Here is a 144,179-nt window from a genome sequence, read left to right on the forward strand (position 1 = left end):
GGATTAAAGATCTAAATGTAAGACCAGAAACCATAAAACTCCTAGAGGAAAACATAGGCAGAACATTCTTTGTCATAAATCACAGCAGGATCCTCTATGACCCACCTCCCAGAGTAATGGAAATAAAAGCAAAAACAAACAAATGGGACCTAATTAAACATAAAAGCTTTTGCACAATGAAGGAAACTATAAGCAAGGTGAAAAGACAGCCTTCAGAATGGGAGAAAATAATAGCAAATGAAACAATGGACAAAGAATTAATCTCAAAAATATACAAGCAGCTCAATACCAGAAAAACAAATGACCCAATCAAAAAATGGGCCAAAGAACTAAACAGACATTTCTACAAAGAAGACATACAGATGGCTAACAAACACATAAAAAGTTTCCAACATTACTCATTATCAGAGAAATGCAAATCCAAAACATGATGAGGTACCATCACATGCTGGTCAGAATGGTTGCCATCAAAAAGCCTACAAACAATAAATACTGGAGAGGATGTTGAGAAAAGGGAACTTTCTTACACTCTTGGTGGGAATACAAACTAGTACAGCCACTGTGGAGAACAGTGTGGAGATTCCTTAAAAAAACTGGAAACGGAACTGCCATACGACCCAGCAATCCCAATGCTGGGCACATGCACCGAGGAAACCAGAATTGAAAGAGACACGTGTACCCCAATGTTCATTGCAGCACTGTTTACAATAGCTAGGATATGGAAGCAGCCTAGATGTCCATCAGCAGACAAGTAGATAAGAAAGTTGTGATACATGTAAGCAATGGAATATTACTCAGATATAAAAAAGAATGCATTTGAGTCAGTTCTAACGAGGTGGATGAAACTGGAGTCTATGATACAGAGTGAAGTAAGTCAGAAAGAAAAACACTAATACGGTATATTAACATGTATATATGGAATTTAGAAAGATAGTAACGATGACCCTATATGCAAGACAGCAAAAGAGACAAAGATGTAAAGAACAGACCTTTGGACTCTGTGGGAGAAGGTAAGGGTGGGATGATTTGAGAGAATCGCATTGAAACATGTATATTACCATATGTGGAATAGATGACCAGTCCAAGTCCAATGCATGAATCAGGGCACTCAAAGCCAGTGGACGGGGACAACCCAGAGGAATGGGGTGAGGGGGAGGTAGGAGAGGGTTTCAGGATGGGGGGATACATGTACACATGGCTGTTTCATGTCAATGTATGGCAAAAACCACAATATAGTAAAGTAATTAGCCTCCAATTAAAATAAATAAAAAAAAAAAGAGATTTGGTGTATATATACCACATCTTCTTTATCCATTTTATTGATGGACAGTTAGATTGCTTCCATATTTTGGCTATTGTAAATAATGCTGCTGTGAAATAAGGGTTCATTTCTTTAATATCTGCTATAATAAATGGGTAATCTAGTGAATAAACAAGTTTTCCTGACTTCTGTGAGCTATTCTAGCAAAGTATTCAAACCTGAGTAGGGAATCCTCGAAACTTCTAATTTGAAGCTGGTTGGTTAGAATTACAGGTATCAGCCTGGGCTTGGGACTTGCATCTGAAGTAGAGAGTGCTCTGCTGGGATTGAGTCCCTTACAAAAAGAATCCGATTCTATTTTTGGGTAGATAGTATCAGAATTGAGTTGAATTGTAGGACATCCTGCTGGCATTCAAGAATTGCTTGTTGGTGTGGGGGAATTTCCACATCCATTGAGGTTGGAATTGGGTTCAGAACCTTAGTTAACATGTTCCCTCAAAGACAGGCAAATATTGTTCTATCACTGCCTCACATTTAATATAGCCTTACAGACTGAACACTATATTTGTTCTATTACATTTCACAGGTAAAGAACTCACAACTTACAAAAATATTATCCTATCTCATTTTGTATGCATGTATATTGAAGAAAAACTGAATGGACAACCATGATATTTTGATAATAAGTTTTTTCTGGGTGATATAATTATAAGTGATTTCATTTTCTTCTTTATCTTTTCCCAAATTCTCAAATTTATTACAATGAAAAAACATCTCTTTAAAGTCAGAAAATTTTAAATGTCTAATATTTGCTATGTGTACTTTCCCACTTGATTATGCCTATTCTTATTCTATGGCCAATTCCTAAACTACTGATGATAGAAAGTTTCCTTTCTCCTGCCTCAATTTTTCCCCCTGTTTCCCACCCCCACTCCCGTCTTTTCATATGTCTTGTATTAAAGACACTCCATAACTTGTAGTATCATGAAAACCCCAGGATAATACAATACCCATTTAGAAAGTCTTCAGTTTGTTCTTAGAATTTTTGGAATCAAATTAGGTCACTGTTTTATGAAAAATATTTAATTGGCTTCCTGCTATACTTAGAATAAAACCCTAAACTCCTCCATGGGCTACAAGGTTCCTCTTGGTCTGGCTCCTCCTTCCTCTTCAACTCATTCCTATCATTTGCTCAGACAAGCTGCACAGGCTTCTGCTTCACACAGTTTGCATTTTACAGCTCCCTCTCTCTGCTGTGTCTTCCCTCCAACGGGCTGATTCCCTCATTCCACTTCTTTAGATGACCCTTCCTTGACTGTCCCAGTTAAACTAATAGCTTCCAGCAGTCTCTATCATACCACCTTATTTTATTTCTGTCATAGCACTTTTTATACCTGACATTATGTTGTGTGTATATCTGTTTGTTGTTATCTCCTCCATTAGAAATTTTAACCTCCATGAGAGCAAAGGTTGTGCCCCACTGGATAGAATAATATCTGGCACTTAGTGGGGGTTCATTAAATATTTTTTGAGTGAATGAATGAATCTTTACAAGTCAACTACTTTATCTTAAAAAAAAAAAAAAAACCTCCCAACACATTTTGAAGCTTTTTTAGAAGTATCTCTAAATTGGTTTACCATTTATTTCATTTCAAGAAGGATGGACATTTTTACAGCTTGGATGACTTGCTTTGGACAAGTAAAGTCATGTCAGTCTTTACCTCTTGATTCTGAGTCTTTCAAAGCTTCATGATTTTCTAAGCTCCCTTCTCCTAATTTTGGCTTCTGACCTGGTAATTTCTGTCAACTGGGATGTTTTTGGGGGGAGTCAGCTGAAGAAGGGACATTTTTAATCCCATGGTTGATCTGAAAATTAATATAGTTTCTTCATGTTATGCAATAGTCTGTTTTATTTTACTCAATAATTTTAGATCAACATCTTAAACTTTGTAACATACTCACAAATGTAGACCCCGGTTTCTTTTTTTTTTTTTTTTATTCTTATTGCCTTTTTTTTTTTTTTTTTTTTTTATTAGTTGGAGGCTAATTACTTCACAACATTGCAGTGGGTTTTGTCATACATTGACATGAATCAGCCATAGAGTTACATGTATTCCCCATCCTGATCCCCCCTCCCACCTCCCTCTCCACCCGATTCCTCTGGTCTTCCCAGTGCACCAGGCCCGAGCACTTGTCTCATGCATCCCACCTGGGCTGGTGATCTGTTTCACCATAGATAATATACATGCTGTTCTTTTGAAACATCCCACCCTCACCTCCTCCCACAGAGTTCAAAAGTCTGTTCTGTACTTCTGTGTCTCTTTTTCTGTTTTGCATATAGGGTTATCATTACCATCTTTCTAAATTCCATATATATGTGTTAGTATGCTGTAATGATCTTTATTTTTCTGGCTTACTTCACTCTGTATAATGGGCTCCAGTTTCATCCATCTCATTAGAACGGATTCAAATGAATTCTTTTTAATGGCTGAGTAATATTCCATGGTGTATATGTACCACAGCGTCCTTATCCATTCATCTGCTGATGGGCATCTAGGTTGCTTCCATGTCCTGGCTATAACAAACAGTGCTGCGAAGAACATTGGGGTGCACGTGTCTCTTTCAGATCTGGTTTCCTCAGTGTGTATGCCCAGAAGTGGTATTGCTGTAGACCCCGATTTCTTGCTAACAAGTACAAAAAACAAAGAACCTCAAGGAATCAAAGTAATGTGTCATCAGGTACATTCAGGAGAGTTCATACTGTTGGCTCGGCCTGCATTTATTTTAATAGAAATAATATTTTAGATTAGTTATGTGACACACACTCCATGATGCTGTTACTACCACCCCTCCATCCTGTTACACACTCACACATGCACACACACATACACACATGAATGCATACCCCAGAATAAACACACCCTCCCTCAGGAAGTGTGGCATTAATCATCCTTACAGAGAATTATTGCAAGACAACATGGGGACACTTTTTGGGAAAAGTTTTGTCATAGGCAGTAGGGTGGGAGTTGAGAGTAGGCTCCCTAAAACATTCTAAATATATCTAGTTTACCCCCATTTCATCCTTCGTCATTCTCAATAGATTTGTTAAATTTACTCAAAAAAATTTTAGTAACCTGAAGTTCATACTCTACCTAACATTGCTCACAAGAAATAATGTTGAACACAAAAATATTATTCTTAACATAAAAATTGAAGGACTTTGGTTACATGACATAATTTTGGCTATCATATAGATATAGGAAATGAAAAGTTATTTATCTTCCCAATTTTGGACAACAAAGTAAATTCTTCAGAGAAATTACTATAGTAATGTACAGATAATAGTGGATTGGACCAGATTATAAAGCCATATGGTTGTTTCAATCACGAAAGTCTTATGATTCAAAGGAAAACTATAGAAATCTTTATTCACTGACCTTGTATTTTCATTGTCAGAAAGGCTAATGGAATACAAGGGTCTTTGTAGCTGAAGGATTTTAAATTTAGTGCTTCTACTCACCTTATGGAAAAGTAATATAAAGGATCATAAAGTAATGCCAAATGTCACTTGCTCAAAAATACTATTTATCTGTATTAAAAATACCTTAGTACAAACTATTCTGTACAAAATAAGCTATAAGGATATGTTGTACAAAATATGGAATATAGCCAATATTTTAAAATAACTATATAAAAAGATTATAAACTTTAAAAGTTGTGAATCACTATACACGTGTAAATTATATAATATTGTACATCAACTATTCTTCAATTAACATTTTAAAAATGGAAGTATTCTAAAACAAAAATAAAAATACCTTAGCTTAGAGAAGTTCTATCAAATTATACATGTGATTAATGTGTTTGGTACCATGTTACAAAACAATGATTCACAAAAAAATGGTAGCCAAGTCTACTTTTTAAAGATCTCATAGTTACAAGGGCCATAGTTACTATGTTTAATCCTAAATCATAATCCTTTCTGACAAATCTACTGAACTCAACCCCAAACAGTATACTTTTATGTGATCAGTTTGTTCAGATGAAGAATTACTATAAAACAGTGGTTCTCAGAGTGTGGGGTGGGGGCTCTGAGCTCTTTCTATGAGTCCCCAAGATCCTTTAAGAAGATTGCTGAGATCTATTTTGTGGGTCCATGAGGTCAAAACTATTTTTATGACAATACTAAGATATTATTTTCCTTTTCACTCTCATTCTCTCATGAGTATTCCTTGGAGTTTTCTAAAGGCTAGATAGCATGTGATGACATCATTGTCTTGACAGCAAGTTGAATGTGTGCCTGTGTATCTTGTGTGGATGGGATGGGGAGGGAGGTGGGAGGGGGGATCGGGATGGGGAACACATGTAAATCCTTGGCTGATTCATGTCAATGTATGGCAAAAACCACTACAATATTGTAAAGTAACTAGCCTCCAACTAATAAAAATAAATGAAAAAAAAAAGTACCCTCAGTATTAATTTTGGATGCAGTAGATATCAATAGATATAACCCAGATAAACAAAAGATGTTAACTGTTTTAAAGAATCTTAAAGGGGTCCTGAGACCAAATATTTGAGAAACGTTGCTACAGGCAAGCTAGTGATTAAAAATGTGTTGAAGATCTTGATAGCATGAACAGACCCTAGAATATCAAGTATGACTTTCCTAAGGTACATTCTATATTATGGGCAAAGGCAAACACTCAAAATGTATTGAACCCAGAGAAACAAGCACAGAATATTATGCTTGCTAAGAAGAGGAACATTGACTTAATCATCTGTTAGTCTAGTATTTAGGTCAATAGAAAAGACATGGAAGAAAGAGATATCATGCTACATTATGGGGAACTGCAAGGAGTTGGATCAGGATATTTCGAAGGTAAATAATCTTGCTAAAGCTTAACTAGTGTCTTTAGGTACTTTCATAAATTTAGTGATTACTATTGGACCACATTCAAAATAATCCACTGAATGGTGTGTTGTAAAGGTTTAACAGCCACTCTGAAAAAAATTCTGATTTGTAGCGTTTGCCAATTTCCATGGTGTAAATATTCTTACCACAGGTACTTTCAAGCTACTAACATGAAGTCACTAACCATAGAGCTGGGAAGAGATGAGCACACCATTATTTACCATTATATAGAGTATCTCCATCATACATATCAATCACCTCAAGGGAACAGATAATACAGTGTAGTAAAATAATTTGGAAGTGATGAATTTTGAGTGCTTATTATCTTTGTTTTTATTATAATTTATTTAATTTTACATTTCTTTTTAGGGAGTAAGGGAGGGAAAGATAGAGATACACAGAGAGAGGCAGAGCCAGAAAGAGAAAGAGAGAGAGAAGAGAGAGGAAGGAATAGGGAAGAGAAGAGAAAGAAGGAGGGAGAGAGGGAAGGAAAGAAAGGCATAGAGAGAAAAGAGAAGCAAAGAGGGAGGGAGAGAGAGGCAGACAGAATATATAGCTTAATTTTGAATAATGACTATGTTTAGCAAACAGCTTGTGAAAGTCCTGAAAATTTAACAACTGGCTCTTGCAAAACGTATAAGTTGGTTCGAGCACACCACTGAGTCCACCATCTCATTAGTACTACATTGTTGATTATGGTGTCATTATAATTTCCTCATTCTGGAGGGGGAGGAATATGGAACATCCTGACTGAGAGGCAGGTTTGGCAAGGTAAAACTCAGTGATGGGTGTAGTTACAGGAAAGTGTGGGTGGCAGACAGGTGGGTGGGGGCAGTTGTGCAAAGAGTTCACCCAGAAGGGTAAAGAATGGGAATTCTGAAGTCAACATGAAAGGATGAACACTAGATGTTAGACACAGGAGTTTCTTAGAGGGATGGAGAAGAAGAGAAGGTATTCATATTTATGGAGTGCCTACTGTATGCTCTGAACTTTGCCTGGTGCATCTTATTTCAAGTAATCCTCACAATATGACAGAAAGGCAGATAGCTAAAAAGTACAGTGTGAGAATATGAACTCACATCCATCTAACTTCAAAATCTTCATTTCATCAAACAAAGATAGAAAATTCACATGGTAGTGAACAGGGATATATGGAAGCAGAAACTAAGGAGACAAATCTGATGCTATAGTGTGAAAGCTGTATCATGATGTGCTGGGTTGGAAAGGCTAGCTCTGGACAAGGCAGTCTTCCAGCTGCCTGAGGCAGCTTCCGAAGAGGAGTATCTGTGATCTTTGAAAGACAGAACATACCCTTTCAATGAAAGAGAATTCTTCTCTCCTTTTCAGGAAATGCCCAGAGCCTTGTGCAGTTATAGCTGGCAGTAAGAGAATTGGTGTGGTAGTTAAAGGAAAGTGTTACAAGCAAAATGCAGGAATCCAGAGTTAAAAACATCTAATATGTGACTCTTCATATGAAGCCCCAAAAAGAGAGGAGGAGGAAAAGACCTAGGGAGATGGTACCCACCTCTGTTTTATTCTACCACTGCTGCTATTGATGGCCTCCTGCAGATTCTCCCTCTGTTCTTCCTTCAACAGAGGGTCTCAGCTGCCCACCAAGCACAGACAAGTTGTTGCCCTGAAACCACAAAGCGTGGCCATCCCAGCAGCCTCCTTTCTTCCATTCTGCTTGTGTCTCATGCTCTCTTCCCTATACTGGCAGTCAGACAGCAGAAAGGCTGTTGGCCTGGTCCTGCTCCCAGTCAGTGTGTTGGTTAGGTCCTCTAGGAAGCAGATGCCAAGACAAAGTTGGAAGCACTAGCTCTTTACTGCAGATAATGATGCTCAGTTGCTTAGTCATGTCTGACTCTTTGAGACCGCCGGGTTCTTCTGTCCATGGGATTTTCCCCATGAGAATACTGGAGTGGGTTACCATTTCCCCTCCAGGAGATCTTCCTGACTCAAGGATCAAATGGCATCTCCTGTTCGCCTGTGTCTCCTACATGGTAGGTGGATTCTTTACCACTAGTGCCTGTCAAAGAGGAAAGGGAGAAGGAGTAGGCAAGAAGATCCTTCAGACCATGATCCGGTCTGATACTTGGGAAAAGGAGATATAGATGGAAGGAGGATTATGTAGAAAAAACCTCAGATTGTGGGGAAATCCTGAGGCAGCCTCAGTGTGCAAAGTCGGGACTTCAATGCAATACAGGAATCCTGAAATCCTGAAACATACCACCTTAGTCATTGTCTGGAGGCTGCCAGAGAAGAATGTGGCCTCAGTTCAAATACTACAGTGGATCCCAAAAGGCACTGTGACTGGAGGCTGTGAGCTAATGGCACTCCTTGGAACTTACTGGCAAATTTGTTCTTGAAGGCAGGTCTGAGCATCACACCTCCATGCATGCTCCATGCATTTGCTACTTCTATTTTTCTAGACAGTGAAGGGCGGTTCTCATTTGCTTGGTGTTGATGGGGAGAAGAGGAGGGCCTCAGGCTAGGTCTCTGTCTCCAGCTCAGGTTTTCCCCTGAAGGCCTGATGCTGTACTTCCCCTGAGAGGGCACTTGGTGCCCTCTCTGAAGCCTCTTGTCCACTTTATTACTTAGGATTCTTCTGGTGGCAAGTGACAGAAATCTAATTTAGCTCATCTTCATCAGGAAAATGATTTTTGTCTCCTGTAACTGAACAAAGGGTAGGGTAAAGATCAATGCGTCCTTAGGACTTGAGCCACTGGGGTCCATACAATTCATTCTTCTTTCTCCTTCTTGCTCCATTGTGGCCTCAGTTTCTCAAACTACACATTCACTCCCACCTTGATTGAAACTAGAACCAAAGTTGCATCCAAGAAGAAAGAATACTTATTCTCCAACTCCATTTAAAAAATCCTGGGGAAAAATCTAACTGGTCTGGTTTTGGGTATAAGCCTATCAATTCATGTTCATTCAAACAAATATTAATTGGTTATTTGCAGGTGTTAGGCGCTGTTCTAATTTCTTAGAATGCTAGAGCTAACAGATCTAATTAGTTTCTTCTTTCATAAAGCTTTGTTTGCAAGGATAAACAAGTAAATGAATTAAGAAAAAAGGATAATTTTAAGTAGCAATAAATACCGTAAGCACAATAAAATAAAATAAAATAATAAAAGAGTGAGAGACTCTGTGGGTGGGGTTACACTACATGGGTGGGGTTACACTACATGGGTGGTCAGAGAGGGTGATCTCTGAGGTGATATTCCAGGTGAGACTGACTGAAGTGAAGGCCTGAGCTCTGAAAATATCTGGAGCAGAAATGACTGGGCAGAGTAAACCTAAATTGAGAACAAGGCTGTTCTATCAAAGGCCAGTGTGGCTGGAAATTAGGTAACATTGGCAAGAGCGGAGGAGATGAGGTCAGAGAGGGGAGAAGTGGCCAAATCCCACAGGGCCTTGTTTGCAGTGGTGGAGTTTAGATTTACTTTAAATGTGATAAGAAGACAAATGAGGAATTTTCATCAAGGGACTGTTGTGTTAAAAATCACTGTGGCTACTTGTCAAGAAAGACCCTGATTCTGGGAAAGACTGAAGGCAAAAGGAGAAGGGGGCAGCAGAGGATGTGATAGTTAGATAGCATCACTGACTCAATGGACATGAATTTGAGCAAACTCGGGGAGATAGTGGAGGACATTTGAGCTGCTGCAGTCAATGGGGTCAGAAAAAGTCAGACACAACTTAGTGACTGGACAACAACAACAACTTGTCAAGAAATAGATGAGCAAAGAGATGAGTCAGGAGGTATGGCTCTGACCCAGGAGAGAGATGACGTGGATCAAGGTAGATGTAGGGAGGTGGAAAGATGGAAAATATGTTTGTAATAGGAAAGAAACTTTGTATCCTATTACAAGTTAATCACTAAAGGGACTTTGCCTATAAACTAATACATAGGCCCATCTCTGAGCACCCTGCCACCCAAGTACTGAGTGTCAAACTAAAATATCTTTGCTCAGCTCACAGGAAACATCCTGACCAGCCCAACTGTGAATGGCTGTAGGACAAGAGAAATTAACATAGCCCCTCAGAATCTGGCTGGGAGCACGACTTTACCTGTTCTCCTTTTAGTATGAAAGAAGCTTGAGTCTTAACTTGGGTAAGATGGTTCTTTGGAACACTAGCCCACCATCTTCTCAGTTTGCTGGTTTTCCAAATAAAGTCACTATTCCTTGTCCCAACAACTCATCCCTCAATTTATTGGCCGACCATGTAGCCAGCAGCATGAGCTTGGGCTTCATAACAATATGATGGGGATGGGGAAATCAAGGAATACTCCTAGGCATTAGGCTTGAGAAATTGGATGAATATTTTTGCTATTATTGAGGCCACACATGAAAAAGCTTTGGGCTGTGTGTTGCTGAAGAACCATTTCAATTTTTGTAATGAGTAGTGCAGAGGTAGAACATTTTGTGGTTGGTTAATTTAGGGCTCAAGGATGTCATCAAGAGTCTAAGTTATTTCTTTCCCTTTTTATCTCCTCTAGATTAGCTCTATTCATGGTCAATATGGTTGCTATTATTGTAGACATAGTTGCTTTATCTATACATATTGCCATAATACTAAGGCATGCAGTTGGAAACAGCCAGATGCAGAAAAAGAATGGATATTTCATTTGCATGACTCAATCTGTAAATAAAACTTTCACCTCACATTCTACTGACTTAAGTAACATCACAACACCATACTTAAACGAATCGCTGGTACTGTGTAGGACCACTGTGATTGACAAAGACTGGTGCTCAGCCTTCTTAATGGTCTAACTCTCACATCAGTACATACTACTGGAAAAACCATAGCTTTGACTATTATGTAAAGTATATAAATTTAATATGCATGATTTTTTGTCTTCCAACCTTTCTAACCTTGGAAAATAGTCAGTTACTTACCAGAGCTCCAACAAGGCCCATTGGAAGGTGGTTATACTCACACAATTAGGTGAAAGCACTTTCTAAGGGAAATATATGACATTTTCTGAATGCTTTCTAATGTCAGACCCTGTGACAGGGCACCGCATCACACAACAATAACCCTAAAAGTGTTTATTCATAACCTTGGGAGTTCCCTTGGTGAAATCTGATACACAGAGGGCAAGGAGAGAAGAGGAAAGAGGCTCCTAGTTCAGATTGGTAAATGGCAGGTTTAATCACTAAAGGAACTCACATGAGAGGCTTGTTTTGGTTGGCTGCAAGACTAGCAGATCTCTGTGACAACTCACTAGAATCTTAAAAGTTTACACGTTGACCTCAGTAGGATTCACTTCTGTATTCAGTATAGATGATCTCAGTAACACATTACTTTCTCAAGGCTACATCCTTGAAGATGACTCCCACTATGGAAATAATGGGCACAACCTATATTCCAAGGACAGGGGAGCAGGGGAGGAGACTCTGACTGTTCAGATCCAGCTTGTGGATCAACCAGAGGTCATGTCCATTTGATAACCTCCTTCAACAGAAAGGTAGCTGCAATGTGCAGAGGAAGAAAGAAGAGTTTGGAGGTTAACAGGTATTCTCAGGATACAGGATAAGGGTCAAGTTAAATCCAGTGTTTCCTGAATATTAAATTGATATTTTTAACCATTTGCCATATCTTTGCTAAAAGGTATGTGTGATGGACTTCCTTGGTGGTACAGTGGAAGAGAATCTACTTGTGAAAGCAGGGGATGAGGGTTCAATCACTGGTCCAGGAAGACTCCACAGCATAGAGCAACTAAGCTCTGCATCACAATTACTGAAGTCCATGTGCCTAGAGCCTGTGCTCCATGAGAGATACCACCTCAATGAGAAGTCTGGGTACCATAGCTACAGAGTATCCCCCACACTCTCTGCAACTGCAGAAAGCCCACATGCACCAACAAAGATCCAGTGCAACCAAAAAAAAAAAAAAAAATTAGTTAATAATAAAATTAACACTGCCAGAGCTGTTCATACAAGGAGACAGCATGTGGCCAGAGATTCTGGTGCTGATTAACGATGCTGACTGAGAACTGCTGGGTGAGCTGGACTACCAGCTTCAGGACCAGGACAGCACTCTTCATCTTCATGCTGCAGAGTGGCTAAGGGCTCCTCGCTATGCCTGAGCCCCCTTGGAGTGGGCAGAACAGAACAATCGGATATCCCCTGGGGCCCTACTTCCAGATCTCCCTGTCCCCCTTGGCGACTTTCTTCCCTACTCTGTCCCTGGGCTCCCTCCAGGCAGGGAAAAGAGGCCAGGTGCTAAAAATGAGCTTTTCTCAGGCACCTGAGCAGGGGAAAGGGGGCAGGAGGGCAGGCACCTGAGCTGGACACTCCTTCTCCCGGCAGTTGAGGTGAGGGAGAGTGCCCCTCAACGTGGTAGGAAGTGGAGGGGGTCTGTGCAGCCAGGTGACCCAGCTACTGTCCCTCTTTGTGTCTCACTGAGTGACTGTTTGACAAGACACTGCAATTCCTGGGCCGAGGTGCCTTCCTGGGAAAGATGAATGAACCTCAGTAGCTGATGGCAGGCCCCTCCCCTCTCAAAGATTGGAGGAGTCTCCACCTCAGTTCCCCCATCCGGACAGCAGAGGGCTCTGCCTGTCCCCCATTGACATCATTATGGAACCCCAGCTGGGGTCCCCTATTCAGTGCTAGCCACCCCCCATGCACACACTCAGTAACTGCTCCTCCAGCCACACCCTTCCCTCTGCTCCCCCATTCACAGCCCTTGACCCTGGCCAGCCTCTCCTGTGGTGACACAGGCCACCAGATGGGCTCCCAAGACCGTACAGCTCATTCCACTGAGGGTGGAGAGCAGGAGGATGTGCTCTAGACCTTGAACTGGCAAATAGAGGCCTTGGGTGTGGCGTCAGTGTGCCTCAGGTTCCTCCCCAACAACAGCTGAATTTTTATAATATCTGAAAATTGAGGGAACTTCCCTGGTGGCTCAGACAGTAAAGAATCCACCTGCAATGAAATAGATGTGGTTTCAATCCCTGGGCCGGGAAGGTCCCATGGAGAAGGAAATGGCAACCCACTCCAGTAATCTTGCCTGGAGAATCCTTGGACAGAGGAGCCTGGTGGGCTACAGTCCATGGGATCGCAGAGTTGGACACAACTGAGTGACTGACACACAATAATAAAAACGGTATGCGTGAGCCAGAAATTTAAAGTAGTGACATATTTTTAAAATAATTTTACTTATATAGGCTTTCCATATGTGTTGTTAGACTTTATAGTTTAAAAATTGCAGCTTCCCTTTTACAGTTACACCTGTAACTGCTTGGAACATGTCTATATGAACTGTCTACTCTATACTTATGCCATAAAAATAACATAAGACATATAAAGTACATTGAACAGGAAAGGCACTTAATCAACATTTCCTTTAACTTTTTAAATCAGAAAGACCTATAGCAAAAAATGAAGGAAAAAAGCATCTGTCTGTGGTACATCATTACCTATTGTGGGAAGTCATTTTTACAATTTCAATTAGCAAAAAAATAATTTTGTTTTCTATCATGCATTTATTTAATCAATATTTTTTGGAATATCAACAATACTGAACACTTTGGTCGATGCTGGTGATATAGACGAAGCACATTCACTTTTGGGAAGTAGTTCAGAGTGAGGCAAGTGAGATCACATAAACTAATGACTATTTAACATGTGGTAGGCAGGAAGTGCTCAGAAAGAGAGGAATTCTCTCCCTCTGTGTGTCTGTGTGTGTGTACATCCACACGCTCATCAGTCTTCACTTATTCTCTAAAACCTCATGGTCACTCTTAAGCAAATCTACCCTAGAACTTGGAGTTACCTTCTTCACAACACTGCAAGCCTTTCCCTGGGCTCATCCACTTGCTTCTTATCTTCACATAGACCATTGTTTGCTCTCCACTCTGTCTGTTATCAACATGAACTCACTTTTCTGAGCAATAAATAGGCTGTGTGGGGGTTAGACAGGAATAGAACAGGGTGGTTTGGAGAAAGGATGCTTCTTGTGTTCTCAAATGGACCTTTATAAGATCAATCTGTTCTGGCTTTGGTGGTAGAGTTAAAGAACACTGCACTTTGTAGAGCATGTTTGCTCCTTGTCCTGCAACTTGACTTACTTGAGTTACTTACCCATTTCCTACTGAGAGGCTCCAGTGAGGGGTTGCCAAACTTACTTCTTAATACTTAAAATGTTTTACCTTTTGACAACGTTGTATAATCTCAGTGTTTTCCCACTGCCACAGAGTCGGCAGTGAATTTAGAGGCCCATTATTCTACTCACTGGTCCATTCTCCAACTCTCCAGAGAGCAAAGTGGTATAGGGCCTAAGGGCATAGGTGTAGATTTGACTCCCATGCCACTGCAAACACCCTGTGTGCCTCTAGGCAAGTTCATTGAGCTTGTGAAAACTTAGTTTCTTTACCCACAAAATGATGGTGATGATGATAGTGCAGAATTTTGGAGGATCAGACTCAATAAATAACATAAATAATACGTATTATTATCTTAGACAGGGCTTCCCAGGTGGCGGTAGTGGTAATGAATCCACCTGCCAATGCAGGAGATGCAAGAGATGGGGGTTTAATTCCTGCATGGGGAAGATCCCCTGGAGTAGGAAGTGGCAACTTCTCCAGTGTTCTTGCCTGGAAAATTCCATGGACAGAGGAGCCTGGTGGCCTATAGTCTACGGAGCTGCAGAGTTGGACATGACTGAGTGCCTGAGCACATTATCTTAGACAATTAATCTTTTGGCATTCGTAAATATTTGTTCAAATATTTGTTGAGCATCTGCTGTGTTTCTCAGGAGTTTTAAGTACTAGGGATACAGCAGTGACTTATAATAATAACAATGTAAGAGAGAAACACTTGGCCTTCCAAGAGAGCTTTCCTATGAGTGGAAGAATCAGACAATACTCAGACAAACATAAATCTATGATATGACTTCAGATAGTAATAAGGATGAAGACATTAGGGAGGTCTCTTTGAACACTCAGCAGAGACTGAATAAAGTAAGGGAGTGAAACATGTGGCTTTCTGACAGAAGAGTGTAGCTTATGAGTAGCTGTAGAGGGGAGATGATCTAGAGAAGAGCAGAAAATGTTTGATTCTCCCATTTTATGTTTTCTGCTTGTCGGGAGAGTGTGTTATTTCCTCAGTTCTGTCTTGCCGCAGCAAAGATTTGAAATGGTGTACCAGTGTTACAATTTGTTTGCAGTTCAGAGTTTAATTTGGCAAGCGAAGGAAAGTACACCCTCGAGGCATGAGGGCGGGCTGACCCCAAAGGAGAGGCCTCAATCCATTTTAGCTTCCTCTTTTTATACATTTTGTCTCCTCTCCCCGATCCTGCACTATGCAAATTGGGCTAACCAAGAAGGGGACGTGTTTGTCTCACCTGAAGTTCTGAGAGGCTAACAGGCAGGAAGGCTGGAGGCCCCCAAATGGAGGAAGTAAGCTGCAAGAGTCAGACGTTTTTCTCTCTCTTTTAAGCAGCAGCAGCTACTGCTGCTGCTAAGTCGCTTCAGTCGTGTCTGACTCTGTGCGACCCCATAGAGCCCACCAGGCTCCGCTGTCCCAGCAAGAACACTGGAGTGGGTTGCCATTTCCTTCTCCAATGCATGAAAGTGAAAAGTGAAAGTGAAGTCGCTCAGTCGTGTCAGACTCTTAGCGACCCCATGGACTGCAGCCTACCAGGCTCCTCCATCCATGGGATTTTCCAGGCAAGAGTCCTGGAACGGGGTGCCATTGCCTTCTCCGCTTTTAAGCAGCAGGAGGAAACAAATGACAAGTGTCAGATTTTTTCCCTTCTGTATACAAAATTAAGAGGAGTTTCTTTTAAAATTCTGTGTTGCCATGATGACATCTGATTACACCTAAGCTTAACTTTTCTCAAACCTTGAGCTAACCAATGTGTTTTTCTTATGGAAATGTTTTTCTTAAGCTATGTTAATGAACTATGTATTTACCCTAGACTCTTCCTTCAAGTTGGTTCACCTAAGACTCAGAACAGACTTGACAAACCAGTATGTTTTACTCAACAAACCAGTATGTTTTACTCATGCAAATGTTCTAAGCTATGTTAATGAGACTATGTATTTGCTTGGAAACCTCCTTTTCTTCAAGATTCACATCAATTGTTTTATGGCCTGGGATGACTTACCTTGTGCCAATGTTATCTCAAAATGCATGTTGTGAGTGAGGGACCTGGTGCCACTCTCTGAGTTTTGAGACATTTCCTTTCTCTAATTAGCAGGCTGCTAATAAGTATACAACTTCCTGCTAAAGACAAGCATGGGGGCACTCTTTCTGCTCCCTTCTGATGTCTATGTCAGAAGCTTTCTCTATCTCTTTTATACTTTTGTTAGGGGAAGCACACTGATTGAAACCGCCCACCCTGGCCAGGCACCATAGTAACCATTTGCATGAGTTGTTTTATGGCAGGAGATCCTGATAAGGAATACAGAACTAATAGGCCACCACCAGCTGGAAGAGTTCGGGAAAGATCGAGAAGAGACACTACCTGTCCGTCCACTTCCCAGAATCCCTCTTGCTAGCATCCATCTTGGCTGAGCGATGCGTGCGCCACCAGGAAAGACTGTGAATTAGAATGATTGGCCAAAGACCACCCAGAAACTAATCCCATCACCATAAAACCCAAGACTGCGAGCCACGCGGCAGAGCAGTTCTCCTGGGTTCCCTTACCTACTGCTCTCCACCCGGGTGCCCTTTCCCAATAAAATCTCTTGCTTTGTCAGCATGTGTCTCCTCGGACAATTCATTTCCGAGTGTTAGACAAGAGCCCAGTTTCGGGCCCTGGAAGGGGTCCCCCTTCCTGCAACAAATGGCGACCACGAAGGGACATCTTCTTCGCTGAGACTGACATCCTGACCACTCGGGGTACTCAAGGGCCAGCTTGCATGCCAATGGACCAGACCCAGCGGCCGCAACTGGGACCCTTTTGTCCCTGGTCTCCTCCTGACGCGGACAACTGGCCAGAGTGCCCCGACCGGTAAGAAACAAGAGACTTTATTGACCTCCCTCCCCTTCCCTCTTTCTTTCCTCTCCTTAGCCCTTCCTATCCTTCCCGTTTTTCTAGTCCCCCTGTCCTGGACGCAGGAATCTGGTCGAAGGGCCTCAGCTTGAGCTGAAGATTGGAGACTGATCACCTCCTCTTGGCAGAGAACTCGAATTTTCTGGTCTGGTTTCTGGTAGGGCCGAGTTCCAGTCCTCCCTTTTCTGGAAGCCCAGGGAAAAGTCCCGTAACGCCTGGGCGTCTGTAGGTGGCAGGAGACGTCTGTAAGGCCACCCCTTTTGCCCCCCTTTCCCGCCTCCTCCCCCTTCCAACCTGGCTTCCTTTCCTCCTTTTGAAATCTTTGAAGACATCTGAAGTTTTGTGTCTCTATAAAAGGTTTTCTGAGAGACTGTATTCTTGTATTTAAGAGAGTGTCTGATGAGGACTGCCAGGTTTATATGTGTGTGTTTTAACTCTGTTCTGTGTTGTGATTTGTGATGGCCATTTTGCTTTGTTTGGCTACCATTTAGACCTGCCACCATTTTGTTAGAGCTTGATTTTCTTTCCCTGTGCCTTGAGACCAGGGCTCTCAGGAACACTTATCTAGACCATCTCTAACTCCTGAGACTGAAAAAAAAAAAAAAAGAAAAAAGCCTTTAAAAATGTTATTTATTTCAGCTTATTTTATAAACTAGTAAATTTTATATTGTAATATCTAATTCATGGCCAAACTTAGAAAATGAAGCGAGACCTTACAGTGTGTCTGTCTAAATATGTCTTGGTATGTTTTTGTCTCTGGGTAATATTTTTAGGTTAATTTGTAAATGAGCTCTATTTAATTGGCTTAAAAAAGGTAAGCGCTTACAAATCAAATAATTCTAAATTAAACAATAAATTCCAGGTTCAGGTGAACTGGGAAATATTCAGTATTAAATACCTGATATTAATGTTTTTTGTTGACCTATCTAATATAGACATGTCTTAGAGTAATTAACATCAAGTAGAATATTTTCATTGTACCTAGGTTTAATATAAGTTAAATATTATACCTATTACAAGTTTGTCAACAAAGAAATTACCTCGAGTGAAAAAAACTTCTAGAAAATGTAAATGAGGTATGAGTTTATATATAAACTCTATTAAGAATAATTATTCTTTAAAAATATCTGTCTGCAATAGTCTCTCCAGATTGACGTAACTTGAATTTCTAAGGGTTGTGCTAAACTAAGTATTGAAAGTCTATTAAATAATTAGGTCATTTCCAAATGAAATAAGATTTTGAAACATTTACTACTAAACACTGATTTCCTTTTACAGAAAAACTAAAGAGATTTGGGACTATAAAAGAATAATGTTTGATGCCATCCTAAAATGTTTTAAGAAAGCAAGGGTTTTAGAAATTATCACTGGTATTTATGCTCACCAATCTATAAAATGCTAATATAAAAGTTAGCTCTTGGTTGCTAAAGGAAAGCAGGAAGAGTGATTTCAGTAAAAAAGTATGAAAAAAATACTAAAAAGAGTTATGCATGATCAGGATTTTCTAAAATTGGATTACAATTAGTTAGATAAGTGGATTTTGTTAGGAATGACATGGTTGTAAGAAAACTGCTTAGAGCCAATTAGGTCCAAGATGGCGGAGCTGACTTTCACTAGACCTTGAGCCTTGGTATTTGCGCCCATTGTGACATATCAACAAGCTAAATGATACACCCATCAACATTGACTGAATCTGACCAAATGTTCTAAAGCTTTTAATTGTTCTTTTCGATAAAACTTCCTGAATCGAATTCTTTTGAAGTTTCTTTGACATCTAGCTAACTTTGGGGTGTTTCAGAGGGCCCCTGAAACATCCCAAAGAGAGATATTAAACTGTTTATTTGGTTGGTTAAATTACATGAAAAAGATTATCAAATGAGTAATAAATCCGCTCATGTTATAATGTATAAAAAGTTACTAATACAGATATCCTAGAAATTATATAGAGTTCTTAACATTTTGATATGTCTTGGTATTCTGATGAAAAACCTGATGACTTCACAAAAGTTAACAAAGGACTGAATAAACCAGTGAATATGCTTATAACTTTTATGGTTTCTATCTGAAAAATTACAGGTTTAAGTCGTGTGTTTTCTGGGAATAAAAAAAAAACCTTCCTCTTAAACTAATTATAAAACTAATTTGGTAAAATTACACGTTATAAACAAAACAATTATATTTTCTCTCTATCTGACTCCTCCAGAAATTTAAAACTCTTAAGTTTCCAGTAAGTTTATCAAATGAGCTAAAAAGGTTATCTCACTAACAGGTACAAAAATCTCAAGGAATTTTTGAGACCTTAAAAGAAAAGAGTTCACCTAGATTTGTTAGGCAAAATCTGTGGTAACCCTTTGGCGTGAGTTTCCCAGTCCTGTTTTATATTAAAAGTTCAGTCTGAGATCCTATAAGTGTTTCAGCAAAATAAAAATCTATGATCAATTCTGTTATGTGATATTAATGTAAAAGTTTGTTTCTGAAGCTTGTCTCAGTAATCTATCTTTGGACGAAGATCAGATGCCTCATGACCTGCAACCAGGACTGAAAAAAGACATAATTTAAGAGACTGTCTCCAACCTGGATGGAAAGACTTTTTATCAGGTACTCTTAACTAGCTCATACAGAATAAAACTGAAGGGAAATTAACTCTTAGATTAATTCCCATTTCCAAAGGCCCCTACACTGGATTGGTCTATAGAGAAGACAGCTGACCTGATCTCACCTTAAAATGATGCTCAAACAAGAAAAACTACAGCACACCAGGATGAGAAGACAACGACATCACAGGTAGACAGCTTGTCCAAGATACCGGACCTGATTCGTATGATCGTTTATAGTGTTCTCTTGACTTCTTAGACCTTTGTATATAAATCAAATGCTTTTCTATCATAGGCCTGATACTATGCTAGTTTTAAAAATCAATCCAATTGTTGGGTTTGTGGCCAATTATATGTGTCTAGCTCTGGGTTACCTTGGTAAATTTCTCTACTACAAGACTCTAACTGGTTGGCCCTGAAGAAATTTACTTGGAAAAATTATAGTCATATTCAGGTTACTATGATACTACCAGATGGGATCCCCTTGCTGGGCCAATTAATAATGCCTACTCTGACTCTGGCTATAAATTTGAGCCTTTTTCTATTCCTCAAGCTCAATCAGAGCAACAAAAAAAGGTTTTAACAAAAGAAAAAGAAATCTCCCACAATTATGAGATAGATTTATATAGATAACACTAGGCTATGGTAATTTAGGTTTAAAGTCTCCTCTGTGTTAAAGACAATTAAATCATACTAAAGATAATCAGTCTAGTAACACTAGAAAACTGGGCTGTGTGCCTTATAGATGGTGGTGCCAATGTATAATTTCCCTGAAAGATAAAGATTCGTACAGAGTAGACTAAGTCAGATGACCTGGGATATACTGGGCTATATCTAGTAGAAGCTCTTAGGTTTTACTTGTGACTTTACTAATACTGCTGGCTTCGTTCTTTGTATTTCACCTGTTTTACAAAATTGCTATTTCTTACAGTGCCAAATGTGTGACTGAGGCCTCTGATAGAATAATATATAGTTCCTTATGAAATCGATGATGATGACAGTGTAACTCTAGATATGAGAAAAAGCAACAAGAGGGAATGTTTTCCTGGACCAAGAGGCTAGTAAGACAGGTGGTCCAGAGAATTTTAGATACTGTTTTATGGCCTAATCCAGTAACAGCCCATTGAGAGGCCGGTCGACAAAATCTTTGCCAAACCTGAGAATGGACATTCTCAGCACCATGGGATAAAATGGTCATGAAATGCCCCCCTCAAAGTCGTGGTCAAGTTTGTGAGCAAAAAGGGGCTTTGCCAACTGAAGATTGACACTTGCCATCTACATCTACAGCGATTCTATCATGGCCACTGCAACTGCTGATTTCCAACGGCCCTGAAAGGAGTTCAGGGTGAAGATCAAGAATGAGGTGTTCTGTGCTCTGGAAAAAACTGGCAGAACAGGCCTTCAGATAGTTAGATCTTTTCAAGAGATTTTATGAGTCTCAATTCTTGCATCTTCTCATACCTAGAGAAACACTAACATCATTAATGGTGCCATCTGCTTTGGCTATTAAAGAAAAAATTTTATAATTAAAAGTCAAAATAGAGTACTCATTTATGGTTCAGACATCCTGGGAAATAACCAGGTGTTACTATGGGTGTAATTTCAGATTAGACATTGTATTGCTAAACACTTGAGTTTTCTGAGTCGTGTCAGGCTTAGATGCCACCATTCTCAAAACAATGTCTGCTGGAAGCTAGTAACTTCTACCTTACTTTTTATAAAACTAGGCAACTGGCCACCTGGCTACAAGTCTCCCTGAAGTGCCAGGTCCAGACTGGATTTCAGGTCTATTCTTCTAAAAGAAAGAGATTTACTTTGTCTATTAAAACTCCAGTTATCCCTTCTCTAGCTACTACTAACTGGGTATGTTACAACAAAATGGCAGACCAAGGGATTGAGATTTTAATCATACAAGGCTCAGATCTAAGACTTGGAACTCAGGAATACTTCCAATTCAGTGTCTCTTCTCCAAGCTGAGGCGGTCCTATGCCCCATTTTGACAAAAAGTTATCACAGTCATAGTTGCCCTGTTCCCTAAATAAAATTGAACAGGACTCTGAGGGGTGGCGACTCTGGAGTACAGATCTGCTGTACTGTAAAATATAGGCTTTATTCAGCCTCCTTGACCTTCCCTGAGTTCCAAAGGGTAGATTCAAACAATTGCCAATCAGAGAAGGAAAAAATACAGAAACAGAGGGGAAACAATCAAATGGTGGTACAGCCTTGAGATGGGTCCTGGTTCCTACTCAAAAAAAAAAAAAAAAATATGCATAACAATGTCTTTTGAGTTCTTCTACAGAACTAGAGCCCCCACCCAGGTGGAAGATGGTAACTTCAGACTAAACATAAGATTCTTAGAACACAGCTCTGTTGCTTGACCACCAGCCAATCATCCCAGCAGTGCCTCTTGTTTCTGGGGACCAGTGATGACCATCCTGTTAGGTCTCCTGTTTGGCCCCTGTCTATTTTACCTCTGAGAGGCGCTGACAGTTTCAAACTAAGTTGCTGTTATTACAAGAGTAAAAGCTGGTTTCAAATATAAAACACCCCAACTTAAGTCAGGTATAGAGAGACTTCTGCTCTGCTAGGCAGGCCTACGCCCAGGCACAGCAGGAAGAAGTTACAGAAGAAAGAGACCTCTGCCCCAATTCCCAAGAAGCATCTTGAGTATGAAGTCTCTCAGGGGGGAGTTGTTAGGGGAAGCACACTGATTGAAACCGCCCACCCTGGCCAGGCACCATAGTAACCATTTGCATGAGTTGTTTTATGGCAGGAGATCCTGATAAGGAATACAGAACTAATAGGCCACCACCAGCTGGAAGAGTTCGGGAAAGATCGGAAGAGTTCGGGAAAGATCGAGAGGAGACACTACCTGTCCGTCCACTTCCCAGAATCCCTCTTGCTAGCATCCATCTTGGCTGAGCGATGCGTGCGCCACCAGGAAAGACTGTGAATTAGAATGATTGGCCAAAGACCACCCGGAAACTAATCCCATCACCATAAAACCCAAGACTGTGAGCCACGAGGCAGAGCAGTTCTCCTGGGTTCCCTTACCTACTGCTCTCCACCCGGGTGCCCTTTCCCAATAAAATCTCTTGCTTTGTCAGCATGTGTCTCCTCGGACAATTCATTTCCGAGTGTTAGACAAGAGCCCAGTTTCGGGCCCTGGAAGGGGTCCCCCTTCCTGCAACACTTTAATAAAACTTTATTACACAAAAGCTCTGAGCAATCAAACCTTGTCACTGGCCTCAGATTGAATTCCTTTCCTCCAGAGGCCAGGAATCCCAGTGATGTTCATGGCTCAGCAACAGCCTTTTGGTTCTCACTCCAGTCCGAGGATTTTCTTTTGTTCCATGTTCGTGGGCTTTTACCTTTCTTTGTCTTTTAGCCACCGCCACTTTGGACTCCTTTTTCCTATTCTAACTACCTAACAAGCTGCACTTTATTTCTTTGAGCAGGACTGTGGTTTTAGGTTGGACATCATATGGGCTTGTTTTATATGGGTTGGAGAAGGGGGTGGTAGAGGACTAGATGGTTGGGTGGCATCACGGACCCAATAACATGAGTTTGAGCAAACTCCAGGAGATAGTGAAGGACAGGGGAGCCTGGCGTGCTGCAGCCCACGGAGTCACAAAGAGTCAAATATAACTTAGCAACCGAACAACAACACTTGTTGATGAGCTGATTTGGTTGAGTGACCAAAGAAGAACAGGGGAAATTTGACATCAGCTCTCTGGGTGTTCCCTCATAGCTCAGCTGGTAAAGAATCTGCCTGCAATGCAGGAGGCCCCAGTTCAATTCCTGGGTCAGGAAGATCCCCTGGAGAAGGGATAGGCTACCCTCTCCAGTATTCTTGGGCTTCCCTGGTGGCTCAGCTGGTAAAGAATCCACCTGCAATGCAGGAGACTTGGGTTCGATCCCTGGGTTGGGAAGATCCCCTGGAGAAAGGAAAGGCTACCCACTCCAGTATTCTGGCCTGGAGAATTCCATGACGTGTATAGTCTAAGGGGTCGCAAAGAGTCAGACACAGCTGTGACTTTCACTTTCACTCCAGGTGTCAGTGTAACTGTCACTCATTCAAGTGGGCTCTGTAGTAGAGGGTCCAGGATAAGAACTCGTGTAAGTCAGCTGAGCTATGTGGTAGATGACAAAGGCTTCCATTTTTCTTGGCAGTAGTTGACAAGACTAAGTCACACCCTAGAGATGATAAAATGTACTGTGTAAAAATGACTTCCTACAATAGGTAATGATGTATCACATGGTAGACACATTTTTCTTTCTTTTTTTTCTTACCATAGGTCTTTCTCATTTAAAAAGTTAGAGGAAATGCTAAATGCCTTTCATGTTCGAGGAACTTTTTAATATGTCTGATTGAATCCTCACAATAATCCCAAGAGGTAGCATATATATCCATATTTTACAAATGATGAAAGAAGGCTCAGAGGGGTTAAATAATTTGTTCAAAATCACACAGGTAGTTAGCAGCAGAACCAGCACTTGAAACCCAGATCGCTCTGATTTCAAAGTCTATGAATTTTTGCTCATAGACCATTGCCTTTCTTAGGCAGGGAGTTTCAGTCATATTAGCCAGGAGCGCATTTTCCTCTGAACTTTAAACAAATATCTCCCAGAGGAGGTTCCTCACATCTTCATATTATGTGTGGATTGAAGGAGAATTAAGTATGTGTGGGGAAAAAAAGTATAGGCAATTAAAAAAAAAAAAAGGTTGATTTTGAGCAAAGTTCATGACACTGAAGAGAAGTGCTAATGCAATATGAGTCTCCCATGACAGAGAAGCCTTCTTTCGAAAGACAGAGACTGGCTTTGATAAATCTTTCACAAGCTGTTTTCCCATCTATCTACACTTTGCACTCCTTACTACTGAATGAGTAACCACACAGAAGATCCTATTGCGGATATATTCCTTAAGGGGAGCTACCATAGTTTAGTTCAACCATTGGCAAAATCTGAATTTGAGTATGGCAATTAAATACAAATATGTTTTAACCTCTCTTGTAATCCTATTAGGAATCTGAATTTGGACGCCAGTGGGAAATTGAGCCAGACTTGCCTGTGAGTGTCCAGGAGTCTCCAGTAGAGCCTTGGGCCCACAGTTTGGTCTCAGGCCAAACAACAGGGAGGGGACACAGCCCTGCCCATCAACAGAAAATTGGACTTGAGATTTACTGAGCATGGCCCTGCTCATCAGAACAAGACCGTTTCCCCCAGAGTCAGTCTCTCCCATAAGGGAGCTTCCACAAGCCTCTTAGCCTCATTCATCAGAGGGAAGACAGAATGAGAACCACAATTACAGAAAATTAACCAAACTGATCACATGGATCAGAGCCTTGTTTAACTCAGTGAAGCTATGAGCCATACTGTGTAGGGTCATCCAAGAAGGATGAGTCATGGTGGAGAGTTCTGACAAAACGTGGTCCACTGGAGAAAGGCGTGGCAAACCACTTAAGTATTCTTGCCTTGAGAACCCCATGAACAGTATGAAAAGGCAAAAAGATATGACGCTGTAAGATGAACTCCCCAGATTAGTAGGTGCCCAAAATGCTACTAGAGTGGAGAAATAACTCCAGAAAGAATGAAGAGATGGAGTCAAAGCAAAAACAACACCCAGCTGTGGATGTGACTGGTGATGGAAGTAGAGTCTGATGCTATAAAGAACAATGCTGCATAAGAACCGGGAATGTTAGTTCCATGAATCAAGGTAAATTGGAAGTGGTCAAACAGGAGATGGCAAGAGTGAACATCAACACTTTAGGAATCAGTGAACTAATGGACTGGAATGGGCAAATTTAATTCAGGTGACCATTATGTCTACTACTGTAGGCAAGAATCCCTTATATTCTTGGAGTAGCCCTCATAGTCAACAAAAGAGTCTGAAATGCAGTACTTGGGTGCAGTCTCAAAAATCACAGAATGATCTCTGTTTGTTTCCAACGCAAACCATTCTTATCATGGTAATCCAAGTCTGTGTCTCAACCACTAATGCCGATATGCTGAAGTTGAATGGTTCTAGGATGACCTACAAAACCTTCTAGAACTAATGTCAAAAAAAGATTTCCTTTTCATCACAGGGGACTGGAATACAAAAGTAGGAAGGAAAGAGATACCTGGAGTAAGAGGCAAGTTTGGCCTTAGAGTACAAAAAGAAGCAGGGAAAAGCTAACAGAGTTTTGCCAAGAGAACGTACTGCTCATAATAAACACTTTCTTCCAGAAACACAACAGACAACACTACACATGGACATTACCATATGATCAACACTGAAATCAGGTTGATTATATTCTTTTCAGCCAAAGATGGAGAAGCTCTAGACAGTCAACAAAAACAAGACCAAGAGCTGACTGTGGCTCAGATCATTAACTCCTTATTGCCAAATTCAGACCTAAATTGAACATAACAGGGAAAACCACTAGACATTTAGATATCACCTAAATCAAATCCCTTACAATTATACAGTGGAAGTGACAAATAGATTCAAGGGATTAGAGTCTTGGAGAACTATAGATGGAGGTTCACAACATTGTACAGGAGGCAGTGATTAAAACCATCTCCAAGAAAAAGAAATGCAAAACAGCAAAATGGTTGTCTGAGGAGGCCTTACAAATAAGTGAGAAAAGAAGAGAAGTTATAGGCAAAGGAGAAAAGGAAAGATATACCTATCTGAATGCAGAGTTCCAAAGAATAGCAAGGAGAGATAAGAAAGCCTTCCTCAGTGGTCAATGCAAAGAATTAGAGAAAAACAATAGAATGGGAAAGACTAGAGATCTCTTCAAGAAAATTAGAGACAAGGGAATATTTCATGCAAAGATGGGCATAATAAAGGACAGAAACTATACGGATCCAGCAGAAGCAGAAATATTAAGAAGAAGTTGCAAGAATACACAGAAAAACTATACAAAAAAGATCTTAATGACCCAGATAACTATGAAGGTTTTATCACTCACCTAGAGCCAGGTATCCTGGAATGCAAAGTCAAGTAGACTTTAGGAATTATCATTAAGAACAAAGCTAGTGGAGGTGATGGAATTCCAGCTGAGCTGTTTCAAGTCATAAAAGATGATGCTGTGAAAGTGCTGCACTCAATATGCCAGCAAATTTGGAAAACCCAACAGTGGCCACAGGACTGGAAAAGGTCAGTTTTCATTCCAATCTCAAACATGCCAAAGAATGTTCAATCACACACTTGTGCTCATCTCACATGCTAGCAAAGTAATGCTAAAAATTCTCCAAGTTAGGCTTCAACAGTATGTGAACTGAGAACTTTCAGATGTCCAAGCTGGGCTTAGAAAAGGCAGAGGAACCAGAGAGCAAATTGTCAACATCTTTTGGATCATCAAAAGAGCAATGAATTCCAGAAAAACACCTGCTTCTGCTTTACTGACTATGCCAAAGCCTTGGACTGTGTGGATCACAATAAACTGTGGAAAATTCTCCAAGAGATGGGAATACTAGACCATCTTACCTGCCTCCTAAGAAATCTGTATTCAGGTCAAGAAGCCACAATTAAAACCGGATGTGGAACAATGGGCTGGTTCCAAATTGGGAAAGGAATATGTCAAGACTGTATATTGTCACCCTGCTTATTTAACTTATATGCAGAGTACATCATGCAAAATGCTGGGCTGAATGAAGCACAAGCTGGAATCAAGATTGCTGCGAGAAATATCAATAACCTCAGATATGCAGATGACATACCCTTATGGCAGAAAACAGAGAAGAACTAAAGAGCCTCTTGATGAAAGTCAAACAGGAGAGTGAAAAAGTTGACTTAAAACTCAACATTCAGAAAACTAAGATCATGGCATCTGGTCCCATCACTTCATGGCAAATAGATGGGGAAACAGTGGAAACAGTGACAGACTTTATTTTCTTGGGCTCCAAAATCACTGCAGATGGTGACTGCAGCCATGAAATTAAAGGATGCTTGCTCCTTGGAAGAAAAGCTGTGACCAACCTACTATGCTAACCTTTTTATCATAGTAAAAAGCAGAGGCATTACTTTGCCAACAAAGGTCTGTCTAGTCAAATCTGTGGTGTTTCCAGTAGTCATGTATGGATATGAGAGTTGGACCATAAAGAAAGCTGAGCACTGAAGAATTGATGCTTTTGAACTGTTATATTGGAGAAGACTCTTGAGAGTCCCTTGGACTGCAAGGAGATCCAACTAGTCCATCCTAAAAGAATTCAGTCCTGAATATTCATTGGAAGGACTGATGCAGAAACTGAAACTCCAATACTTTGGCCACCTGATGCAAAGAACTGACTCCTTGGAAAAGACCCTGATGGTGAGAAAGATTGAAGGCAGGAGAAGGGGATGACTAAGGTTGAGATGGTTGGATGGCATCACTGACTCGATGGACATTAGTTTGAGGAAGCTCTGGGAGTTGGTGATGGACAGGGAAGCCTGGCATACTGCAGTCCATGGTGTGGCAGATTTAGTCACAATTGAGAGACTGAACTGACTGAACTGATAATTACCTGTAGCTATTTGCTTTTTATGGGCTTACCTGGTCACTCAGATGGTAAAGAATCTGTGTGCAATGCTGGAGACCTGGGTTTAAACCCTGGGTTGGGAAAATCCCCTGGAAGAGGGCATGGCAACCCACTCCAGTATTCTTGCCTGGAAAATCCTCATGGACAGAGGAGCCTGGTGGGTTATGGTCCATGGGGTCACAAAGAGTCAGACATGACTGAGTGACTGAGCACAAAGAGGATTCCTAGGAGATCTGCAGGCACATTAATTTGTGAATCACTGCTCCAGACAGATTGTACCTTGGAGGGCTTGGAGAAAGGGCCAGGCTGTGACTCCTTCCATCTCCATAATCAAATCCCTGAAGCACACTGATGGATTGCTCCTCTTCTTCTTCCCTGTGGACTCATGTTATAATATTATGAACTGGTTTTCTGCAAACTTGGACAGCACTAAGATTTCTTGCAGAGCAGCCTCAGTTCTTGGTCACAAATATTGAGAGTGGTGCCACTTGAAATATAATCAATTTGACAGTAGCCAACAGATTGCTATTCAACTTGTTTGGCAGGAGATTTCCCCCTTCTTCAGATACAATTAAGTTTTCCCCCTGCTTTGGTCTGAAGCCAAGGTAATAAAATTTCCAGTGTAAGTGGGTAAAACAGACTTACAAAACAGTAATGGGGAAAATTTAGGATTTTTCAGCCTGGCATTAGGAAGGGTCATACAGCCAAACTGCTTAATAAGATGCTGTAATTCTTTGGTAATAATTGGAAATTAGCTGTTGTTCCCATGCTACCCTTGGCCTCCCAGCTTTTCTTTGGACTCTCCTTAGACCCCATGATCCAGCATTCAATAATTTAAGTATTCTGGCACATTGGGAGTCCCCAGGAACTTAAATAATAGTATCTGAATTTCTGCTAATTTGTCGGTGCTCCTACCTTACTGGTTGTTAGGTACATTCTGCTTATTTAACTTATATGCAGAGCACATCATCTGGACTGGATGAAGCATAAGCTGGAATCAAGATTGGCAGGAGAAATACCAATAACCTCAGATATTCAGATGGCATACCCTTATGGCAGAAAGCAGAGAAGAATCTCATCAAGAGCCTCTTGATGATAGTGAAAGAGGAGAGTGAAAAAGTTAGCTTAAAACTCAACATTCAGAAAACTAAGATCATGGAATCTGGTCCCATCACTTCATGGCAAATAGATGGGGAAACAGTGGAAACAGTGATAGACTTTATTTTCTTGGGCTCCAAAATCACTGCAGATGGTGACTGTAGCCATGGAATTAAAAGACATCTGCTCCTTTGAAGAAAAGTTATGATCAACCTAGACAGCATATAAAAAGCAGAGGTATTACTTTGCCAACAAAGGTCCGTCTAGTCAAAGCTATGTTTTTTTCCAGTAGTCATGTATGGATATGAGAGTTGGACCATAAAGAAAGCTGAGCACCGAAGAATTGATGCTTTTGAACTGTTATGTTGGAGAAGACTCTTGAGAGTCCCTTGGACTGCAAGGAGATCCAACCAGTCCATTCTGAACGAAATCAGTCCTGAATATTTATTGGAAGGACTGATGCTGAAGCTGAAACTCCAATGCTTTGACCACCTGATGCGAAGAAATGACTCATTGGAAAAGACCCTGATGCTGGGAAAGATTGAATGTGGGAGGAGAATGGGACGAGAGGATGAGGTAGTTGGATGGCATCACCGACTTGATGGACATGAGTTTGAGTAAACTCCGGGAGTTGGTGATGGACAGGGAGGCCTAGCATGCTGTAGTCCATGGGGTCTCAAAGAGTCGGACATGACTGAACGACTTAACTGAACTGAACTGAGCTACACTCAAACCTCACTATTTGCACATTCTACTTTTGTGAATATGCTTACTTGGTAAAATTTATTTATAAACCCACATCAATACTCATGTGACTTTTGGGACTTCCCAGGCAGTCCAGTGGTTAAGACTCCACACTTCTGCTGCAGGGGCCGTGGGTTCAATTCCTGGTCATGGAACTAAGATCCCACATGCCACCCATTGTGACCAAAAAAAAAAAAAAAAAAGGTATGGGGCTTTTGCCATCATTGGTGGACAAGTGCAGAGTGATGGAAAATATGAATTTTTGGACATGTACATTCCCTGCTGATATTGAACAAAGTCATGTTCTGCTTGTTTCAATTCTCATACTATAAACTGTCCTTTTCATAGTTTATTTTCTGCCATGTTTTCTGCATTTTATGCTTTGTTGTTGATGACTTCAGTGTTTAAAATGAACCCCAAGTGCTAATGTGCTATCTAGGGTTCTGAAGCACAGAAGCCTTAAAGAGAAAATGCTTTAAAGAGAAAATCTTTAAAAGATGTGCCTTAAAGAGAAAATACTGTATTAGAAAAGTTCCCTTCAGGCATGAATTATAGTGTTGTTGGCCAAAAATTCAATGTTGATCAGCAATGCTTACTAAATAAAGTGCCTTTACAATATGGTACTGGTACAGAAAGACAAGTATAGACCAATGGAACAAGATAGAAAGCCTAGAAATAAACCCACACACCTATGGACACCTTCTCTTTGACAAAGGAGGCAAGAATATACAATGGAGAAAAGACTGCCTCTTCAATAAGTGGTGTTGGGAAAACTGGACAGCAATGTTTAAAAAATAAAATTGTAACACTTCTTACAATGTGCACAGAAATAAACTCCAAATGGATTAAAGATCTAAACGTAAGGCAGAAACTATAAAAATCTTAAAGGAAATCATAAGCAAAACACTCTTTGGCATAAATTGCAGCAATATCCTCTTTGACCCACCTCTTAGAGTAATGGAAATAAAAGCAAAAATAAACAAATGGGACCTAATTAAACTTAAAAGCTTCTGCACAGCAAAGAAAACTTTTATAAATAAGATGAAAGGGAGAAAATAATTGCAAATGAAGCAACTGACAAAGGATTAATCTCCAGGCAGGTCATGCAGCTCAGTATCAGTAAAACAAGCCAATCAAATGTCAGTATATAAAAACCAAACAACCCAATAAAAAAACCAGAAGACCTAAGCAGACATTTCTCCAAAGAAGACATACATATGGCCAACAAACACTTGAAAAAAATGCTCAACATCACTAATTATTAGAAAAATGCAAATGAAAACTACAATGAGGTATCACCTCATACCCATCAGAATGGCCATCATCAAAAAATCTACAGACAATAAATACTGGAGAGGATTTGGAGAAAAGGAAACTTCTTGAGCTGTTGAATGTAAATTGATACAGCCACTATGGAGAACTTAGTATGGAAATTCCTTAAAAAACTAGGACAAAGCTACCATATGACCCAGCAATCCCACTCCTGGGCACATACCCCGAGAAAACCATAATTCAAAACGTCACATGCACCCCAATGTTTATTGCAGCACTATTTACAATAGCCAGGAGATGGAAGCAACATAGATGTCCATTGACAAATGAATGGATAAGAATGTTGTGATACACATATACAATGGAGTACTACACAGTCAAAAGAGGAATGCATTTGAATCAGCTGTAGTGAGGTGGATGAACCTAGAGTCTATTATTTAAGTCAGAGAGAGAAAACCAAATATCATATATTAACACATGAATATATATGGAATATAGAAAAATCATACTGATGAACTTATTTGCAGGGCAAGAATAGAGACACAAACATAGAGAACAGACTTATGAACACAGTGGGAGAAGGAGAGTGGGACAAATTGAGAGAGTAGCGTTGACATATATACATTACCATGTGTGAAATAGCTACTGGGAAGCTGCTATTTAACGCAGGGAGCTCAGTTCAGTGCTCTGTGATAACCTAGAGGGGTGGGATGAGGGAGTGGGAAGGAGGCTCAAGAGGGCGGGAGGGAGATATGTATACTTACGGCTGATTCATGTTGTACAGCAGAAACCAACACAACATTGTAAAGCAATTATCCTCCAATTAAAATGAATTTAAGAAAATAATTTAAAAATATAAAAAAGTTAAAAATTAGGTGTCTTTAGTCAGAAACACATATGAAACAAGGTTCTGTATTGCTTGGGTAACAAAAATGTTGTGATCATAGGCTCCTGGGAAACAGTCTAAGGTTGCTTTAGAAGCAGTGGTTCAGGATTCACTAATGCAGTGTGTGTGCTGAGTGTATACAACATAGTTGCTGTGAGCAATGAAAATCAGCTGTTTTTAGAATATCACCCTAGGGGTGTGGCCTATAAATGTTTGAATCTAATTCTTTACTCTTCCTAGCTTTGCTGAACATTTAGAGAGCCATCACTTTACCTTCTTGCTGGAGTGTGAGTTTCAAAGTACTTGCTGGATGGAATAGTCAAGTGTTGCACAAGCGAACTGTGCAATTGTGCAATCTGAAAATGTGGTGTGTATGTCTTCATCTTTTACAGTAAGTCCCATACATACGAAAAAAATTCCATTCTGGTAGTATGTTCATATGTTTAACAAAGGTTCACCTAGGTACTCAAATAACACAATCAGCTATATAGTACTGTACTTTAATAGATTTATACTACTTTTCACACAAATAATACATTAAAAAAACCACAAAAATAAACATTTTAGTCTTATAGTAAAAGTGATAGTGTTAGTTGTTTAGTCCTGTCCAACTCTTTGCGACCCCTGGATTGTAGCCTGCTAGATTTCACTGTCTATGGGGTTTTCCAGGCAAGAATACTGGAGTGGGTTGCCATTTCCTTCTCCAGGGGATCTTCCCAAAACCCAGGGATTGAGATTAGGTCTCCTGCATTGCAGGTGGACTCTATCATCTGAGCCAGTCTTATACTACAGTACCTTGAAAAGTACAATAGGGCAGTACAGCAGTTGGCATACAGGGGCCGGCATTGAGTGAACAGACAAGAAGAGTTACTGACTGGAGAAACAAAAAGAAGTGGGAGATGGTAGAGCTCAAGGGTCCTTAGCGACAGGAGACAGAGGACAAGCTGCAATTTCAGTCATGTTTGACATTGATAGCACAGGTTCTGGTTCCTTGCTGAGTTCAGTTCTACTCACTTGAAAAATCACCCAGGGCTCTCTGGCTAGTAGCTCTTGTTTTCTCATCATAAACGACACAGTAGCACTGGATTGCATTCTGAACGGCTGCTGCACCCTTCATGTACCATTCTATATTCAGGTCCTGTGCCTCAAAAGCTAACAGTGCCTCCTCAAATACAGAAAATCCCCTTGCCATTTCCTGTGCTAGGAATCTCTTTGGTTCACTTGAACAGTTGCACTGAAGAACAGAGTTAGCTAGCCTAAAAACTAGCTGCTTTATAGCCTGGCATCAATTTTTCATTTTTCTGATGTAACTTGAGTCTGGAGTCCTTTTCCAATACAGTCCTGTCTCATCCACATTAAAAACCTGATCGGGTAAATACGTGTCTTCATCAATATCCTGGAAACATTTCAGGAAATTGCCAGGCAGCTACTGTAACTGCACTTGCTGCCTCACCATTTACTTTTCCCTAGCCTTGAACTGATGAAACCAGTCATGGCTGGCATTAAAAGATGCATCCTCTGATTCCTCACCATGTTTTTTCTTTAAGTCTTCATAAAGACTTTTGGCTTTCTCTTGAAACAGCCTTATGCTGAAAGGGACACTGATGTTGATCCTGCATCCACACACTAAGAAGTTTCTTCATCTCCTCCATCACTTCTCCACACTTTTTCAATATTATTTTCTACATCATTGGCACAGCAAACTTCACATGTTCCATGATCTTGTCCTTATTCTTTAGAATCATGCTGATGGTTGGACAATTCATGTTATAAGAATGAGCAATGGCTACCATCTTTTTGCCTCACTCCAATCTCTCAATTTTTACTTTTTTTTTCATTGTTATCGCTTGGTGATTCTTAACAGTACCAGCTACATCGCTGCTGTTTTTACACTTGCTTCCTGATAGCTTGGGCTTGAAGTAAATACACTGTACTACTGTACTCTATACAACACTGTACCAGAAAGTACACAAAAGCAGAAGCACTTGTAGAGGTGGAGGAAGCAGGCACATGACAATGTGAGGCAGGCACGTGAACTAACTCGTGATTGAACATGTGAACACACGTTTACATCTTTAAAGTTTTCAATTTGCATGTTTCCATGTAGCGGACTTACTGTATTTCCAAGGTGGCTAAATGTTTCCAGCTTATAGTTAACTGTATGCTACATACATATATGCATATAGTTATATACATATATATGTATACATACATATATAGATATATATATAGTTAACTATATGTCAGCTAAATGTTTCCAGCATATAGTTAATTGAACAGAGTCTTAACTGGATACCCCCATGAACTGGTGATGGAACTGTGAAGAGAAGTAGAGACTCAGTTAGGTCCCTGGACAATATTCCTTGCAAAAGTTATAATTCCTTTAGCGACAGAGTGGATGCCCTTAGTGGAAAAAAGCCATGAGCAAGACAGACTGTAAATAATTCCCATTCCATAATCATAGCTATAGTCAGATCCCTCTGTATCTGAGAATTCTGCATCCTTGGATTCAACCAACCATGAATTGAAAATACTCAGAAAAAAACTGAGAAAGTTTCAAAATGCAAAACGTGAATTTACAACATCACAGCAACAATTTACATTAGTATTTGTATTGAATTCACAACTGTCTATATAACATTTACATTGAATTAGGTATTGTTCACTCTTGCCATCTTCTGTTTGACCACTTCCAATTTACCCCCACTCATGGTTCCTATGCAATATTGTTTTTACAGCATCGGACTTTACTTCCATCACCAGTCACATCCACAACTGGGCATTGTTTTTGCTTTGGCTGCATCTCTTCATTCTTTCTGGAGTTATTTCTCCACTCTTCTCTAGTAGCATATTGGGCATCTACCAATCTAGGGAGTTCATCTTACAGCGTCATATTTTTTTTCCTTTTCATATTGTTCATGGGGTTCTCAAGGCAAGAATACTTAGGGGGTTTGCCATCCCCTTCTCCAGTGGACCACATTTTGTCAAAACTCTCCACCATGTCCCGTCTGTCTTGGGTGGCCCTACACTGTATGGCTCATAGTTTCATTGAGTTAGACAAGGCTCTGATCCATGTGATCAGTTTGGTTAATTTTCTGTAATTGTGGTTTTCATTCTGTCTTCCCTCTAATGAATGAGGATAAGAGGCTTGTGGAAGCTCCCTAATGGGAGGGACTGGCTGTGGAGGAATCTGGGTCTTGTTCTGTTGGGCAGGGCCATGCTCAGTAAATCTTTAACCCAGTTTTTTCTTGAAGGGTGGGGCTGTGTCCCTTCCCTGTTGTTTGGCCTGAGGCCTGAGGCCGAACTATGGTAGGGGTGGCTTAGAGGGTAAAGCATCTGCCTGCAATGTGGGAGACCCGGCTTCGATCCCTGGGTCGGGAAGATCCCCTGGAGAAGGAAATGGCAACCCACTCCAGTACTCTTGCCTGGAAAATCCCATGAACGGAGGAGTCTGGTCGGCTACAGTCCATGGGGTCACAAAGAGTCGGACACGACTGAGTGACGACATGTTTAATGGTGGTAACGGTTGCATTCATTGCCTCTGACCCTGCAGCAGGCACTGTCGACCCACGCCTCTGCCAGAGATTCCCGGACACTCACAGGCAAGTCTGGCTCAGTCTCTTGTGGGGTCACTGCTCCTTTCTCCTGGGTCCTGGTGTGCACAAGGTTCTGCTTGTGCCCTCCAAGAGTTTGTTTCCCCAGACCTGAGGAAATTCTGTAATCAAATCCCACTGGCCAAAGTCAAATTCACGGGGTGTTCTCAGTCCCTTTGCTGGATCCCCAGGTTGGGAAATCTGTTGTGGATCCTAGAACTGTCATAACAGTGCAAGAACTTCTTTGGTATAATTGTTCTCCAGTGTGTGAGTCATCTTCTCAGTGGCTCTATGGTGGGGCTAATGGGGACCTCCTCCAAGAGGACTTATGCCACAAGCTGCACCTCCCAGGTCTGCTGCAATCAGAGCCCCTGTCCCCACGGCAGGTCACTGCTGACTTGTGCCTCCACAGGAGACACTCAAATACTCATGGGTAGGTCTGGCTCAGTCTCTTGTGGGATCTCTGGGTCCTGGTGTGAATAAGGTTTTGCTTGAGCCCTCCAAGAATCTCTGGTGGGTTGGGGTTTGACTCTAAATGTGATTTCACCTCTCCTACCATCTTGTTGGAGCTTCTCCTTTACCCTCATAGTCAACAAAAGAGTATGAAATGCAGTACTTGGGCACAATCTCAAAAGTGACAGAATGATCTCTGTTTGTTTCCAAGGCAGACCATACAGTATCACAAGTCTATGACCCAACCACTAATGTCAAAGAATTTGAAGTTGAATGGTTCCATGATGATCTACAAGACCTTCCAGAACTAACACCAATCATAGGGGAGTGGAATGCAAAAGTAGGAAGGAAAGAGATACCTGGAGTAACAGGCAAGTTTGGCCCTGGAGTACAAAATAAAGCATGGCAGGGGCTAACGGAGTTTTCCAAGAGAATGCACTGGTCATAGAAAGCAGCCTCTTCCAAGAACACAAGAGATGACTCTACACATGGACATCATCAGATGGTCAATATCGAACTCAGATTGATTATTTTCTTTGCAGCCAAAGATGGAGAAGCTCTAGACAGTCAGCAAAAACAAGACCAGGAGCTGACTGTGGCTCAGATCATGAATTCCTTATTACCAAATTCAGACTTAAATTGAAGAAAGTAGGGAAAATCACTCAGGTATGACCTAAATCAAATCCCTTATGATTATACAGTGGAAGTGACAAAAAGATTCAAGGGATTAGCTCTGATAGAGTGCTTGGAGAACTATGGATGGAGGTTCATGACATTGTACAGGAGGTAGTGATCAAGACCATCCCCAAGAAAAAGAAATGCAAAACAGCAAAATGGTTGTCTGAGGAGGCCTTACAAATAGCTGAGAAAACAAGAGAAGCTAAAGGCAAAGGAGAAAAGGAAAGATATGCCCATCTGAATGCAGAGTTCCAAAGAATAGCAAGGAGAGATAAGAAAGCCTTCCTCAGTGGTCAATGCAAAGAATTAGAGGAAAACAACAGAATGGGAAAGACTAGAGATCTCTTCAAGAAAATTAGAGATACCAAGGGAACATTTCATGTAAAGATAGGCACAATAAAAGACAGAAACAGTATGGATCTAACAGAAGCAGAAATATTAAGAAAAAGTTGCAAGAATACACAGAAGAACTGTACAAAAAAGATCTTAATGACCCAGATAACCATGATGGTTTTATCACTCACTTAGAGCCAGATATCCTGGAGTACAAAGTCAAGTGGGCTTTAGGAAGCATAACTAAGAACAAAGCTAGTGGAGGTGATGGAATTCCAGCTTAGCTGTTTCAAGTCGTAAAAGATGATGCTGTGAAAGTGCTGCATTCAATATGCCAGCAAATTTGGAAAACTCAGCACTGCACTCAATATGCCAGCAAATTTGGAAAACTCAGCAGTGGCCACAGGCCTGCAAAAGGTCAGTTTTCCAATCTCAAAGAACGACAATGCCAAAGAATGTTCAAACTACTGCATAATTGCACTCATCTCACATGCTAGCAAAGTAATGCTCAAAATTCTCCAAGCTAGGCTTCAACAGTATGTGAACTGAGAACTTCCAGATGTTCAAGCTGGACTTAGAAAAGGCAGAGGAACAAGAGATCAAATTGTCAACATCTGTTAGATCATAGAAAAAGCAAGAGAGTTCCAGAAAAACATCTGCTTTTGCTTTATTGACTATGCCAAAGTCTTTGACTGTATGGATCACAACAAACTGGAAAATCTTTAAAAAGATGGGAATACCAAACCACTTTACCTTCCTCCTGAGAAATCTGTATGGAGGTTAAGCAACAGTTAGAACCAGACATGGACTAGTTTCAAATTAGGAAAGAAATATGTCAAGGCTGTATATCGTCAACATGCTTATTTAATTCATATGCAGAGTACATCTTGCAAAATGCCAGGCTGGAGTCAATATTGCAGGGAGAAATATCAATAACTTCAGATATGTAGATGACACCACCCTGGTGGCAGAAAGTGAAGAGGGACTGAAGAGCTTCTTGATGAAAGTATAAGAGGAGAGTGAAAAAAGTAGGCTTAAAACTCACGTTCAAAAACTGAAGATCATGGTATACAGTCCCACCATTTCAAGGCAAATAGATGGGGAACAATGGAAACAGTGACAGACTTTATTTTCTTGGGCTCCAAAATCATTGCAGATGGTGACTGCAGCCATGAAATTAAAAGACCCTTGCTCCTTGGAAGAAAAGGTATGACCAACCTAGATAGCATTTTAAAAAGCAGAGACATTACTTTGCTGATGAAGGCCCATCTTGTCAAAGCTATGGTTTTTCCAGTAGTCAAGTATGGATATGTGAGTTGGACTACAAAGAAAGCTGAGCACTGAAGAATTGATGATTTTGAACTGTGGTGTTGGATAAGACTCTTGAGAGTCCCTTGGACTGCAAGGAGATCCAACCAGTCAATCCTAAAGGAAATCAGTCCTGGGTGTTCATTGGAAGGACTGACGTTGAAGCTGAAACTTCAATACTTTGGCCACCTGATGGGAAGAACTGACTCATTTGAAAAGACCCTGATGCTGGGAAAGATTGAAGGCAGGAGGACAAGGGGATGAGACGGTTGGATGACATCACCAACTTGATAGACATGAGTTTGAGCAAGCTCCAGGAGTTGGTGATGGACAGGGAAACCTGGCGTGCTATAGTCCATGAGGTCACAAAGAGTCAGATGCGACTATGCTACTGAAAATAACTGAGAGTTGAAAAAGTATTTGGAAGGAGGCAGGTAGGTTATAGGCAAATAGTAGGGCTCTTTGTGTCTGTAGTGGTGTTGGGGGGTGTCCTGGGACTAATCTCCTTCAAGTACTATTTGAAATGTTGTGGGAGAATTTGTGGGAAAACAGAGGAGGAAATGTCTGATTCGTTCCAGGAAATTACAATAGAGAAGGAGAAATTTGAGCTGATTTTTATGTAGGGAGAGGTGTTCTTTAGTTTGGCGAGAGGGTGAGGTTAACTGGGGGCCTGGGATTAGGGAGAATTCCAGCCAGAAGAGCAGAATTGGCAGAGGCAGGAGTGTGTCCAGAGTGTGTGTATAGACAGAGGAGGTGTGTAGGAGTTTTGGCAGACAACGAGGGGGCAGTAAATTGGGGATGTGGAGGGGTAGTGATTAGACCCCATGATCAGGGTTTTGGACTTTTCACTGTAGGTATAGAAAAGCAGTACAAGATCTGAATTTAGGAAAGATCATTCTGGCATCAGTGGGCAAGGTAGATGGGAGGAGCGAGACTTTGTGCTGCCATTAGTACTGGTGACTAATACCCAGCTCCCCCTTCCCCTCCTGAGAGATCTCAGTGCTCTGGGGAATCCACAAGGATGCCTACCTGTGGTCCGTTTCTCTAAAAATTTTACCTTTTCAGACTTGACTGGGCATACAAATCTCATTGGATCACAAATTCTGATTCAGTAGTCCTGAATCAGAATCTGAGTAGTTCTGAATCTGAGTGGGATCCAAGCTTCTGCCACTGCCAGTCCACAGACACACTTTGAGGAGAAAAATTCCAACTTGCTTGCACACGGGAATCACCTGGATTTATAAAAACAAAAACTGATGTCTGGTGCCACCTATGAGATTCTGACTAAATATATGTAAGGTGTGGCATGGCAATGAGCATTTTAAATGTGTCCAAGGTGAAGGTTCAGGTGTCTTCGTTTGGTTGTTTTATTTTTAATATTTTACTAGAGGATACTGGAATCTGGAACCACCAGTCATGCAGGATGGATAGTGAATGGAGATTCAGTGTCCTGGGAGGGAAGGAGTAATTACTTCACCCTGGATTTGTGCTGGCTGCTGGAGGTTGGAGTGGGCAGAAATGGAATGGGACTTCCCTGCTCATTGTGTTCCTGAAACTGTGGCCCTTGGGAGGGTGGGGGAAATCCCAGGGATCCCTAATAATTGCCTGGTAGTGGTGGTTTAACCTGTCAGCTAAATCATTACATAAGAGCAAGTGGGGAAACTATTTTCCTAGCTTCTTGGGTTTTCCTTTTAGCTCTTCTCTCCCTGCCTCCATAGTGAGTGATAGATATTGACTTTAAACTTCTCGCTTAAGAGCAGTACCAGCTGTCTACTCCCATGCTCTTCTGTATTGCAACAAGCTTTGTTATTTCATATATGTTATTTCTTTCCCATGCCTTAACATGGACCCCCAGTACAGTTTTGCACAGAACTAATGAAAGTGATTGATCTCCCTTGAGTTGTTCCTGACTTTATAAGAAATGATTTTAATGTGTTACACATTCATTCTTATTTCTGGAGGGAAGGGAGCTAGTCTTTAATAGTTTAAAAAAACTCCTTCTATTTTTGATAGAGTTAGAAATTTTTCTTCTTTTCTAGAAAACTGGAATATTACTGATGTTCATCAAAATTTCTTTTTATCTTTTGAGATGCTGGCACACTTTTCTCTTTATGTTTATTAAGGTGGAGAATTACATTAAAGGATTATCTAATGTTAAACTATCCTTGCATTCCTGGAAAAAATCCATTTTGTTTGTTATCTTTTATTTACCAGTTTTGCAAAAAATAGCATTTGTAAATAGCAATGAATGAGATTGTCCTGTGGTTCTTCTCATTCATACTCTGTACATTTGGACATCAAGGTTTTGCTAACCTCATTAAATCACTTTATCTTTACCTACTCCTTGAAAGAATTTATATAAGACGGTAAATATTTCTTACTTGAATGTTTGATAAGCTTGATGGTTAAGCTATTGGAGCCTGGGTTTTTTGTTTTACTTTTGTTTATGGCAGATTTTTAAAAATTTTAATTGGAGTATAGTTGCTTTACAATATTGTGTTGGCTTCTGCCATACAACAAAGTGAATCACTCATATGTATACATGTGTCTGGGCTTCCCAGGTACTCAGCTGGAAAAGAATCCACCTGTAATGAAGGAGACCCTGGTTCAATTCCTGGGTTGGGAAGATCCCCTGGAGAAGGGCTAGGCTATCCACTCCAGCATTCTTGGGCTTCCCTGGTGCTCAGGCAGTAAAGAATCTGCCTGCAATGCGGGAGATCTGGGTTCAATCCCTGGGTTGGGAAGATCCTCTGGAGGAGGACAGTTCAATCCACCCCAGTATTCTCGCCTAGAGAATCCCCATGGACAGAGAACCCTGGTGGGCTCCAGCCCATGGGTTCCAAAGAGTCGGATACAACTGAGCGACCAAGCACAACACATGCATGTATCCCCTGCTTCTTGAGCCTCCCCATCCCAACCTGATCCTGTCCCACTAGGTTGTCAATAGCAACAGATTGAGTTCCATAATGACCTAAATTCTATAATGTTGTGGTTGTTCACTGGTTTTAGCAGTGTAAATTCTCCAACTTTGATGAACATCAAGCTAACAATAGTGTCAACTTTAAAAGAATGCACAGCATGAGAGTTTCGAGTTAAGTTTTATTTGGGGCAAAATGAGGACTGCAGCTCAGGAGACAGCACCTCTGATAGTTCTGAGAAATTGCTCCAAAGAGGTAGAGGGGAAAGTCAGTATAACATATGTGATTTTAGTGAAGGGGGAAATACATGCAGTCAAGCACATATTTTTCCAAAAGGCTTTTATGAATCTCATGAAGCTTTTGCTAGTCACAAGGAATAGTCATCACCTTGAAAGATCATGGCATCCGGTCCCATCACTTCATGGCAGATAGATGGGCAAACAGTGGAAACAGTGCCTGACTTTATTTTTTGGGGCTCCAAAATCACTGCGGATGGTGACTGCAGCCATGAAATTAAAAGACGCTTGCTCCTTGGAAGGAAAGTTATGACCAACCTAGACAGCATATTAAAAAGCAGAGACATTACTTTGCCAACAAAGGTCCGTCTAGTCAAGGCTATGGTTTTTCCAGTAGTCATGTATGGATGTGAGAGTTGGACTATAAAGAAAGTTGAGCACCAAAGAATTGATGCTTTTGAACTGTGGTGTTGGAGAAGGCTCTTGAGAGTCCCTTGGACTGCGAGGAGATCCAACTAGTCCATCATAAAGGAGATTAGTCCTGGGTGTTCATTGGAGGGACTGATGTTGAAGCTGAAACTCCAATACTTTGGCCACCTGATGTGGAGAGCTGACTCATTGGAAATGACCTTGATGCCAGGAAAGATTGAGGGCAGGAGGAGAAGGGATTGACAGAGGATTAGGTGGTGGGATGGCATCACTGACACAATGGACATGGGTTTGAGGGTACTCTGGGTGTTGGTGATGGACAGGGAGGCCTGGTGTGCTGCGGTTCATGGGGTCGCAAAGAGTCCGACACGACTGAGTGACTGAACTGAACTGAACTGAAGGATTTTAGTGCTTTTCTAGATATGAGGCTCAAGAACTGGGCTCATAAAATTGGCTCCTGAAAATATTTAACTATCTGAAGACTTGTTTTGCCAGGTGGCCCTGCCTCCCACCAAGCACAGAGTGCCTCATTTCTGCTTTCTACACTGAGTTCCTTTCAGAGGTTGTTGGAAGTCAGTAGCTACATCTGCTCATGATTTAATCCTTTTATTTTTAATATTTTGTTTGTTTGTTTTGTTTTTTCCATTTATTTTTATTAATTGGAGGCTAATTACTTTATAATATTGTAGTGGTTTTTGCCATACATTGACATGAATCAGCCATGGATTTACATGTATTCCCCATCCTGATCCCCCCTCCCACCTCCCTCTCCACCCGATCCCTCTGGGTCTTCCCAGTGCACCAGCCCCGAGCACTTGTCTCATGCATCCAACCTGGGCTGGTGATCTGTTTCACCCTTGATAATATACATGTTTTGATGCTGTTCTCTCGAAACATCCCACCCTCGCCTTCTCCCCACAGAGTCCGAAAGTCTGTTCTGTACATCTGTGTCTCTTTTTCTGTTTTGCATATAGGGTTATTGTTACCATCTTTCTAAATTCCATATATATGCGTTAGTATACTGTATTGGTGTTTATCCTTCTGGCTTACTTCACTCTGTATAATGGGCTCCAGTTTCATCCATCTCATTAGAACTGATTCAAATGAATTCTTTTTAATGGCTGAGTAATATTCCATGGTGTATATGTACCACAGCTTCCTTATCCATTCGTCTGCTGATGGACATCTAGGTTGATTTAATCCTTTTAGAGGTAGATGGCAGGTGCCAATGTTAAGTGCCAATTTGTAATTGACAACAGCTAACAATCACCTCACAAAACTCCTTAATACTTAATAACTGGCTTCTTAATTTCAAAGTGAGGTGACTCCAGGCCACTCATATAGGGTTACATCTTCTGGGAGTTTTCACTGGAATTGCATTATTTTTCTTCTATAAATTTGTCCATTTAATCTATAGTAAAATTTATTGACATAAAAGTGTTCATAATATTCTCTTGGTGTCTTTTAAATCTCTACATCACATTTAACTCTGTCTTTTTTTTCATTCTTATTATTATGTTGGGAGGGTTTTTTTCTTGACCAATCATGTTAATAGTTTGTCAGCTTTTGTCTTTAGTATATACTTTTTGTATTGGATTGTTTTGTACTGGATTATTTCTACTTTATTTTTTCTTTCATCTACTTTTAAAAAATCTTTTTTGCAAAATTATTTAATTATTAAATTAAATTGTTTATTCCTTTTTCACTTATTGGCTGTGCTGGGGCTTCAATACTGTGTGGGATTTTCTCTAGTTGTCATGAGTAGGAGCTTCTCTCTAGTTGCAGTGCATGGGCTCCTCATTTTGGTGGCTTCTCTTGTAGCTGAGAAAAGACTCTAGGGCATGTGGGCTTCAATAGTTGCAGTGTGAGAGCTCAGTAGTTGCAACTTCCAGGCTCTAGAGCACAGGCTCTATACTTGTGGCACATGGGCTTAGTTTCCCCACGGCATGTGGGATCTACCCAGCCCAGGGATTGAACCTGTGTCTTCTGCATTGGCAGGAGGATTCTTCACCATTGAGTCACCAGGGAAGCCTTCACCTCTCATCTACTTTCTTTGAATTTATTGGGTTACTTGGGTTTTATTGGATGCTCTATTAGCCAGAGTACTGGGAGGAAATAGAAGGCATACTCAAAGAAAGGATTAACTGAAGAGATTTCAATGAAGAGAATACACAGATATGACATGGTTAAGGAAACCAACAAGAGATGAAGCAGTCGAAGTTCATGGCAGTAGGAATCCAGTATTATTCCTCAGCCTGAAATTATGAGGGGAAGGGGCTGTGTTTTCAGACTCGCTGATGAAACCTGTAGCCTTGGGAGAGGTGCTGTCCAAGGAGAGCTATGGCCTTAGGCAGAGCAATGTAGCCTCTGCCAAAACTAGTAAGAAGGGAGCAGAGAATAAGTAACCTGTCACTCTCTGCATAAACTCAACTAGAAGTCAGCTGAAACATAGCTGGGATGATGTAGTCCTCAGGGACAAGGCCCTTGGAGGCACAGAATAAGAAAAAGTCAACCAATGGATCTAGAAGGCATACAGAAAGTAATCAGCAGAGATTTAATTCATTTAAGTCCCTCTGCACCCTCACCAATTTGTTTATTTAAGGGCATATAGTTTCCTCTAAGTCCTGTTTGAGCTGCCTCTCATAAATCATAAAATAAGGTATACAGTGGATCTTTATTAGTTATCTATTTTATATATAGTAGTGTGAATATGTCAATTCCCACTTCCCGCTTTATGTCTCTCTGCTTACCTCCTGTTAGTCATAAGTTTGTTTTCTATACTTGTAACTCTTTCTGTTTTGTAAATAAGGTCATTTGTACCCTTTTAAAAAATCCCACATATAAGCGATATCATATTTATCTTTCTGTCTGACTTACTTCATTAAGTATGACAATTTCTAAGTCCATCCATATTGCTGCAAGTGACATTATTTCATTTTTATGGCTGAGTAATATTCCATTGTATATACACACCATTCCTCTGTTGATGGATATTTAGTTGCTTCCATATCCTGGCTATTGCAAATAGTGCTGCAATGAACATCGGTGGGCATGTATCTTTTTGAATTATGGTTTTCTCCAGAAATATGCCCAGGAGTGGGATTGCTGGATCATATGGTTGCTCTAATTAATAATAGGACTATTAATTCTCTCTTCCCATTTACGTTTCATCAACACTTAGACCTGCCACATTTAGGTTTTGTATGAATGGCAATCACCCTGGCTGTGGTTAATATTTTTGGCTGCTACCACAGAGGAGAAGGTAGTTTTGTTCATTGGTATAAGTCTGTTTACAAAAAGTTTTACAAGAAATTTGTAATGAAACCCTCCTTTATTCTACTACTCTTAGAAACTCTGTGAGTTCAACATACAAGATCTTTTCTGGGTCTCTAAGAGCTCAGTGATGACGTGAACAGTAGTCCAGGTTTTTCTTGGTTAGATCCCAATTTTAAGAGAATCAATAGTATAAAATTTCATCCTTGAGTGGGAAATTGATTTTAAAATGACAGATGGGAGAATAAAATTTGATCGATGCTAATTTCTGTATGACTCTCACAGGTTTTTGTGAGAATTGAGAGTGGACTTATTTTAAAGCAACTGGCCCTTCCTACATTCCTCCCACTTAAGAGTAAAGAGGCAAATTGCTTGGGGAAACCCCAAGTCAAGCAGCCACAGTCTTCCTGGAGATGAAAGATCAACATTTTGGTGAGTGTAATTAGGGATCAAGTGAATCACTGCATAGTGACATCAACTCATTACCACCTGTGACAGACCAGAAATAGTCACTCTCTTTAAGCAATACTTGGACAAGACTGCTTGATCCATGTATCCCAATAAAAAGGGGGGGGGGGGGAAATGGGAATTTCCTGGCTTTCACCTAGGGAGCTAAGTTTTCCTTTTTAAGGTCCAAAATTACAGTTCGAACAACTATAACCCTCCAAGAAGAAGAGAGCTGGTCTAAAGGATCCTGGGAAATCCAGGATCCAAGCATCAAGCTGAGAAATTTAGAGGTGAATTCACTCTGGAATGAATTTGATCCAGGAAACAGATGTGAACTTGTACAATAAGACCCAAAGGATTCTCTTAGGAAATATTCCTTAGAATCTCTAGAACCTCTAACATTCTCTAGAGTCCCCCTGCATTTGTATTTCTAGGGCTTCCCTGGTGGTTCAGCAGTAAAGAATCTGCCTGACAGTGCAGCATTGTGGGTTCACTCCCTGAGTTAGGAAGATCCCCTGGAGAAGGAAATGGCAACCCATTTCATTATTCTTGCCTGAAAAATCCCATGGACAGATGAGCCTGCTAGGATACAGTCCACGGAATCTCAAAGAGCTGGACATGACTTAGCAACTAAACAATACTCAGGGTCCTTCAGCTTAGAAATGAAGGGCTAAGAGTAGTAACAGCTGCCATAGATTGACTATGCGTCAAGCACCCTGACAAGTGCTTTGTTTACATGCACTGTGACTTTTAAACTTAATCTTATGATGTCGGTTTTGTGAGTATCTGTATTTTGTAGATGTCGAAAATGAGGATCGGAAGAGTAAAGCCACCTGCCCAAAGTCACATATAACTAGGATTTGCACTAATTTCTGACACCTGGACCCTTGCTCTGAATCATCATGCCTAACTTCATGTGGGTGCACAGCATTTTGTGAACAGTAATGGCATTTTCATGTTCAACTTCCCCATCTCTGCTATGATTATGTGAGGCAGGGCCAACTGATATAAGCTACAGTTACTCCCCTGTTGCAGAGGAAGAAACTGAGGCACAAAGAGTTTGAGTGATTCACTCAAAGTTCTATAGCAGCAAGTGATGGAATCAAGGCTGAGATCTTGATAGTCTCCAGGCCAGTTTCTCCCCACTGCCATGCTGCTCTTGGAAATATGCTGTTTTCTGACCCCTGAAGGCATGGGCAGAGTTTGAGATGAGTGTGAAGTTGAGTCAGAACCCAAATAATTGCTAAGAGTACGTTTTAAAGCCCTTAGAATAGAAAGTTGTTATTTTTGTTGTTTTAAAACATCTGATACTTCCCATAAGCAAAATGTATAGTTTTAGTTTGGAATACAATTATCTCACTGACCTGCTTTTTAATGCTCATCATTTGATAGCAAACAAACCTGATGCAAGATAAGTCTAACAAAACTGAAAGTTGCCTGAACAGAATCAGTTTTCGCTTTATGGTCACTTGTGAAGCCAGAGAGTAGATACAAATATAGAGGCAAGAGAAATAGCAGAGGGGGAGCAGGAAGAGTGTGCAGTGAGGAAGAGAAAGCAAAGAGCTAAAAACCCTTTGAAAAGGAGCAATAGAGCATTTAAGAAACTCTTTGTAAATTAAACTTTAGAGGTTTAAAAGACAAAACCAAAAAAATAAAAATCCTGATAGACTGCAGCCTGGTCAAGGTGCTCATCTCACCTTTTCCTTTTATTGATATATACTGTAATATTTATATGTGAAATGATTATGTCTGAGATTTCATTCTGAATCATCCAGAGGGTGGGGCAGATGAATGGGGTAGGTAAACAAGGTTGGCCACTTGTTGATCATTGTTGACATTGGGTGATGGATACCTAAGGATTCATTATGATATCTCTATTTCTGTGTGTGTTTAAAAGTTTCCATGGTAAGAAGTTTTAAAATTTTGAGATTCTCTGATGGCTCAGAAGGCAAAGAATCTGCCTTCAATGAGGGAGACTTGGGTTTAAATTTTAGGAAATTCTATTTCATCATAACCAGCTAGTGCCATCTATGGGTGATCTATGGGAACTGTCCCTTAGGGGAGGAAAACCAGAAAGGCTAAACCAGGCTGCAGAGTGACTAAGAAATGAAATGCTTGTGTACTAAGCTACTCCAGAGGATTAAGCAGTCGGCAGTTGATGGGTCTGCTCCTAATTTTGTAGTCAGAGGGTTGGAAATAGTATGAATATAAACTTTTCCTGTCTAAGTCACAGGCACAGAGCTTAACATGAGATCTGGTTTGCTTTTAGTACTCACTAATTGCTCACGAATAAATAAATAAATGAGTGATTCCCTCAGACAATAAAGCAGATTTTGCAGGAATGGGTCATATTGCAAAATTCATGGTATGAGCGTTCAAAGTGTTGATTCAGACACTGAAGCTAACTAAACGTTATGATTTCTTCATCTTTATAAACAAATGGCGTACTTGTACTTCTTCTTTTCTTTCCTCCCTTGCTCCCTTCCTTCCTTCCTTTCTCTTTCTGGGTAGATTTTAGCAACTCAACAGTTTGGAGGGTCACACAAATTCTACTATAAATAACTTTTAATGTTAGAAAATAACTTTTCTGAAATCATGTCTGCACTACTCTTTCTTAATTTTTTCTTCAGTTCAGTTCAGTTCAGTCGCTCAGTCGTGTCTGACTCTTTGCAATCCCATGGACTGCAGCACGCCAGGCCGCCCTGTCCATCATCAACTCCCGGAGCTTGCTCAAACTCATGTCCATCGAGCCGGTGATGCCATCCAACCATCTCATCCTCTGTCATCCCTTCTCCTCCCGCCTTCAATCTTTCCCAGCATCAGGGTTTTTTCCAATAAGTCATATCTTCACATCAGGTGGCCAAAGTATTGGAGTTTCATGCGGGGAGCCGGCCTGACTGCTCAGGCCCCTTCTCGGCCCTGAGAGAGATCAAAAGGTCCCTCTCTGTCCCGCCACCCCTGATTTGTTAAAGTGCAAATTGGCCTTTCTCACCTCCCTCAAGGAAATCGCTGCAGCCACCATTTGCCCATTTTCCTGACTCTGATAAGATTATCGGGCTCCTGTGAATGGCTTATGTCTAGGTAGTCTTTACCTGATTATAAGACGCTGGTGCCATGCTCTGCTGGAGTTAAGATAAAACTCCTAAAACTAGTATCTGCAGTTCTGCACGTATGCAAGTCTTTGATCTAAAATTTGGTGAATCCTGTTAGTATATATATGTATGTTACCCCTCAATAAAGTCGTCGGAATCAGTCACAAGCTGACTCCGTCCCTCTCAACCCCATCTTTCCTAGTCTTTTATTTCTCAGGTGCTCTGGTGATTGCGTCCTCGACCTGTTCATCTAGCCGGCAGGCCCGGCAAGTGGCGCCAGAACGAGGGACGTGGGCGGACCCCAGAGCACAGCCACCCAAAAATATTGAAAGTGATCCCGGGAGAAAGCCTCACCTATTCAGGTATCGTTGGAAAACTGTGGGTGGAGAGGGTATAGTTGAGAGTAAAAATTATGGGGCAAAGTAATAGTAGACAGTTCTTTGTTTCTATGTTAAAAACTATGCTAAAAGCTAGAGGAATTTCTGTGTCTAAACAGAAATTAGAAAGATTTCTTGTCTTTGTGGAGGAAACTTGTCCTTGGTTCCCAGAGGAAGGAACTATTAGCCTTGAAACTTGGGTAAAGGTGGGAGAACAAATTCAAACAGTTTATACCCTCTGTGGACCAGACAAAGTTCCTCTTGATGCTTATTCTCTATGGACTCTAATAAGAGATTGTTTAAACCCAGAACACGAGAGTAGGAAATTTGAAACAGCCTTGAAATTTATAACACCCAAATGTTCAGGTGCCCCCCAACGGGTAGCGGAGCACATATATGACTCCCCAATTGTTTCAGGTTCCAGAAAAAATGATAATGAGACTACTGCTCTAGAACAAGACTCAGATTCAGAACTTTCTCCTGATGAGGAAGACGATTTAAAAGAGCAGGCTTTTGAGCATGACAGAGAAGGATGGGATGCCTTTATAGTAACTCAACAAAAGAATAAAGACCAAGGCTCCCCTTTTTCTGAACTTAGAGAGATGCTAACATCCATATCTCAGAGAATGGAACAACTAGACTTATCGCCCATAAATACAACTAAGCCGTTGCATTCTAAAACGCCATCTGTTATAGCCGGTTTAGATCCTGACCCGCTGCCGCCGCCCGTCCCGCTCCCTCCCCCTCCTCTCGCAGAAGCGCCTTTGATTCCAACAGCGCCAGTATATGTTCCATCTAGCCTAAAAAGGCCAGTACTTTCACCACTACAAATGGCTGTGAAAACAGCCCGAGAACAGGGTGAAAATCCTGAGGGATATTCTATGATTTTCCCTGTTTTTCAAGATGCTAATCATCAGAGGTATCATGAGCCTCTGCCTTTTAAACAACTGAAAGAACTGAAACAAGGTTGCGCTCAATACAGGCCTACTGCGCCGTTTACTCTAGCCATAATTGAAAGTCTTTCATCTCAGTACTTGCCTCCTAATGATTGGAAGGCAGTTGCGCGAGCCTGTCTCTCAGGAGGTGATTATCTCTTGTGGCGCTCAGAATACAGTGAGGTCTGTAACATCATTGAAGACCGTAACCGCCGTAATGGGCTGCAGGTTACTTTTGACATGCTAATGGAGGAAAAGACAATTTAGAGACCTTAATCAACAACTGACCCTTCCTCCCCCAGAATACTAAACAATGAGGGGCGAGCTGCTCTGGCATTGGTTGAAAAGGCCCTCTCTCAACATTTTGCTACCTACTGTGATTTTTCTCAACCGTGGGGACTATATGTGTTTCCCTCTAAACATACCCCGACGGCAGTGTTATATCAAAATGCTCCCTTACAGTGGATCCATGTACCTGTATCGCCTTCAAAAGTTCTTACTCCTTTTTTTGATTTCATTAGCCTCCTCATTGCCAAAGGAAGGCGTCTTTCCAGAGAAATGTTGGGAGCCGATCCTGCTTACATTTATGTGCCCTATACCAAAGAACAGAAGGAATGGCTTTTTCAGTTTAATGACTCGTGGGCTTTGGCCTTTTCCTCCTTTACAGGTCAAATTATTAATCATTTACCTTCTGATAAACTTTTGCATTTTGCCAGCCAGCATTCATTTATTTTTCCAAAGAATGTTTCTAATGTTCCTATTCAAGATGCTCTTACGATCTTTACTGATGGATCCTCCAATGGAACTGCTGCCTTTGTGGTTAATGATACCCCTTTCTCCTGGCAGACGAACTATACATGGGCTCAAGAAGTAGAACTTTCAGCCGTCCATAAAGTATGCTCACAATATTCCTCACAGTCTTTTAATTTGTTTACTAATAGCAAATACATTGCTCATGCTTTGCAACATATAGAAACCGTCCCCTTTATTTCTACTGTGAATTCTAACATTCAACATTTGTTACGTTCAATTCAGTCTCTGCTGCAACAGCGCACCTTACCCTGCTTCTTTGGACATTTACATGCCCACACTGGGCTTCCTGGACCTCTATCTATGGGAAATCAGATGGCTGATTCTCACACTAGAGTTTTTCTTTCACAGGTGGAAGCAGCACAGCAGTCACATGCGCTACATCACCAGAATAGTAATACTCTTCGTTTGCAGTTTCAAATCCCTCGAGAGACTGCACGACAAATTGTTAAATCTTGTTCTGTTTGCCCTAAGTTTCTCCCAGTTCCACATCTTGGCGTTAATCCTCGCGGGCTTCTACCGAATCATCTTTGGCAAATGGATGTCACTCATGTCCCTTCCTTTGGTTGTTTAAAGTACGTTCATGTATCTATTGACACCTTTTCAGGATATATTGTGGCATCCTTACAGACTGGTGAAGCCGCAAAACATTCTATCTCACATTGTCTTTATGCTTTTTCCATTTTAGGCACGCCAAAGATTATAAAAACTGATAATGGCCCCGGCTATGTCTCCTCTGCCTTCAAAAATTTTTGTTCCTCTTTTTCTATCACCCTAAAAACAGGCATTCCTTATAATCCACAGGGTCAAGGCATCGTGGAACGTGCTAATCAAACTTTGAAACTACAGCTTCAAAAAATACAGAGGAGGGAGCTCTACCCTCTTCTACCCAGAAATTACCTTAATCACGCTTTATATATTTTAAATTTTTTAATTTTAGATAAAGAAGGACATTCAGCCGCGCAGAGATTTTGGGACCCTCAGATTTCCAGCAGAAAGCCGATGGTCTTGTGGAAAGACCCGCTGGATAATAACTGGCATGGCCCAGATCCAGTGTTAATTTGGGGGAGGGGTCATGTATGTGTTTTTCCACAGGATGCCGAAGCACCGCGCTGGCTGCCAGAAAGGCTGGTACGCCAGACGCCAGACGGAGGAGATTACTGAATCAGCAATTAGGTCGGCTGACTTTACAGCAGAGGAATCTTCTCCCGACAAATCAGCAGATGCATGAGTTTATCCTTCAAGCAAGGAGGATGGCTGCAGAGACGGCCCAACCTCGATAGCGCTGGCTTACATCGCCCTCGCTTTGGCATGCGCGATAATGAATCAAGCCTTCCCTCAGGCTGAAGCCAATGCTTTCGTTTCCCGGGCTCATTCTTATGCTGATTTCTACAATGAAACAGCCTGCTGGGTCTGCACGAGCATGCCTTTATCGGTTACAGAAGGATTACCCTGGTGGGTGCTTCCCTTTCCAAAAAATGAAACTTCGGCTTTATGTGATTTTTTAAAAGAATATCAGAAGAAACATCGAAGCTTAATTACAGTTAATTTTGATATAGATTCTCAATGCTCTGATCCTTTACACGCTTCTTCTTTTTATTTTAATGTAACACAAAGTTATCAGGAAATTGTTAATGCGTACTTATATTACGAAAATAGATCTGTTTCTTCTCCTAATGATTTTAATCGATTTGAGGGTGACTACTACCAAGTTTGGGATGAATATTTCTGGATGACCCCTGAAAAAGGACAGCTACTGACCCCTGCTGACATTTGCTGGGAGCAAAAGACTCATGTACCAACATTTGGAGGCCGAGAATTTCCAGGATATCACATGAAACATATGGGACTATTGCCTACCCACAAATGTAAGACTGTAATGGATGTAACGTTTATTGTCAACAAGTCTGTTATTTAGCCAGAGACAGATTGGGAAAATAGCCCTGGTATAAGATGGGTAGCCCCAAATAACACTCGATGGATTTGTGGATACAACCTTTGGCCCTGGCTCCCTGTAGGATGGGTGGGGAGATATACCCTAGGGTTTGTGTTTGCCCCTGGGAGAATTCATAAGCAAAAAATTAGTCAACCTGTTAATTTACCTTATGTTAAAGCCCGGTGGTCACGCTCTGTTTTTCATTGGTATGATTATTTAGCCTCAATTTTTGTGCCCTCTTTAGGAGCCACTGATATTATGCTCAGGGTAGAGGCTCTGAACAATTTTACAAAACAAGCTTTGACAGATACTACAAGAGCTTTAGAGGCTCTTAATGAAGAACAAAAACAGATGAGAAAAGCCATTCTACAAAATCGTATGGCTCTGGATATTCTAACAGCCTCTCAAGGGGGAACATGTGCCTTAATAAAAATGGAGTGTTGTGTATATATTCCCGATTATTCTTCAAATGTTTCTGATGCTTTAGAAGATATGAAACAACAAGTAGCCGCTATGGATTTTTCTGACTCCAGCATTTGGAGTCAGATATCTGCCTGGTTTCATAGTGGTTGGTGGAAATCTATAATTTTCATCATTATATGCATATTGCTATTGCTGTGTTTTGGCCCTTGCATTTGTCAATGCTTATCTGAGATGATAAATAAAAGATTGTTGATGTTTTCCCGTTTGCAAACGCGGCCATTTCCTTCGAGGGAGATATACTGGCCATTAGTCAAAAGAAAAGGGGGAGATGCGGGGAGCCGGCCTGACTGCTCAGGCCCCTTCTCGGCCCTAAGAGAGATCAAAAGGTCCCTCTCTGTCCCGCCACCCCTGATTTGTTAAAGTGCAAATTGGCCTTTCTCACCTCCCTCAAGGAAATCGCTGCAGCCACCATTTGCCCATTTTCCTGACTCTGATAAGATTATCGGGCTCCTGTGAATGGCTTATGTCTAGGTAGTCTTTACCTGATTGTAAGACGCTGGTGCCATGCTCTGCTGGAGTTAAGATAAAACTCCTAAAACTAGTATCTGCAGTTCTGCACGTATGCAAGTCTTTGATCTAAAATTTGGTGAATCCTGTTAGTATATATATGTATGTTACCCCTCAATAAAGTCGTCGGAATCAGTCACAAGCTGACTCCGTCCCTCTCAACCCCATCTTTCCTAGTCTTTTATTTCTCAGGTGCTCTGGTGATTGCGTCCTCGACCTGTTCATCTAGCCGGCAGGCCCGGCAGTTTCAGCTTCAGTTTGTTGTGATCCAGACATTCAAAGGCTTTGGCGTAGTCAATAAAGCAGAAGTAGATGTTTCTTAGGTAATCTTTCTTAGGTTATTCATAATCTGTAACAGCAGTAGTTATTTTGGAGTTCAGAGGCTCAGGGTCATTGTGTATACTATGTTCCTTTCACTGAATTGACTCACTTCTGCCCAAATATCCTACTTACAGATTAAACATCATTTTTACTGAGAAAAGACATTGGAAGACAAGAATTTAGGTATCCATTTTCCCCTGCCTCTTTGCCTTTTCTTATTTGATCCTCACAAACACAGTGTCATGTTGGTACTTGTATTTATTTGCTAGAGCTCCAGAACAAATATCCCAGACTGGGTGGCTTAAACAACAGGAATCTATTTTCTCATAGCCCTAGAGCCTAGAAGCCCAACATTAGTTGGGCTACAAGCCCAACTATGTTGAGCCTACAAGCCCAACATTAGTTGTCTGCAGAGTTAAGTTTCTTCTGAGACCTCTCTCTTTTGGTTGGAGATGGCTGCCTTCTTGCTGTGTCCTCACATGGCCTTGGGTGCACCTCTGGTGGTGCCTCTTCCTCTTCTTATAAGGATCCCAGTTCTATTGGATTAAGGCCCACTCCACTGACCTCAGTTAACCTTAATTATCACTTTAAAGACCCTGTCTCCAAATATAGTCACCTTGTGAGCAACTGAGGGTTAGGACTTCAACATATAAATTTTTGTGGAGAATACAATTCAGTTTATAACAGTGTTGTTGTTATTATAATTATTACTCCATTTTTGCCAGTGATGAAGTCAAGAATTGGAGAATTTTTATATTCTGTCAAAACTTCATAATACAAAAATAGCATAGTCTAGATTTGAATCTAGATTATTTGTACACTCTTCTCTCTCTCATATTGCCAGTGTCCTATTTACCCCTTTCTTCATGGAAATAAGCACTTTTCCTGTCTCTGACCTCTTCTTGATGAGCTGGTCATCAGCCTCCCAGGTCACTTACTCTCTTTGTCTTTGAGAACAACAAAGATTTTGTTGTTGTTTTATTTTTAGTGTTAAATTAAGGATTCTTAGCTTACAACTTTTAAATTCAATTGTATAAATGAAGTTTTTTACTACTTATTTCTGTAGGGAAACAGGTATGGGCTAACACAAATAGTAGAGTTGGGGCCATAATAAACTCTTGTCCTGATTTTCCTTCTTTGTTGTCCAGGTTACTTTTCTTAGCTGCCACTTCAGGAGCTCTGAGTCTTCCTATTTTCTACTTTCATCCTCCAGATAAGCTTTCCACCAGTCTCCGTCTCCCTTCATTTTCTTGTCCCATCATTCCTTCTTCCTTTGATCTATTCCTCCAGGAAAATGTCTGTAGTTAGTTCCTTACTAGGGCTTCCCTGGTGGCTCAGATGGTAAAGAATCTGCTTGCAATATGGGAGACTCAGGTTCAATCCCTGGGTCAGGAAAATCCCCTGGAAAAGGGAATGGCAACACACTCCAGCATTCTTGTTTTGAGAATCCCATGGACAGAGGAATCTGGCAGGCTCCTCTGGGAGCCTGGGATCACAAAGAGTCAGACACGACTGAGTGACTCACATTTCATTTCATTTCAGTTCCTTACTAAGGTTTGAAGGCTCACTTTGAACTGACCAGCAGTAGTGAATTAAGACTTTTGACTTCTTTGAAAGTCAAGGAAGTCAAAAGTCTGTTGACTTCCAATAGTAGTTTATACCTTAAGGGAACCCCAGATGGGTAGCTCCCATCTCACTTGACATCTTCTTGGTATAAAAAAATTTTCTTACCTTTCAACAGTAATACTAAGAATAAAACTTCCTGTTTAAGATGGGTGACAGAGTATTCCTGTTTACCTGTCTTCCTTTCCCAAATCCCACATGAAAAACTATAAAAACTGAGTATAACAATATTTTATATTTCTTCTTTCACATACATCCATTTAATTTTTATGGCAAATTTGGGAGGCAGGTATTGGGAGGTAGGTATCAGTATTTTCCTTTTTAGTTTTTTTGAAGTATAATTGACTTTCTGTGGCGAGAGAGCAAATTAGCCAAGATGGCACATTCAGGTTCTCTCACCCCATACTTTGTAAGTAATGACTATGCAACAACTAAGCTCATTTATAGCACTGCCCATGTGTGTCACGTGGTACTCACTTGGACATGGGCTACTTTTGCTATATAAACTCCACTCAAAAAAGCAGTGGCGTTACTGCTGCTTCGTGGCTGTGTCTTTTGGGTTCAGCCACGAGAGGAGAGAATACAGCGGATCTGCTGCTATGGCTGCTGCTCCAGCCAGGAGAGAATAACTGCTTCTGTGGTTCCTACAGCTCCTCGCATTTTCTTCCAGCCTCTTAGCCCCTGCCTTGCCCACCATGGGTTCAGTGAACTGTGGGCACAGTGCAAAACAGTGAGACAACTGGCGCTGTGAGCAGGATCAGCAATACAATTGGTGTAGTCAGCAAGATATTCAGAGGGTAGAGGAGCCTGAGGCTCCACCGGATGGAGGAAGCCAGTGGCCACCAGATAGCATGTGGTGCCATGTGGCTGCAATCCTCTTGGCTTGGGCTCTGGTGGAAGACTGGGAGGCAGTGGATTCACCGGATAGCATTGAAAAGGCCTTAGAGGCGTTGTTTCCATTTGCTGAACAAGGCAGCACAGACTGCCGCTGGTACTGTGGGGTGGATTTGTCTGACTGCCCTGAAGCGAATATGGATCGTGCTGTCTGTGAGTCTGCTGGTATGCAGTGTGCAGAGATGCTTGGAAGAACTAGAGCAACAAATATTGGCATTAGAGCAAGAACTAAAGAACCGAGCACTTCTGATGGCAAGGCAGTAAGTGACGGTAATGATGAACCTTATGGGACTGCGGGTCCCCGCCTGGCAGTGAGGCCCACTGTGCAGCGGAAAGGGAAGCATGAGCAGCCGGGGACCCGTGGGGGACATCCTCTAGGGGTCCCCAGTGTGACCATATGAGTTCCCGACGTATCGACCACATATTCAGGCAGTGTTGGTCGACTTGGGTGAGCAGTTTTGGCAAAAGCAAGAGGAAACCTTGGCAGCTTGGCCTTTGCAACTCTGGGACACAGGGGTGGCCCCAGTGCTGGTGGGGGTTTTGCGGGTCCTTAAGAGAAGTCTCTGCTTCTCTTAACAGCATGAGAGATGCCATTTTGAAAGCCTGAAGACCCCGAAGTGGGAAGAGCTGGTAAAGACCCCATCCAGGTGACGAGAATGCAAATGTGGGCTGATTTGCTGGCAGTGGGAGTTGACAGAAATAAAATGGATAGACGGCCCAATACTCTGCTCCTAGAGCTATGGAGGCTATTGAGACTGGGGCAGCAGTTAACCAATTTTGGAAAGCACCTACAGTGAGAGATATGGGCAGTTCAGTTAGAAGATTTCATGGTGCCCAAGGATGTTCCTTTCGATTACGTCCTTTTCCGCTTTGAACAGGACTCAGACCAACGTGCCCTCCTGAAGAGCCCAAGCAGGGACCTGAGGTCCCATATAGAGAACTTGCAATTTTCTGGTCACTAGCTAAGGTACCCATGGATGGAGGAGCCTGGTAGGCTGCAGTCCATGGGGTCTCGAAGAGTTGGACATGACTGAGCGACTTCACTTTCACTTTTCACTTTCACACATTGGAGAAGGAAATGGCAACCCACTCCGGTGTTCTTGCCTAGAGAATCCCAGGGACGGTGGATCCTGGTGGGCTGCCGTCTATGGGGTCGCAGAGAGTTGGACACGACTGAAGCAACTTAGCAGCAGCAGCAGCAGCTAAGGTACAGAAAGAGTAATGGCCTTGGCAGACTGTGGTGCTGAATGTAGGCAAGTCAGGGCAGTTTCCTGGTCCTGGTGCATACAGTGATGGCTATGGCAGCCAAATGATGTAGATTTAGACTATAAAGGCTGTGTCCTATGATGTATGATGTAGATTTATGCTGTGTCCTGTGATGTAGATTTAGTGGAACAGTGTATAAAGACTGTGTCCTGTAATGTGATACTAACCTCTGATTGTCCTGCGGACTTAGAACAGTGTGAAGAAAGCATTTAGAATCATGTAGGTGTGCTGTGAATGCTGCAAAAAAAAAAAAAAAAAAAAAAAAATCCCCTCCTTGAAGGGGTGGGTCTGGTGCCCCTGGGGAGAGTTTGTTGGTCCTTAATAAAAACCCTGAAGGGTGGAGTTGCCCTTGTGGAGGCTTTCCTGCAATTTCCCAAGGACAGAAGGTGGACTGGACTTGGCCATGGAAGATAAAGGCACACCACATGCAGTGGGTGGCTCTTCCAGCCCCGTGAAGGCAAGGACTGCAACATGATACCTGGCATTGGGTTTTGCTATGTATTGGGGATGTAACTGTTGTTGTAGCTACTGCTGATGCAAGATATAAATCCAGGGGTCAGTGTTACTCACCAAGGGAATATCGCAGAAGATGGACTGCACATAGAATGTGAGGCTAGAGACCCTGAAGAGTGGGGAGAAAGTGAATTAGCCAAGATGGCACGATCAGGCTGTCTCGCCCCATGTTTTGTAAATAATGACTGTGTAACAGCTGAGATCATTTACAGCACTGGCATATGTGTGCCACAAGGTACTCACTTGGACATGGCTACTTTCATTATATAAACCACACCCAAAAAAGCGGCAACATTATTGCTGCATCACAGGTGTGTCTGTTGGGTCAGCCATGAGAGGAGAAAATATGGTGTGTCTGCTACTATGGCTGCTTTGCCAGCCAGGAGAGAATAAATGCATCTGCAGGTCCTACAACTCTTTGCATTTTCTTCTAGCTTCTTAGCTTACACCTTGCCTACCATGGGTTCAGTGAACAGTGCGCACAGTGAGACACAGCGAGACAATTGCTGCTGTGAGCAGGATCAGCAGTACGCTTCCTATATTATATTACGTTCAGGTGTACAACATAGTGATTTGATATTTTTATATATTGTGAGATACCATTTGTCACCCTACAAAGTTATTACAAAATTAACTATATTCTCTATGCTGTACATTACATGCCCATGGCTTATTTATTTTATGACTGAAAGTATGTACCTTTTCATTACCTTCCCATATTTTTCTATATTTTACTCCCTTGCCCTCTGGTAACCACTGCTTTGTTCTCTGTATCTGTAAGTCTGTTTTGTTACATTTTGTATTTTGGATTTCATTCTACCTATCAACCCCTAGTTCATTTCCTGCAGCCAGCACACCACCTTGGGTGCCTGCATTCCAGACCTAGGCTTGGGCCAGAAGTCAGGCTTTAGTCTAGGTTTAACTTGCCTACAACACAGGCACTTCTGTATCTTTAAATCAATTGGAATGACATATACTAAGTATCTACTATGTGCCAAAATTATGCCAAGTGTGAACCAAGAAGTGAGTAAGACACAACCCCTGGCCTCAGTGTGTTCTCAGCCAGGAAGCAAGCCTGTGAAATAAGTCAGACGTCTGTGAGTTGTACAAGCTGGGCCAGCTTCAGGCAACTACTACCTCTGTCCAGAGGAGTGAGGTTATAGGTAGTTTCCAAGAAGAGCTGATGGTAAGTCAGGGTCTCAGATAAGGACACTATCTCACCAGAGGGAGGGTGGAGTAGAGGCAGGGATGCACGGAATGATGGTTGAGTCCCAGGCAAAGAAAACTGTATGGACAGATGCTAGAGCCAGATGGATACAATTGAAAGCAACTGGGGCACAACATGTGACATGGGTGTGTCATAAGACGAGGCTTAAACTGTGCAGGCAGGCAGGGATCAAAATACAGGAAATCTGTGATGCGCTAAGAGGCTTGGAGTTTGTCATGGAGGCCTCTGAACAGAAGTCACCTAGATGCATCTGGTTTTAAAGCAACTGCCCTGGGAGTAGTAGGGGATGGATTTGAAGATTGGAGGCCAGAAGGCCAGTTAAGAGGCAGTGGCACTGCATGCAGGGGTGGGGATGGACTTAAGTGATGTCGAAGATAAAATCAACAGTACCCAGTGATTAACTAGAACTGGGGAGGAGAGGTTGAAAGAAGCCCAGAGTTGTGTTACATGTTTTGTAACGCAAATGACTGAGTACGCAGTCACCAATCTAGACAGGAAGGAGGCTGATCAGATGGTAAAATAGGCAGGTCCAGCACCCAGCTCTCAGCCCGCACTGAAATCCTGACTATACCACCCATGAGCTGTGTGGCCACTCTGTGCCTCAGTTTCCTTACTTGAAAAATCAGTGTGCTAACAATAATACCTGTTTTGTGGGACCCTTTGGTGATGATTTAAGAGGAAGTTATGGCTGGCACTTTTAGTACCATGCTTGGCACGTAACAAGTATTTCGTAAACATGGACTATTATTATTACATCAAAGCAAAATAGGAGGAGATGCAGGTTTGGGAGGAAGATAGTTGTAGTTTGGGGCATACTAGCTTTGCAGTCTGAGGTTTCTGTAAAACCTCAGAGTAGAGAGGCTGGGAGGGGTTGTCTGCGGCCCTCAGAGAGCTGTGAGCTCCTTAGCTTCACAGCAGCTGATTCTCATCAGGGAGAATTTACTGCAATGACAAATTCCCTTGCCCTTTCTTCTCAATCTTGGAGACACATAAGATAAAAGGTTCTTGGATTGAAGCTCAAAGGACTAGGAATAAGCGGTGAATTGGGGGCTTTTAAACTTTTTTCCCAACTGTAAAATGAGAGAGAGCTCACCTGGATGAGATCCCCTTGAAAATCTGATGAAATCATGTACAATATACAATACAAGCACACATAAAATATTTGCCCGTGATTCAGAGTTTAACATGAGCCTCTGCAGTCCAGTTGTGGATACCCAGTTAAGATCCTCTCCATTTCCAATACTTGATTGCAGCTTGTGATATTTACAGCATTCACTGATATGCCGAGATATTTATGGGCAGTTGGTGGTATATTTTAAACACTGGAGACTTAGACTGAGAACATAGCACTGAGCTTTAGGTTCTGAGAAGAGAATGAACACATGTGTTCTGGGAAAATAGGAGGTTGTGTGGCTAGAAGGGCTTCAGGGATGAAATTAAATCTGGGAGGAGTCTTAGCCACACAGATATTTATGAAGTATGATGAAACTTATAAAAGTGGGATAAGTACTTTAGAATCAGGGGGTATAGCTAGGTGGTAGAACATTTGACTGCATATCAAGAGGTCCCTGGTTCAAATCCAAATGCCCCCTGTTTTTTTCTTTTGCTCCTTTTAGCAGCTTCATTAAAAAAGTAGATTAGGGTGACTTAAGCAAGGTGCTTAGGACTCAAAATTCAAGGAGGCGCTAACTCTCAGGTTCATGGAGGCACCTTGGCTTATTAATCTCCTCACAGTAGAGCTATGTGCTCATATAAACTCATGCTTCCTACACTAGACACACAGAAACACTGCCACACCAGATGGCCCCCAACCACACACATACACCAATACACACACAGTCACACACAGATACATCAATAGAGAAAAATACACATACGCGTGCACTTTCTCACATGTGCCTTTATTTCTCCTGACCTATATATTCAAGTCTTATTAGTCAGAACTTTCCAGCTTCCTTTCTGCAAACTTTTAATCTTTTAGTAATTTGAGAGTTACAGAAGAGTTGGAATGGTAGTGCAGAGAGGTCCCCTAGAAATTTCACTCAGCTTTCCCTAATGTTGACAAGCTTTCAAAACCATGGCATATTTCTCAAAGCAATGAAATAAACATCAGGGCAGCACTATTAGCCAAACCATAGACTTCATTCAGATTTCACCAATTTTTCCACCAGTGTTTTTTTTTTTTTTCCTGTTCCAGGATTCAATTCAGTCTCCACCAATCTCTGAGTCTGCTACATTGGTAAAATTTTTAGAGATCCAAGGGTGAGACACATCTGGTTATGCCTTCTTAAGTAAGAGACACCACACAAGATAAGGTGTATCACTTGGTGAGCCTCTTCGAGTTTTGGTGGCAATGTATTTGGGTGTGTTTCTCTGGTATGTTTACTAGGCAACAATAATCCATAAGATTATCAAGTTTTCAGTGGATCCCAAAGCAAGAAAATTGTCTGTCTTCAGGCTATGTTGAACAAAAAGATTTGTATCCTATTCATGCACTGTCTTATATGGGTCTGGTGGTCCTTGTCCCTCTTGTAGCTATGTCGTCTAGCAAAATGTGGCCCCTACATCCTTGCTCCAGGGGTAGAGAACATCAGTTCACAGCTGCCTTAGCTCAGGAGTGACATACATCATTTGCGCTCACAGTTTATTGGACAGAACTAGTTATGTGGCCCTAACTTCACTGCATCGGAGGTTAAGGAAAGTAATAAACCATTTGGGCACTTGGTGAGTTTGAATTTTCTTTGCCATAACCTATCTGCACATTCCACTATGGGCTCCTAGTTGGTGGCAATTCTTTCTGATTCTTCTTGTTATGACCAGTGACTGGCAAGGACCTGGCCCATAATTGGAGCTCAGAAAAGCATTTGGTGAATAACAGCTTTTGGGTACTTTAGGGAATGAATAAACATTGAAGCTAGATATGTAAAGAAAGAATATTTTTGGCTTCCCTGGTGGCTCGGTGGTAAAGAATACGCCTGCCAATGCAGGAGACACAGGTTCAATCCCTGGTCCAGGAAAAGCCTACATGCTGCGGAGCAGCTAAAGCCCATGTGCCACAACTACTGAGCCTGTGTTCTAGAGCCCAGGAGTCGCAACTACTGAAGCCCTTGTGCCCAAGAGCCAGTGCTCCATCCACAACAGGAGAAGCCACTGCAATGAGAAACCCACGCACCACAACTGGAGAATAGCTCCCTCTTGCCACAGTTAGGGAAAAGCCTGTGCAGCAGTGAAGACCCAGCACAGCCAAAAGTAAATAAATAAACAATTATTTTTTAAAAAGAAGTATACTTTTAAATGACTTATTAACTCTTTTTTTATAAGGTAAATTATACTTCTTATATTAATACTTTGATACATTGATACTTTTCTAAGCAATCTCTTAAAAGACTGAAACTTTATTAAAGAAGACAATGTTGTCTGTGCCCATCAAGTAAAACACAGAATAATAATTGTTTTTACTGGTTTGCTTTACTTTGAAAAATAGATGTTTCCTACTCTGCCTCCCTTTCTAAAACTGTCCACATCACCTTCAGCCACTGTAAAGTCAAAACACCTTTATTATGTAAAATTTTAAATAGATATCAAAGAATAAAGGAGGGAATAAAATTTGGTTGCTCTTCATCACTGTCTTTCTTCTTATCCTGTTGTCTATTTTTATGTGTGATTGTGTTTGTACATGTGAGTTTGTGTTTCATGAATGAATGTATGTAAATATTTATTAAACAAATATGTATCAGGTATGTCTTAGGCAGCATCTCAGATCCTCTCGGCCTTGACCATTTCTGAGGCCCTTGATCACCTTTTCTGTGCGGGGTGCCACGAGGGTAACAGAGCATGTAAGGACATGTTGTCTCCACCCAGGCGTGCCCTGCAGTCTTCCCTCCTGTCCATGCTGGATGCCCCCGCCTCCCTCTCTCAGCTTCCCTTATACTTTTGAGGTGTGAAAGGTCATGGGCCCAGTTGGTGAGCCTGCATGCAGGGTCTGGAGGTGTTGGAGAATCCATGTACCATGGGAAAATTTTCACCAATGAGGTGCAGAAGCTGAGGCTAAAATCATCTCATTCCTTAAGACAGATTGTCTGGGGATGCAGTAGTTCACACGTCCTCTCGAGACAGCTTTATGAGATCAAGCCATCAGTGCACTTGTTACCATGTGAGGGCCAGCTTGGAAATTCACCCTTGAACGGATTGAACCTTCTTTCTCTGCCTCCCATCTTTTTCCCCTCACTCCTGCTCCCTGGGAAGGCACTTTTGGAAAAACTCATAGCACATAAGCTTTTGCTCCAGATCTAGGTTCTGGATACCTGGTTACAGCAGATACTCTGGACACTGCCAGTTTTTCCCTTCAGGCTTTACCACACAGTTCACCCTGACCTGATTCTAACTGCCAGCATCTGCATCTGTTCCCCTGAGGTTTTTTATTTTTTCCTCACCCAGAGCCTACTCTACATCTGTTCATGGCAAGCTGGAAGTGCCAGAGAACTAATGGTCTTGGGAACAATCTTCAGTGACTGACAGAAGGTGCTATTTAAATACCCAGTGCTTTACCCCTTCTGCAGGATCACGCTGAGCCATGATGCTGTCTGCCTGGGTTCCAGAATTCTCAGTGAAACTGAGTTGGGTTGTCCATGGTGGTAGCTTGCATGACTGTGCAACCTTTATTGGCATTTTCTTCCCTGTCCCACTTCCCCTCTCCTCACAGTGTTCCCTGTGGTCACCTCCAAAATATTAATAAGTTCTTGAATTTGAATTTTTTAAATTGAAGGATAATTGCTTTACAATGTTGTGTTGGTTCCTTCTGTACAACAACATGAATCAGCTATAAGTATACATATATCTCCTCCCTCTGAAGCCTCCCTCCTCTCATGATCCCACCGCTCTAGGTCAACACAGAGCACTGACCTGAGCTTCCTATGCTATCTATTTTATACATGATAGTGACTTATAGTCTGCTGATGAGAGACCAAACTAAGAAAGCAGCCCAAGATAATTTTTTAAGTTGATATGAACTGATTTTTCTTTCATTTAATAACGTATCCTATACCTGATGAATATTCTAAAACTTTTCTACAATATATGAGTTTTAAGTGCTGCATAATGTTTACCATATGGCTTATACAAACATTATGTTGGACATTTCAGTTGTTTCCAAATTTCCTATCCAACTGTAATTAACCAGTGCAAATGGAACTGGACAGGCTTTGTCATTAGGGCAGTGTCGTAAATATACAAGCCACACACAGGTCATGTATGTTCATGGTGGGAAAGAAATAATCAATGTAGAGATTTCCCCTGACTTCTCTTTGATGTTTTTTGAAGGTTGCCATTTAACAGGAGTTCTTTACAGAAAAATCAAAGGAATCTCAATTATATTCCACTTTAAATGGAAATGAGTTGCATCCAAGCTTTCATTAAATGAAGTATCTCTGTCTGTTTCTCTGAAAAAAAATGACAGCTAAAGCTCATCATGTGAGCTACCCAGTGGATTTTGTTTCTTTGTGGGAAAACTCTGCCTTCCTGCTTTCAAAGAGACATAACTTTGTCACTGTTACATAGCTAGGGTAACTTCTGAAGGTTTGTTCTAATTTCCTGAATGTTTGGGGTCACTTAACTAATCACTGTAAGCTCTGGGTTCTTTTTATTTGTACATTGGCGATAATAATAGTATTCCCCTTACTAAGTTTGGTGCCAAATTGTATAATATAAATAGAGTACATAGTAATGGCTCAGTAAATTAAGGCAATTATTTTACAGCTGAGGCTTCCCTGGTAGCTCAGATGGTGAAGAATCTGCCTGCTATGCAGGAGACATGTTTTCAATCCCTGGGTTGGGAAGATCCCCTGGAGGAGGGCATGTTAACACACTCCAGGGTTCCTGCCTGGAGAATCCAATGGACAGAGGAGCCTGGCGGGCTACAGTCCATGGGGTTGCAGAGTTGGACATGACTGAGCAACTAAACACAGCACAGCACATTTTACAGTTACTTCATTTTCAGTGGTGAAGCTAATAGCATAGAGTAGAGGGTGGGGCTTAAGAAATATGAAGAAACAAGGAACATAAGGATAGGACATACGAATGTTTAATTAGATTCAGGGAACATGAACACTTCTCTGCTCAAAACAATCTCCTCTCCTTCCTGCTGTGACAGACCTGGGACACAGGCCTGCAGTGCTTCTCAAAACACCCCAGGAGCATCAGCAACACGTGGGAACTGATTAGAAATGCAGATCACCAGGACTCCCTTGGATTTTAGGCTCAGAATCCCTTGGGGGCGGGACCGAGCGATATTTCTTAAAAAAAAAAAAAAAAAGCTACTGATGCACTTTAAGGTTTGAAAACTACTGATCTAACTTGAGTCTTTGTACCTGGCCTGCCCTGGGGGTCCTGCCTGATTCAGGATCCCTCTCTCATAGCCTTCATCCTAAGATGTTACTTTTTGCTCTGTCTCAATTATATACACCTTTCTAGCTCTGATTTTGACTCAACTTTTGTGTTGTACAAAGAACTTCAGTCTGCCACGGGATTTCTACTCATGTAATTTCAACTCATCCCTTGGTTCTTATATCTGGTGGTTCCAAACTCCTCATCCTGGGACAGTCTAGCTGCTAGGACCTCAGTCTTCCTAGAGCCAGAGCAGGAAGCCAGCATTTCTACCAGGTTTTGGCCCCTGTGAGAGGATTGGCCTGTTACTAGCCCAACTTCCAGGCTCAGTCCTGCCCCAGGCTCTGCAGCAATGGGACTCCATGTCAGGGATATAAAAGAACACCTGGGTTCATAGCTCTGTCTCCAGGACTCAGACAAGCATGTGGTTCCTCTTGCTTTGACTGCCCCAATTTCCATCCCTGAGTTCCTGTTTTTGTTCACCATTCAGTGCCCCCTTTCCTCTTGGGCTGGAGCTCTGCTTGACTCTCAGTCTTAGTGACTGGAGTCTTATTGTTCTCAGTATATTAGTTACCTAGTGCTGCCTAAAAATTTACCCCAACACGTATTGACTTAAAACAGTGATGAACATTTGTTATCTTATACAGTTTCTTATTATCTTACACAATTTCTAAGAGGCAATAACTCAGGAGCAGTTTGCTAGGTGGCTGTGGCTTGGGATCTCTCATGAGGTTGCCATCAAACTACTGATGGAGGAAAGCTTGACTGCCAGTGGCCATGCCACTTTCAAGAGGCTCAATCATACAGTTGGCAAACTAATACTGGCTGTTGAAAAGAGGCCTCAGCTCTTTGTATCCAGACTCCTCTGCATGAATGCCTGAATATCCTCATGATGTGGCAGCTACATCCGCTATATAAACCATCATTTTCTTTTTTGTTAGAAGCAAGTCATTAAAGGTAGTCCACACTTTGAAAATGGAAATTAATCTGTGCCTTCTAAAGGGAGGAATATCAGTCAATTTGTGGGCTTATTTTAAGACCACCAATCTTGGGGAAAAGCTTCCTGCCACATACTACCCAATTTATATAAGGGGACAACAGAGGATGAAATGGCTGGATGGCATCATTGACTCAGTGGACATGAGTTTGAGTAAACCCCGGGAGTTGGTGATGGACAGGGAGGCCTGGCGTGTTGCAGTCCATGGGGTCACAAAGAGTCGGACACAACTGAGTGACTGAACTGAACTGAACTGATATATTTATATATTATATCTTCTTTCAGATTCTTTTCCGTTGTAGGTTGATACTGAATATAGCTCCTTGTTCTATATAGTAGGTCCTTGCAGTTTATCTATTTTATATATAGTAGTTTGTGTTAATCTCAAACTCCTAATTTATCCCTCCCCCACCTTGCTATCTCCTTTGGTAATCTTTCTTTTCTATGTCTGTGAAACTGTTTCTATTTTGTAAATAAGTTCATTTGTAGCAATTTTTGGATTCCACATATAAGTAATATATATTTGTCTTGTCTGACTGACAATATGATGATCTCTAGGTCCATTCATGTTGTCAAAAATGGCATTATTTTATTCTTTTTTATTTCTGACTAATATTCTACCATATTTATGTATATAAACACAACATCTTCTTTATCCATTCATCTGTCAATGGAATTTAGATGCTTCTACATCTTGGCTACTGCAAATAGAGCTGCTATAAACATTGAGGTACAGTATCATTTTGAATTAGAGTTTTCTCCAGATATATACCCAAGAGTGGGAGTTCTGGTTCATATGGTAACTCTATTTTTTGTTTTTCTTTTCTTTTAATTAATTTATTTCTTAACTGAAGGATAATTGCTTTACAAAATTTTGTTGTTTTCTGTCAAGCATCAACATGAAATCAGCCAAGAAACCTCCATATTGTTTTCCACTGTGGCTGAGGAACCTCCAGACTGTTTTCCATAGTGGCTGCACCAATTTGCATTCCCACCAACAATGTCAGAGGGCTCCATTTTCTCCACACTCTCCCCAGCATTTATTGTTTGTAGATTTTTTTGGCTTTTCTGACTGATGTGAGGTGATGTCTCATTGTAGTTTTGATTTGCATTTCTCTACTAATTAGTGATATTAAGCATCTTTTCCTGTGCTTTTTCACCATCTGTATGTCTTCTATGGGTTTCCCTGGTAGCTCAGATGGTAAAGAATCTGCCTGCAGTGCAGGAGACCAGGGCTCAGTCTCTGAGTTGGAAAGATCCCTTGGAGAAGGGAATGGCAACCCACTCCACTCTCTTGCGTGGAGAATTCCATGGACAGAGGAGCCTGGTGGGCTATAGTCTATGGGGTAACAAAGAGTTGGACACCACTGAGCAACTAACACACACATACACATGTGTCTTCTTTGGAGAAATGTCTGCTTAGGCCTTCTTGACTAATTTTTGACCATTTTTTGACTGAGTTCTTTGTTTTTTTGATATTGAGCTATTTGAGCTGTTTGTATATTTTGGAAATTAATCCCTTGTCAGTTGCATTGTTTATAAATATTTTCTCCCATTCTGTGGGTTGTCTTTTCATTTTGTTTATGGTTTTCTTTGCTATGCAAAAACTTATAAGCTTGCTTAGGTCCCATTTGTTCATTTTTTTTTCCCCATTACTCTAGGAAATAGATACAAAAAAAAATATTGCTGTGAGTATTCTGCCTCTAAGAATTTTAGAGTATCTGGTCTTATACTTAGGTCTTTAACCAATTTTGAGTTTATTTTTGTATATGCTGTTTATTTATTTATTTTTTCATTTATTTTTATTAGTTGGAGGCTAATTACTTCACAATATTGTAGTGGTTTTTGCCATACATTGACATGAATCAGCCATAGATTTACATGTGTTCCCCATCCTGATCCCCCCTCCCAGCTCCCTCCCCATCCAATCCCTCTGGGTCTTCCCAGTGCACCAGCCCTGAGCATTTGTCTCATGCATCCAACCTGGGCTGGCGATCTGTTTCACACTTGATAGTATACTTGTTTCAATACTATTCTCTCAGAACATCCCACCCTTGCCTTCTCCCACGGAGTCCAAAAGTCTGTTCTATACATCTGTGTCTCTTTTTCTGTTTTGCATATAGGGTTATTGTTACCATCTTTTAAAATTCCATATATATGCATTAGTATACTGTATTGGTGTTTATCCTTTTGGCTTACTTCACTCTGTATAACGGGCTCCAGTTTCATCCATCTCATTAGAACTGATTCAAATGAATTCTTTTTAATAGCTGAGTAATATTCCATTGTGTATATGTACCATAGCTTCCTTATCCATCCCAATGTTCATCACAACACTGTTTATAATAGCCAGGACATGTATATGCTGTTTAAAAGTGTTCTAATTTAATTATTTTACATGTAGCTGTATGCTTTTCCACTACTTACTGAAGAGACAGTCTTTTCCTCATTGCATATTCTTCCCTACTTTGCCATAGATTAATTGATCATAAGTGTGTGGGTTTATTTCTGGGCTTCTATCTCTGTTCCATTGATCTGTATGTCAGTTTTTATGCCAGTACCATAATGTTTTGATTATTTTATCTTTGTAGTATAGTATGAAGTCAGGGAGCATGATTCCTCCAGTTCCATTCTTTCTCAAGATTGTATCATCCAATTTTTAAGATGCTCTGTTCTGCTTGCCCATCTCTTGGCAGATTCTAGACACTGGGTTTTGTTTTGGGCCAGGAATACTGCATCACCCACCAGACAGATAGCTCTTTTTATCCATTTTCAGTATTCAGTCTAGGTTGGTATTGATAGCCAAAAAGTCATCTCTTTATGATGATAAAAATCAGTCAACATGGAATACCCATTATGTGAATTGATTAGTGGTTTATTATTGCCTATTTCTAACTGAGTCAGGCATCTTCTAACACAAACAAAGCCTTTGTCAACAGGAAATCAATTTGGGTTAATAAGTTTGTTATGTTAACTGGGCTCAGAACTGTTACATAAACACATGCAGTTAGAACGAAGCTGCTCAGCTGATAGGAGGAATAGTAGCTGAAATCCAGTCCACACTTCAGTAGCTGAGCTAGTCTGAACTGCACATCTCTAGTGAGAAAGAACTCTTTCTCATGGCATTAATATGCCATTGATTTGCTGAGCATTAAACTCTCAAGGCTATGCCCACCCAGTATGGGTATTTTTCCCCCTTATTCTCATAAAGGTGTATATAAACGAAGAGTGACTGTGGTTAGATTTCTTTTTGTTGCACAGAAACTTAAACTGTTGCTAGCAAAATAGGAATTTATGTGGAAAATTAAGGTTTTATATTTTACTTTAAATATCACTGGATCCATGTTCATGTTACCAGGAATCTGTTTCTGTCCTTTCCTTGGATCTGCTTTTCTCTGTGTTTACATTATTCTCAGGAAGAGTCTCTCTAAGTAGTGGCCAGTTGACCAAACTGACCTCCTTCCCTCTTTGCCACCAGTTAGGGTTCAGGCTAGGATTAGGACAAAAGGAAGTTTGCCTTCTAGTTATTTCTAGCATAAGTCCTATGATTAAGCCTGGCCTGTTTCAGGTAGTAGGGTAGAAAGTCATGACTGCAGCCAGCCGTGTAACAATGGCTGTAGAATTCTGTGACTTGACTGGGTCTTCATTCTTTGCCCATTTCTGGAGCTAGGGAGTTTGTTCTGCCCCATTCAGACCACACTAGGATTGGGAGTGAGTGAGTTTTTACCTAAAGAAAATTTGGTTGCCTTTAGCAGAAAAGAGAAAGTGGACTCAGAAGAATGCATTGCTGCTGCATCCACTCACCAAAGTGTCATCACAGGTTGGAGCAGCAGCAGGGGGGTGAGAAGGTGATAAAGATAAAGCTTGGGTTTGCTCATTATCCTCCGGCAGACACAGGTCCCATGCAACTCCTTCTCAGGAAACTGAACAGCTGATCACACAGCTCAGCGAGGCCTCTCAGTGTCAGCAGTATAACTGACTTTCTCACACAGCCTCTGCATTTCTCTCATTTCATTTCCCATCCAGTTCTTGGTCAGGGTTCCTTGATGTCACTAGCCTTTTCCTTTCTCACTCTAATGCTGCCTCAGTTTTGACCTTAGATTCCAAGGAGCAGGAGCTGATATTCACAGGTACAGATGCTTCTGAAGAGAGCCCAGAGAGCATCCTTCTCAGGCATAAGAAGGCAGTTTGAGCCATAAGATGGCAGTTTGAGCCATCTGAGAAAGGACCAGGAGGGTGCTCAGAGCTCTTGTGGCCAAGAAATGCCTGTTGATTGTGCCACATCTCCCAAAGATTTGATTGAAAGGTTAGGAAACATTCACTTAAGGAGTTTACCCTATTTCAGGCTATATGTTTGGGCTGGCCCATTCTTAGTTTGGGTCACTTAAGGAGTTTATCCCATTTCAGGCTATATGTTCGGGGTAGCCCATTCTTAGTTTGGGACCCTAAGCCCTTCAGATGATTGCATTTCTCTCTCTAAAGTAACTGGTTTAGGAGTGGAGCCACAACCCAAGCAGAGCCAATTTTTTCCTAAAGGGACTTTTTCTGATTCTTTTGGGAAACGGTTCCTTTTTTGTTTACTTCCTGTGGGCCTTGATCCTGGAAGTATGCAAAGCTGGAGCTTTTTGTGCCAACTAAAAACCATAATGGGTAGTCTGTTCTGAGGATGTTACTAGTGACATGATTTCAACCCCTGAAGCAAGTCATGCTAGAAACTAGACAATTTCTGGACTTTTTAGTCATGAGACCCAGTAAATTTCCTTTTTGTTGTAATTCTGTCCCCTGCAAGCAAAAGATTCCTAGCAGTTGCATCTTGATACCACACTACTATGGCACACTAAAGCTTAACATCAGAATTTCATTTACTCCCTCCACCTCACAGAATTCATTTCTCTCTTTGTGAATCTATAATAATGCCAAGCCACCCAACACTTATGGGGGTTGAGAACTAGAAAGCTTGTGAAATTGTTTTTACAAGTTGTTAGTAAAGGAGTTCAGCGCTCGCTCTTTTAATATCTCTTACTCTTGATTCTCCTTCACCCCCCTTTTTGGGGGTGGTGATATTGAAAACTTCTAATAATAAATAAATTGAAACTTATTTGTATGCTTTAACAAATGATTTTGAATTGTTTTTAATGTAGCTGTTATCACTTTAGTTTTTATTATTATTATTTTTAAATTTATATACTTTTTGTTGAAGGATAATTGCTTTACAGAATTTTGTTGTTTTCTGTCAAACTTCAATGTGAATCAGCCACAGGTATACATAAATCCCCTCCCTTTTGACACCCCTCTTTTTTCAAACAACTCTTCTGCAATGTAAAATTTCTTTTAAAAAAATGACCAATTATCTAGATTAACCTCTTAAACTATAAAAATATCCTTCTCTCTGTTAAGAAGTGGGGGAATTCAGGGCCAGACTGGATTTCACTCTCCTATGTTCTCACTTTTCTTCCTCAACCTTCCTAAATTCTTGACTTTTGGGTTTCCAATACTGGAAAGAAATGCAGTTTATACCAAAAGCAGCAAGGCATTAACTTGACCTTGTTTTGAATCTAGGTTTATCAACAATTGGTCTCATTTTCCCTTGACTTGTGTGAGTAAAACAGATTCGTTATGAAGGAAATTAACCATATGATACAGACACTGGGAAAGAAAACATGGCTGAAATGTAATGGGAAGGAGGAAGACAGGATAAGCAGAAACAGGAGGAAAAGAACATGAATTAAGGTAGAAAATACACTTGGATCAACCTCTGATTATGGTGTCAAATTTTGGTTAAACAATAGAATATTGGTAGAGTTTCCAGATTTAGCAAATATAAATACAGGATACCCAGTTGGATTTTAGATAAATAAGAAATATTTTAGTATAAGTATTTCCCATTTAAATATTGCATGGCCATGCCTAAATGAAGAGTATGGGGACTTTTCTTTTCTAAGGACATTCAGGAGACTATAGGTGATACTGACTAGCTCATAGCTTGAGATCATACCATGGAGTAGTTGTATTACAAGTTTCTGGAACTTCTGACCTCTTCCTTGCTTCCACAGATGTCTTCAGCAGGCTGAAATATTCTTTCTTACGTCTCATCTGAGCACTAAGACTGTATTTCTTTTTAAACCCTTTTTTTTTATTTTGGAACACTCTCAAATACACACAAAAGTGGAGAGAATTTTCATGACCCTTCATTTCCCTGTTTAAAGAATTGTCAATGTTTTGCCAACCTTAATTCATTTTTTCTCCACTCCTTTTATTTTGCTTGAGCATTAAAAAAAAAATTCTCAAAGTTCTTGTCACCCTTAGAGACTATGTTTCTTTTAAAATATTATGTTCCCTCTCCTGTCCTTCAGTTCAGTTCAGTTGCTCAGTCATGTCTGACTCTTTGCGACCCCATGAATAGCAGCATGCCAGGCCTCCCTGTCCATCACTAGCTCCTGGAGTCCACCCAAACCCATGTCCATTGAGCTGATGATGCCATCGAGCCATCTCATCCTACGTCATCCCTTTCTCCTACAGCCCCCAATCCCTCCCGCCCCCAATCCCTCCCAGCATCAGGGTCTTTTCCAATGAGTCAACTCTTCACATGAGGTGGCCAAAGTATTGGAGTTTCAGCTTCAGCATCAGTCCTTCCAATGAACACCCAGGACTGATCTCCTTTAGGATGGACTGGTTGGATGTCCTTGCAGTCCAAGGGACTCTCAAGAGTCTTCTCCAACACCACAGTTCAAAAGCATCAATTCTTCAGTGCTCAGCCTTCTTTATAGTCCAACTCTCACATCCATACATGACCACTGGAAAAACCATAGCCTTGACTAGATGGACCTTTGTTGGCAAAGTAATGTCTCTGCTTTTTAATATGCTGTCTAGGTTAGTCATAACTTTCCTTCCAAGGAGTAAGCGTCTTTTAATTTCATGGCTGCAATCACCATCTGCAGTGATTTTGGAGCCCAGAAAAATAAAGTCAGGCACAGTTTCCACTGTTTCCCCATCTATCTGCCATGAAGTGATGGGCCCAGATGCCATGATCTTAGTTTTCTGAATGTTGAGCTTTAAGCCAACTTTTTCACTCTCCTTTTTCACCTTCATCAAGAGGCTCTTTAGTTCTTCACTTTCTGCCATAAAGGTGGTGTCATCTGCATATCTGAGGTTATTGATATTTCTCCCGGCAATCTTGATTCTAGCTTGTGCTTCCTCCAGCCCAGCTTTTCTCATGATATACTCTGCATGTAATTTATTTTTTTCCCTATAAATATTAAGTTCCTTTATTAATGCCAGTCTCTTCTCAATAAAGTATTCTTTTTTTTTTTTTTTAGGGTGGTTTCTTTTTTTTTTTTTTTAATTAATTAATTAATTTATTTTTTCAGTGGGTTTTGTCATACATTGACACGAACCAGCAATAGATTTACACGTATTCCCCATCCCGATCCCCCCTCCCACCTCCCTCTCCACCCGATTCCTCTGGGTCCCAGTGCACCAGGCTCGAGCACTTGTCTCATGCATCCCACCTGGGCTGGTGACCTGTTTCACCATAGATAATATATATCTGCATGTAATTTAAATAAGCAAGTATATCTAATTGGCTTAATATGGCCAAGATCCCACTTTTCACTTCTGTCTCCCTTCATATAAAATAGTAAATATAAAATAATGTCTCTCTCCCTTTATAAGATATTATTCCTTTGTTTTCTCCCTCAGAGCACCCCTGTAGTTCATGACTTTCCCCTAACTGTGTAGCCTGTTTAGGACCCAAGAAATCTGTTCCACACTGTACTGAGGGGACCATGGGCTGTGGTAGGTGGGAGGAGGGGTAGGGGTGGGAATGAGGATGAAATTGAGATTACCATTTTTTGGCTTTCTCTCAAACTTCCTTCCTAAGAGAAATACTAATTCTTTCTCTCTTTATTCCTAGCTTTATGCATCATGCAAGTCTATACTTTTTAGGGTAACTCTAGGGTCCTCTGAATTAACATTTAAATATTCCCAGAAGTAGGTTTCTTGTTTTGCTTTTAATATTCCTAGGAATGCATTTGAAGATACTGAGAGCAGCATGTTAGCACACAATGGTACTCAAACTTGAATGTTCACAGATTCCCCTGGAGGACTTGTTGAAGCACAGATCCTGAGTTTCTGTTTCAGTAGCCCTGGGGTAAGGCCTGAAAATGTCTATTTCTGTAAGTTCCCAGGTGATGAATTGTTGGTAGCCCAGGGAGCACACATGAGAACCACTGGTACAGTAAAACCTAAAGTTATATATAAAGGTTGGTTATAAAAACCTGAAGAAGAATCCTTTCCCTGTGCCCTTGCTTAACCTCTCAGATTTAGTTTCCTTATCTGCGGTCAACACACGTTCCTGCCTTCTCTTTTTTCAATAGCAACTTGCTGTTTTTTTTTTTTTAAAGCAAGAGCTCACCTTTCTTTCATGCTGTTTTGTCAGTGGAAAACTGGATGCAGCTTTTCGCATCTCCAGGGTAGAGCTGTGGATAAACAACAAGATGAGTTCAGGGGATTGTATCCAGGTTCCTGAAGAGAGACAGTGATGAGGAAGTGACTATAACTCATTCATTCAGCAAATACCTATTCATCACCTACTGTGTTTATCATGATGCTATCTAATCAGGAGGTCAGAAGTGCTTTAGAAATATTCAAACTCAGTTGGTTCTTAGGTGACAGCAGAAAGTAGCAAATTTAGAGAACCAAAAATGGCAAACTATCTTGCAAATGTTTTTAGATGTCACTATATTTTCTGCCAGAAATAAGTTACCCCTTGATCACATGAAATTATTTGAAGCTCAACCCTGGAATGCTTCCCAGTTTCATTGAACTTACATGTTATTATAATGTCCATATAGTTAATGATGTAGGTAAGGATAAAAAATGATCTGTTTCTATGTGTTTAAAACAACTAAAAATAAAGAGATAATTCTCTGAAAATGTCAGGTTAGATCTGAAATACAGTTGAGAAAATATAAAGCACTTTTCCTTGCCTTCTGAGAAATAGTCCATTGTGAACAGTTGTCAGCTGGCAAGGTACATTCGTATTAAGAACACTGTCATCAACACAGAAGAAAGACTGATTGATTGTATTGAAAGAAAAACTGGATATAATGCACTTTAGGTAATTGTTAGTGAATTAGAAAAAGAATGTTGACATGAAAATGCTCATGATCACAAATATATAAGAACGACTCAGGCAGTTGGGCAAAGAGGTAGAAGTCATTATTCCCCCATTGAATATGGTCATGCCAAATGTAGGCCTTGTTCTGTTCATAATATAAATGGACAATATTTCTGTTTCTATAGGAAAAACCTTTAAAATATGGTACAATGAAATGTTGGGTGAATTCTATGAGTAGATAGAATGATTTCATGTCTCTTCTAAAAAATAGTTTACATACTCATAAGAATACCCAGTGGTCACTAAATTCAAATGTAATCAGTCACTGACACATGGAAATTAATGACATTGACAAATACTAATAAATGGGTACACATCTATAAGAAGCATACCATATATAAAATTTGATAGCCAGTGGAAATTTGCTATAGGTGGCTGAGGGCTCAAATCCAGTGCTCTGTGACAACCTAGAGGGGTGGGATGGGCTGGGAGGAGGGAGGGAGCTTCATGAGGAAGGGGACTAATAGCTGATTAATAGTAATATATGCAGAAACCAATGCAATATTGTAAAGCAATTATCTTCCAATTGAAAATAAATTTAAACATACTTTAGTATATAATATATAGCATAAGGTCAAATATATTACTATGTTAATATTTAATACAAATCATATCAGGAAATTAACCCTGTTGAAGTCAGAAACATATTGATGCAAATAGAATACAATAATATATGTAGTTATGATGGAGGATATTGTAAACCAAGTGAAAATTGTTGAGAAAGCTCTTCAATGAAATTCTGACTTCATGTAAATGCATGCTTATTTAAAGACCTCCCCTCTTGTCTACAGGTTGTGGGAAAGTAACTTCTAAATTTGTTAGAGGTATATAAAGCTTTGTCAAGTCATAGTAACAAAATTTCTGATATAGCAAATAAAAAAGAAAAGCAACAAAATGGGTAGGATAGAATCTACAGCTAAAAATACCAGTTCTTTGGGAAAGGGGCTTATGATAAAAAAATGAGATTATAGACATCCTAATTTCACCTTTTGAATGATGATATATAAAATTAGATGAAATCTTCAGATTTTGTATTTTAGTAGCAGAAAATTTACTTTCAGTGATTGTATCTAAGTTATACAAAAGCACCTTTTTTGGTCCTTTAATATTTTGAAGGTTTATGTTTTAATATATTTCATCTAAATGGTCTCTAGCAGTATGCAATTGTTGGTGTTTTAAAAACACCAACATTTCTTCAAAAAGATGAATGCACCCTAATGCTCATTGCAAAACTATTTACAATAGCCAAGTTATTTAAGCAACCTAAATGTCCATCCACAGAGGAATGGATAAAGAAGATGTGATACTCATATACAATGGAATATTACTCAACCACGAAAAGGAACCAAATAGCGTCATTTGAAGAGATGTGGATAGACCTAGATACTCATGCAAACTGAAGTTTTCTGGCCCAGAGAATATCCTGGACTATACCTTCCATGGGATCACAAAGACTCGGACATGACTGACTGACTTTCACTTCACTGAGTAAGCAACCTGTTATTCCACTGACTTGCATAGCGCAATCCCCCAGTTCTCCAAGGTATGAATTACAGCTTTAGCCAAGAGTCTTGGGTTTCAAAATTCACACCCAGCATGTTTCTAAACAGTGTCGAGACTCCAAGAGACCACACTGCTTTCTTCATTAAAAATACTTTCTGTGGTGATAGGTGTGAAGAGCTAATAATCTGCCTGTAAATAACTCACTTGGTTGTGTGGAAAAGACACTGAGAGGAGCTGCTAATACGACCTTGCAAGCTGTAGGTTTCTTTCAGAAAACTCCAGGGTAAGACTATGGCACTTGTGGGACTGAATAAAACAAGAGCAACTAAAGTGGTTTTCAGCTCTCTTTCAATGTATAACTAAGTAGCTTTCTGAGGCAGAAAATGAGGTTTACCCTGGAGCTTTCCATTTCATGGTTCATACACACAAGTCCCTGAACGGTATGGAAACTCATTAAACAGAACATCCTGAATCCTTGTTTATGAGGACTGTTTTGAGAATTGAGTTCTGGCACTAGTGTGAACTCCACATATATCTAACAACCTGGTAGGCAATAATGTCCTCTAAGAAGACCTGCTGAAAATAATTCCAAGCAGGCTGTTTCTTTCAGAAAACTCCAGTCTTAGAGTAAGAAAATGTAGAAATGAATTAAAGCGAGAACAAACGGTGTGCTTTCCATTAACTTGCAGTCTGCAACTACCAGTTTTTCTACACTGAGGTACAACTTTAGCCAAGAAGTTCAGATTTCAAAATTCACACCCAGAATGTCTCTGAATGGTGTTGAGACTCCAGCAGACCACACAGGATTCCTGTTTGAGAATCCTGGTTTGAGTAGACTGTTTTTGAAGAGCTAATCCTCTGCCTACATATAACTCATTTGGTTTTGCGGAAATGTATACTGAGATAAACTGCTAACATGTTGTTCCAAGGAGCCTGTTCTTCAGAAAACTCCAGGATGAAACTCTGGAAGTTTTGAGACTGTATAATACAAGAGCAACCAAAACAGTTTTCAGCTAACCTTCAATCTGTAACTAAGTAGCTTTCCAAGGCAGAGAATTCAGCTTTACCTTAGAGACTTGGACTTCATGGTTCATATACACATGTCCCTAATAAATACGGAAACTTAAACAGGACACCCTGAATCCTTCTTTATGAACACTGGTTTGAGAATTGAGTTCTGGGACTAGAGTGAACTCCACATATATCTAACACCCTGTTTAGGTAAAAAGGGCCTCTGAGAAGACCTAGTGACAAAGAATTATAAGCAGGCTGTTTCTTTCAGGAAACTGCAGTTTTAAGAGTATGGAAGTGTAGAATTGAATAAAGTGAGAGCAGAGAGTTATCCCGCCCACTTGTAGTCTGCAACTAACTCGTTTTTCTGGACCAAAAGTACAGCTTTAGCCAGGAGGCTGGGATTTCAAATTTGATGTTGCTAGCAGTCTGCGGCTTTCTAGAAATTCCAGTGTTACAGTATACTTAGAAGTGTTGAAACGAGTAAAGCTAGAGTGGCTTCCCTGACAGCTAAGTTGCTAAAGCATCCACCTGCAATACAGAAGACCCTGATTCGATTCCTGGGTTGGGAAGATCCAGTAGAGAAGGGATAGGCTACACACCATTATTTTTTTGCTTCCCTCGCGGCTCAGCTAGTAAAGAATCAGCCTACAGTGTGGGAGACCTTGGTTTGATCCCTGGGTTGGATAGATCCCCTGGAGAAGGGAAAGGCTACCCACTCCAGTGTTCTGGCCCAGAGAATACCATGGACTGTACAGTCCATGGAATCGTAAAGAGTCGGACACGACTGAGCGGCATTCACATCATTTCAGAGTAAACAACACGTTATTTCACCAATTTGCATAATACAATCCACTAGTTCTCCATGGTCAAAGGTACAACTTTAGCCAAGAGGCTTGGATTTCAAAATTCATACCCAACATGTTTCTGAACAGTGTCAAGACTCCATCAGAACACACTGGTTTTTTTCATTAGGAATGCTGTTTTGAGTAAATAGTTTTGAAGAGCTAATATAAATAACTGAATTGGTTATATGGAAATGTACACTGAGATGAATTGTTAACATGACATTCCAAGCAGTTTGTTCCTTCAGAAAACTCCAGGGTGAAACTGTGGAAGTTTTGAGACTGAATAAAACAAGAGGAACCAAAGTAGTTTTCATCTTACTTTCAATCTATAACTAAGTAGCTTTCCAAGGCAGAAAATTCAGCTTTATCCTAGAGGCTCAGATTTCATAGTTCACACACACATGTTCCTAAACAATATGGAAATGCAAGCAGGGTACACTGAATCCTTTATGAACACTGGTTTGAGAATTGAGTTCGGGGACTAGAGTGAACACACATTAGATAACAGTTAGATAATACCCTGGTTAGGTAAAAATGTCCTCTGAGAAGACCTGCTAACAGAGAATTCCAAGCAGGCTGTTTCTCTTGGGAAACTGCAATCTCAGAGTATGGAAGTGTAGCAATGAATAAAGCGACAGCCAACAGCATGTTATTCTACTCACTTGCAGACTTCAACTAATTCGTTTTTTCTGGACTGAAAATACAGCTTTCGCCAAAAGACTGTGATTTCAAAATTCACATACAGCATGTCTCTGAACAGTGTCGAGACTCAAACAGAGCACACTGGGTTCTCGTTTGGAAATCCTGGTTTGAGTAGACCATTTTTGAAGAGCTAATCTTCTGCCTATAAATAACTCACCTGGCTATGTGGAAATGTATACTTAGATGATGTGCTAACATGTCATTATAAGTAGCTGGTTCTTTCTGGAAACTCCAGTCTTACAGTAAAGAAGTGTTGAAATGAGTAATGCTATAGCAATAGCATGTTATTTCATTATTTCCATAATACAATCAACTAGTTTTCCAAGGTCTAAAGTACAGCTTTAGCCAAGAGTCTCAGATTTTAAAATTCACACCCAGCATGTATCTGAAGACTCTCGAGACTCCACCAGACCACACTGGTTTCTTCATTGGGAATTGAAAAACTAATAATCTGTGTGTAAATGGCTGACTTTTTTAACGTGGGAAAGTACATTGAGATGAGCTGCTAATATGACTTTCCAAGCAACCTGGTTTCTTTCAGAAAAGTGCAGGGTGAGGCTATGGAAGTGGTGGCACTGAATAAAACAAGAGCATTCAAACCGATTTTCAGCTAACTTTCAATCTATTACTAAGTAGCTTTCCAAGGCAGAAAATTCTGCTTTACCCTAGAGGCTCGCATTTCCTGATTCACACTCACATGTTCTAGAACAGTGTCAAGACTCAAACAGGACAAACGGAATGCTTCTTTGGGAACACCGGATTGAGAAATGAGTTCTGGGACTAGGAAGTACTCTACTTACATCTAACTAACCTGGTTAGGTAAAAATGCCCTATGAGATGACATGCTAAGAAGTAGCTTCAAGGAGGCTCTTTCTTTCTGAAAACTTCAGGGTTAGGCTATAGAAGTTGTGGACCTGAATAAAACAAGAGCATCCAAAGTGGTTTTAAGATAACTTTCATGGAACAAGTAATTAGCTTTCTGAGGCAGTAAATTCAGCTCTAATCTGGAGGCTCAGATTTCATGATTCACACACACAGGTTTCTGAATCTTATCGAGACTCACACAGGATACCCTCTATCCTTCTTTGGGAATACCTGTTGAGAATTGATTTCTGGGGCTAGTGAGTACTCTACCTATATCTAACTTCCCAGTTAGATGTTACGTAGTTCTGAGATGACCTGTTAAAAAGGAGTTCTAAGCAAGCTGCTTCTTTCAGAAAACCTCAGGGTTAGACTATGGAAGTTGTGGGACTGAATAAATCAAGAGCCATCAAAGCAATTTTCATCTAAATTTCAGTCTATAACTAACTAGCTTTCTGGGGCAGAAAATAAAGGTTTAGCCAAGAGACTTGGTTTTCAAGAGTTGCACACAGCATGTTTCTGAACATTGTCAAAACTCAGAGTACACACCTGATTCTGCTTTGTGAACCCCGGTTTGAGCAGAGATGTCTGGGATAGTGAGTCCTGGTTGGCTGAAAATGTACTCAGACTTCTTACCAGAAGGTCAAGCAGTCTGCTTCTTTAGGAAACTCCAATCTTAGAGTCAGGATGTGTGGAAATGAATAAAGCTAAAGCAAACAGTACGTTATTCAACTAACTTGCAGTCAAAACTAACTAGTTTTCCAAGGCCAAAAGTGCAGCTTTAGCCACGATGCTGGGATTTCAAAATTGACACACAGCCTGTCTCTGAACAGTGTCAGTGTCAGGACTCAAGACACACTGGATTCTTCTTTGGTTGCTGGTCTGAGTAGACAGTTTGTGACTACCTAGTACTCTACCTATAAGTAACTCACCTGGTTAGGTGAAAATGTACTCTGAGATGGCCTGCTAACAAGAACTTCCAAGCAGCCTGTTTCTTTTAGAAAACTCCTGGGTGAAACTAAGAAAGTGATGAAACTGAACACAACAAGAGCCAGCAAAGCCATTTTCAGCTAATTTTCAGTCTACAGCTAACTAGCTCTCTGAGGCAGAAAATTCAGCTTTGGCCTAGAGTTTCAGTTTTCATGATTCATACACATATGTTCCTGAACAGTATCAAGACTCATACACATTGAATCCTTCTTTAAGAATACCAGTTTGAGTGTTGAGTTCAGGGAGTAATGAGTACTCTACCTATATCTAACTTACCCGGTTAGGTAAAAATGTCCTCTGACATGAGCCGCTAACAAGGAGTTCCATGAAGCTCTTTCAGAAAACTTCAGGATTACATTAAGGAAGTGTGGAACTGAATAATACAAGAGCAACTGAATGAAACAAAAGCGGTTTTCAGCTAACTTTCAGTCTAGAACTAACAAGTTTTCAGAGGCAGAAAATAAAGCTTTAGCCAATAGGCTCAGATTTTAAGAGTCACATGCTGCATGTTTCTGAAGAGTACTCAGAGTACACATCAGATCCTGCTTTGCGAACATGGTTTGAGTGGAGAGTTCTGAGACTAGTTAGTATTCCACCTATAAGTAATTTACCTCATTGGTTGAGAGAGTCCTCAGAGATGACCTTTTAACCTGAATTCCAAGCAACCTGCTTCTTTCAGGAAACTCCAGTGTTAGACTAAGGAAGTGGAGCAGAATAAAACTGGTGCAATCAATGTGCTATTGAAGTAACAAGCAGTCTACAACTAACTAGCTTTCTGAGGCTGAAAGTAAAGCTTCAGCCATGAGACTCTGCTTTCAAAATTCACACTGCATGTCTCTGAACAGTGTCAAGACTCAAACATAACACACTGGATTCTGTGGCAATGCTGGTTTGAGTAGACTGTGACTAACTAGTACTCTGCCTATAAATAACCCAAGTGGTTAGGTGAAAATGTACTCTGAGATGACATGCTAACAAGTTTCAAGCAGCTCTTTCTTGCAGAAAACTCTAGGTTAAGACAAAGTTGTGGAACTGGATAAAACAAGAGCCACCAAAGCAGTTTTCAGCTAGATTTCAGCCAACAACGAACTAAAATTCCAAAACAGAAAATAAAGTTTTAGCCAAGATCCTTGGAATGCAAGAGTCACACAAAGCATGTTTCTGAAGTGTCAAAACTCAGAGTACCTACCAGTACTCTGCCTTGTGAACCCAGATTTGAGCAAAGAGTACTTCAAATAGTGACTATTCCACCTAAACTTACTAACATGGTTGGCTGAAGATGTCCTCTGAAAACACTTCCTAAGCCAAATTCCAAGCTAATTGTTTCTTTCAGGAAACTTCAGTCTTAGAGTAAGGACATGTGGAAATGAATAAAACTAGAGAAAACAATGCTTTATTCCACTAACTTGCAGTCTACAAGTAACTAGTTTTCCAGGGCTGAAAATACATAGCCAAGAGACTCAAATTTCAAAGTTCACACAGGGCATGTCTTTCAACACTGTCCAGATGCAAAGAGAACACCCTGGATACTTCTTCAGGAATGTTGGTTTGAGTAGACAGTCTGTGACTAGCTAGTGTGTGTGTTAGTCACTCAGTTGTGTCTGACTGTTTGAGACCCCATGGACTGTAGCCCACCAAGCTCCTCAGTCCATGGGATTCTCCAGGCAAGAACACTGGAGTGGGTTGCTAATTGACTAGTTAGTACTCTGCCTATAAATAATTCACCTGGTTAGGTGAAAATGTACTCTGACATGACCTCCGAGATTCACACACAACAAGTTTCAGAACAGTGTCCAAACAAAAATAGGAACTATTGTATCCTTCTTTGTGAATACTGGTTTGAGCAGAGAGTTCTGGGACTAGTTAGTACTTTACCTACATCCATCTAACCTACTTAGGTGAAAATGTCCTCTGAGATGACCTCCTAAGAAGGAACTCCAAGCAACCTGTTTTTTTTTTTTTTTTTTTTTTTTTCTAGAAAACTCTGGGTTTGGTCTAAAAATTTGTGGAACTGAATAAACAAGAGCATCCGGGGTGGTTTTCAACTTTCAATCTCAACTAATTATCTTTTCAAGGCAGAAAATACAACTTTAGTCAAAAGACTTGGATTTCAAGATTCACATATATCACATTTTTGAACAGTGTTGGCATGCAGGGCTCACTGGATCCTTCTTTTTGAACACTGCTTTGAACAGAGAATTGTGGGACTAGTTATAATTCTACCTATAACTAACTAACCTTGTTAGGTAAAAACGTACTCAAACTTCCTGACAAGAAGTTCCAAATAGCCTGTTTCTTTCAGAAAACCTTGAGAGGTAGATTCAGGAAGATGTGGAACTGAACAAATCGAGAAAAACCAAAGTGTATTTCAACTAACTTTCAGTCTACAACTAACTAACTTTCCATAGTAGAAAGTACAGCTTTAGCCAAAGAATCATATTTCCAGATTCACACACCCCATGATTCTGAACAGTGAGGATAATCAAACAGGAAACACTGGATCCTTTTTTGTTAACATTGGTTTGAGCAGAGAGTTCTGGGACTAGTTAGTGTTCTACCTATAACAAACCAAACTGGTTAGGTAGAAGATGGCCTTCTTACAAGGACTTCCAAGCAGACTGTTTCTTTAAGAAAACTTCAGGGTTAGACTAAGAAGTTGTGGAACTGAATAAAGAAAGAGCAACCCCAGTGTTTTTCAACTACCTTTCAGTCTGCAACTAACTTGCCAAGGCCAAAAATACAGCTATAGCCAAGAGGCTTGGATTTTAAGATTCACCCACAGCATGCTTCTGAACAGTGTCAAGACTCAAACAGGACAAAGTGGACCCTTCATTGTGAACACTTGTTTGAGCAGAGAGTTCTGGGACTAGTAAATACTCTACCTGTAACTAACTAATGTGGTTATGTTAAAATGCCTGCTCAGATGACCTCCTAACAAGGAGTTCCAAGCAGTATGTTTTACACAAATATTTGTAAGATAAATATAAACTGTACCTATTGTGGTGGATCCCATAATTCAGTGAGTAGAAGAATCTTCTAAGGAGCTTATTAGAAGTAAAGATTTCCTTGGCAGTCCCTTCTCCACCCCAAAAGTTTGGCATGAGTCCAAGAATTTGCATTTTTGATGAGCATCCCAGTTACTTCGATACAGGTCATCCTATTGACCACATTTTGAGAAATATGTACTGCTTTATGAAAACATTGAAATTGAGAATGAAGAGGTCAGATCATAGATTCCCTTTTAAAAGAAGAAAAAGGATAAACACATTTAATATTAGTTTTGATATTTTTTATCCAGAGACATTTGCATCTAAATCAAATGTCAAATGGATTCCAGAATTAGACATTACATGTGGAAATGGGCTGACTTTATGAAGAATAGTGGCTGAGAGGAAAATAATTCCTTGTACTTTAAAATATTTTTTAGTTTGCTGCACACACTTATTAGCAATAATTTGTTTAGCTCTATAATTCAGCACATGGGTAGGTCTTGTTTTGCCACAGTTTTGAACAAAATGCCAGTAGAGACTGAATGGAAATCAAGGTCTCTTTCATAACCAGTACACTGCTCTCCACGGCTGTCAATGACCCCTTTCAAGTGTCCCTGAAGAATGTTCTCATTTGATATAAGGAGACAGCTCAATGCCACCATAGTTTACCATTATTGATCTGCCCTAAACTTCCTTTCTGACCAAAATGAAGGACTCTGTCTCAGGTGATTTTCACTGAAGAGTGAATCCTCTGGAGAAGAGAAGTGCATGGCATGGCTGCTGTAGTTTGGTGTTCTGCATCCCTGGGAATTAAAAGAGCAGTGAGGGGATCTGGGCTACTTGGAACAGAACAGGAACAAAAGTTGTGAGAGCATGTTGAAGGCATTTTGAATCTCTGGCTTCTTTTTATTTGATTTTGGACATCCCTTATAACTCTATTTAACTTAGTTATTAAGTTCTTAAATGAAAAGAGTTTGTTCCTTATTGGGAGGAAGGGCAAAAGGGACCTTGGTAGACAGGATTTCTTGGAGAGAGTTCTAAGAGTGAGTCTTCACCTGATGGAGAGGAATGGAGAACAGGCCTGCTGGGTGGATATAGATAGGTTGAGGATATAGGGGGGGATATTGCTGGGAGAAATATCAATAACCTCAGATATGCAGATGACACCACCCTTATGGCAGAAAATGAAGAGGAACTAAAGAGCCTCTTGATGAAAGTGAAAGAGGAGAGTGAAAAAGTTGGCTTAAAGCTCAACATTCAGAAAACTAAAATCTTGGCATCTGGTCCCATCACTTCATGGCAAATAGATGGGGAAACAATGAAAACAGTGTCAGACTTTATTTTTTTGGGGCTCCAAATCACTGCAGATGGTGATTGCAGCCATGAAATTAAAAGACGCTTACTCCTTGGAAGGAAGGTTATGGCCAACCTAGATAGCATATTAAAAAGCAGAGACATTACTTTGCCAACAAAGGTCTGTCTAGTCAAGGCTATGGTTTTCCCAGTGGTCATGTATGGATGTGAGAGTAGGACTGTGAAGAAAGCTGAGCGCCGAAATATTGATGCTTTTGAACTGTGGTGTTGGAGAAGACTCTTGAGAGTCCCTTGGACTGCAAGGAGATCCAACCAGTCCATCCTAAAGGAGATCAGTCCTGGGTGTTCAATGGAAGGACTGATGCTGAAGCTGAAACTCCAATACTTTGGCCGCCTCATGCGAAGAGTTGACTCATTGGAAAGGACCCTGATGTTGGGAGGGATTGGAGGCAGGAGAAGGGCATGACAGAGGATGAGATGGCTGGATGGTATCACCGACTCGATGGACATGAGTTTGAGTAATCTCCAGGAGTTGGTGATAGACAGGGAGTCCTGGCGTGCTTTGCGATTCATGGGGTCACAAAGAGTTGGACACGATTGAGCGACTGAAATGAACTCAACTGAATATAGAAGTTACAGGAAAATGGTAAAAAATATGAGACAGTGAGAAGTGCATGATTAGGTTTTGTAAATACTGTGAATGAAAAAAAAAAAAAGTCATATCTATGGAGACCAACCAACTCCAGCCTGGCTTTCTGAGAGGTTTCCTGGGATGCAGGACTTTCAGTACTAAATCCAGAAGAATCCCCAGGAAACCAGGACATTTGTATTGAATTTGTATATTGCTTTCTGTAGTATACTCCTTTTGACAGTACTGATTTTTCCAATCTGAGAACATGGCATATCTTTCCATCTCTTTGTGTCTTTGTTGATTTCTTTCGTCAGTATCTTATGGTTTTCAGAGTACAGGTCTTTTGTCTCCTTACATAGGTTTATTCCTAGGTATTTTACTCTTTTTGATGTGATGGTAAATGGAATTGTTTCTTGGATTTTCCTTTCTGATTTTTCATTGTTAGTGTATAGAAATGCAACAGATTTCTGTGTATTAATATTATAGCCTGAAACTTTACCAAATTCATTGATGAGCTCTAGTAGTTTTCTGGTAGCATCTTTAGGACTTTTAATGTATGGTATCATGTTATCTGCAAACAGTGATAGTTTAATTTCTTTTCCAGCTGGATTCCTTTTACTTTTATTCTCTGATTACAATAGTGAGGACTTCCAAAACTATATTGGGTAAAAGTGGTGAGACTGGACACCCTTGTCTTGTTCCTGATCTTAGAAAAATACACTTTTAGTTTTTCACCATTGAGTATAATGTTAGTTATAGGTTTTCATATATAGCCTTTATTATATTGGGATATGTTCCCCTATGCTCACTTTCTAGAGAGTTTGTGTTATAAATGGGTGTTGAATTTTGTAAAAAGCTTTTTCTGCATCTACTGAAATGACATTATGGATTTTCTCTTCATTTTATTGATGTGGTATATCACACTGATGATTTACCAATATTAAAAAATCCTTACATCCTTGGGATAAATCCTACTTGATTATGGTGTATGGTCCTTTTAATGTATTGTTGGATTCAGATTGCCAGTATTTTTTGAGGATTTTCACATCTATGTTCATCAGTGATACTGGCCTGTAATTTTCTTTTTTGGGTGGTATATTTGTCTGGTTTTGGCATTAGGATGGTGGTGACCTCATAGAAAGAGTTTGGGAATTTCTGCAACTTTTTTGGAACCATTTCAGGAGGATAGGTGTTAGCTTTTCTCTAAATATTTGATAGAGTTCACCTATCAAGCCTTGTGGTCCTGGACTTCTATTTGTTGGGAGTTTTTAAATCACAGATTTAATTTCAGTGCTTGTGATTGCTGTTTATATTTTCTATTTCTTCCTGGTTCAGTCTTGGGAGGCTAAAAGCTATACCTTTCTAATAATTTGTCCGTTTTTCCCAGATTATTCTTTTTATTGACATATAGTTGCTTGTAGTACTTTCTTATGATCCTTAGTATTTCTGCAGTGTCAATTGTAGTTTCTCCTTTTTCATTTCTAATTTTACTGATTTGTGTCCTCTCCCTTGTTTTCTTGATGGGTCTGGCTAAAGGTTTATCAATTTTATCTTTTGAAAGAACCAGCTTTTAGTTTCATTGATCTTTGATATTGCTTTCTTTATCTCTATTATATTTATTTCTGCTCTGATCTTTATGATGTATTTCTTTCTAACGTTAGGTTTTGTACTTCTTTCTCTAGGTGTTTTAGGTGTACGTTTAGGTTGGTTGAAATTTTTTGTTGTTATTGATGTAAGATTCTATTGCTGTAAATGTCCCTCTTAGAACTGCTTTTGTTGCATCCCATAGGTTTTGGATCACTGTTCTTTCATTATCATTTGTCTCTAGGTATTTTTTTTTTTAATTTCCTCTTTGATTTCTTCAGTGATCTTTTGGTTGTTTAATAGCATATTGTTTACCCTCTACATGTTTCTGTTTTAATAGTTTTTTTTTTTTCATTAAGTTATTTCTAATCCCATAGTGTTGTGATGAAAAAAGATGCTTGATATGATTCCAATTTTCTTAAATTTACCAAGGCTCACCTTGTGGTTCAGCATGTGGGCTATCTGGGAGAATGTTTTGTGTGTACTTGAGAAGAATTCCGTCTGCTGCTTTCAGATGGAATGCTCTATAAATATCAGTTCAGTTCGGTTCAGTCACTCAGTCGTGTCCCACTCTTTGTGACCCCATGCACTGCAGCACGCCAGGCCTCCCTGTCCATTACCAACTGCTGGAGTTTACTCAAACTCATGTCCATTGAGTAGGTGATGCCATCCAACCATCTCATCCTCCATTGTCCCCTTCTCCTCCCACCTTCAATCTTTCCCAGCATCAGGGTCTTTTCAAATGAGTCAGTTCTTCACATCAGGTGACCAAAGTATTGGATTTTCAGCTTCAGCAACAGTCCTTAAGTCGATTTGATCAAATGTGTCTTGGGCCTGTATTTCCTTATTAATCTTCTATCTGGATGATCAGTCCATTGATGAAAGTGAGATGTTAAAGTCCCCCACTATTATTGTGTTAGTGTCAATTTCTCCCTTTATGGTTGTTACTGTTTGCCTTACATACTGAAATGCTCCTATGTTGGATGCATACATATTTACAGTTGTCATATGTTCTTACATTGATTCCTTGATCATTATGCAGTGTCACTCTTTGTCTCTTCCATTTTTAAAAAAAGTCTTTTTGTCTGATATGAGTATTGCTACTACAGCTTTCATTTGATTTTCTTTTGTGTGGAATAACTTTTCCATCCTCTCACTTTCAGTCTGTATTTATCCCTAGATCTGAGGTGGGTTTCTTGTAGACAGCATATATATGGATCTTTATACACACACACACACACACACACACACACACACATAATAAAACATGTATATATACATTTGTATCCATTGAGCCAGTCTACATCTTTTGGTTGGTGCATTTAATCCATTTACACTTAAGGTAGTTATTGACATGTATGCGTCTGTTACCATTTTCTTAGCTGTTTGGGTTTGATTTTGCAGGTCTTTTCCTTCTCTTTTGTTTCCTGACTAGACAAATTCCTTTCAGTTCAGATCAGTCACTCAGTTGTGTTCAACTCTTTGTGACCCCATGGACTGCAGCCCACCAGCTTCCCTATCCATCACCAACTCCTGGCGCTTACTCAAATTCATGTCCATAGAGTTGCTGATGTCATCCAACCATCTCATCCTTTGTCACCCCCTTCTCCTCCTACCTTCAATCTTTCCCAGCATCAGGGTCTTTTCCTTTAGCATTTGTTTCTAAATTTGCTTTGGTAGTGCTGAATTTTCTTAAAATTTTCTTGTCTGTAAAGCTTTTGATTTCTCCATCAAATCTGAATGACAGTCGCACCAGGTAGAGTATTCTTGGTTGTAGATTCTTCCCTTTCATCACTTTAAATATATCATGCCACTCCTTTCTGGCTTTCAGAATTTCTGTTGAGAAACCCACTGACAACCGTATGGGCATTCCCTTGTATGTTATTTGTCATTTTTCCCTGTTGCTCTTAATATTTTACATTTGTTTTTAATTTCTGTCTGTTTGATTACTATGTGTTTCAGCATGTTCCTCCTTGGGTTTATCCTGTCTGGAACTTTCTGAACTTCCTGGACTTGGTTGGCTATTTCCTTTCCTATATTAGGGAAGGTTTCAGCTATTATATCTTCCAATATTTTCTCAAGTCCTTTCTCTCTTCTCCTTCTGGGATCCCTATAATCCAAATGTTGATGTGTTTACTATTGTACCAGAGGTCTCATAGGCTATCTTCATTTTTTTTTCATTTTTTTTTTTTACTATATTCTTCTCTGTGACAGTGATTTCCACCATTCTGTCTTCCAGGTCACTTATTGATTCTTGTGCCTCTGTTATTGATTCCTTCTAGTGTATTGTTCATTTCAGTTATTGTATTGTTCATCTCTGTTTCTTTGTTCTTTAGTTTTTGGTCTTTGTTAAACATTTTCTGTATCTTCTCAATGTTTACTTACATTCTTTTCCCAAGATCCTTGATCATTTTCACTATCTTTATTCTGAATTCTTTTCCTGAAAGCTTGCCTATTTATACTCCATTTAGTTGTTTTTCCAGGGTTTTATCTTTTTCCTTTATCTGGGACATAATCTTCTGCATTTTCATTTTTTTTTAACTTTCTGTGATTGTGGTTTTAGTTATGGAGGCTGCAGGATTGTATTCTTCTTGCATCTGCTATCTGTTCTCTGTTGGATGAAGCTATCTAAAAGACTTGTGTAAGCTTCCTGATGGGAGTGACTGATGGTGGGTAGAACTGGTGGTTCTTGCTCTGGTGGGCAGGGACATGCTCAGTAAAACTTTAATCTGTTTGCCTGCTGGTGCATGGGGCTGTGTTCCCTCCCTATTAGTTGTTTGGCCTGTGGTGACCTAGCCCTGGCATCTACAGGCTCCCTGGTAGGATTAATGGCAATGACCTCCAGCAAGGTTTACTCCAATGGGTGCTTCCAAGAACTGCTGCTGCCAGTGGCCTTGTCCCTGCACTGAACCACTACCACCCCACACATCTGCAGGAGACCCTGCAACAATGGCAGGTAGGTCTGGTTCAGTATTCTGTGGGGCCACTACTCCTTTCCCCTGGGTCCTGGTACACATAAGATTTTGTGTGTGCCCTCCAAGAGTGGAACGTCTGTTCCCCCAGTCCTGATTGCAAATCAAATCCTGCTGGCCTTTAACAGGATTCCTAGACTCTCCGCTGGCTTACTAGGCTGGGAAGACAGATGGCTCAGAACCTTCACAACAGTGAGAGATTATCTGCAGTTATAGTTGCTCTCTAATTTGTAGGTCACTCACTTGGCAGGTATCTGATTTTATCATGATTTCACCCCTCCAACTGTCTCATAGGAGCTTATTCTTTGTCTTTGGGCATGAGATATCTTTTTTTTGGGTGGGTTCCAGGATCTTCCTGTCAATGGTTACTCAACAGTCAGTTGTGATTTCAGTGGTCTTGCAGGAAGGGCAGAGGACACATCTTCTTACTCCATTATCTTGAACTAATTTGGAGCCTTATTTCTCTTCAACAAATGATCTTTTATAATTGGCAGTATTCCAAGTTTCTGGCATGTTATGTTACACAACAGTGTATCTCCTTGACCATTGGTTTTTGTTTGAGTAAAATCATCTTACACTTATGTCTTAGAAAAGTTATCTCACTCAAATCTTGTTTACACATATTTTTTCCAGAATCAATTTAATGCAACAAACATTTATTGAATACCAGCTATGAGCTCGGTTCTATGAAGTCAGAAAAGGAATGAGGATCTCAGTTGCTGGGAACCATGACTGTGGATGCACGATAGGAATCCAATTAGCACATAATACTGATGATGTCACTTGTGGCAAATCTGATGATTTTTACCTGGAGCTGAGGTTCACTTTTTATGGGATATGGGAGACAGGCTTGGGGTATGGAAAGTCTAAAAGAGTTTCTAGGCTCAGAGAACCTAATTCTCAGGACTCATGTCATTGTTTATAATGAAATTCTAAGACTTGTGGTGCCCAGACTCTTTCCAGGCAGCAGTCTCTCTAATTATATTAATAGCTCCCCTGAGTCCTTGCAGGTTTTAGAAAGACAATGTTGAAAGAGAAAAATTGATTATAAAAACAAGTCCATTTCACTGGGGTTATAACTCAGGGATAGAGTTGCTATAGCTCAGAGATAGAGCATTTGACTGCAGAGCAAGAGGTCCCTGGTTCAAATCCAGGTGCCCCCTGAATATTCTTCTTGATTTAGAAAAGTATGGATTGATTTTGACTTTTATCTTCTGTAGTTCATGACTTGCTGAATAATGTCCCTTGTGTGTATGCCAGATGGCAGACTAGGTTCTTTACATTAACTTCTTCCATCTCTTACCAAAATTTTAGAAGGCGTATTATGTCAATTTTGCATGAGGAGTCTGAGACTTGGAGATACTACAAAGCACAGGTTCAGGATTTGAACTCAGAACATAGTTCTCAAAGACTTTATTCTACTCTTCATACTGTTTTCTTTCTGTTAAATTCTTTGCCACAAAATCCCACCTAGCAATGCTCCCAAGATGCTAGGACTGTCCATAGACTTTTAGAACATTTTGGCTGCAGGGCAAACCTAATAACTTAGTGGTGGTACCCACACTTTGCAATGTCCTGGGGACAGTCAGGCAATATTGTCCTTTCTCACAAAACACTGCTGAGGATAAACATGAACTGGCCTAAAGTTTAGGAAGTGGCACTCTTTTCTTGCTCTAAAGCTTGCGGATTTTCTACTACCTTTCCACCCCAAGTTCATTTCTTGCAGCAAGCACCCACCATGGGTGCCTGCATTCCAGACCTAGGCTGGGGTCAGAGGTTATGCTTCAGTACAGGTTTAACTCCTGCCTACAGCACAGGAACTGCTGCATAGTAAAATCAGTTTGAATGACACACACTAAGAACCTACTATGTGCCAAAATTGTGCAAGATGTAGCCCAGAAGTGACACAGCCAGAGACACAGCCTCTGGACTCAGTGTGCCCTCAGCTAGGAGGCAAGCCTGTGAAACAAGATAGCTGTGAGCTGTACTGAGCTGAGCCGGCTTCAGTAACACAGAGTAACTACCTTTGTCCAGAGGAAAGAGGTTACAGGAGGCTTCCCAGAGGAGCTGTTGGTAAGGCAGCATCTCAGAGAAGAACAGTATCTTATCAGAGGGAGGGTGGAGTAGAGGCAAGAGCATGGGGAGTGGCAGAGGCTAGAGCCAGATGGATGCAGTTGGAGGCAACTGGATCCAACATGTGGCATGGGGAGTGTCAGAAGAGGAGGCTTAAACTGTGCAAGCAGACAGGGATAAAAATGTAGGAAATTTGTGTTGTGCTAAGAGGTTTGAAATTTATCACAAAGGCCTTTAAACAGGAGTGACCTAGATACACCTGGATTTCAAACAACTTCCTTGGGAGCCATAGGGGATGGATTTGAGGAGTGGAGGCTGTGAGGCCATTTAAGAGGTGGTGGCACTGTGTTCAGGGGTGAGGATGGACGTAAGTGATGTCAAAGATAAATTAAGAGTGCCCAGTGATTAACTGGAACTGAGGAGGAGAGGTTGAAAGAAGCCCAGAATTCTTTTAGATATTTTGGCTGAATGACTGAGTACACAGAGGTGTCACCCACCAAGACAGGGCAGAGGCTGATCAGATGGTTAAATAAGCAGGCCCAGCACCCAGCTCTGAGCCCACACTGAAATCCTGGCCCCATCACCTCCCAGCTGTGTGGTCACTCTGTGCCCCAGTTTTCTCAATTGCAAATTCTGTATGCTAACAATAATACTTGTTTTGTGGGATTTTAAAGTGATGATTCAAGTGGAAGTTATGGCTAGAACTTTTAGTACCTTTCTTGGTACATGGCAAGTGTTTAGTAAATATGGACTGTTATTGTTATAACAAAGCAAAATAAGAGGAGATGCAGATTTGGGCAGAAAGATAAGTTTAGTTTGGGGCATACAGGGTTTGCAACATGAGGTTTCTGTAAAACCACAGAGTCGAGAGGCTGGGAAGTTCATCTGCAGCCCTGAGAGAGCTGTGAGCTGGAGCTCTGGGAACTGTGAGCTCCTTAGCTTCAGAGCAGTCTCATCAGGGAGAATTTGCTGCATTGTCAGAGATTCCCTTGACCTTTCTTTGGAGACACATAAGATTTAAGATTCTCAGATTGAAACTCAAAGAACTAGGAATCAGTAGTGAAGTTTTGACTTTTTAATTGTTTTTCCCAGCTGTAAAATGGGACAGTTCACTTGGATGAGATTCCCTTGAAAATCGGATGAAATCATGCACCATATACAATACATACATAATATACAGTATTTGCCTGTAATGCAGTGTTTAACACAAGCCTCTGAAGTCCAGTTGTGGATACCCAGTTAAGATCCCCTCCATGTCCACGATACTTAGAATACTCATCAGTGTGCCCAGAGATTTATGGGCAGTAGCACACATATTTAAATACTGGCTATTAGATTGAGAATACAGCACTTTTCACGCTGGGAAAAGAAGGAAGTGGTGTGGCTTGAAGGGAATGAGGAATAAAGTTAAACCCAGGAATGTCAGCCATAAAGGCATTTAGGAGTATGATGTAACTCATAAAAGTTGAATAAGTATTTGTAGGAGTCACATTATCACCAGGGGGTATAGCTCAGTGGAAGAGCATTTGACTGCAGATCAAGAGGTCCCTGGTTCAAATCCAGGTGCCCCCTATTTCTTTCTTTTGCTCTTCCTGGCAGCTTTATTAAAAGGTTGGATCTAGGGTGAGGGAAGCAATGTGCCTAGGGCTCAAAATTTCATAAGGCAGTAACTCTCAGGTTCATGGAGGCACCTTGGCTTATTAATTTCCTCACAGTAGAACTATGTGTTCATATAAACTCATCTGGTCTGCACCAGAGACACACAGGCACACTCAGAGACACATTCATACACACTCCCACACCCTATGTCTCCCCAACTACACATGCACACACACACCCCCCCAAAAGACTAAAGCACACACTGCATACATTGCTTACAGTGTCCTATATATTGTTCACACTTGTCCACAATTGTCCTATACATTTCTCCCTGTCCTATATATTCAAGTTTGATTAACCAGAACTTCCTTTCTTTCTTCCTACAAACTGCTTATCTTTGAGTACTTATAGATTTATAGAAGAGTTGAAAAGATAGTATAGAGAGGCTCCTCATACCCTTTACTCAACATCCCTTAATGTTGATGGCTTACATAACCATGGTACATTTCTCAAAATTACAAAATAAACATCAATGCAGCAGTATTAACCAAACCATAGACTTCACTCATTTTTCCATCAGTGTCTTTTTTCTGTTCAAGCATTCAATCTAAGATTCCACATTGCGTTTAGTTGTAATGTCTTCTTAGTCTCTATCAACCTCCAATAGTTGATCAGCCTTTCCTTGTGTTTTTTTTTTAAGTTGAAGTATAGTTGATTTACAGTGTTGTGTTAATTTCTGATGTATGGCAAAATGATTCATTTATATATATGAATATAAGATACATGTATATATATATATCCTCATTCATATTCTCTTTCATTATGGTTTATCAGAAGACACTGAATATAGTTTCCTGTGTATAAAGTAGGATCTTGCTGTTTATCCATTCTCTCTCTCTCTATATATATATATATTCTATATAGTATATAAAATATATATATTCTATATAATAGTTTGCATTTGTTAACCCCAAACTCCCAGTCCATCCCTCCCCTAACCCCTTTCCTCCTTGACTGTGAACATAGGGGTGCATGTACCTTTTTAAATTAGCATTTTGTCCAGATATATGCCTGGGGTCATATGGTAGCTCTATTCTTAGCTTTTTGAGAACCCTCTATACTGTTCTCCATGGTGGCTACACCAGTTTACATTCTCACCAACAGTGTAGGAAGGTTCCCTTTTCTCTCTTTGTGGGTTTTTTGTATACCTAAAACTTTTTAAAATTCCTGGCCAGATATTTTGTAGAACACCTCTCACTTTGGGTTTGTCTGATGTTTTCTCATCATTAGACTGGGGTTATGTGCCTTATGAAGGAAGATCACAGAGATGTTGTGTCCTTTTAGTCACATCTTACTAGGGCCAGAAGAAAAACGCTGCAGGAATTTACTGCTAGTGAGAGACACTAAACAGAACAAGGCTCATTACTTGGTGAACCCCTTTGGGTTTTGGTGGCAGCACATTTGAGTTTGTTTCTCTGGTATATTTGTTAGAAAAGGACAACCCATAAGATTGTCAGGGTTTTTGTTTGTTTGTTTGTTTGTTTTTGTAGATCCCAAGGCAAGAAAAGAGTCTGCCCTCAGCTGTGATGAGCGGTAAAGATTTGTGTCTTTTTCCTGAAAGGCCTGATGCAAGTCTGGTGGCCTCTGAACCTCTTGTAACTATGTCATCTAGCAAAACGTGGTCCCTAGCATCACCACACTAGTTCATAGCTGCCTTAGCCCAGGAATGACATGCATCACTTCTGCTCACAGTTCACCAGACAGAACTAGTCATGTGGTCCCAAACTTTGTTGCACTGGAAGTTGGGAAAGGTAAGAAAGCATTTGGGAACTAGGTGAGTTTGCATTTTTTTTTTTTTTTTGGTGCCATAACCCATCTTATCTCTTCCAATATGTAAATTTATATAGTATGTGCTGTGCTCAGCTGTGTCCAACTCTTTGCGAACCGCTGGACTATAACCCAGTAGGCTCCTTTGTCATTGGGATTTTTCAGACAAAAATATTGGAGTGGGTTGCCATTTCCTCCTTCAGGGGATCTTCATGACCCACGGATCGAACCTATGTCTCCTGTGTCTACTGTGTTGTAGGAGGATTCTTTACTACTGAGCCATTGGAGAAGCCCCTATGGGCACTTAGTTGGTGATCACTTTTTCTGATTCGTCTTGTCAAGTGACGTGCAAGGCCCTTGCCCACAGGAGGGGCTCAGAAAGTATTTGGTGAATAACAGAGATTATTTGGTGAATTTAGTGGATTTAAAAATAAATGAAGCAAGATATATTAACATAAAGAAAGTATACTTGTAAATCATTTGGAAACTATTTTTATTATAAGACAAGAGTTATACCTTTCACATTAAAAACTACTTATTCCCTTTAGAAAGATGGTAATGATGACCCTATAAGTGAGACAGCAAAAGAGACACAGATGTAAAGAACAGACTTTTGGACTTGGTGGGAGAAGGCATGGGTGGGATAATTTGAAAGAATATCATTGAAACATGTATATTACCATATGTGAAATAGATCATCAGTCCAGGTTCGATGCATGAGACAGGGTGCTCAGGGCGGGCACACTGGGATGATCCTGAGGGATGGGATGGGGAGGGAGGTGGGAGGGGGGTTCAGGATGGGGAACACATGTACACCCATGGCTGATTCGTGTCAATGTTTAGCAAAAACCACTACAATATTGTAAAGCAATTAGCCTCCAATTAAAATAAATAAATTTAAAATAATAATAAAAAAACCCAAATTACTTATTCCTGCTTTTCTAAACAATTTCTTAAAAGATTAAACCTTTTATTGAAAAGGACAATATTGTCTGTTCCCATCATGAAGAAAAATAATTATTACCAGTTTGTTTTATGCTGAGAAATAAATATTTACTATGCTACTTTCCTTTCTAAAACTGTCCACATGACCTTCAGCCATTGTAAAATCAAAACATCTTTATTATATAAAACTTTAAACATATATAAAATAGTATAGGAGGGATAAAATTTGGTTGGCTTTTCACCAATGTCTTTTTAAAAACCTTACCTTTTTTCCATGTGATTTTGTTTGTACATATAAGCAGATGTTTTATGTGTGAAGATATATTAATATTTATTTTTTAAAATGCATCAGATATATCTTAGGCAACATCTCAGATCCTTTTGGCCTTGACCATTTCAGAGGCCCCTGACCACCTTTTCTGTGCTGGCTGCCATGGGGCAACCAAGTATGTAAGGACATGTCAACCCCACCCAGGCAAGCCCTGCAGTCTTCCCTCCTGTCCATGCTGGATGGCACCCACCTCCCTCTCTTGGCTTCCTTCTTACTATTGAGGTGTGAGAGGTCAAAAGACCCACTTGGTGACCACACATGCAGGGTCTGGAGGTGGTGGGAAGTTCATGAATTATGGAGAAACCTTTCACCAATGAGTTTAGATTCCCAAGGCTAAAGTCCCCTCATTCCTTAGGACAGATTATCTGGGGTTGCCGTCATTCACACATCCTCTCAATAGATAGCTTTATGAGATCAAGCAATCAGTGCACTTGTTACCATGTGAAATTCACCGTTGACTTGATTGAACTTTCTAGCTCTGCCTCCACACTTTCCCCTCACTCCTGCTCCCTTGGAAGTCACTTTCTGAAAAAATAACAGCACATAAACTTTTGCTCAAGTACTGGGTTCCGGAGTACCCAAGTACAGCAGACACCCTGGACACTTTACCAATTTTCCCCTCAGCCTTTACCACAACAATTCACCCTGGCCTGATTCCTACTGCCAGAATCTGCATCTCTTCTCCTGAGAGGTTTTTTGTTGTTCTTGTTGTTGTTGTTGGTTTTAACCCAGAGCTACTTCGCATCTGTTCATGGCAAGCTAGAAGTGCCAGGAGGGACCTTCAAGATGGCAGAAGAGTAAGATATGGAGATCACTTTACTCCCCACAAATATATCAAAAATACGTCTGCATGTGGAACAACTCCTACAGAACACTTAATGCTGGCAGAAGACCTCAGGTCTCCAAAAAGGCAAGCTGTTCTCCACATAATGGAGGTAGGGCAAAAGAAATAAGAAGAAAGAGAGACGAAAGAATCAGGATGGGACCTTCACCTTTGGGAGGGAGCTGTGAGGGAGGAAAATTTTTTTCACATGTTCAGGAACGCTCTCATTGGTGGCAAAAAGGGTGAGGTTTGGAACCTCAGGAAAGTGTAACAACAGGTGTGTGGAGGGAAAATTGGAGAGAATTCTGCACAAAGATCAGTGCCAACTAGCGTCACCCAGCCTGTATCACACTTGTCTGCACACCTGCTGGGATAGGTGGGGACTGGGTACTGAGGCTCAGGCTTCGGAGGTCAGACCCCAGAGAGAGGATTGGAACTGTCTACCATGAAGACAGTCTGAGGGGACTACTACAACACAGCTGAAGGGGTCTAGGAAAATTCCTGGGCTTGCAAGAGAGACAAGAAATCCTTGTCGTGGGGTACTCGAGAAGAGTTGGCCAGCCTGGAACTATCTAACTCAGTGTGCTCACAGATGGCAGGGGACTGACTCCAAAGGGCCAGAGGTGGGGCAGGCAGCAGATGCTGTCTCCAACCCCAGAAGTGGGCATGATACTGCTGAAACTGTTACCAAGCTGTGAGCAGGTGCAGGTCACTGCCTACATTTTCCCTGCAGGCTGTAGAGTTGGCACTGCTGAGGGACCCACAACATTAGGGCCAGTTCCCCTGGGAGAGCACATGACTGACCTCAAGCTATGGCAACTTCCTGCAGGCCTCTGCCACTGCAGGCACTCACTGCACATCCCAACTGTGTCTGCTGTATTCTTCTTTCTCCCTGGCCCTAGTGAGCAAGTGAGCCCTAATCAGCTGCTACTTTCACCCTCTCTTGTCCAGGTGGGGAACAGACACTGGAGGGCTGCACATAAACAGAGGCAGGGGCAAAACCAAAGCTGAGCACTAGGGGCTCTGTGACCAAAGGAGAGGAAGGGAATTCCCTTGTGCAGCCACAGAAGTAGCAGATAAAATCCCCACAGTTGACTTGGTAAATGTTGCTTCTGTGGAATATCTGAATAAACAATGAATGTTCCCACATTTGAGGCTGTGGACTCTGGGGGAAATTGTGAATTTTGGAAGCAAGAACAAGTTGGACTAAGTCCAGACCAGGGTCTGAGCTGGCCCCACAGTGCACACAGCGGGTCCATAGACATTCTCAGATATATTGGAGGGCTTCTTAAACAGGCCAAATGGCAGGATCTCACTGTGAGGGCAAGGATACAGAAAGCTGAGCCACAGAAAAATGTTCTTACTACTTTTCTGTCTGTATTATTCTTTTTTCTTCCCTATTTTGTTCTATTGTTTGAAAAATTATCCCTTTGATTTTTATTTGCTTTTTCTTTTTATGATTTTTAAATAAATTTATTTTTTCCTATTTCTACACTATTATACTTTTTCTTTATATTGCATTTTCCATGTTTTGCTTTGCTATATTTTATATTTCTCTCCCTTTACTTCTTTGATATTTAATATTTTTTCCTTTTGTTTTCATCTCGTTTTTACATCTCCCCCCGCCCCCCATTTTGACCATATTGATGTGTTTCTTTTCTTTGCCCTTTTTTTAGTTTGCTTTCTGCATTTGATTTAATCTTGGTTTTGTTTTGCTAGTTTGTACTGTTCTTTTTCATTTATGGATTTATTTGTCAGTTTGATCACTTTCTTCTTTCTCGTTGCATCTTTTTTCTCTTTTTGTGAGTGTGAATATGTGAATTTCTTTGTATGTTTTTGTCTTTTTAGTTTTGCTTTTACCATTTGTCTTGGGTTTTTCTCTGTCCATTCCTTTTCTTAAAAGTTTGTTTGATTGATTTTTCTTATTATTTCTGTTCTGTACTATGTAGTTTACAGATGCCTGGTGCTCCAACCAGGGATCAGGTCTCTGAACTTCTGTGTCGCGAGGCCTGCGTCCAGGATGTTGGACCACTAGAGAATGAGTGACCCTATGGAATATTAACTGGCAAGAGCTCTCCCAAAGGTTTCCGTCTCAGCACTAAGCCCAGATTCCACCCAATTGGCCAGAAAGTTCCCAACAGTCAACTGGACACTTTGCACCAAACAACGCAGGAACACAACTCCACCCATTAGCACACAGACTGCCTAAAGACATACTAAGCTCAAAAACACTCCCAAATATACCACTGGATGTGGCAATGCCCATCAGAGGAACAAGATCCAGCTCTACCCACAAGAACACAGGCCCCAGTCCCCCCACCAGGAAGCCTTCAAAAGGTACTGGGCCAATCCAACCTATTGGGGGCAGACTCCTGCCTATAGAAAGGAGAATGCAAACACAGTAAGTTAAGCAAAATGACAAAACAGAGAAGCATGCAACAGATGAAGGAACAAGATAAAAAGTCACAAGACCAAACAAATGAAGAGGAAATAGGCAGTCCACCTGAAAAACAATTCAAAATAATGAAAATAAAGATGATCCAAAACCTCAGAAGTACAGTGGAGGCACAGATAAATCAAATGCAGGCACAGATTGAGAAGATACAAGAAATGTTTAACAAACATCTAGAAGACATAAGGAACAGAAAATCAGTGATGAACAAAACAACATGTGAAATAAAGGATACATGAGAGGGAACCAATAGCAGAATGAGTGAGGGAGAATAATGGAAAAATGAGCTGGAAGATAGAATGGTGAACAAAATTGAAGCAGAGCACAATAAATAAAAAAAGAATGAAAATAAATGAGGGCAGTCTCAAGAGACCTCTGGGACAAAATTAAGCCCTCCAACATTCAAATTATAAGGGTCCTAGAAGAAGAGGAGAAAAAGAAAGGGTAAGAGAAAATATTTGAGGGGATTATAGTTGAAAACTTCCCTAACATGGCAAAGGAAATATTCCACCCAAGTCCAAAAAGACCAGAGTCCCATACAGATTAAACTCAGAGAGAAACAAACATGCCAAGACACATGTTAATCAATCTAACCAAAATTAAACTCAAAGAAAAATTATTAAAAGCAGCAAGGGAAAGGCAACAAGTAATATATAAAGGAGTCCCCATAAGTTTAACAGTTTATGATCTTTTAGCAGAAACTCTGTAGACCAGAAGGAAGTGGCAGGATATAATTAAAGTAATGAAAGGATAAAGCCTACAACCAAGATTACTCTACTGAGCAAGGATCTCATTCAGATTTGACAGAGAAATATAAAGCTTTACAGATAAGAAAATTTAAGAGAATCCAGCACCACCAAACCAGTTTTACAACAAATGCTAAACGAACTTCTCTAGGTGGGAAGAACAAAAGAAAAGAAAAAAGACCTGCAAAACAAACCCAAAACAACGAAGAAAATGCTAATAAGATATGTATGATCCTTAAATGTGATGACCTTAAATGTAAGTAGATCAAATGCTGCAACCAAAAGACAGAGACTGGCTAAAATGGCACAAAAACAATACCCATATATAAACTGTCTAAAAGAGACCCACTTCAGACCTAGGGCTGAAAATGTGGGGCTGGAAAAAGATATTTCATGCAAATGGAAATCAAAAGAAAGCTAGAGTAACAATACTCATATCAGATAAAATAGACTTTCAAACACAGACTGTTACAAGAGACAAGGAAGGACACTACATGATGATGAAGGGATCGATCCAAGAAGAATATATAACAACTATAAATATATATGTACCAAACATACGTGCATGCTCAGCCACTCAGTCAAGTCTGACTCTGCAACTCTATGATCTTTGGTCCACCTGGCTCTTTCGTCCATGGTATTGTCCTGGTAAGAATACTGGAGTGAGCTGGCATTTTCTCCTCCAAGATATCTTCTAGGTCCAGTGATTGAACCCACAGCTCCTGCATTGGCAGGCAGCTTTTTTTTTTTTCCACTGAGCTACCTGGGAAGCCCATGCACCCAGCTTAGGAGCACCTGAATACATAAGGCAAATGCTAACAGCTATAAAGTGGATGTCAACAATAACATAATAATAGTGGGGGACTTTAACATCCCATTCAGAAAAATAAGCATATCATCCATACAAAAAACTAAAGGGAAATGCAAGTCTTCAATGACACATTATACCATATGGACCTAATTGAAAGCTACAGGACATTGAATCCCAAAGTAGCAGAATACAATTTTTTTTCTCATAATACATGGAACATTCTCCAGAATAAATCACATCTTGGATCACAAATCAAGCCTTGGTAAATGTAAAAACACTGAAATCATATCAAGCATTTTAATGATCTCAACACTATGGGTTTAGATATCAATTACAGGGAAAAGCTGAAAAGAAATGCAAAAACACAGAGGCTAAACAATATGCTTCTAAATAACCAAGAGGTAACTGAAGAAATCAGAGGAAATTAAAAAAAAAAACAAAAAACCAAAAACAAAAACAGAAACACATGAGAATGAAAACCCAGAACCTATGGGATGCACCAAAAGCAGTGCTTAGAGAAAAGCTTTTAGCAATACAAGCTTGCCTCAAGAAGTGAGAAAAATATCAAATAAATAACCTAACCATATCCCTAAAGCAACTAGAAAAAGAGGAACAAAAAACCCCAAAGTTAGTAGAAGGAAAGAAATCATAAATTTCAGAGCTGAAATAAATGATAAAGAAATGAAAAAAACAATAGCAAAGATCAAGAAACACTGAAACTTATTTCTTTGAGAAGATAAACAAAACTGACAAACTAATAGCCAGAGTTATCATAAAAAGAGGGAAAGACTCACATCAATAAAATCGCGGGGGGCGGTGGGGGGGGGGGAGAATTTACAACAGGTAGCACAGAAATGCAAAGGATCATAAAGGACTACTATAACCAACTATATGCCAATAAAATGGACAACCTAGAAGAAATGACCAAATTCTTCAAAAAGTACAACCTTCCAAAACTGAAGCAGGAAGGAACAGGAAATATGAATAGACAAACCACAAACATAGAAATCAAAACTGTGATTAAAAAAAAAACTTCCAAGTAAAAGCCCAGGGTTAGATGGCTTCACAGGTGAATACTATTAAATGTTTAGAGAACTAACACCTATCCTTTTCAAATTCTTTCAAAAATTTGCAGAGGGAGAAACTCCCAACCTTATCCACCATCACCATGACACCAAAACTAGACAAAGATGTCATCAAAAAAGAAAATTACAGGTTAATATCACTGATGAACTTAGGTGCAAAAATCCTCAACAAAGTTCTAGCAAACAGAATCTAACACAACATTTAAAAGATCACATACCACGATCAAGTGAAGTTTATCTCAGGGATGCAATGTACATAAATACATGTAATAAATTTATGCAATATACATAAATCAATCAATGCGATACACCATCTTAACAAATTGAGGGATAAAAATCACATCAATCACTTCCAGTTTAGGATGGTGGAGTAGCAGGACATGCACTAAATCTCCTCCTGGGAGAGCACAAAAATCACAACTAACTGTTGAACAACCATTGACAGGATGATACTGGAACCTAACAAAAAAGATACCGCATATCCAAAGACAAAGAAGAAGCCACAGTTAGATGGTAGGAGGGGCACAATCACAATAAAATCAAATCCCATACCCCCTTGGATGGGTGACCCACAAACTGGAGGACAATAATACCAAAGAAGTTCTCCCACTATTGTGAAGATTCTGAATCTCATGTCAGATTTCCCAGCCTGGGGATGTGACAAAGGGACTGGGAAAAATCCAGGGAATCTGACCTAGAAGTTCAGCAGGATTTGATTACAAGACTTCCACAGGACTGGGGGAAATGGAGACTCCAGTCTTGGAGGGCACAAACAAAACATTATTTGCACCAAGACTCAGAGGAAAGGAGCAGTTACCCTCGTAGGAGACTGAACCAAAACTACCTGCTAGTTTTGGAGGATCTCCTGTGGAGGTGCAGGTCAGCAGGGGTTCACCACAGGGATTGGGGCACTGGCAGCAGCAATCTGGGAAGGTGTTAACTCCCTTGGAGGTTGCCATTAACCCAACCAAAGCCCTGGGTCGCCTCAGGCCGAAACACTACCAGGGAAAGACTGAAACTCCACCCATGAGTAGATAATTGGATTAAATTACTGGAATTAATTACTGAGCAAGGCCCTGCCCATCAGAGCAAGATCCAGTTTTTCCCACCACGAGTCCTTCCCATCAGGGAGCTTAAACAAGCCCTCCAACAGAGGGCAGACAGAAGAAAGAACAACAGTCCCACAGTGACTAAAACAAAACCACATTACAGAAAGTTAAACAGCATGAAAAAGCAGAAAGTTATGTCACAGATGAAGGGACAAGATAAAATTCCAGAAAACAACTAAATGAAGCAGAGATAGGCAACCTTCCAGAAAAAAAAAAAAAATCAGAATAATGATAGTGAAGATGATTTAGAATGTCAGAAAAAGAATGGAGGCAAAGATTGAGAAGATGCAAGAAATGTTTACCAAAGACCCAGAAGAACTACAGATCAAACAATCATAGATGAATAATATGCTAGAAGAAGTCAATAGCAGAATAACTGAGGCAGAAGAACAAATAACTGGCCTGGAGGACAGAATGGTGGAAATCACTGCTGTAGAACAGAATATAGATAAAAGAATGAAAAAAAAAAAATGAAGACAGTCTAAAAGACCTCTGGGACAACATTAAATGCACCAACATTTGCATTATAGGGGTCCCAGAAGATGAGAGAGAGAAAGGACCTGAGGAAATATCTGAAGAGGTAGTAGCTGAAAACTTCTCTAACATGGGAAAGGAAATAGTCAAACAAGTCCAGGAAGCACGTTGAATCCCAGGCGGGGTAAACCCAAGAAGGAACACACTGAGACATGTAGTAAACTACACATTTTTTCATTTTCACTAAGAACTTTCATAAACAGTATGTTCAACATTTTGTTCCACTACCTTCTGCCATTTCCCAAGCAACTTCATAATTCCATCTTCCCAAAACTTTTTATCTTCTTGAGGAAACAACTGTTCCATGTAACTTATATAGTTGTCCAAGGAATGGAAATTTTATCCATTAAGAGAATTTTGTAAATACCAAAAGAAATGGACATCTGGAGGTGCAATATTTGGTGAATACAGCAGATGAATCAGAACTTCCCAACCAAGATGTAACTGTTTTTACCTCGTCATCCAAAAACATGCATTTTCTGTTATCTGATGGAGGATTATGTACTTTCTGTTGACTAATTCCTGATGATTTTCATTTCAGTGCTGCTTTCAGTCCGTTTAAGTGGATGCAGTACTTGTTGGAATTACTCTTTTGGTTTTCTGGAAGGAGTTCATAATAGAAGGTTCCCTTCCAATCCTATCACATACACATCACATTCTTTGCATGACGACTGGCCTTTCGTGTGATTGGAGGTATTTCACTTGGCCCATGATCTCTTCTGTTCCACACTACTGTACAATTTCTACATTTTACCACCTATTACAATTTGTTTTTTAAATTTATTTACTTTAATTGAACGATCATTGCTTCACAGAATTTTGTTGTTTTCTGCCAAATACCACATGAATCAGTCATAGGTATACATATATCCCCACCCTCTTGAACCTCCTTCCCCTTTCCCTCCCCATCCTACCCCTCTAGATTGTTACAGAGCCCCTGTTTGTGTTCCCTGAGTAATATAGCAAATTCCCAATGACTATCTATTTTACATATGGTAACATAAGTTTCCATGTTACTCCCTCCATACATCTCACACTCTCCTACCTCCCCTAGCCCCCGTGTCCATAAGTCTGTTCTCTATGTCCATTTCTCCATTGCTGCCCTGAAAATAAGTTAATCAGTACCATCATTCTAGATTCCATATATATGCATTAGTATACAATGTTTATCTTTCTCTTTCAGACTTACTTCACTCTGCATAATAGGCTCTATTTTCATCCACCTCATTAATACTGACTCAAATGTGTTCTTTTTATGGCTCAGTAATATTCCATTGAATATATGTACCACCGCTTCATTATCCGTTCATCTGTCAATGGACATCTAGGTTGCCTCCATGTTCTAGCTATTGTAAATAGTGCTGCAATGAATATTGGGGTACATGAGTCTTTTTCAGTTTTGGTTTCCTAGGTGTATATGCCTAGGGGTGGGGTTGCTGGGTCAAGCAGTGGTTTTATTCCTAGTTTTTAAAGGGATTTCCATACCATCTTCCCTAGTGACTGTATCAGTTTACATTCCCACCAGCAATGCAAGAGGGTTCCCTTTTCTCCACACCCTCTCCAGCATTTATTGTTTGTAGACATTTTGATGGTGGCCATTCTGATCAGTGTGAGGTGATATCTCATTCTAGTTTTGATTTGCCTTTCTCTAACAGAAGCAGAAGACTTTAAGAAGAGGTGGCAAGAATACACAGAAGAAGTGTACAAAAAAGATCTTCATGACCCAGATAATCACGATGGTGTGATCACTCACCTAGAGCCAGACTTCCTGGAATGTGAAGTCAAGTGGGCCTTAGAAAGCATCACTATGAACAAAGCTAGTGGAGGTGATGGAATTCCAGTTGAGCTATTTCAAATCCTGAAAGATGATGTTGTGAAAGTGCTGCACTCAACATGCCAGCAAATTTGGAAAACTCAGCAGTGGCCACAGGACTGGAAAAGGTCAGTTTTCATTCCAATCTCAAAGAAAGGCAATCCCAAAAACTGCTCAAACTACTACACAATTGCGCTCATCTCACACGCTAGTAAAGTAATTCTTAAAATTCTTCAAGCCAGGCTTCAGCAATACGTGAACTGAGAACTTCCAGATGTTCAAGCTGGTTTTAGAAAAGGCAGAGGAACCAGAGATCAAATTGCCAACATCCACTGGATTAGTGAAAAAGCAAGAGAGTTCCAGAAAAACATCTATTTCTGCTTTATTGACTATGCCAAAGCCTTTGACTGTGTGAATCACAATAAACTGTGGAAAATTCTGAAAGAGATGGGAATACCAGACCACCTGACCTGCCTCTTGAGAAATCTGTATGCCGGTCAGGAAGCAACAGTTAGAACTGGACATGGAACAACAGACTGGTTCCAAATAGGAAAACGAGTGTGTCAAGGCTGTATATTGTCACCCTGCTTATTTAACTTATATGCAGAGTACATCATGAGAAACGCTGGGCTGGAAGAAGCACAAGCTGGAATCAAGATTCCCGGGAGAAATATCAATAACCTCAGATATGCAGATGACACCACCGTTATGGCAGAAAGTGAAGAGAAACTAAAAAGCCTCTTGATGAAAGTGAAAGAGGAGAGTGGAAAAGTTGGCTAAAAGCTCAACATTCAGAAAACTAAGATCGTGGCATCTGGTCCAGTCACTTCATGGGAAATAGATGGGGAAACAGTGGAAACAGTGTCAGACTTTTTTTTTTTTGGGCTCCAAAATCACTGCAGATGATGATTGCAGCCATGAAATTAAAAAAGACTCTTCCTCCTTGGAAGGAAAGTTATGACCAACCTAGACAGCATATTAAAAAGCAGAGACATTACTTTGTTAACAAAGGTCCATCTAGTCAAGGCTATGGTTTTTCCAGTGGTCACGTATGGATGTGAGAGCTGGACTGTGAAGAAAGCTGAGTGCTGAAGAACTGATGGTTTTATTATTATTATTATTATTTTTTTTATTAGTTGGAGGCTAATTACTTCACATTTCAGTGGGTTTTTATCATACATTGATATGAATCACCCATAGAGTTACATGTATTCCCCATCCCGATCCCCCCTCTCACCTCCCTCTCCACCCGATTCCTCTGGTTCAACTGATGGTTTTGAACTATGGTGTTGGAGAAGACTCTTGAGAGTCCCTTGGACTGCAAGGAGATCCAACCAGTCCATCCTAAAGGAGATCAGTCCTGGATGTTCACTGAAAGGACTGATGTTGAAGCTGAAACTCCAATACTTTGGCTACCTCATGCGAAGAGCTGACTCACTGGAAAAGACCCTGATGCTGGGAAAGATTGGGGGCAGGAGGAGAAGGGGCCGACAGAGGATGAGATGACTGGATGGCATCACCGACTCGATGGGCATGTGTTTGGGTAATCTCTGGGAGTTGGTGATGGACAGGGAGGCCTGGCGTGCTGCGATTCATGGGGCCGCAAAGAGTCGGACATGACTGAGCAACTGAACTGGACTGAATAATGAGTGATGTTGAGCATCTTTTCATGTGTTTGTTAGCCATCTGTATGTCTCTTTGGAGAAATGTCTGTTTAGGTCTTTTGCCCACTTTTTGATTAGGTTTATTATTTTTCTGGTATGGAGTTGTATGAGCTGCTTGTATGTTTTAAAAATTAATCCTTTGTCAGTTGTTTCCTTTGCTATTATTTTCTCCCATTCCGAGGGTTGTCTTTTCACCGTGTTTGTAGTTTCCTTTGCAGTGCAAAAGCTTTTAAGTTTAATTAAGTCCCACTTGTTTACTTTTTTTTAATTTCCATTACTCTAGGAGATTGGTCATAGAGGATCTTGCTATGATTTATGTCATTGAGTGTTCTGCCTATGTTTTCCTCTAAGAGTTTTGTAGTTTTTGGTCTTATATTCAGGTCTTTAATCCATTTTGAGTTTGTTTTTGTGTATGGTGTTAAGAAGTGTCCTAATTTCATTTCTTTATACGTAGCAGTTGAGTTTTCCCAGCACCATTTATTGAAGAGGCTATATTTTCCCCATTGTATATTCTTGCCTCCTTTGCCAAAAATAAGGTACCCATGGGTTCATGACTTTATCTCTAGGCCCTCTATCTTGTTCCATTTGTTTGTATTTCTGTTTTTGTGCCAGTCCCATACTGTCTTGATTGCTGTAGCTTTGTAGTATAGTCTGAAGTCAGGAAAGTTGATTCCTCTAGCTCCAGTTTTCTTTCTCAAGACTGCTTTGGCTATTCGGAGTCTTCTGTGTTTCCATATGAACTGTGAAACTTTTTGTTCTAGTTCTGTGATATATGCCATTGGTAATTTGATAGGGATCACATTGAATCTGTAGATTGCATTTGATAGTATAGTCATTTTCGCAATATTGATTCTTTCAACCCAGGAACATGGAATATCTCTCCATCTGTTTATGTCATCTTTGATTCCTTTCATCAGTGTCTTATAATTTTCTTTATACAGTTCTTTCGTATCCTTGAGTGAGTGAAGTGGCTCAGTCGTGTCCGACTTTTTGCAACCCCGTGGACTGTAGCCCACCAGGCTCCTCCATCCATGGGATTCTCCAGGCAAGAATACTGGAGTGGGTTGCCATTTCCTTCTCCAGGGGATCCCCCTGATCCAGGGGTTGAACCTAGGTCTCCTGCATTGCAGGCAGACCCTTTAACCTCTGAGCCTTCAGGGGGTTCTTTGTGTCCTTAGGTAGGTTTATTCCTAGATTTTACTCTTTTTGTTGCAATGGTGAATAGGACTGATTCCTTAATTTCTCTCTCTGATTTTTCATTGTTAGTATATAGGAATACAAGTGATTTCTGTGTATTGACCTTGTATCCCATGACTTTACTAAATTTACTGATTAGCTCTAGTAATTTTCCGATAGTTTCTTTTGAGTTTTCTATGTATATTATCATGTCATCTGCAAGCAGTGAGAGCTTTATTTCTTTTCTGATCTGGATTACTTTTATTTCTTTCTCTTCTCTAAATGCTACAGCTAGGACTTCTAAAACTACGTTGAATAATAGTGGTGAGAGTGAACACACTTGTCTTGTTCCTGGTGTTACAGGGAATGCTTTAAATTTTTCACCATTGAGAATAATATTTGCTGTTGGCTTATCATATATGGCCTTTACCATGTTGAGGTAGGTTCCTTCCATGCCCATTTTTTGAAGCATTTTATCACAAATGGGTGCAGAGTTTTGTCAAAAGCTTTTTCTGCATCTATTGAGATGATCATATAGTTTTTAATGTTTCAATTTGTTTATACAGTGTATCACATTGATTGATTTGCATATATTGAAGAATCCTTGCATCCCTGGAATAAACCCAACTTGATCACAGTGTATGAGCTTTTTAATGTGCTGTTCAATTCTGATTACTACAATTTTGTTGAGGATTTTTGCATCTATGTTCATCAGTGATACTGGCCTGTAGTTTTCTTTTTCTGTGTTGTCTTTGTCTGGTTTTGATATCAGGGTGATGTTGGTCTCATAGAGGGAGTTTGGAAGTGTTCCTTCTTCTGAAATTTTTTGAAAGAGTTTCAGAAGGACAGACATTAGCTCTTCTCTAAATGTTTGATAGAATTCCCCTGTGTAGCCATCTGACCCCAGGTGTGTGGGGTTTTTTTTTTTTTTTTTTTTTTTGGTGGGGGGAGTTAGATTTTTTTATTACAGTTTTGATTTCAGTGTTACAATTTCTATTTCTTCCTGGTTCAGTCTTGGAAGATTGAACTTATCTAAGAATCTATCCTTTTCTTCCAGGTTGTCCATTTTATTGCCTTATAGTTGCTCATAAAAGTCCCTTATAATCCTTTGTATTTCTGCATTGTCTGTTGTAACCTCTCCTTTTTCATTTCTGATTTGGTTGATTTGATTCTTCTCTTTTTTCTTGATGAGTCTGGCTAAAGGTTTGTCAATTTTGTTCATTTTCTCAAGAAACCAGCTTTTAGTTTTATTAATCTTTACTATTGTTTCCTTCATTTCTTTTTCATTTATGTATGGTCTGATCTTTGTGATTTCTTTCTTCCTGCTAATTTTTGGGGTTTTTTTTGCTTTTCTTTTCCCATTTGTTTTAGGTATAAAATTAGGTTGTTTATTCAATGTTTCTCTTGTTTCTTGAGGTAGAATTGTATTGCCATAAATTTATCTCTTAGAACTGCTTTTGCTGCATCCTACAGGCTTTGAGTTGTTGTGTTTTCATTGTCATTTGTTTCTAGGGTTTTTTAAAATTTCCCTTTTGATTTCTTCAGTAACCTGTTCATTATTTACAAGCATATTATTCAATCTCCAAGTGTTTGTTTTTTTACAGCTTTTTTTTCTTGTAATTGATATCTAGTCTCATAGTGTTGTGGTCAGAAAAGATGCTTGATATGATTTCAATTTTCTTACATTTACTGAGATTTGATTTGTGACCCAAGATGTGGTCTATCCTGGAGAACGTTCCTGTGCACTTGAGAAGAACATGTATTCTTCTGCATTTGGATGGAATGTCCTGAAGATATCATTGAGATCCCTTGGTCTCATGTGTCATTTAAGGCTTGTGTTTCCTTATTAGTTTTATGTTTTGTGATCTGTTCATTGGTGTAAGTGGGGTGTTAATATCTCCGACTATTACTGTATTACTGTCAATTTCTCCTTTTATGTCTCTTGGTGTTTTGTCTTATGTATTGAGGTGTTCCTATGCTAGGTGCAAAGATATTTACAATTGTTATGTCTTCCTCTTGAATTGATCCCTTGATCATTATGTAGTGTCCTTCCTTGTCTCTTGTAATATTCTTTATTTTAAGGTCTATTCTATCTGATATGATGATTGTTACTGCATCTTTCTTTTGATTTCCGTTTGCATGAAATATATTTTTCCATCCTCTCACTTTCAGTCTATAAGTGTCTTTAGGTATGACTTGGGTTTCTTGTAGATAGCATATATATGGATCTTGTTTTTGTATCCATTCAGCCAGTCTGCATCTTTTGGTTGGAACATTTAATCCATTTACATTTAAAGTAATTATTGATATATATATTCCTACTGCATTTTCTTAATTGTTTGTTGTTTTTATAGATATTTTTCTTCTCTTGTATTTCCTGACTGTATCAATCCCTTTAACATTTGTTGTAGAGCTTGTTTGGTGGTACTAAATTCTCTTAACTTTTACTTGTCTCTAAAGCTTTTGATTTCTCCATCAGTTTTGAATGAGATACATCTGGCCTGCAGTTTCTGCTGAATGATCAGCCATTAAGCATGAGGGCTTTCCCTTGTATGTTGCTTGTTGCTTTTCCCTTGCTGCTTTTAATATTCTTTCTTTGTGTTTAACCTTTGTTAGTTTGATTAGTATATGTTCTGGTGTGTGTCTCCTTGGGCTTATCCTGTATAGGACTCTTTGTGCTTCTTGGGCTTGATTGATTTCCCCAATTTCCCATGTTGGGGAAATTTTTGACTATAATCTCCTCGAAGATTTTCTCATACCCTTTCTTTTTCTCTTCTTCTCTGGGACCCCTGTAATTCTAATGTTGGTGCCTTTAACATTGCCCGGAGGTCTCTTAGATTATCCTCTGCTCTTTTCATTCTTTTACTTTATTCTGCTGTTTAGCAGTTATTTCCACCATTCTATCTTCAGGTTCACTTATCCATTCTTCTGCCTCAGATAGTCTGCTGTTGATTCCTTCTAGAGTATTTTTAATTTCAATAATTGTGTTGTTTGTCTATAACTGTGTTTGTCTATGTTTACTTTATTTCCTCTAGGTTTTTGTTAATTGATTATTGCATTTTCTCCATTCTATTTTTGAGATTTTGGATCACCATTACCATCGTTATTCTGAATTCTTTTTCAGGTAGTTCGCCTGTTTCCTCTTCATTCATTTGGACTTGAGTGTTTCTAGGTTGTTCCTTCATTTGTGCAATGTTTATCTGACTTTTGTTATTTTTTTTTTTTTAAACTTATTGTGTTTGAGGTCTCCTTTTCCCAGGCTACAAGGTTGAATTCTTTCTTCCTTTTGGTTTCTGCCCTTCTAAGTTTGGCCCAGTGGTTTGTGCAAGCTTAGTGTAGGGTATGACTTGTGATTGTGTTCTGGTAGGAGGTGGATTTTTATTGTTCCTCTGATTGGCAGGGCTGAGTGAAGTGGTAACCTCATCTGATGATGCTGGGTTTGTATTTTTGTCTGGTTTGCTGTTTGGATGAGGCATTCTGCACAGGGTGCTACTGGCAGGTGGGTGATGTTGGGTCTTGTGTACATGGTTGCCTTTGTGTGAGTTCTCACTATTTGATACTCCCCAGGGTTAGGAGTTCTCTGGTAGTCTTGTATCTTGGTGTCAGTGTTCCCACTCCAAAGGCTCAGGGCATGACCTCTTATCAGGAACAGAGTTTCCACAATTTGTTATGGCATTAAATGGGATTAAAACAGATACACAAAAACAAATGATAATTACAAAATCAGGCAAATAATAACTAAAATAATGGAATATACACCCATAAACAAAACCAAAACAGTGCAATACATAAATAAAGTAAAATAGATTGACCCAGTGAACAAAGGAAACTGAAAATTGTATCCACCAGTTAAGAACAAAGCTAACTAAAGCATGAACTGGAAAACAAAGCTAAAACAAGGTGCTAACTGGAGAATAGAACAACAAAAACAAACTAACTAGCAAGTATGGTGAGAAAAAGAAAGAAAAGACAGACTCTAAATGTAAAGTTAAATAGAGATAGATAAAGAAGGTAGATATATATGTATATATTAAAGATTAACTGCAATTGGAAAAGAACAGTAGGAAAAGCAAACAAAGGAACAAATGCAGAAAAAATAATAATACAGTGAAAAAATTTTAAAGTTAAAATTAAGAAAAACAAAAGGGAGAGAAAAAAAGAAAAAAGAATGGGAAAAACAGTTAAACCCCACAGAACTGCAAAAAGCCCAACAAAGAGGCAAAAGTATACTACTTCTTTTATATACTTCTTTTATAAGAAATAAAAAGTGTGATTAAAAAATTCTCAAAAGCTTAAATGGATTTAAGAGTACTAATAAAATTGACAACTACAACAACAGAGGGAAGAAAGCGGGAGAGGGAAAAAAAGAAAGGAAAAAAATCCAGAAACAGCTACAGAACAAGTCAAAATAATAAATGTTTTTCTTGAAGCTCTACTGTCAGCATCCTTTCTCTCACTGGATGTCTCAGCCCACCTTGCCTCCCTAGGGTGCCCTCCAACACTGTGCTCATCCCTGGACCTGCTGCGGGGGGCAGCTCAAACCCTGATCTGGTCTTACTCCTGATGTTCCTGCCTCCAATATCCACAGGTGTCAGAATTAGTGTGTTTTCTTTTGTGAGAGCTCTCATTGTCTTTTCCATAGATACAGAGTCTGCCTAGTTGATTGTGTGTATTTAATCTGCAGCTTGTAGAGCTAGTGGGAAGGTTTTGGGTCCTCTTCCTTAGCCGCACTGCCCCTGGATTTTTATTTGTGGTTTTATCTCCACCTCTGCATGTGAGTCATTCACAGGTGTTTGCTACTGAGGCTGCCCTGGAGGGTCTGCCCCAGGGAGGGCCAGGTGTGGAGGTGGCACGGCTGCTTGGGTTGCAGAGGCCCTGGCAGCATCAGGTACTTACGGGAGCCAGTGGCTAGGGCAGCAGGAAATATTATGCTCAAGAAGGTTATGGCAACCCACTCCAGCATTCCTGCCTGACAGAGAAACCTGGCAGGCCACAGTCCACAGGGTTGCAAAGAGTTTGATATGACCAAAGTGACCCTGTGTGCACAAATGCAAAACCTCTTCTAGCCTCTGGCAGCTCTCTCCCAGTGGGGATCATGCATATAGGTTGTGCAGTTGCTTGGATCATGGGGACCCTGGCAATGCCAGCTATGCGGGAGCACTGGTGGCTATTGTCATAGGAGATATGGTGCTACTAGGGCTTTTCCTAGCCTGTGGCAGCTCTGCCCCTGTGAGGATTGACTGTGAAGGTGGCACAGCTGCTTGGGTTACCAGGACCCTGGCAGCACCAAATGTGCAGCAACATGGACTGCCTCAGCTGCAGGAGCCAGGGCCTCTCAGAGTCTTTTCCTAGCCTCTGGCAGCTGGCGATCAGAAGGCCTCTTTAGCTAGCCCTCCATTGCTCTGCTCATTCAGGTACTTAGAGGGCTCCCCTGTCTGGGGTCCTTCTCTGTTGCTCAGCATGTCAGGCACATAAAGGGGCCACTCTGGCTGGCGTCCTACTCTGGTGTTTGGTGCATTGGGCATTAAAGTGCTCCCCTGGCTGGGGTCCTTCTCTGTTGGCACATCAGGCACTTAGAGGGCTCCCCTGTCTGGGGTCCTTCTCTGGTGTTTGGTGCATAAGGCACTAAAGTGCTACCCTGTCTGGGGTCCTTCTCTGTTGCTTGATGCATCAGGCACCTGAAGGGCCAGCCTCTCTATTGTTCAGTTGCCTGTGCTGGCCTGTGGGGTGGGAGAGGCTATGGTGATGGCTCCAGCCCCTACACCTGACTCAGCAGTATTGTCTTTCCTTCATGGCTGCCTGGTTTTCCTCCACAGGCATTTCTCACCACAGTCTCTTCCCTCACATCCCTTCTGGCTGTCTCCCCACAATCAACATCAGACCTAGCCCTGGGTTTGCTCCACAATCCCTACCCTCCAGCTTCTAGCCACTGTGCCTTCTAGGTGACCTGCATCCCTGTCTGGGGTATGTATGGCTGCAGCAAGGACTGTCTGTGTGATTTTCAATCCATGTAGGCTATCGCCAATCAGCTGCTTCCCTCTCAGCCTCAAATGTTTCTCCTCTGGCCCAAATAATTGCCCCAATGTGGGGATTCGACCTCTGCTTCAGTTCCCCCACCCACCAAGTTCAGGTCCAGTCCTACTAACTCTCTTAATCCACCCCCCCCCCCCACTTCCTTTGTCCTACTGAGTTTTGCATGGTTCTGTATATTCTTTTCCAGTGGTCAGGTACTCCTGCCCTCTGTCAGCTGGTATTCTGCAAGCACTTCTGTGTCTGAGGTGTATTCCTTATGTATCTGTGGAGAGAGATGTCCTCCACTTCCACCTACTCCTCCACCATCTTTTTCCTCCATCCTATTTCTCTACAATTTGCTTTTAAAATGAAACATTTTCATTACATTTAGGTAGAGAATCTCATGCAGAAATATAGTCAAGAAGATTTTTTTTCAGTTAACTTACGTGGAACCCAAGCAACCAAGCTGGTGCAAGTGATTTTCAGGGCTTGATTTGGATATCTTGAGTATGTAGACTGTCTTGCATGAAGTATAACATTGATTGCTCTCAATTAATATCTAATCTGATTGCTATCAACTTCAATTGGTCTACCCAATTCTGGAGCATCATCCAGCTACAAATCTCAAGCACAAAACCTCACAAACCACTTTTGACACATTCATTCAGTCATAGCATTTTCTCCATACACTGTAGAAATCTTTCTTTTGTGTGTGTGTGTCTACCTTTCTTGAAATAATTATGTATAGTATACCAAAATGTTGATTTTTTTTCTTTTATCTTCAATATTAAAATGACTGCCCCCAAATTAACCTTTTTTTTGTTTGTTTTTTTAAATGTGTGCTGTCACAACTGTCACAATACAACCCAACAAAATTGTTTTGAATGAAGTTAAAGACAACTAAGTGCTACGTGAGCCATCTTAGGGAAAAAAGTGAATGGTTTGGCCAATCCAGTATTTACTGAGCACCCACTCTATGAAAAGCTCTGTTTCAGCTGCTAGAGATAACAGCAGTTAGACAAGATCATGCCCTCAGGAAATTTGTATTCTAGTGGGATGAGTGAAAAGAGAAAAATCTTGGTGGGGCCCTAATGAAATAGGAAAAATACAGTGATGAGTCAGCCCAATAAAAACTTTTATTGAATATTATTCTCTTACAGTTCTGGAGACCAGAAGTCCAGGTTTGGTTTCACTGTGCTAAAGATAAATTGTCTGCAGGGTTGTGCTTTCACCGAAGGCTCTAGGGAAGGATTTGCCTCTTTGGAATTTCTAACTTCTAGACCTGCTTTTCTTGGTTCATGGCCCCTTCCTCCAGTTTCAAAGCCAGCAGTATAGTGTTTTCAAACCTTTTGCTTCTGACATATCACTTCCTTCTCCTGGTGTATCAACTGAATATACCGTGAGTTGGTGAAACTCACAGGGTGAAGAACAACCCTGGAAAAATGTGAACAAAGTCTGAAAGCTGTGATTACAACCTGCCATGAGTGTTGCATGGTCCCACGGTAACGATGATGAACATTTATTGGAAGGTTTCCACGTGTCAGGTGTTAACAAGCATTCTCACTTTAATTCATACCAACCCTTTGTCCTGTTTTACATGTAAATAAGACTAGGCTCCTAGTTCAGCTTGCCCAGAATCTCACAGTTACTGCGTGGTAATACCAGGATTGGGCTTCCATGGTGGGTCAGTGGTAAAGAATCCACCTGCTGATGCAGGAGACTAGGGTTCAATCCATGGGTTGGGAAGATCCCCTGGAGAAGGAAATGGCAACCCACTCCAGTCTTCTTGCCTGAGAAATCCCACGGACAGAAAAGTCTGATGGGCTACAGTCCGTGGGGTTGAAAAAGAGTTGGACACAACTTAGTGACTAAACAACAATACTAGGATTACTAGGCGGGCTACAGTCCATGGGGTCGCAAAGAGTCGGACATGACTGAGTAACTAAGCATAGCACAGCCTGCCTCCCAAACAGAACCCTAATGAAAGCCTTGCTACACTGTATGGTCTGAGAACCAGTAACATCAGAATCACCAAGGGACTTAAAAAATGCAGACTCTCAAGCTCAACCCTAGACTTGCTGAATCAGAATCCGCATTTTAGTAGGAGCCTAAGTGATTCCAATGCACTGTAAGGTTCATGAGAAACTAACAAGCAAGGCACTTAAAATGCAATGAAACTATATTTTCAGCTGCTGCGGGAGCTGGTGGAGATATCCTTCTCTTTCGTGTTTGTTTTCACAGTATGAGGCAGCCCAGTTAGTCTGATGAGTAAGCATCAATTTGAGTAAGCAAATAACAATTTTTTTTTAAAAAAAACCTCTCAAGTTCATGTCTCCAAACCTAAAGAAGGATGCCACAGTGTACTCTAAACAGCAGTTATTTGCCTCCTGGGGACTAAAATATTTGCTGACCATTTTTTATCATCTCTGAGTTCTGCAGGTCCAGGGTGATTATCATAGAGTTATTAAACTGCAACACTGTCTCTTATATCAGATGCTGGTATTAGGTATATTTTGGGCACTTCAATTGTCACACAACAAGGAGAGAGAATCCTGATTCTTGTACTTATACAAAGATGCTTATTCACAGAAGACTGTCTTTACCCTAGGTCCTTGTGGGATGCTACTCTATTTCTAAGCCCCGGGGTATATAGTTTTGGTTAAATCAGGAGTACAACAAATAGAAGATGACTCATATCCTAGCATTTCTCATGAACATTTGCATTAAAGTTATTTGGTACTGGTTAAACGTATGGGTCTTTGAGTCCTACCTGGAAAATTAGAGTCTCTAGGGGTGATATTCAGAAATTTTAATTTGTAACAAGCTCACCAGGCAGTTCTTACATAAACTAATAGTTTAGAATTACTATTACTGATGGTCGGACTGACCCTATTATCATATGGATAGGGAATCAGAAAAAGAGAGCAATATAATTATGTGCCTAAAACTTCAGTGCCCTGTGTATAGTAAGTTTTCATTTCCATGTATATATAGATGATTATGTATATATAATGAAAGATGTGATTATATTAATAGATAAAGAAAAGCCTAATACAGATAGTCTACTTTTCAGGAGAGCCTTCTATATCCATAGAATCTAATAAAGGCTGGGCTAGCTGATTTTGAGTGTCTGCATATGAGGTAGGCAAGTAAGTACCAAGTGTTTAAGCAGTTAAACTTAAGAATCTCTCTCTTGTGATGTTGGAAATTTGTCACCAAACACAGAATTTTACTAGAATTTATTTTTCATTTTTAATTTCATAATACGTATTTCATTAAAGTATTATTAACTTACGTTTTAGGTATACAGCAAGGTGATTCAGTTATTCGTAAACACGTATTATTTTTCAGATTATTTTTCATTATAGGATATTAAAAAAGATCTTAACTATAGTTCCCTGTACTATACAGCAAATCTTTGTTGCTTGTTGCATATCTATAAATTTTACTAGAATTGAGAATTAAGGCACCTGGCTGAGTTCCTTGAGAGACCTGATATGCTCAAACTGCCAGAAGAGGGCAGCAGAGAGCTGCCAAACGGCGTTTAGAGGCGAAGATTGAGGCGTTTAGAGGCGAAGATTGAGGCGTTTAGAGGCCAAGGTTGAAGATGTTGGGACAGCAGTCCAAACTGGCTCCTTCCCCAGTCTGCCGAGGACACAACTAATCTGGACAGACTGCAGCTTAGTGAGTCTGAGCAAAGCAGTTACTTCCCATGAAAGGAGGCAAAGGCCAGGCTAGTGTGTGGAGGAAAGAAGATGAAGTCAGAAAGGCAAGCAATCAGGAGTGGGGTGAGAGGTGGGTGTGTCACAGTAGAATGGTCAGGAAGCCTCAGATTCTCCTCAGGTAATTATCCTGATTCCCAGCATTTTAGGAGCCACTGCCCTGATAAGATCAGGAAACAAAAGGACTCCTGGTGGAGACCATCTCCTAACTAGATGATTAAGAAAAACCTGGAACCTGATCGCTTCTTCCAGAACCCATTTGGTAGTGAGATCTTCATTTTTTTTTTTTTTTGAAGATGACCTAGATGAAAAATAATAATAATAATAAGGAATACAGGACAGTACATGATTAAATACTGCAATACAATCAATTCTTTCTAAAGAAACTTCAATGAAGGGGGATATCCAGGAAGGTTTGAGTAGCCAAGGAAGGCTTCTTTAAGGAAGTGAAAGTTGATCTGAGCCATAATGGACACATTAGTTCAGAAAGTGAGCCAAGGGAGACAATTTCAGTCTGTTTGCAGGCCTGGGGGAGACCATTTGTGTATCAGAGTGCCTGGAGCTTGCAGTGAGCTGGAGCATAAAAATACCTGTTTGATCTTTGTCAAACTTTTTTATTTGATGGTCTCCATTATGTTCTGAAGGAACAGGATCCAGCTTCTTTAAGCAGTGGGAGTGCATCATTCATTAAGAGGAAGTAAGCATTAAAGTCACATATATCTGAAACAGGGAGCTCACAATGAGAGTTTGCTCAGGAGGATGTGTTCCTGATTTTCCCAGTTGAGGCACCACAACCACGACTCTACAAATAAGTAGGATCTCCTCAGTTCATGTCTAGATATAGAAGATTATGCCAAGAATTTTATAAACATGATAAAAGGTTTTATTGAACTTGCCTTGTGGTCCAGTGGTTAAGAATCTGCCTTGCAGTGTGAAGGACATGAGTTCCATTCCTGGTTGGGGAAAAAGGGTTTCATTGATAATTTCATATTCTGTGCTGAGAACCAGGCATAGTTAACTATACACTTACACATTAAAGGACGCAGAGGTCCATCTTTCATCCACTAACAGGCTGGCAATTTCCCCCCTTACAACTGCACTCTACAGAGTAATTACAACGTCCAGTTCAGTTCAGCCGCTCAGTCGTGTCTGACTGTTTGCAACCGCATGAACTGCAGTACACCAGGCCTTCCTGTCCATCACCAACTCCCGGAGTTACTCAAACTCATGTCCATTGAGTTGGTGATGCCATCCAGCCATCTCATCCTCTGTTGTCCCCTTCTCCTCCTGCCCCCCAATCCCTCCCAGCATCAGGGTTTTTTTCCGATAAGTAAACTCTTCACATGAGGTGGCCAAAGTATTGGAGTTTCAGCTTCAGCATCAATCCTTCTAGGACTGATCTCCTTCAGGGTGGACTGATTGGTTCTCCTTGCAGTCCAAGGGACTCTCAAGAGTCTTCTTCAACACCACAGTTCAAAAGCATCAATTCTTCGGCGCTCAGCTTTCTTTACAGTCCAACTCTCACATCCATACATGACTACTGGAGAAACCATAGCCTTGACTAGATGGACCTTTGTTGGCAAAGTAATGTCTCTGCTTTTTAATATGCTGTCTAGGTTGGTCATAACTTTCCTTCCAAGGAGAAAGTGTCTTTTAATTTCATGGCTGCAGTCACCATCTGCAGTGATTTTGGAGCCCAAAAAAATAAAGTCAGCCACTGTTTGCACTATTTCCGCATCTATTTGCCATGAAGTGATGGGACTGGATGCCATGATCTCAGTTACTGAATGTTGAGCTTTAAGTCAGCTTTTTCACTCTCCTCCTTCACTTTTATCAAGAGGCTCTTTAGTTCTTCACTTTCTGCCATAAGGGTGGTGTCATCTGCATATCTGAGGTTATTGATATTTCTCCCAGAAATCTTGATTCCAGCTTGTGCTTCCTCCAGCTTAGCGTTTCTCATGATGTACCCTGCATATAAGTTAAATAAGCAGGGTGACAATATACAGCCTTGACACACTCGTTTTCCTATTTGGAACCAGTCTGTTGTTCCATGTTCAGTTCTAACTGTTGCTTCCTAACCTGCATACAGATTTCTCAAGAGGCAGGTCAGGTGGTCTGGTATTCCCATCTCTTTCAGAATTTTCCACAGTTTATTGTGATCCATACAGTCAAAGGCTTTGGCATAGTCAATAAAGCAGAAATAGATATTTTTCTTGAATTCTCTTGCTTTTTTGATGATCCAGCGGATGTTGGCAATTTGATCTCTGGTTCCTTTGCCTTTTCTAAAACCAGCTTGAACATCTGGAAATTCATGGTTCATATATTGCTGAAGCCTGGCTTGGAGAATTTTGAGCATTACTTTACTAGCATGTGAGTAGTTGGGTAAAATTTCTTTGTATGTCCCCTCTCTACTGGGATGTTAATGACTTATTTTTTATTATTATAGGTCTTTATATTTTTGCATATACACTTATTTAAAACACTCTCTCCTTTTCAATTAATTTTTATAGGGGACTTCATTTCTCTTCAACACATTCTAGAAAGGACTAGCCTATATTTAAATGGCTGACACAGCAACTCTTGTTTCCTTGATGTAGAACATTGTTTCGCAACTTCTTACTTATCTGTTCTTCTGAGAAGGTTACAAGATAAAACACTGCCCCATCAGCGATAGTAGCTCCCTTGGGTAGATTCTAAAGGGAATGGAGATGGAGTTGGGAGTGAAGTGGGAAAGGACAAGTCACTATAATAGAGGGAAAACATCACAGAGATCCTGGGAAATCCTCCTCTCCAAACCATGTAGGGCTAAGGAGCATTGTTTTAGTTTCAGGATTGGGACACTGTGGGACTCTGTCTGTGTGTGTGTGTAGGTATTTTGCAGTAATCAGTGTTCTCCATCTGCTGTTGGTTTGGGAGGGACATATAAGTCCTTTTTAGTGAATCCCTTTGGTGGCTCAAATCACCCCCTTTTCAGGATCCAAGGGAAAGCAAGTCCTCATTGGGCAGCACCAAGGATTCTGGGATGGCTCTTAGACAAAAGTTCTGCATTTCTTCTCACAGTATAAGTTTAAAAGGAGTTCAGAGACAGGATTATTTAATTATTTAATGTCCAATGTCAGGATAAGCTTTCTTTCAAGAAAGCATTTCCCTTTAGGGTATCCCTTAGGGTGTCAAGACATTAACAAAAGATTATTTGAAGAAAAGAGCTAAAGTCAGGGTCATTTGTTGGAAGTTCCACATAACAGGAAGGATGCTTTTTTTTTTTTTTAATTCTCTTCCCTTATAGTCTATTATAGAATATTGAGTAGAGTTTCCTGTGCTATACAGTAGGTCCTTGTTAGTTATCTATTTTATATATAATAGTGTGTTTATGTTAGTCCCAAACTCCTAATTTATCCCTCCTCCTCTTTCCCTTTCGGCAGCCATAAGTTTGTTTTCTATGCCTGTGGGTTTATTTCAGTTTTGCATATAAGTTCATTTGTACTTTTTTTTTTTTTTAAAGATTCCATGTATGAGCAATATCATATGATTTTTTTTTTTTTTTTTTTCTGTATGGGTTACTTCACTCAGTATGATAATCTCTAGGTTGTTGCTACAAATGGCATTATTCCATTCTTTTTTTACGGCCAAATAGCATTCCATTGTATATATATACACCACAATTCCTTTAACCATTCATATGTTAATGGACATTTAGGTTGTTTTCATGTCTGGGCTATTGTTAATAGTTCTGCAATGAACATAAGTATACATGTATCTTTTGAATTAGAGTTTTGCCTGGATGTAAGGCATGGGATTCTTATTTTCTGGCCCTGTTCTGCTTTCTGTGGTAGAGGCTGATCTGGGCTGCTCCTGACCTCAGAAAACTCCAGTACCAAACGGCATCATCAGGGGGGCATTCAGTTGATATCTGCTGTGAAACCCAATGGTCTGTGCTGTGTTCTTAGTCACTCAGGCATGTTCAACTCTTTGTGACCCTATGGATGATAGTCCACCAGCCCCCCTGTCCATGGGGATTCTCCATGCAAGAATACTAGAGTGGGTTGCTGTGCCCTCCTCCAGGGTTTGAACTCAGGTCTCCCGCATTGCAGGTGGATTCTTTACCACCTGGGCCACCAGGGAAGCCCAAGAATACTGGAGTGGGTATCCTATCCCTTCTCCAGGGGAACTTCCTGACCCAGGAGTTGAACTGAGGTATCCTGCATTGCAGGCAAATTCTTTACCAGCTGAGCTACATAGCCCCAGCCACATATTTCTCACTCTTTCCCACCTCTAGTTTCTCAGTTCAGGGCAAATTGGAAGCCATTTTACATATAAAATCTGTACTTCCACAATATTCCAGGTCATGCTCTATGGAATGAGTAACCTGCTATGCGGGAGTCACAAGCCTGGATTCATGCGGAGTTATAAACTTCTCTGGGGACTAGGCCTTGGACAGCTCCCAAGAGACCAAGGTAGGGCTGGAGGAAATGAACTTAAGCCCAACCCTAAAGCTAACCCTCCTAAGCTGATCAACACACCCAACAGCCCAGTGTGGGTATCAGCTTGACTCTAGTGCCATCTTGGAGACAGACTATCTTGAACTGGGATTCCTCTCTGCGGCCTGATCCAGGACTCAGAATTGGTTCTAGCTGTGGCCCACTGTGGCCCAATGGTCTGGCCCTTCTCATTTTACCTGCAAACTTAGCCCTTGGCCTGGTTCTTACTGTGCTGTGGGTACCCTAAAAGTCTGACCGAGACTCCCTATTGTGATTGCCTCCATGAAACTCCCCAGACTGACTCTCAGGGGCTTTGGGGAACTTTGGGTACCACCTATGGGACCAGAAGGCAGCATTGGAAAGTTAACTGAGAACTTTTCCTCTGTTGAATAATTTCTTATCATGAAATTTTGCTTGAGTCCAGGGGCCTACATTAGGATATTTTCATGCTAGCGTTGGAAACCTTAACTTCCTCCTTATACCTCTGTTCTCTGGGACTCAGGTCCAACTAGGATAGGCTGAGGTACAGCTTATCTTCCACTGTCTCCTCTGTTCCTTCTGATCTCAGGTGGCTTTAACCTGCCGTGGCTTGAAGCAAGATTTCAGTTCCTGACCAGAGACTGATATCGGGTCACAGCAGTGAGCATATGGAATCCTAGCCACTAGCCTGCCAGGGACCGGTGGCCAGTGACAAGGCCCTGGATCATCAGCTTTGTGGAAATGAATTTCCACAAAGAAACAGAAAGTAGTGAAGAAAGTAAAGTGTTTATTAGGAGGAAAAAGAGTATGTGTGAATAGATACACACAGGCAAATTCAAAGAAAAAGTTGCACCCTCCTGGTGGTTTAAATCACTTACCTAAGGCATATTTTCCGGGTTTCCTTTGGTCAATCATCTTGCTTTGCCTGGTTCTGAGTCTGTGTTTGATTTATTCTGGGGTCCTCCCATATGTGCATATGCATCTCTTAACCACAGTGGATTCTAGCTAAAGGGCCTATGGGTAATTTGACTTCACTCCCTTTCTTCCTTTTTGACCTCTAAGGAGCTTTTCTATGCATCTACATGTTGGAAAAGTCTCCTTGACCTCGAGAATTAGAAATACATGGTCTCCTATCTGGGCAGGGCTCAGCTTCTCCTCCCGCTTGCTATTGTCTTCATACTGGAGTATCTGTCCACAGGGCACAAACTCCGGCTGCTCAGCTTGGGACCCATCTGATCTCTTGCCTCATTTCCATTATGCTTGAGATTGGAAAGGGAGAACTTTGGGCTTCCTGCTTCCTCTGTGCTTTATCTTCTTTCCACCTAAGGGCAGCAAGCCTTGTGATGAGCCATCGGACCTGCAGAGTTGTCTCCTTGTGGTGGAGAGAATGCTGTGGCCCATGGACCTGCTCTGGGAGTTGGTGATGGACAGAGAAGCCTGGCATGCTGCAGTCCACGGTGTTGCAAAGAGTTAGACATGACTGAGTGACTGAACTGATGGACCTGCAGAAGCATCACTGGAAGCTTATTAAAATGCACACCCAACTCAGACCTAATAGCTAAGATTCTGCATTTTTAAGAAGATTCTCAGGTAACTTACGTGCACATTAAGGTTTGAGAAGCACAGGTATGTAATAATCACTAAACTTCTCAAGGGAAATGAATGTTTCTGATATGGAGAGTTCAGTATAAGGAAATGCAGAAGAGAAAGCTATTTAATCAAATTAAAATCTTAGCTCTTATAGATTTTTAAAAAGGAAAAGAAAATCACAAAAGATGAAATGAGTAAAGCAGTTAAGTGGATGACAATATAATTTTTATACTTGAGTTTTTCTTTTATAACCTTACTCTGGTGCTATACAGTTTGTAAGTAAAAAGCAAATTTAATTGATTTTTGTCACTATATTCATGCTTCCTAAAGTGAGTTTTGCCAAAGTGCTCTAAAAAGGTGGGTTTCATCAACCAGTTTGCCAAATGCTATGAACCATATGGGGGCTTCCCAGGTGGCTCACTGGTAAAGAATTCACCTGCAATGCAGGAAACACAGGTTCAATCTTGAATCGGGAAGATCCCCTGGAGAAGTAAATGGCAACCGACTCCAGTATTCTTGCCTGGGATGTCCCATGGACAGAGCAGCCTGGCAGGCTACAGTCCATGGGGTTGCAAGAGTCAGATAAAACTTAGGGACTAAACAATTAAAATAAATTAAATAAATAAATAAAATTAATTAATTAAATAAATTCAATAAAACTTAGGGACTATACTTAATTACTTAGCGACTAACAACATGAATGACATATTCTTCTTGGAGACTTCCAATAAGCATTATGACTATAGTCCTGTTGAGAAATCCCTCCGACCTTATCTAATGGATTTCTAAAACACGGTTTGTCCATGGAACTCTGTTTCATGTAATATCCATGAGCAAGCCAAAAAACTGCGTTCTCATGACCATGGTTTAGACTTTTCTAATCTAAAACAAACCCTTCATATTAAATAAGAAATGGTTGATAAATCTAATTTGCAGTGTCCCCAAGTTCCACCTGGTGCACCATAGAAGGTCCAAACTGAGCCAGATACTCTTTTACTCACCAGCAAGGTCAAGGACCAGAGTCTACAGGACTCTCTCTGCAGTGCCTCTATGCCCTCTGCCCTAAACCCAACTACTATGCTCCAGATACCTCTTTTTGTATTCAGTCCTTATTTTCTGCCTTTCTAATTCAGTTGATATTGTGTATTGTCTACTTGCTCCTCAATTCAGTTTTTCCTCAGATGCTATACCCCTTAGATCTTCCTGAAACCAAAAACGAAGCAGATGATAAAGAAGCTGACATTGCCTTCTCACAGCCCAGTTCAGACTCTGGGCCAGATTCTTGAGACTTTTGCTGCTGAGGAGGAGAGCTAGACAATTACTGAAGTAAACCTACTCCAAAGAGTCAGCACTGATCACTTGACCATAGACACAAGAGTAAAAGAATTGGCTTTGCAAACCCAAAAGGAGGATACATAATCTGCAAAGAGTTTCTGTGTCATTTCTTTGAAAAATTTTGACCAACTTTCAAATTCTGTGTGAGGATAGTCTTGCAGTTTCAGATTCTTGATAATGTTGCATAGATACAGGATATGTGTATTTAGAAACCACAGGGTCTCTGAGAACCTCTCCTCTTTTTCTCTTGTACAATGTGTTTGAATATCAGGCCAAGTTCTGTGTCATGCATCTAATCAACTGCACATAGACTAGCATGAAGTTGTCTTCCATGGAACTAATTTTGGGAGATAAAAGTCAGAAAAGAGTCCTGTGCACAAAACAAAGTTGGAAACTTCTGGGATGATACTTGAAATGCTGATGGGGTGAGAGTGGGATGGAAGGGACTCCAAAAAGCTAATGGAGTGTTGGAAGTAGTAGAATTAGACACCCATGCTCAAGCTGTAGCCTCATAGTTCGTGCCCCTTGACTAGGGCTTGCCATGTGTCTTGCTTTGGCCAATAGGATGTTAGCTGATCTAATGTGAACAGAAGCTTGAAGTAAGCTTGTGCAAGAGTGTCCCCTGGGCAGCTGCTGCTCCTTTGGTCTGGGTTCCAGTATTGTTGCAGGAAGGGGGACCCCTTCCAGGGCCCGAAACTGGGCTCTTGTCTAACACTCTGAAATGAATTGTCCGAGGAGACACATGCTGACAAAGCAAGAGATTTTATTGGGAAAGGGCACCCGGGTGGAGAGCAGTAGGTAAGGGAACCCAGGAGAACTGCTCTGCCGCGTGGCTCGAAGTCTTGGGTTTTATGGTGATGGGATTAGTTTCCGGGTGGTCTTTGGCCAATCATTCTAATTCACAGTCTTTCCTGGTGGCACATGCATCGCTCAGCCAAGATGGATGCTAGCAAAAGGGATTCTGGGAAGTGGACGGACAGGTAGTGTCTCCTCTCAATCTTTCCCGAACTCTTCCGGCTGGTGGTGGCCTATTAGTTCCGTATTCCTTATCAGGATCTCCTGCCATAAAACAACTCATGCAAATGGTTACTATGGTGCCTGGCCAGGGTGGGCGGTTTCAATCAGTGTGCTTCCCCTAACAGTATGGGTGTTCCAGAGGTGGCCTGAGCCCAGAGCCACATCAGTCAATCTTCAGCCTGAAGCAGAGGTGCCCAAATGAGGCCAGTCTTTTACTGACCAAGGTTCTTGTCAACCTGCAGACCAAACCAAAGCCCAGATTTACTGACCAAGTTATTGTCAACCTGCAGACTTCTGAGTATCAGAATAACTGCTTTCTGTAAGACAGAGTTTTGGGGGTTATTTGTTATGCAGCACTATTGTGGCAATAGCTTCCTGATAACCCGGATTAAACAAAGTTAAAAAGATTTCTCAATTGCATTTTCTCAAAGACCCTAATCATCTTTATGCATAGCAAGATGGTCATAGAATGAGTGGCATTTCCCACTGCATCTTTATTTTTCATAGCAATTTATGATACCAAGATAGGTAGAGACCAGAACTGTCCTCTAGAGGAAGGGTAATTAAACCTCCCCTTCTCTACCCCCTAGTGCAACACACACAAAGAAGTCTGGTCCCCTAAGAAGGGTCCCTAATATGATGGGTAACAGATACATAGTTATTGGGTCAGGATTTAGGTACAACAGTTTTGGGTATGCAGAGGGCAAAGGAGAAATCTTTGAGATTGCTCCATGCCTTACCTTTGGGTATACTGCTGCTAATATATCTATAGCAAATATTTATGCTTTGAGAGATGGATACAAAATAGAATATGAAAAGTGTCTGAGGGAGTAGAGATACTCATGAAGAATTAAGAAGGGAAATATGAAGAAAGTCTATGAGAAGCTAAGAAGGGAAATATGAAGGAATTCTATGAGGACTTAAGAAGGGAACTATGAAGTGTGACAATGAAAGAATTCAACTAGCTACCACACTTACTAGCTCACTAGGAGTATGTTTGCTTCCCAAGTTTTTCTAGTGCATCCTTTTCTCTTGTGAGGGCTGATTGGAACTGGGGTTTCAGGGAGAGGAACTTCCTGCCTTGAGAAAGCTTAGGCTGGGAGAAAATTCAAAAGCAAAATAATTTGCAGCAAATTAAACATTACAACTTGATTAATTACAAAGAGGCAAGTGAAATTTGCAAGACAGCTATCAGGAGACTTAAAGCTCTTGTGCATTTCTTGTGGGTTAGAAGGGTAGTCAGCACATTTACCCTTGTGGAAGGTCAGCAGGGTAACTATGATTTCAACTCCATACTAATGAGACCCACATCGTCTGCATGGAAACCTTCCTGCATTTCTGTGCACTTGAAAATTTAATAACACTGCCTCAAAACACTGCCCTGATTTCTTCCATTTTATGAATTGCCTAAGTTTTGTGCCATCACTTTGTCCTACAGGACACCTGCAGATAGTTCATTTAAGCAAGCTGCAGTAGAGTTCCACAAGCAGTCATTCCTGCTGTTCATGATCCACTTAATTACCAGCTTTTCTAGATCACCCATGAAGTCACCCCAAAATTTTTCCAAAGAAACGGAGAGATTCTAATCAAGGAGAGAGATTTAATGGTTGCCAGCATGTGATGGCATATTCCTGCCTTTGGGGACCAATGAATTCATCTTCAGGCTGCAAAGGTAAATGGGTCTTATTTCCCGCAGTTCCATATGAGAGTGTTAACAGCCTCGGTAGGGAGGCCAGAGGTCCCCAAGCAGCAGGAGGAAATAAACTGCAAGTGCAGAATTTTTTCCCTTTCTACTGACTACACCTGGTTCCGCCTGAACTTTTCTCAAACCTTGAGCTAACCAATGTGTTTTTCTTATGGAAATGTTTTCCTTAAGCTTTGCTAATGAAGCTATGTATTTGCTTTGGAATCGGGCTTTCTTCAAATCGGATTCTGCCTAAGACTAACTTTTTTCCTTTTCTCAAACTTTGGGCTGATGATGACTCAACAAACCAGCATTCAGGTCAAATATTTTATGGCCAGAGACGACACATCTTGTGCCATTCTGTCTCAAAAATGTATATTGTGGGAGAGTAGACTGGTGAAACTCCCTCAGTCTTGAGGTGTCTCTTTTATCTGATTAGCAGCTCGCTAACAGACTTAAAGCACCTTGCTAAAAACTAGCAAGCAGGCATTCTTTCTGTCCTCTTCTGATGTCTATGTCAGACTCTTTCCCCATCTCTACTACACTTTAATAAAAGTTTGTACAAAACTGTACAAAAGCTCTGAGCACTCAAGCCTTGTCTCTGGCCCCAGATCGAATTTCTCTCCTCTGGAGGCCACAAATCCTGGTGAGGCACATGACTTGCAACCGCAAACTTTCACATAGAGAGAAGTGTCTTTAGATACTCTGGGAGTATGGAGAATGCAAACAGAGAATTCTATGGGCTAATTAAAAAAATCTCTATCTTTAATTCTATTCTATTGACTCTCCTATAAAATCTAATTAGATAATTTTCCATCTGATATTGTCCCCAAACCTTATGTGCCTTGTCATCTCATTTTGATGCCTAATGAGTAGTATTGGGCTCATGCTTATCAGCTGGTCTTCTTGAGGTCTGCAAAGCCATCTCCAGGGTGAAAAATCACAGGTAACAGTCCCAGTGAGGAGAAGGGGTGTAACTTTCTTCTAAAAGAACCAAAAGCAGTAGCCTGGGTTACATTTGCTTTGGATTAGTTCTTGCTTTCAGCCTCTAAGACAACAATACCTTCTGAAAATCAACTATATAAACAACAGCAATTTTTAAAAATCCAAAAAACCCAAGAAGTAATCAGTCCAGTGTGGTAAAAGCCTTGGAATTGACCCAAATGGCAATGCAAATTAGATTATTAAAATTGCTTCTTCTTTTGCATTTTTATTAGTGTGACCTAATGAACCTATTAGAAGAGATGCATTTGAAAAGACAGTCTGAGTAAGGTATATGAACATACAATAAAGTCACAAGGTCATACTGCCCTTGCCTTTGTTTTTACATCGTTTGTCTGTCAGTCTCAGATTTACCACCAACTACTTGGGCGGGGGAGTTCATCTTCCCCTTTTTGTTTGTAAAATTCCACTCTTCAATTCCAGAGTTACCCAAATTCATGTTACCTAAGTCAGTCAAATTACTGCATGCCTTCTGGCAACGAAGATGAGTTTTATCTGGGTCAGAGGTTCACTCATGAGATATCTTTAGATGATTGCTGAGGCATATGAGATAGGGGCAAATGTTCTTTCCACTGGATTAGAATTTAAACAAAAAACAATGCAGTCTTACGGGTTGTTGTAACCATGTTGCCCTCCTGTGAATACAAAGCATGGGTTCAACATCTAGACAGCAGATCCAAGAACTAAAGAGGAAGAAAGATTTCTGGGAACATCGTTGGATCAATTCACACCTGATTTTCCTATGAATATTTTAATTATGTAAGATAACCAATCCTTTCTTGCTTGAGCCACTTTGGGTTGTTTTCTGTTACTTGTAAGCCAGTAAGGCCTCAATATTCAGGTCTAAATGGCCATTATTCATGCTGAAAGGGACTAAAGGATGATGCTCTCCACACTTTATTTCTAGAAGGCATAAAGGTGGGGCACTGACTTGGCACCATGCTGGTGGTAGAAGCATATCCAGCCTCCGGGTATTTTTCCTTTCCTACCTTTAAATTAATAACTAGATCCATCAACAGGAGATAAGACACATTCAAGAAAGTCACTTAATCTTTTGAATTTATTCTCATTCAAATGTGCCAGTTCTGCTGTCAGTTTTTAATTTATATATTTTAAAATAAAATTACAACTGGCTTTTCAACTTAAACATATAAACCGGGGCTTCTCTGGTGGCTCAGTGGTGAAACAGTCCACTTGCCAGAAGATATGGGTTCCATTTCTGATCGGGGAGGATCCCACATAGTGGAGCAATTAGCTGTTATAGCCACGCTTTCCGGGAAACAAACCCACTCAGAAGGACAATGCAGATAGTGGAGTGCAGTTTATTACACCGGTAGGCCCAAGGCAGAGTCTCCTCTTAGCCAAGGGCCCCGACCAGCATTTGTGAAAATCTTTTATACCCCATGTGTACATGTCCAAACCCACCACCCCAAATCCCTTGAGGCTTACAAAGGAAGGGCAAATACAATCACAATAACCCCATCATTCACATGTTCAAACAGTTAATAATCAATAAGCCGGTGGTTACATTCCAACCAGTTAATAACGGATAAGCCTGTGATTACATTTCCTTAGATACTGTCCGGAGGCAGGGGTGATTAGTGTCTGTTTTCTCTTCTTCAAGATTCCCCTACCCAGAGGGGGGTCTTATCCTTCCATTGTCATTCCCACAGGCACTAAGCAGAGAGTTCAGAGTCCACTGGAGAGGTGGCCGCGCACGATCAGCACGGAGAGGCCTGAGATGGAGTCCAGGCCGTATGAATTCCTTCTTCAAAGTCAGTAGGCAACAACTACTGAGCCTATGCTCTAGAGCCTGGGAACCTCGACTACTGAGCCCATATGCCACAACTGCTGAAACCTTCATGCCCTTGAGCTCATGCTCTGCAACAAGAGAAGCCACCACAGTAAGAAGCTTGCACACCACAACGAAGAGTTGTCACACTTGCCACAACTAGAGAAAAGCCTGTGGAGCAATGAAGACCCAGTACAGCCAAAAACAAATAAATAAAAATGAAAACACACAAACAAAAGACATATAAACAAACAAAAATAAGTCATCATAACAAGCCCTTGGCTTATCAATCTGAGTTGAAACTATAACATCCTCTGTGGCTGTGTGATGGGCCTGGGATAAACCTGGCCTCTGTTAAGGGAACCCCACTCCAGTACTCTTTTGCCTGGAAAACCCCATGGATGGAGGAGCCTGGTAGGCTGCAGTCCATGGGGTCGCTTGAGTCAGACACAACTGAGCAACTTCACTTTCAGTTTTCACTTTCTTGCATTGGAGAAGGAAATGGCAACCCACTCCAATGTTCTTGCCTGGAGAATCCCAGGGACGGGGGAGCCTGGTGGGCTGCCGTCTATGGGGTCGCACAGAGTCGGACACGACTGAAGTGACGTAGCAGCGGCAGCAGCAGCTGTTACTTGGTAAGTGATTCCGTCTTGCCCATTAGCATCAGACAACTTGACTTTGACCCCAACTCCTTCATGAGTTCTAATCGGCCCAACCTCTGGGATCTAGGGACAGAGCCACATCCTGTTTTTCCTGGAGTCAGTCCCTGTTCAGGGAGACTTCTCCTCAGGGTTAATTCTAAGTCATATCTCTGGTCGCCCTTTCTGTCTACTCCTCACTGAACTCTCTCTCTCTCTGGGACTTTAAATGTGGCCTGAACTCTATTTATCCTATAAACTCAACTTCTGATCCCTTCTGCCTCATTAAAGGACATCTATGGATTTATGGTGTTTTCCCACTCTGATGGCCCCTGGGACTCCTCTGACTATGTTCCTTGGGATGACTGGAATATTTCTTTTTAGGAAATAAAAAGTAAATAAAAACTTTTTTAAGAAATAAAAACTGTGCTATGCTTAGTTTCTCAGTCATGTCTGACTCTTTGTGACCCCATGGACTATAGTCCACCAGGCTCCTCTGTCCATGGAGATTCTCCAGGCAAGAATACTGGAATGGGTTGCCATGCCCTCTTTCAGAGGATCTTCCCAACCCAGGGATTGAATCCAGGTCTCCCGCATTGCAAGTGGATTCTTTACTATCTGAGCCACCAGGGAAGCCCAAAGAAATAAAGCAATTAGCCTATTTGCTCAGAAGACTTCGGCTAGTACTGAGGTTCTGAGGGCCTAACTAAATTTACAGACTTAAGAAACAGTAATTATAAGGCAATATTTAAAAACCTGTAGGATTTATGTCAGAATTATGCAGTTCTAGACTAGTCCTAGGAAAATTAGATGATCTGGCAACAATGCTTTCCTATTTCATAACTGTGAGGGCCTGTGCCACAGTCCCTAGCATCCCTGTTACATTGCTTCCAGTTCTATCATGGCTTTAACTTTTATGCCTGTCCAGTATTTCTGTTTGAGTTTGGAACCTCTTCCCAAGTTGGACCTTTCTAACTCTGCTGTCATCTAAATTATGTATTATGAGTGTCTTTATTCTCAAGAAATATGTGCTTTTTAACCAAAATATAGTTGATTTATGCTGTATTATTTTCAGGTGACAGTACTGTGAATCTTTTATTCTTTTTCAAATTCTTTTCCCTTACAAGGTTGTTACAAAGTATTGACTACAGTTCCCTTGCTATACAGTAGCTGGTTATCTATTGTATATAGAGTAATGTGTAATTGTTAATCCTAAACTCCTAATTTATCTCCCTCCTCCCCTTTCCTCTTTGGCAACCAAAAGTTTGTTTTCTGTGTCTGTGGGTCTATTCCTATTTTGTAAATACATTTATCTGAATCTTTTTTGTTTTGCTTTTATTAAATTCCACATATAAGTGATGTGCTCAGTGCTCAGTCACTTCAGTCACATCTGACTCTCTGCGACCCCATGGACCACAGCCCACCAGGCTCCCCTGTCCATGGGATTCTCCAGGCAAGAATACTGGAGGGGGTTGCCATTCCCTTCTCCAGGGAATCTTTCCAAATTTTCCCCCGTAGAAGTAGACTTTTTTATTTGTTTGTTTAATTTATTTATTTATTTTAATTGGAGTATAATTACTTTACAATATTGTTTCTGCCATACATCAACATTAATCAGCCACAGGTATACATGTGTCCTCCCCATCCTGAACATCCCCCTCCCTCCCGACCCTATCCCTCTGGTTGTCACAGAGCACTGACTTTGGGTGCCCTGCTTCATGCATTGAACTTGCACTGGTCATATCTTTCACATATGGTAATGTACATGTTTCAGTGCTATTCTCTCAAATCATCCCACCCTTGCCATCTCCCATTGAGTCCAAAAGTCTGTTCTTCACATCTTGATTGGAAACTTTTCTTTTCATCTGTTATGAATTATTGTTTAGTTCTTAAGTGGAGTGCAGCCTTTTCTCACTGGCTGAGGCCAAGGTAGGATATCTGTGAAGCATAAGACAACAACTATTAATGTAAATGCATAATTTTATAGTTATTGAAACTTGTTGTACCCATAATTCATTCAGTGCTCACAATAAACTTTTAATGAAGATGTTTTTAATCTCCATTTTGTAGTAATGTGGTTCAAAGTCTGTAGTTAAGGCCTATTTCAGAGTCTACGAATGTCTAACAATTAAAGGATGATTGAGATCTTTGACCAGGGTCCAGCATGATTCTAGATTCCATGTACTTCCTCCTATAACATTATGGGATGTTGTAGGGATGAGGAGTCAGCTTTAAAAGTTCTGTAGAGGTATACCTTGGGGTACCAATTTCATCCCTGGAATTCCCCTGTGTCTGATATATTAATAAAAACACTGTTTTTGTGATATCTGGTGACCATCTGGTGAGATTAAAGTGAGAATAATCATTGCAGCACAAAGTAAATAGGCAAATTCATCCACTGAAGGATGTAGATGTAACACTGTATGAATGTCAAGATTTGATTGTGGAGTTGAATCTTGTTATAACATGAGTTCCCCTTAAAGTGGCTCAGAAAGTGTGAGCATGAGGATGCTTCAAAGTAATTACATATATGGAAAAGGAAAAACCATTCTGTTATTTTTCTGCCCACACTCACAGCATTTCTGAAACCAGATGTATGGGGTTTTGCCACACAAACCAAACCTCTGAGTGTCCTGCAATTCAACTTAGTTCTGACACTCTTCTTGGACTTAAAAGTGAAGAAGGAATTCATAGGGCCTGAACTCCATCTCAGGCCTGTCCGTGCTGGCTGTGCTCGACTGCCTCTCCAGTGGACTCTGAACTCTCTGCTTAGTGCCTGTGAGGACACAATGGAAGGATAAGACCCCCTCCAGACAGAGGAATCCTGAAGATCACATCCAGGCTACTCATTGCCTAAGAGGAAGCATACCGTAATCACACCTGTCTCCGGACAGGTCATAAACTTTTTTTCGTATCTGTCAAGATGTAATCACAGGCTTATCGATTATTAACTGGTTGGAATGTAACTGCGGGCTTATTGACTATTGACTGTTTAAGACACGTACACATGGGGCAGGTGGTGGGTTAAGACACGTACACATGGGGCAGGTGGTGGGTTTAGACACGTACGCATGGGGTATAAAAGATTTTCACAAATGCTGGACGGGGTCCTTGGCTAAGAGGAGACTCTGCCTTGGGCCCGCCGGCGTAATAAACTGCACTCCACTATCTGCATTGTCCTTCTGAGTGAGTCTGTTTCCCGGAAAGCGTGGCTATAACAAAAGCACAGTCCTGCAAGTTGGCCCCTACTTCAGATGCAAATCACAAGTCCCAAGTTTTCACCTGTTCTTCTGACCAAGCAGCATAAATCCCCTGATCCCTTGCTAAAACAGTTTTCAGGACTCAGGGAAACACTTACTTATGTATCCTGGTTTATTATATGGTAAATGATTTGATAAAGGATATGGATCAACAGCTTGATGAAGAGATACACAAGTGAAGGTCTGGAAGGGTCCTGAGCACAAACACTTCTGTGGCACTGGGGTGGGTTACCCTCCTGGCATGCGAAGGTGGTCTCCAACCAAGAGTTCTCCAAATCTTATAGTCTAGTTATTTTTAAAGAATATTTATTTATTTATTTTTGCCTGGCCTGGGTTTTCATTGTGTGCTTTCTCTAGTTGCATTGAGCAGGGGATATTCTCCAGCTGTATTGTGGTGGCTTCTCTTGTTGCAGAGCACAGGCCCTAGAACTCACAGGCTCTAGGACAGGGACTCAGTAGTTGTGGTGAATGTGATTAGTTGCACACAGCATGTAGGATCTTCCTGGACCAGGGATTGAGCCAGTGTCCCTTGCATTGCAAGGCAGATTCTTAACCACTGGACCACCAGGGAAGCTCTAGTCTAGAGATTTTTACAAAGGCTTTGTCATACAGGCACAACTGATTATAAACTCAATTTCCAGTTCTTCTCCTCTTCCAGGAAAGTAGCAGGTAGGGCTGAAAGTTCCAAGCTGCTAGTTATGACTTGGTCTTTCTGATGTCCAGCCCCCATCCAGGCAACCATCTAGAGTTGCCTTATTAGGACAAGAGATGTTTCTACCAGCCAGAAAATTACAAGAAATTCAGGAGTTCTATGTTAGGAACTGGAGTCAAAGACTAAATATTAGCATGAATCAGTATCTATCTATCTATCTATCTATCATCTATCGATCATCACCATCTATTAATATCTATCATCTACCTAATTTACCAAAGAAGACCTTCACTGACACATTGTAATCACCCAAAGCCCATAGTTTACACTAGGATTCATTCTTGGTGCTGTACATTCTATAAGTTTGGACATGTATCTTTTTAACATCATGCAGAGTATTTTCACTGGCCTAAAAATTCTCTGAGGCTTGACTAGTCATCTGGATTTTGATCATTCTAATAAGTATGTAGTGATATCTCATTGTCAATTTGACTTGCATTTCCCTGGTGCCTTTTGATGTGGAGCATATTTTCATACCCCTGGGTTGGGAAGAACCCCTGGAGGAGGGCATGGCAACCCACTCCAGTATTCTTGCCTGGAGAATCCCATGGATAGAGAAGCCTGGCAGGCTATCATCCGTAGGGCCACACAGGGCCTGACACAACTGAAGCGAGTTAGCACTTGCATATATTTTCATATGTTTATTTGCCATCTTTATGTCCTCTATTGTGAGGTGTTTATTGTGATCTTTGACTCCCTTTTTAATTGGGTTGTTTGTTTTCTTATTGTTGAATTTTAAGTGCTCTTTGTACATTTTAAATAACAGTCTTTTATCAAATATGTCTTTTGTAAATATTTTCTCCATGTCTGTGATTTACATCCCAATTTTCTTGATATTGCCTTTTACAGAGCAGAAGTTTTTAATTTTAATGATGTCCAACTTGAAAGTGATTTCTTTCATGGATTGTCTCTTTGTTGTTGTATCTTAAAAAAGGTTTTGCCATACCCAAGAACATCTAGGTTTTCTCCTGTGCTATCTCCTAGGAATTTTATGTTTTTGTTTCTTACATTTAGGTCTGAGATCCATTTTGAGCTTTTTTTTAGATATAAGTGAAATACTTCATTAATATTCATTGCAACTATTGTATTAAATTTATTTTTAATTGAAGGATAATTGCTTTACAATGTTGTGTTGGTTTCCGCTGTACAACAGTGTGAATCAGCCATAAGTATAAATATATCCCCTCCCTCTTGAACCTCCCTCCCACCGCCCACCCCACCTCTCTAGATTCAATTATTTGCATGTAGGCATCCAGTTGTTTCATCACCATTTATTGAAGAGACTATCTTTATTGTATTGCCTTTGCCCCATTGTCAAAGATCAGTTGACTATATTTATGGGAATCTATTTCTGGGCTCTTTAAACTGTTCATTTGTCTATTCTTTTGCCAATACCATGCTGTCTTGATTGTTGTAGTTTTATAGTTAAGTCTTTAAGGTGGGTAGTGTCAGTCATCCAAATTTATTCTTGTCTTTCAATATTGTGTTGGTTATTCTGAGTCTATGTCTCTCTATATAAACTTAGGAATCAGTTTAATTACCATAAAATGACTTGTAGGGATTTTGATCAGGACCTGATAATGTAATCTTTCTACTCATGAACATGGAACATGACCCCACTTATAGTTTTTCTTTGATTCTGTTCATCAAAGCTTTGTAGTTTTCTTCATACAGATCTTGTACATAGTTTTGTTGAATTTATTCCTACTTTATTTTGGAAGGTGTTAATGTAAATGATATTGTGTTTTTAATTTGAAATTCCAGTTGCTCATTGTTGATATATAGGAAAACAGTCAAGTTTTGTAGAACATTTTTTTAAATTTAAAAATTAATTTTGTAAAAAGTATGTCGTTGTTTAAAACGGAATTAAATTGGAAATCAATCACAGAAAGAAGTTTGGGAAACTCACAAGCATGTGGAAATTGACCAATATTCTGAAGTAGACAATGAATCAAAGAAGAAATCACAGGGGAAATTAAGACTAGTTTGAGATGAATGAAAATGAAGATGCAACATACCGAACATTGAGACGCAGCTTAAGTAATACTTAGAGGGAAATTCACAGTTGTAAAATGCCTGTATTAGGAAAGAATAAAGATTTAAAATCAATAACTTAATCTTTAAGGCACTGGGAAAAAGAAAAGAACAAACTAAACCTAAACAAGAAAAAGAAAGGGAATAATAATGATTAGAGTGGAAAGTGAAAGTGAAGTCGTTCAGTCGTGTCCAACTCTTTGCGACCCCATGAACTGTAGCCTAGCAGGCTCCTCCGTCCATGGGATTTTTCAGGCAAGAATACTGGAGTGGGTTGCCATTTCCTTCTCCAGGAGATCTTCCCGACCCAGGGATTGAACACTGGTCTCCCGCATTGTAGGCAGACGCTTTACCGTCTGAGGCCCCAGGGAATGATGATTAGAGTGGAAATGAATGAAATGAAAACATGAAAAACAGTAAAGAAAAATCAACAAAACCAGAAATTATTTTAAAAAATATCAACAAAATAGGCAAAATTTAGCTATATTGACCAGGAAAAAAAAAGGAAGACTCAAATTACTAATATCAGAAATTAAAGAGGACACATTATTACTGACTATCTTAGTTCAGGCTGCTATAATAATAAATTATCATGTACTGGGTGGCATATCAAATGTCAACATTTATTTCTCACAGTTCTAAAGGCTGGGAAGTCTGAGGCCAGGGACCTGTGTGACCAGGTTTTGGTGAGAGTGCTTCAGTGGGCTGCAGATGGCTGACTTCTTACATCCTCACATGGTGGAAAGAGAGTGTGCTAGCTCTCTGGCCTTTCTTATAAGGGCACTAATCCCACTCATGAGGGTGTTGCCTTATTCATCTAATTACCTAAAGCCATACTTCCAAGTATCATCACGTCAAGGATTCGATTCCAATGTAAATTTTGCTGGGACACAACATTCAGCTTTAAACACCTTTCATAAATTAAAAAAAAAAAAAAAATGGTAAAGGAATACTGTGAACAGCTGTATCCCAATAAGTTAGATAACTTAGAGAAACTGCAATCTATAGAAAGAAACAAATTACCAAAATTAAGTTAAGAAGCAGAATGTCTGAATAGGCCTATAATAAGTAAAGAGATTGAATTAGTAGTTTAAAATAATACAAAGAGAAAAATGACTTTCACTGGTGAATTCTACTGAACATTTATAGAATAATTAATACTGTTTTTTTTTTTTTCATGTGTGTGCAAAGTCTTCCAAGAAATAAAAGAGGAACATATAGATTAATACAACCTGCTTTTTCAGTTCCCAGGCCTACACTTCCATCCCTGGTTTATGATGCATCTCTTGCACCTGGGCTTTCTAACACCACTTCAGTTTTTCCTTGAAATCTTTAACTGTGAACTGCCAGTGGAGAAATCTAATGAGGTGAAGCCCCAAACCCTAAAGATATTCCTGCCTTTTCTGGTCTTGGACCTCACAGAACAGACCTGGTTGAGCTTAAATGCTATCTCTCTTTATCACTTCCACTGGATAAGAAATGATTTAACCAGCCAAGAAACACAGAGACTCTACTCTGTCATGCCTCTGATTGTGTTTAGTCCAATCAACAGGGGTACAGACTCCCTCAGAACATGTGACAACTGATTCTCTGTCAATTTCCATCCAGAATCTGTCTGGTAGCACCAGATCGAGGGATGGGGCACCACAAGGGTGTGTGAACACCTGTCTAGATTTAGCCTTTTCCAGGAAATTGACCCATCTTCAAGAGGTTCTTGACCTCAACAAGCAGGGCATTTCAGTGGCTGCGTCTGGCTTTATGGTCTATATCAGAAGCTTCTTGGAGTAAATAAAATCATAGGAAGGGCTTATAACAATGTCTGGGATGTAAAAACCCTCAGTAAATATTAACCATTGTTGTTCATTGCTTTTATGATGCCTGGCCCTTAATAGAGACTCAGTCAATGATAATTTATCACTAACAATAATTCATGCTACCCTTCATATCCCGTAGAATTTATATGAAATCAAAAAGAAAATAATTCTGTGGGCTTTTAGTAATCTGAAAGGCATGAAACAAATGCAAGGGGAAAAATTCATGGAAATAGCTGCATGCATGATTTTCAAAGAATTATGAGAAAAAATAGCATAGACATGCATTAAAGTATTTTGACTAACTGATTGTTACAAAAAGTTAGACAACACAATCCCTTTAGTGGTACCTGATCTTAGCCCTGCTGTGGAATTAAAGATTCTTAATGACAAGGAAAACATAAGGTGTGTGTGTGTGTGTGTGTGTGTGTGTGTGTGTGTGTGCACACACGCATGCTTAGTCATTCAGTCATGTTTGACTCTGTGTCATGGACTGTAGTTTGCCAGGCTCCTCTGTCCATGAAATTTTCCAGGCAAGAACACTGAAGTAGGTTGCTATTTCCCACTCCAGGGTATCTTCCCGACCTAAGGATGGAACCCACTTCTTGGGTTCTTTACCATTGCACCAACTGAGAGGCCCACAACTTTTATATAAGCACAGATTTATCATACGTTGATAGGCATTCTAGGATATGTAGTTTGAGACAATTCACACTCATTATTCCTTACAGTTTCTTTCTCATTATCTTGTTAGACTTGAGAAGACTGTTTGTGAACTTGAAATCTATGTAAAAAGAATGAGACTCCTATTGTTTTTCAGTCAGTCAGTTCAGTTGCTCAGTCATGTCCGACTCTTTGCGACCCCATGAACTGAGGCATGCCAGGCCTCCCTGTCCATCACCAACTCCTGGAGTCCACCCAAACCCATGTTCATGGAGTTGGTGATGCCATCCAACCATCTCATCCTCTGTCGGCCCCTTCTTCACCCACCTTCAATCTTTCCCAGCATCAGGGTCTCCTCAAATGAGTCAGCTCTTTGCATCATGTGGCCAAAGTATTGGAGTTTCAGCTTCAACATTGGTCCTTCCAATGAACACCCAGGACTGATTTCCTTCAGGATGGACTGGTTGGATCTCCTTGCAGTCCAAGGGACTCTCAAGAGTCTCCTCCAACACCATAGTTCAAAAGCATCAGTACCTCTGTGCTCAGCTTTCTTTGTAGTCCAACTCTCACATCCATACATGACCACTGAAAAACCATAGCCTTGACTAGACGGACCTTTGTTGGCAAAGTAATATCTCTGCTTTTTAATATGCTGTCTAGGTTGGGCATGACTTTCCTTCCAAGGAGTAAGCGTCTTTTAATTTCATGGCTGCAATCACCATCTGCAGTGATTTTGGAGCCCAAAAATATAACATCAGCCACTGTTTCCCCATCTATTTTCCATGAAGTGATGGAACCGGATGCCATGATCTCAGTTACTGAATGTTGAACTTTAAGCCAACTTTTTCACTCTCCTCTTTCACTTTTATCAAGAGGCTCTTTAGTTCTTCTTCACTTTCTGCCATAAGGGTGGTGTCATCTGCATATCTGAGATTATTGAAATTTCTCCTAGCAATCCTGATTCCAGCTTGTGTTTCATCCAGCCTAGCGTTTCTCGTGGTGTACTCTGCATATGAGCTAAATAAGTAGGGTGACAATATAGAGCCTTGACGTTCTCCTTTACCTATTTGGAACCAGTCTGTTGTTCCATGTCCAGTTCTAACTGTTGCTTCCTGACCTGCACATAGATTTCTCAAGAGGCAGGTCAGGTGGTCTGTCATTCCCTTCTCTTTCATAATTTTCCACAGTTTATTGTGATTCACACAGTCAAAGGCTTTGGCATAATCAGTAAAGCAGAAATAGATATTTTTCTGGAACTCTCTTGCTTTTTTGATGATCCAGTGGATGTTGGCAATTTGATCTCTGGTTCCTCTGCCTTCTCTAAAACCAGCTTGAACATCTGGAAGTTCATGGTTCACATATTACTGAAGCCTGGCTTGGAGAATTTTAAGTATTACTTAACTAGCATGTGAGATGAGCGCAATTGTCCAGTAGTTTGAGCACTCTTTGGCATTGCCTTTCTTTGGGATTGGGGTGAAAACTGACCTTTTCCAGTCCTGCGGCCACTGCTGAGTTTTCCAAATTTGCTGGCATATTGAGTGCACCACTTTCAC

The 144,179-nt window shown here is 40.6% G+C and overlaps 1 non-coding gene and 1 pseudogene across 1 annotated transcript; both read left to right on the forward strand.

Annotated features, from left to right (window-relative positions):
• The first annotated feature begins 52,497 nt into the window (after nt 1-52,497).
• On the forward strand, nt 52,498-56,724 carry LOC122445161 (annotated as a pseudogene).
• Nucleotides 56,725-95,482: 38,758 nt separating this feature from the next.
• TRNAC-GCA lies at nt 95,483-95,554 on the forward strand. Its single transcript has one exon. It is a non-coding gene; the product is annotated as a tRNA-Cys (tRNA).
• The last annotated feature ends 48,625 nt before the right edge of the window (nt 95,555-144,179 follow it).

The sequence above is a fragment of the Cervus canadensis genome, chromosome 7 (assembly GCF_019320065.1).
Source record: "Cervus canadensis isolate Bull #8, Minnesota chromosome 7, ASM1932006v1, whole genome shotgun sequence".
In the NCBI taxonomy this organism is placed as follows: Eukaryota; Metazoa; Chordata; class Mammalia; order Artiodactyla; family Cervidae; genus Cervus; species Cervus canadensis.